This window comes from Sorex fumeus, unplaced genomic scaffold (genome assembly GCF_029834395.1).
Source record: "Sorex fumeus unplaced genomic scaffold, SorFum_2.1 ptg000015l, whole genome shotgun sequence".
NCBI lineage: Eukaryota > Metazoa > Chordata > Mammalia > Eulipotyphla > Soricidae > Sorex > Sorex fumeus.
This window is the reverse complement of record NW_026606072.1, coordinates 18,082,838-18,227,016: the sequence shown is the minus strand read 5'-3', so window position 1 is coordinate 18,227,016 and position 144,179 is coordinate 18,082,838. Positions and strand designations below refer to the sequence as shown.

The window sequence follows — 144,179 nt, the reverse complement described above, 5'->3', positions numbered from 1 at the left end:
TTCATGTCAGCCTTTTAATCAGTGTTTTAATTAGCCACACATACACTCAGTTTTGTAAGCTCCTATTGTCAAAGGAGACCCTCTTTTTAGTGCTCATTAACATGCAGATTTTGTATGAAGGTGGGGAAAGGAAGAATTAACCAGTAGTTTTCTAAAACAGTGAACCCAGTATTTGATCTGGAAAATATGTTAAGTAACCTTCAAAAGCGTTTCCGTTCCCAGGCATCTCGAGGCCCTCTGTGACTATGATCTCTGTGACTTTTCCACACACGTGATCTTCATGCTCACAGCGCTGATTTCAACAGAGAAGATTTGGGTCATGGGCAAATCTGAGTCTTGAGAGGTGTTGAGGCAGGACTTTGAAGCTGCTGTACTTTTATGAATCTAATCTGAAAAATAATCTCTGTGGTTTAAGCATGTCAGAATGGCCCTTTATCTTCATAGATGTGTGACTAAAGTTTATTCCTATGAAAACTGGAGGTTGAGTAGGAGGTAACAGACCAGAGAGCTCTTAGTGAAATGGCTTTAAAGGAATGAATCATCTACTTTGTATTTTGATGGAACCTCATAGTCAGATATCTTTTTCCTTGTTAAAATATACAACATATAGGGGCTGGAGAGATAGTACAGCAGGTAGAGCACTCGCCTTGCTTGGGCACAGTCAGCCAGGATTTGATGTTTGATCCCTGCCACCCAATATGGTCCTTGCGCTCCACCAGCAATGAGTTTTGAGTTGTAGAGTCAGGAGTAAGCCCTGAGCACCACAAGGTGTGACCCCCAAACCAAATCAAACCAAAGCAAACCAATCCAAACAACATGTAGCAGAAGAGAGCTTCCTGGGCTGAAGTGCATGCTTCACATGCAGGATTCCCAACAATCCATGACTCCTTAAGCACAGCCTGGAGCGACCCCTGAGCACCAAGCTGGCAGTCACCCTGTGCTAGTGTTTATGGCTCCCAAACAAACAAAAATAGAGCGTTTTGTCAGAGATGGCTCAAAGGGTTGGAACGTATGCTTTGCGTGTTGAAGGCCTGGGTTCCATCCAGCACTTCACAGAGCCCTAGCACTACTGGGAGTTGCCTTGGAGTACTACTAAGTACAGCCTCAGAAACAAAAAACAAAACTCCCCACAATAAAGCAGCATATAGCAACAATTACCAATGCCAAATATGAAAACAAACTATCATTCATTGCCGATAGAAATGCAAAGGGAAAAAGGAAAAAAAAAAAAAAAGAAATGCAAAGGGTACAAGCACTTCAGAAAACAATTTGCCTTTCTTTCTTTCTTTCTTTCTTTCTTTCTTTCTTTCTTTCTTTCTTTCTTTCTCTCTCTCTCTCTTTCTTTCTTCCTCCCTCCCTCCCTCCCTCCCTCCCTCCCTCCCTTCCTTCCTTCCTTCCTTCCTTCCTTCCTTCCTTCCTTCCTTCCTTCTTTTCCTTTGTGTCTAGGCCACACCCAGCAGTGCTCAGAGGTTACTCTTGGCTCTGTGCTTAGAAATCACTCCTGGTGATCTTGGGGGACTATATGGGATGCTGGGGATAGAACCTGGGTGGGATGCATGCAAAGGAAATGCCCTACTCAATGTACTGTCTCTCTGCCCTGCCCCCCCCCCCCCCCTTCAAATTTGGCAGTTTCTGACAAACGCATTCCTTTTTCCTTTTTTTTCTTTCTTTTTGGGTCACACCTGGCAATGCACAGGAGTTACTTCTGGCTCATGCACTCAGGAATTACTCCTGGTAGTGCTCGGGAGACCCTATGAGATGCTGGGAATCAAACCCAGCTTGGCTGCGTGCAAGGCAAACACCCTACCCACTGTACCATTCCTCCAGCCCCAACAAACTCATTCTTAACATACAGACTGAAAATCTCATTACTAGGCATTTACTCAAGAGAAATGAGAACATACGCCTCTGGCATGGAGTGTTGTACATGTGGTAGAAACAGTTTTTGGGGAGAGGAGACAGTGCTCTGTAGGTTGGTAGGTAGGGCACTGAGCACAGAGTGTGGGGGCGGGCAACAGATGAGATTGGAAAGAGCCAGTGTCTGAGGGCCATGGTGAGCATTTCATTCTTGATTTTGAGATTGATGAGAATATAATATAATATAATATAATATATATAATAGAATATAATATAAATGTTTTAAGCAGAAGAGTATGTAATCAGATATCCTCTTACAAAAGATACATTTGAAAAACAAACAAACAAACAAAACCCTGAAACTGTCCCACTGAAGCAAAGAATGACCTGGAAGAAGGCAAGTTGGATGGTGGGAGGCTGTTGAATTGTCAGAGAAACTGAAGCAAGCTTTGGGCCTTGGAGAAGTTCTCTCTCTCTCTCTCTCTCTCTCTCTCTCTCTCTCTCTCTCTCCCTCTCTCTTTATTTATTTATTAAGAATCTGCCGTCAGTACTCATCAATACACTAGCTTGGCTCTTCACACGCTACCTGTCTGAATGCAAGTTTCCATCCCGATGGAAAACCAGCAGGACCATTCTACTGTACAAGAAGGGAGACATCCACAACATTGGCAACTATCGCCCAATCTGCATGTTGTCCATCATCTACAAACTGTTCACTCGAGTCATCCTGAATAGGATTGGCAGAACACTAGATGAAGGACAACCATGAGAGCAAGCCAGTTTCCGAAAAGGATTCAGCATGATTGACCGTATCCACATGATAACCAAGCTCATTGAGGTTTCTCAGTTCAAGATGCCACTCTGTCTAATGTTCATTGATTTAAAGAAGGCCTTTGATTCTGTTGAGACTGAAGTGGTCATCGAAGCCCTAGTCAAACAGGGCATTCAAACTCAATACATCAGGATCCTCCATGAGCTGTATTACGGATTCACTACCAGGATCTCACAATTCCACAAGGAAGTGATCATCAACATCAGGAGAGGGGTTTGACAGGATGATACCATTTCACTGAGACTCTTCATTGCCACCCTCAAGAATGTCATGTGACAACTGGAATGGGAGTGAAGATAGACAGTCGGCAACTACACCACCTCTGCTTCACTGATGACATTGTTCTAATAACACCAAACATTAGCCAAGCAGCACAAATGCTGGCTGACTTCGACCGTGAGTGTGGAAAGGTTGGACGGCAGCTGATTCTCAAGAAAACAATATTCATGAGAAACGAACCCTTCCTGATGTTCCATTCACTTTCAACGGAACAAACATGTCCAAATGCAGCAGTTATGTGTACCTACGTCGAGAACTCAACATGACGAATGACCTGGCAGCTGAATTGCACAGGAGGAAGAGAGCAGCATGGAATGCCTTCAAGAGAGTCAAAGAAATAGCTAAGAAGACGAAAAACCTCTGGCTCTGGGCACATCTCTTTGACTCCACAGCTCTTCCTGCAGGGCTCAGAGTCCTGGGCCCTGCGAAAGCAGGATGAGAACACTTCGATGAGAACACAAAGAGGAATTGAAAGAGCTATGCTTGGAGTATCACGCTTCACTCAAGTGAGAGAAGGAATCTGGAGTTCTGATCTCTGTCGACGATCAAGAATCAGGGATGCTGTCTTATTTGCCAAGGAGTCAAAAATCAGATAGGCCAGACATGTAATGCGATTTGGAGATGACCGCTGAACTAGAGCTGTTACGGACTGGATTCCATGGGATGTCAAAAGATCGTGTGACCACCCACCTATGAGATGGTCAGACTTCTTCGGCAAGACCATGAACGAACGGTTTGAGGCTCTTCGTGTTCCTGGAGTGAGCAGACGCCATTGGGCTACATTAGCACGCTACAGGGACTAATGCCGTTACTGGAGCCTGCTCGAGCAAATCGATGAGTAACGGGATGTCAAGTGATCAAATCATCAAGTGATTTATTTTTTTGCTTTTTGGGTCACACCTGGCAATGCACAGGGGTTACTCCTGGCTCTATACTCAGGAATTACTCCTGGCGGTGCTCAGGGGACCATATGGGATGCTGCAAATCGAACCCGGGTCAGCCACGTGCAAGACAAACGCCTTACCCACTGTGCTATCACTCCAGTCCCAAGAAGTTCTCTTTTATTCCTACCAGGACCCCTGAAATTGTTTGTATGGGTGCCTTTATATGATAATACTCCTAACTGAAACAAAATTGGTGAACTATTTTTTTAAATGTTTTATAAAATGTAACATTTGGTTAAATTATAGAACATCACAAAAAGTGTGAAGTCATCTTCTTATTTCAAAACTAGAGCATTACCATTATAAACACCTTCTTTAAACAAGACTGTGCTTGAGTTTTAAAAGGAACTGAAAACTCTTGGAATGCAGCAATACAGGACTTTCTGACAATTAGATCTTTCAGAATGTGGGAGGCCAAACTCCAGTCCATGCAACTGTGGAGGAAGGATTACTGAGAGGGGAGAAAAGTTAGGTTGAAGACTATATAAGTGTTGATATTAATATATTTTGTGCCTCAATGCAACAAAGAGAATCAATATATCTTAACACCAATACCTTCAAGGAACATAAAAACTTGGAGTGTTCGTTGTCTTAAAGTTAAATGTGTAATTAATTCTAGCTACTTTCTAGGTTAGTTTCTTAATTTTTCAGAACAAGATGCACACACATGCACACATATTCATTAATATATAACAATTTATGTGACTAAATGCGTTTTAACTTTTTGAGTCCCAGAAGTAGAGAGTTAGGTTTAAGAAGAGAGATTGGATAGTTTTTGCACAACTTCATTTTCTGTTCTATAGCAGGGAGTGTTTAACCTCTGTTTTCACACCAAATCCTACTCTCCCCATTCCATGGTCTACAACTATAAATGATTTTTACATTTTGTCTGACTAAAATTTGAGAAAATTGTAGATTCACGTGCAGCAATAAGAATACCCCAAAAAGCAAGATTTATGAAAAAATAAAAATTTTGTATATGAGAAGAGTAGTAAGTGAATTAGAAAGCAACCTACAGAATTGGGGGAAATGTTGCAAATCATATGCCTTGCAAGATTAATGTATTTATTAAAATATAAATTTGTTGTTGTTTGGGACACACCTGGCAGTGCTCTGGGCTTACTCCTGGCTCTGTGCTCAGATATCATTCCTGGTGGGCTCAGAGACCATATGAGGTGCCGGAGATCAAACCTGGGCTGGTTGGGTACAAAAAAAGCTCCTAACCCATTGTACCATCTGTCTGACCGTTTTTATTTTGGAAAAAATTTCTTATGACACAATAACACCACAAAAATACAATCCTATTTTTTAAATGAGCAAAAGACTTGAATAAAATTTTCTTCAAAGAAGTTATTAAATATTTTGGCTAATAAGTACCCACGAGGATGTTCAACATCAATAATCTTTAAGAACATGAAAATCAAAACCAGTGAGGGTCATTCTACACCTATTAGGATTTCTATTAGCAATTGGGGGGGGTATCAGAAATCACAAGTGTTGACAGTAAAGTAGAGAAATCAGAATTTTTGTTTATTACTGGTAAAAATGTAATATTGAGAAAGTGCAGTGAAAAACATTATGATGATTTTACAAAACATTAAAAATAGAATTTAGTGGATATTTCAACAATTCTATTTCTAGGTATATTTCCAAAAGAGTTGAAAACAAGAACTTGAACATAAATTTGCACACTTATCTAGGAAGTGAGGAGAGAGGGTCCAGAAGACCTCCAACTGGTCCCTGATTTACAAATGCTATGTCATTAGTTGGTTAGTTGGTCCCACACATCCTCATTTACATAGGCTATAACCAATCAGAAAACAGAAAAAACTAAGGGTAAGTATTACAATTAAACATGCAAGTTCAGGTTGCTGTTGGAGATACTGTTTCCAACAGATTGTTGTTGGATCTAATTGTACACATTTGTTGCTGCTGCTGATTCAGTCAGAGTCTGAGAAAAATATTTCTGATTGAAATAGATTAGAATAGAGATCAGTGGTATTAATGAAAAGGGTTTGAGGAGTGATTTAGTGGTACAAGAGCTGCTATAGGGGACAATTTGGAGGTGAATACTTGCATAATAGAGACACATGGGGCAAAATTCAGCACTGGAAATTCTGGAGTAATGGGAGTACCTTCTTCTTAGGCTGTTTTCACTCCTACCTGAATTTGAATTCCTCAGAAATCTTTATTAAGAATTAGAAATGGTGAAGCTGAAGAGGTCATGCAGCAGTCTGTATGGTACCTGCCTTGCATGCAGTCAACACAGGTTTGATCCCCAGCTCTACATATGAGCAGTGCTGGTTGTGGCCCCCAAACAAACCAAAAATTAGAAATGGTGACTGGAGGAAGATGGATTTTGAGTTTTTATTGTCCTTGCTGTTGGGGGGCCACACCTCACGCTCAGCCATGCTCAGAGGACCATGTAGTGTTCCTCACCACCACCAGCACAACCAACCCTCCGCCCCACCCCCCATGATACTTTTCTGTAGATTCTAATTCCAAATTTCCAAGATAAAGTTATACTATAATAATGGCTTTTAAAATTCTCAAAAGGAGTCACCAATTAAGTAAAGTAGGAGCTGAGGCTAGGAGATAAATCATAAATAAAAATTATTCATTCTACATAGTGTTCGAACCAGACATTGTGGGTATTGAAGCTTACCTAATGTGGAGCACTCTCTTAAAGTAGAATACTATAAAATAAGGAATATAAAAATTGGTATAAAACATATGGAAAGGGAAAATAAATCACAATTACTGTAGCTATAGAAATTCAAGTTCTTTTCATCTGAAATTAGCAATTTACCAGAAACGCTTACACAGAAATGTTTCCTAATTACAACCTGCTCTCTTTCCTACCAGCAACTAAGCCCTAGAACACACTAGAGCCTGCATAAGTGAGAGACCCTGCAGCAGCATAACTGTCATTAATTCAGAGTTTTCCAGAAAATCTCAATTCTCATCTCTAAGTTGATATATTTTTCCCTTCCTTTGATAATGTAAACCTTGGACTGCTATTGACAAGATCCCAAAGGGAAAAAAAATACCTTTGTTTCTTTGAAAATAGATTCATACATATCTGCGAGATAGAGGGGGGGATAAGAAAGGGGGGAGGGAGGGAAAGAGGGAGGGAAGGAAAGAAAGATCCAAATCTGGAAATAATCAGTGTTGGGTTGGAAAGGATGTGGTGAAAAAGTAATTCATTGTGTTGGTTCAGACTCTACAGAAAACAATATGGAGGTTTCTTCAAAAAGTAAGAATAGAGTTTCCATATGACCCAGTAATCTCACTTCTTGGCATCTACTTCCCAAACACAAAAACACTAAATCGAAAAGATGTGTGCATTTCAATGAACATAGAAGAGTCAGGATATGAAAACAACTCAAATGTCCCAGGATAGATGAATAAGCAAAGAAACCGTGGCATATACACACAATAGAATAATATGAAACTGTAAGGAAAGATGAAATCTTGCAGCTTGCTGCAACTTGCATGGAACTGGAGGGCGTCATGTGAAGAGAAACAAGTCAGATGGAAAACGACAAATATTGGATGATCATATGTATCTGTACTGTATAGAGAAGCGAAACAAGGGAATAGGAATGACAATAGGAATGATTGCTTGCACCTGAATCACAAAACTCAGCTCACCTAGCAGTGGGGGATAGCGTGGGAGGTAATGTAGAGATGTACTAGAATTGTCATAAAGTGAAAGGCTTGCACACTTTGGTGGGGGGGGGTGCAGTATTCAAGAAAACCATAAAGGATAACTCACTCTATTGTAACCAGTTACCTAAACAATAGTAATTTTAAAAAATTGCATATCGCTTAGAGAAAAGTTAGAACAATTTGAAAACGAAACCTCAGGTATGCAAGAAGCTTTCTTGAGACTGTTTCCTTTTTGCTTCTTGTAATTTTACTCTGAGATTTAAGCGGTGTTAGCCGAGTTGTCACACAATGGATTTCCTGTAGTATAAAGGAGTCATAGGTTGCTTGATCCAAAGAAGGCAAGGCTCTCTGATGATTAATACAACTTATAAAGTGGTCACATTTTTTTTTTTAAACTATGGAAGTGTCTAACATCGAAGTTTCTCCTACATGCCAGAGTGCCTTGGAATAATGGTGCTCTGGGCAGCTGTTCCCCTGTAGAGATTCTTGCCAGCCCCCTGGAAGAGAGGTTAAGGAGGGGTAGGTGAATGTGAGTGCCCGGGGGAGGCGGGGATCTGAGCCAAGACTAGAAAGCGAAGCCTGGTGGCTCAGGGCTAATTATTTACCCTGCCGACCCTGGAGTCTCTGGAGAAAATGGGAAAATGTTTTAGAATTGACATCATTGCTTTAGAAGGTTACAGGGCCGCCAGAGAGAACATATCAAGTTGATCCGCAAATGTGTTTTATAGGAAACTGCATGTAGAAACTGCATGTTGGAAAGGAAATCATGGTTAAGAAGGAAGAAAAATAAGGAAAGCAAAGTAAAGCAAATAGTCTAAATTTAAGCCCAAAGTACAAGAATCACAGAGAGACTGCTAGAGTCTCCACACAACAACCACGAACACAGCCACACAGAATACTACCAAAGATATCTGACCAGACAAAAGCTTAAACTATACATTAATTTAAAAGGTAAAGGGATGGGTACTTGATCATTGTATAACTGAAACCCAAGCACAAAATTTGTAAGTCTATAACTGTACCTCATGGTGTTTCACTAATAAAAAAAAAAAGGTAAATGTATATTTATTCTTTAAAGGCATAGTTCTTAACAAATAGGAAACAAGTAGAAATCCTCTTGGGATTGCTTAAATGCCTACAGGAACAAAACTATAATCGGGTCAATTAATTGTTCTTATCCAAATGGATGCTGCAAAAAAGACTTTTAAGTACTCGAAAACAGTTTGTTTTCTTTAAGAGGCCAAACATGATTTTGGCCTTTGTTTTAAAAATCTTATTTTTTTCTCTCTTTTTTGAATCACCATGAGATACACAGTTACCAAGTTCTTCATGATTGAGTTTCTGTCTGGCAGTGTTCAAACATTGTCTCTGCACCCCTGTACACTTCCTGCCACCGATGTCCTGTATGCCTCCCACCCCACCACCTGCCTCCAAGGCAGACACTTTTCTTCATTTTTTTTTTCTTTTTAGGTGCTGTGGTTTGCAGTACTGTTACTGAAAGGGTATCATGAAGATCACTTTATGTCCTTTCAGCATCCAGTTCTTGTTCAGATTGATCATTTCCTACGATCATTGTCATAGCGGTCTTTTTTTTTGTCCTATCCACACTCCCCCTACACCCACCTTTGTGGCAAGCTTCCTGCTAAGGACCAGTTCTTCTGGCCCTCATTTCCATTGTCCTTAGGTATTATTCTCATACTATGCTTTTATTCATATCCCAGAAATGAATGTCATCTTTTTATATCTGTCCCTCTCCCTCTGACTCACCACGGGTACTCTCCATGTCCATCCATGTACATGCAAATATCATCACATGTATCACTTGTATCACCTGTCATCCCACTGATCATCGATTTGCTTGAGCGGGTGCCAGTAATGTCTCCATTTGTCCCTGTCGCGTGCTAGTGTAGCCCAATGGCATCTGCTCGCTCCAGGAACATGAAGAGCCTCAAACCATTCACTCAGGGTTTTGACGAAGAAGTTTTACCATCTCGTAGGTGGGCAGCCACGCATTCTTTTGACATCCTGTGGAATCCAGTCGATAACAGCTCTAGTCCAGCGGTCGTCTTTAAATCTCATTACGTGACCAGCCCATCTGATTTTTGACAGCTTGGCAAATGAGGCAGCGTCCTTGATCCTTGATCGTCGATGGAGGTCAGAACTCCGGATTCCTTCTCTCACTTGAGTGAAGCGTGATACTCCAAGCATAGCTCTTTTGATTCCTCTTTGGGTGATCCGAATAGCTTTTTCATCCTGTTTTCGTAAGGCCCAGGTCTCTGAGGCATATGTTAATGCAGGAAGAATGGTGGAGTCAAAGGGATGTGCCCGGAGCCAGAGGTTCTTCATCCTCTTAATAACTTCTTTGACTATATGCAAATATCATGATTTCATTTCCCCCCCTAATGGCTGTGTAGTATTCCACTAAAAATCTTATTCTTAAAAATATTGTTTTGCCAGATTTTGGTACTCTCTTAAAATTTTCCAATAGTCCAGTAGCTGGGTGAGAAAAAATTTGGTCTTAATCTATTATAACACTAATATCTGGATGGCTTCCATCCATTTTCTATTATATGTACTAGACTCTATACCAATCTCTTCCTCTCCCATCTGCACTTAGAGGTCACACCCTGGTGCTCAGAAGCCACACACCAGTTGCTGGGGGTTGTTCCTGGTAGAGCTTGGGAACCATGTAGTGCAGGGGTTGAATCTGGGTTCTCAGCAAGCAAGCATGCATTCCACCTGTTGAGTTCTCTCTTGAGCCCCATACCAATTTCTTTTTGTATGTTTTTAAGGATTAAATATAGATGTACATATATTTTAAATTGGCAACCTCCACCCATCCACCAAATTTAAAGGAAATTGAAGGGTATAGAGTGATATGTACAAAGTCTTCTTTCCATTCTTTTCAATCTTTTTACTTTCAGCACCCCCACTTCCCTGAATCCCTTGCACCCCCGCCTACAGTTCACCAGTTTATATCCTAATTCTAAGATACTGTGCTGGAGGTTGAAAGCATATTATCTCATTTAATGCTCGCTGCAATCCTTTGTGTTGACAACTACTATCATCTATATTTATAGGTAAGGAAACAGTATCAGAGGCAAGACTCAGACAGGACCAGACACTTTGTTTCCCAGTTCAAACACGTGTCCCCCACCCCCGCCCAAACACACACACACACACACACACACACACACACACACACACACACACATCAGAAACTTCTAGCACCTCAGTAGCCAACATTTTCTTTGCTCAGGACAGCCTTCTCATCACAAACCAGAACAGAATCTTCTTACATATTGTCTTTTATTCATCTTCGCTGATAAATAGATTAGCTATAATCTATTAATAATAATGGATTCTTCTTTTTCAGCATTGCTATCCTGAAGATCAGAGGCTCTATTCCTTGGAGGGGCCAGGGGGAGATTGGGGCTATACCCATCAGTGCTAAGGGTCTACTTCTGGCTCTGTGTTCAGGAATCACTCTTTCCAGTGCTTGTAAGGCTGTCTGTGCCATGCTGACATCAAAACTGGTGTCAACCACGTGCAAGGCTAATGCCTTACCCCCTGTACTATTTCTCTGGCTCAGCAAAGACTCTTCTTAACACTGGCTCATAGAATTTAATGAGTGCCAGGAGAACATAGAATTTAGTGAGTGCCAGGAAAATAAGTATGCAAAAACAATTAAAATTTAAATTACATTTAATAAAAAAAAATAATTTAGCTCCTTGCAAAAATCCTAACGAGATCTTACAAACTAGAGCTAGAAGGGCTGGAGAGATAGCACAGGGGTTAAGCACTTGCATGATGTGACCACGGTTTGATCCCTAGCACAGCATGTGGTTCCCTAAGCTTGTCCGGAGTGACCCCTGAGCACAGAGTCAGAAGTAAGCCCTGTGTTCGGTCCACCATGAGAACTTCCCCTAACCCCCCCAAAATAGAGCAAGAAAATTGACCAGTATAAACCAAACTCTTGAAACTTCTATTATGAATATGATACAGCAGGAGCAGAAGTGTGGAGAACAGGTCACTTTAAATCTCTGCCCACAGAACAGGTAGCACAACAGCATAGATAAAGGGAAATATCTAGCAGCAGATAAAAGAAAGCTCCATCCCTCTCTGTCTCTCTGTCTCTGTCTGTCATCTCTGTCTGTCATCTCTGTCTCTGTCATCTCTGTGTCTGTGTCTGTGTCTGTGTCTGTGTCTGTCTGTCTCTCTCTCTCTCTCTCTCTCTCTCTCTCTCTCTCTCTCTCTCTTTCTCTCTTTCTCTTTCTCTCTCTCAGCAGCACTTTTTGGACTCTCTCCTCTCTCAGGTAGAGCTGTGCAACCCAGAAAAATGGCCCAGTACGGGCAGGCTGCATAGGCCGAGAAAGGGGAGAATCCAGGCAGGGCTAAGAGGCCTAAAAAGCTCAGGTTCAAACAGGGCTTGGATGCTCAGGTGTTGACAAGGTGCTGAGCACAGGTGTCTCATCCACACGCGTGTGGCCTTGGCCATAGACTAGGAAACCTGAGACAGAAACTGCTGGGGTACGGTTGGGAGATCCAGTGACAGGACAGGTACAGGACACAGGGATCTTACTCACGCAGAGACTGGGGAAAGCATCCACGGGATAGGGAGAGCGGCGCAGGAACAGGACCTGGCCACCGCTCACAGGAAGTAAGTGGACTGTAGGGGCAGACAGGGAAGACATTCATGGGAGCCAGCAGCATCAGGGACAGGATGGGTGGCATTGTTCATAGGTAAAGGAGAGGCCCAGACATAGAGAGAGGTGCCTGGGCACATCTACCTGATCTGAACAATAAACTAACTTTCAATCTTCTGAGTTTCGTATGCAAATCTTTCATGCAATTCTTAAGAACCCGCCGGCAGAGGAAAATCCACTTTTGTGCTAACAAATAAGTGTTTAGGATATTTAACTTCTGAACAACCAAGTGTACGCGTGCTGGACACAGTGGGAGGAAAACAGCTAGGGCAGCAACTCTGCCACTGTGTCCAGAGGGTCCATTCTGACACCTGCCTGGGTGAGTCTGTGCTCCGTGAAGTTCATCCTCCCGCCCCAGGCCCCGAAGAGCGATGCTTCTTCTCTTGAATGTGGCTCCCCCACTTCCATGTGCTGATGTGTTCAAACACAAGCCAGATGCTCTATGTGGTGTTCAGCTGAGGCTGTTGATTGGGGTGTGAACGCTAGAAGGGGTTCCAACTCTGTTATGTGACTCCCATGGAAGTGGAAGGGATTTTCACTGGAGAATACGTTATATTTTTGTATCTGTTGGTATCACTGCATCACTGGCGGTCCGTTCGGGCGCCAGTAATGTCTCCGTTTGTCCCAGCCCTGAGATTTGAGCAGCCTCTCCTTACTCGTCCTTCCCAACAGTGCCATATTGGAGGCTCTTTCAGGGTCAGGGGAATGAGACCTGTTATTGTTGCTGGTTTTGGCATATCGAATATGCCACGGGTAAACTTGAAATTGACGGTCCGTACAGGGAGAAAAAATGGGTCTCTTGGGAGTTGGAGATAGTGTTACAGCACTCTGAGGCTCTTCAGGCAGTCAGAATTCAAAGCAGGAGACAATAAATAATGGCCCAATTAAGTGGAGATTTTCTTTAGAGATAGAAGGAAGGGGGAAGGTCAGGAGGGCTTCCACAATATGGAAAAGATCTCCTAAGCAGGATTCCAGGGAAAGGTGGAGATTCTTTTTTTTTTTTTTAAATAGCTTCTTAACTAAGGGGATGGGTGAGAACTGATTATTGAGTCTGAAATGTGCAAGCAATGGGGCTGGGTGCTGGCCTTGTACTTGATGGTCCCCCCAACCACCTCCAGGAGTGATACCTGAGCAGCACTGTGGTGAACTCAAAAACCAAACCAACCATACAAACAAATTAAGAATGCAGAGGGCAGGGTGTTGAGATGATTATCTTCTTGTTGGTCCAGTTTATCAGCCAATTCTTTGACCTTCCATCTTCACTCCCAGGTCTAATCTGGCTCTGCTTCATTTTCTCCTTCTCCTTATAGTTTGGGGGTTAAGGCACATGCCTTGCATGTGGCCAAGATGCTTTGATTCCCAGCACGACCTGATCCCAGGTCACTGATGGGTGTGGCCTTGAGACCTCTGAACAGGGCCAGGTGGCCTTGGTAATTCCAACACTGCAGGGCTCAAACAACACCTTATCCTCAGGACCTTGCATAGATCTGCTCATCTGATTGGACCCTGACCTCCTCCTCCCCCACAACCCCCAGAGAAATAAGGGGAGAAAGATCAGTCAAGAGGAGAATGTAGTTGTTTTCATTCAGCTTGCATTTGATTTTTCTTGGGTGTGACTTTGAATTTGCAAACTAACTCTGCTCACAGGTGTGGCCTCAGGAAAAAGACATGCGGAGGCCAATTGAGCATAAATTTCCAAGTGAAAGAGCTTCCTGGGGAAGAAAGATTTGATTAGGTTTTCAATTAACTTCCAAACCTCCTCCACCTTTTAGAGGGCCCAGAGCAATAGTCTAATGGGTAGGGCCCTTGCCTTACTTGGTCCTCTGCACCTCATATGGTCCCAAGCAGCGCCAGGAGTGATCCCAGAGTTCAGACTCAGCAGTGCAGATTTAGAAATACTCCCCACATTAAAACAAACAAAATTGCCCCCCCAACCCCCCCCGCACTGAATATTGCTGATATTGCTGGGTGTGGCCCCCAACAACAACAATAACAATAAGGGGGAAAGGTGCTTGCCTTGGACACGGTAGCCCCAGCCTTCTCCATCCCTCCACCCCTGCAACAAAAAAGAGCAGAAGATTACTCCAGCAGCGTCTGTTATTGAAAAAAGGTCCTGAATAATTTAGGGTCTTTACTTTTCTTTAACCAAGCACTTTAGTGGCTGGCGCTCAACACAGTGGCTGTCCTTTCGGTAAGGATCTGGTGGTGCCCGCGCCCGGGGTCTCACACCGGCCAGGCACACATCTGCCCTCCCAGCCACAGCCCAATCCCTTCCTTCCTTTTGGAAGTACCTGGGTGCTGGATTATTGGTGCCATTGTAAAATGGGAGTTTACAGCTCCCCGGTGGCCCCACTCACTTCCGTCTTCTTGTCAGGTCACTGAACCCCCAGGAGCGTGAAATCATTTTTAAGGAGGATTGAGTCATATGAAAATATTTGAACTTGGAATCCCACACAGCACCAAAGGTTGACTTTGGAACCTTCTCTGAGAGAACAGACACCCGGGTTTGGGCACAGCCCTACGCACAGATTTCGGAAGCCAAAACACCCCGCCCTTCTCGGGGGAGAGATTTACTTAGGGCTTAAATTGCATTTCCTCTGACTCTTGTCTTCTCCTTGGTCTCTCTTTCCACCCACTCTTCCCTTATGCACCCTTCGCTCCACCTCCCTCTTTGCCATCCCCACTCCCTCTAGCCCCCATCAAAGCAGAGAATCCTTCCTACCTGGTGGAAGGCCACTGACCCCTCCTTGTGTTTGACTAAGTCCCCTCCCCACCGCCCAGCACAAACTCCAGTGGCTTCTGATCCATGACTGTGGGACATGGGTCGTCTATACCAAACCTACCTCCGGAGCAGGGGATTGGGTCTTATTTCTGTTCACCCGTAGCCCCCAGACATTGATGCAGGAAGAACTAACCTGGGTAGGAGTTTTTTGTTCTCACTTTTCTCATTTGTCCTGAATCAGCACCAATGTTTTGAAATGGATGAATTACACTTTCAGGCTGGGGTGATGGCTCAAGGGGCTGGAGCCTGAGCTTCCCATGTGAGAGCCCAGGGTTCAGTTCCTGGCACAGTAGGGGCCTCTGAGCGCCGACAGGTGTGACCCAAAGATATATAAAACCGTTCTTTTCTATAAAGTGAAAAATGGAGCAGCACATAATAAGCGCTCATTTACTTACCCAGACTCGTTCACCTGTGTTTAGGACTTATTCCTGGCTCTGTACTCAGTGACCACTCCTGGCAGTGCTCAGGGGACCATGTACGTTACTGGAGACTGAACTGGGGTTTTAGGCATTCGAAACAAGTGTTTTCACCTCTCAATTATCCTCCAAGCTCATGATATTTTTCCTCTTACATATTTCTAAGTAAGGTTCAGGGTTGTGGAACTGGAGCAATAGCACAGCGAGTAGGGCATTTGCCTTGCACATGGCTGACCCGGGTTCGAGTCCCAGCATCCCATATGGTCCCCTGAGTACCGCCAGGGGTAATTCCTGAGTGCAAAGCCAGGAGTAACCCCTGAGCACCCAAAAAGCAAAAAAAAAAAAAAAAGTTTCAGGGATGTGATGACATTTCATTCCATAGTACTCATATATGCACCAAAAGTGGCAGACATATCCTGACAGGATCATAATACTGTATGTTATGCCATATACTAAAATAAACAGTAGCTCCCAAATAGCATCATCGCCCCTGAAGCGGTTTTAGAGCTGCTTTATTTGAATGAGGACCCATGCAGAAATTGTCCACTGCTTTCAGTTTTTATGTTTCTGAATTTCTCTTAACCGAGGAGGCCCTTTTACCTTTTCCAACTGTTACTGCTTTGCTACAGAAACCCTGTCAATTCCATGGAGTCCCACTTAGGGATGCTGATTATGAAAGTTGCTACCACCAGGGGTGTTTTTCCTATTTTTGGAATTCCCCTAATACCCTTATCATCTAAATCTTGAGTGCACTAAGGTTCCAGACTAATGATTGTTCTTCCTTGTAAATGTACCCAGCAACTTCATTATTAACTAATTTATTTCTGTTTATTTTTTGGGGGGGTGGGGGCACATTCAGTGGTGCTCAGAGATTGCTCCCAGCAGAACTCAGGGGATCTTGTGATGCCAGGGATTGAATCCAAGGCCTTCCTCATGCAAAGCAAGAGCTCAGTCCATTGAACTCTCAAGCCCCCACTTACATTACTTTCTTTAAAAACAAAGTTAAGAACTTTTGCCTGCTTTCCACAAACTCAATAGTCCCTACCTTCCTTCCTTCCCTCCTTCCCTCCTCCCCCTCTCCCCCTCCTCCCCCTCTCTCCCTCCTCCCCCTCTCTCCTCCCTCCCTCCCTCCCTCCCTCCCTTCCTTCTTCCTGCTTTGAGGCCACACCCAGCAGTGCTCAAGGGCTACACCCAGCATGCTAGGCATGGATATGTCTTAGCCCCTGTACTATCTCTTTAGCTTGCCTCCTCCCTATTCTTTCAAAACCCAAATTTTTTCTCTAGGTGTGTGAGGTCCAACAGTATCACTCACATCTTTGCTCCAGACAGAGGGTCTGTTTCCAGGCAAAATATATTCACAGTGGCCTGCTGGCAAAAAAGTAAGCCATGTCTGTTGAGTTGGCTGAGAAATGCAATGGATTTGCACCCTCATCTCATCTTGTCCAGAGCATCCGCAGAGAACTGTCTTGGCTGAGAGATTCCAGCAAATGAGCCAGCCAGGGCAGGATGGACTTTTCAGAGGGAGGTGGGAGTGGGGGCTGGGCAGAAAGGGAAGGAATTGGCAAGGAGCGTTCACGACAGCTGTGTCCTGAGATCAGTGGCCCTGGGCCAAGGGCAGAAAGAGAAAAGTTTGGGCTGTTAAGGATGAAAATTCCAGGCAGGAAGAGGAATGGAGTGGGGCGATTGGGTTCCCCTAAAATATGGGGCTTGCTCATTAGGCAGGGAGAGGAATGGAGTGGGGCGATTGGGTTCAAGAGGCCAGAAAGATAGTACAGGGAGCTTGTCTTGCACACAGCTGACCTGGGTTCAAGCCTGTGCATCCCATACGGTCCCCTGCACACTGCCAGGATTACTTCCTGAGTGCAGAGCCAAGAGTAGCGCCCTGAGCATTGCCAGCTGTGTCTCAAAAATAAAACAAAAACGCAAAAGAAAAGAAAAAAAAAGTGGCTTCAAAACCCTAAAAAAGGAACCGTTTATTCCAGTTTATTGAAGAGCTCTCTCTTTTCTGTGTCATTTTCAGTGTTTGTCTCTTCTCTCTTATTCCTTTGTCAAAAACAGACGGACAACAATAAACCCCCAAACAAAAAACCTGCTCTAACAGCTCGACTTCTAACGTGCGGTAGATTTTCCATGGCACCGTGAGACGCTTGATGGTAAGGCAGGAGGGAAGAGAGAAGAGGACTTGAACTTATATTTAAACTCAAAAGTCTTCATGGAGGGGCCCGTCCACCGTTTTCCTTTTCGGCCTCCTCCTCTTAATAAATCTGTTTCCTGTTTTCCTTTTAGCCACATGCTCTCCCTCCCTACTCTCCCTCTCCTCTCTCTCACTCTCTTGCTTATTTGCAGCTGGCAAAATCAGAATGTTATTTGGTTTTGAAATAATCACTGAGGAAGTTTATGAAATCTTTTTTCTCCAGAGGTTTTCCTAAGGCAGGTCCGAGCTGCTTTCCACCCCAAAACAACTTAGGAAGAGTGTGTGTCTTAGGAAAAGGGTGCTGTCACCTATCAGTGACCCTCAAGGACACCCCTCTTATGGGACATAAAGCCCGGCCCACAGAGGGCAGAGGGCAGGGTGTGGGAGAAGCTTCTGTTTCCTCCTCAGAAGCAAGTGGGAGGCCTGGCCCGTCAGCAATAATGCGCAGTTGATTTGGCAGTCAGATTGCTGAAAGTTGTAAGAGCTGCCAGAACCTTAAAAGCAGTTCTTAGGCACCACCCACTGGTGACAGCTGTGTGGGTGGGCATCTCCCATTCCGAGTAAAACCCCATTGGAAATCAGGGCCTGGGAGTCTGTGTAAGGGCCCCATGTTCTGAAGGATGTTGAGGCAGGCTTTTGAGTTATTGATGCTCTTGTGAAGATCTCTAAAAATCTTTGTTTCTAAATTTTGATACTGTTCTGTCATTTTCTGATTTTTAACCCTAAGTAGCCTCTGATAGGAGGAGGGATCGTAGTCTTTTTCAAACTGCTTCCCTTTGTCGGTTCCCTTTTCATCTATATGTTGTAGAAGTTGTTAAAAAAAAAAAAAAAAGAACAGACCTGAGAGTCCCTGTAAAGGGCAGGAGCGCAAGATTTGCAAGATGAAAACCTCAGATCCCAGGACTTCATGGTCTTTGAGCATCCCTGGGAGAGAACCCCCAAGCACAGAGACAGGTGTAGCCTCTGAGGGAAAAAGAAGTATACTTGTCATCTCATTGTGACTGTTCTGCTAGCAGTTTCAAATGGCATGTCCTTGTGAAGGATGCACGAGACCTTGGTTCCGTCCCTGGCACTGCAAAATAAAGGGAGGGAGAGTCTTGGAACTGAGCATGCCTTCCCCTAAGAGCACTGTACCACCTATTCCTTTCTTCAGTGAATTGCACCATCTTCCCTCTAGCTGACAGACTCAGAGACTTAGATCTCAGACTCTCCCTTAGGTCTCAGGCCTCCCTCTGCCTCACCACCACATCCAATCACCAAGACCCGTCTGTTTTGCTTTTGGAATACCTCCAAATTTATTTCTTTCTATTTCCACTGCCCCAACGTCACTTTGAGTTATGGAATTTCTTATCATGTAGGAAATTTCTTACCTTGCAACATCTTTCTAGTCTCCCCTGCTCCATTTTTTAATTCCCTTCCTTCTATTCTTTATGGCATCAGAAACACACCATCCCTCTCCTTTACAACTTTTCGTAAATCCTTATTTTTGGGCTTTGAGGCTGCATTCAGTGGTTCTCAGAGGCCATTTCTGGCTCCAGCTCAGAGGTCTTCAGGGGGCCCATGTGGGTTACCGGGATCATACCCAGGTCGGCCATACACAAGGCAAGTACCTTATCACCTGTACTATTTCTCCTGCCCCTGTACATGCTGTTCCTAGCATGTCTTTTCTTTTTCCTCTTTTCTTGGCTAAATCAGCTAATTTCTTAGATCCAAGGTTGGAGATAGGAACCCCTCCTCAAAACCTTTCTGACTTTCAGATGCTCCCAGGATTCACAGAGAGCCTAGACCAAGAAGGCACACTATCAAAAGAGCCTTTCTCCTTGCTTGTTTCCTTGTAAACTCCTTGGGGAGCTTACCATTTCCAACACATCGCACAAAGCTAGCACAAATAGTAGCTGAATTAATGACTATGATTCTAGCCAACATTTGTGTGCAGAAATGATATGGCTTATCTTGAGAACATTAGAATGATTGTCCTCAGGCCTCCTTCATCATGAAGAATAATCTTCATTCAGCACTTTGTATGTGTCATGCTATTTTCTTGAAGTAGGGAAAGAAGCCAAACCACTTCCTTATTTCTTCCCTTAAAATGCTATTTAAATAAAGTCACTTTCATTTTTCTCCTTCTTTTAAAAAATACTTGTGCAGTGATTAAAACTGAGATCATTCTTGTCGGGATTGGTACACAAAAGCCCCAAAGACTGCATCAGTGATTTAGCAACACTGACCACAGGACCAGATTCCCTAATGTCCGTGATATGTTTTGACCACATGCATGTAGCCATTCATTAGATGGCTGGAAACGTTAATGCCAAATCATCACTTAAAAATGTACTTAAGACTTGTTTTTAAACTTATTGAGCTCTGCCACATGGTTTCCCATCTAGAATATTTAAATAAATAGTAAACTAATAAGGCATCTTTATGTTTACTTGTAGGAATACAATTATTCATATATACTGGGGGGGGGAAGGTCATTATGAGGCATGATGAAGTCATTAAAAACTAGCAGTATTTTTTTATGGCTTCTTAGAACAAATAGATGTCCAAAATTTTGCCCATATCTTGTGAATGTTATAAGTAATAATATATTTTACATATGTGATTTCTACAGTTGCTGGATCAGGGATCTTTAAGCACTGATATCTGTAGAACAGTTTGTAGAGATCCAGCAAGATGTGTCATAAATTCCTTGATTAAAGTACTCCATTTCATCTTCATTGGGAAGAAATAATAACAATGACTGTCTCCTTCCACCACCATTTAGACTGTTGGAGGAAGGTGTTTTCTTTGTTATTTTGCATTGCTATAACAAAGTTCCACTGACTGAGTGATTTATAACAACAAAGCTGGGAAGTTTAACACAAGGAGTCTACCACAATTCAGATCTGCCCTCACATGGAACAGGGTTAAGACAGATTGCTAGTCTCCTTCATAAGGACAGCAATCCCATTGTGAGATTCTATTCCCATGACCTAATCAAAATGAATGGAATTAGCAGGTAGAGCTTCAGGAGCTGGTTAAGTCAGGAGTGTATAATCCCCAAAAATGGGACCCAAGGCTGGGTTCAGCAGGTTGAGTGCATGCTTTGTAAGTGCTTGGGTCCAATCTCCAGCACTACAGGGTCCCCAAAACACCTCTGGGAGTGAGCCCTGAGCACAGAACTGGGAGTAGATCCCAGAGTACTGCTTAGGTGTGATCCAAAAACAAACAAAAAGCAACAGCAACAAAAAGGAAGGAGATCCATATATTCATGAAAGAGATCCCACAAAGCTACCATCAGCTGAAGCCAAGGCAGGGGCTGGCAGTCTGCACTGGAAGAGGACCCTCCACTCAGCCATGTGGCACCGTGTTCTAAGACTTCTGGCCTCCGTCAGTGTGAGGGGTAAATCCCTCTTGTTTACAAACAACCTAGTCTGCAGAGTTTGTGGCTCTAATGGACTAAGACACATGGGTCTCTCTTTCTTTCTTTCAGGAAAAAATGCTGCAGGTTTAATCCCAGCACTGAAGGGTTCAAAGAGGGCTTCACGCATGAAAGGCAATATTCTACCACTGAGACACATCACTGTCCAGGGTCCAAAACATTTTCCAGTGAGTTTCAGAGGTGTCTAAAAGAGGCAAAAAGCAGCCAAGGACATAGTTTTCTATTGCAGGCTTTCAAGCCAGAGCTAACTTGGTAAGTTTATAGAAAGAATTAAGTCAAAGTTTTGATTTTAAAATCTTTTAAATTTCAAATATAACAGACTGTTCCTGAATAGATTTTAAGATTTTATTTTGAGTCTCTTGAAATAATGCTCTCACTTTTCTATGGTGCTGGCTAAGATGAAAGTTGATGTCCTATTCACATTCTGCTAAGAAAAACTTTTAAAGATGGGCCTGGAAAGTCAATACCATGTCATAGTACAGAGAGTACACTTGCTTTGCACATGACTGACGTGGGTTTCATCCCTGGCACCATATCTGGTTCCCAAAGCTCTGCCAGTAGTGATCCCTGAGCATAGAGCTAGGAGTAAGCTCTGAGCACCACAGGGTTTGGGTGGCCCAAAACTAAAAGAAAAAAATAAAGAAAAAAAAAGAGAAAAAGGATAACAACAGTGACTTCAATAGTATTATAAAACTATTATACTTCAATTTAAAACATCAATGAATTTAAACAATGGATCACATGAGTAACAAAGATGGTTCAAAAGGCTAATGTGCATGCTTCACATGTGGGTTCCCCGGGCTCAATACCCAATACCACATGGTCCCCAATCAATGATGGGAATGGACTCTTAATATTACCAGGACTATGCCCACCTCCCCCGGAATGATTTATAGATATGGTTTGAAATATTTGCCAAAAAATTTGTCTCGCTACTTTATGGCCTCTTACTATTTGTGTGGATGTATATGTACACATCATATCAATCATAGATTTTTATAGTTGAGAGGAGATTTTTAAGATATTTATTTATATTCTTGGTGGTGCCAAGGACTGAATTCAGGGCCTGACATATGCAAGCTTGAGCCACATCCCTGGCCCGGAAGAACATTTTTGGAGATGTTTAGTCCACCAAACCTATTTTATAAATGAGCAAAATTAAGTTTCCATTAGGCTCTCTTACAGTTTCAACATTCTGTGAGTATATAGTATTGACAACCACTCAGAAGATAGTAAAACAAATCCTTTCCTCTTAAGAATATGCATTAGACTCTCTTAAAACAGAGTTACATAACCTCTGGTGTCAGGGATTCAGTGAGAATACTCATTTACTCTGCAGGGCACATAGCACTGATTTTTTTAAATTAAATTGGTGATACAGGCTAATAGCTGTTTTGACAAAAAAAAAAAAATCAGGTTTGAGAGGCTAGAGACAAAGCATCCAAAGATCTCCCTTGTTTTAAAGATCATTTCCACTCACCTTCAGAAAATGTGTGATCTAATCCAGAGATTCAGTCTTACAGGATTCCCAGATATCAGTCTTTTCTCTGAGTTGTGTGTCTATACCCTGGGCTTTCCTCCCAGTACTAATAACAGGGACAAGTTCAGGCAAATGTTTCTTTTTTCTTCATTTCAGCTTTGAGGGTCAAACCTGTTAGTACTCAAGGGCTGCTCTTGGTGGTTTTCTTTCTTTTTTCTTTTTTTGGGTCACACCCAGCAGTGCTCAGGGGTTACTCCTGGCTTTGCACTCAGAAATTACTCCTGGTGGTGCTCAGGGGACCATATGGGATGCTGGGAAATCGAGCCCGGGTTGGCCGTGTGCAAGGCAAACGGCCGACCCACTGTACTATTGCTCCAGTCCTCCTGGTGGTTTTCAGAGGACCTCGTGGTGCTGAGGGTTAAACCCACAACCTTCTATATGCAAAGCTCCAGCCCTTGAGCCATCTCCCTGGCCCCAGAAAGCAGAGATAGCGTTGGCTATACTCCACTCACCTCAATTCCCTTCTGAGTACTCTGTTTACTATCACCAAGTTACCTTCCCTTACCACTACAAGCCATTTAGCAAGAAAATTATGGGTACTGACAAAGAAAGAGAAAGATAAATTTATCTTCTACTGCAATTTTTCAGACATACCAAATACCCCAATCCCACTCCCCCTCTATTCTTAAATTAGGAACATGGGCCAAGAGACTAAATATCAGAGTAAAGAGGCAATTATCCAGAGCTGTGAGGGTGCCAAGCTGACAAACATGGAACCCTGAGAAACTTTTCTGGGGAAGTCCTTTGGGTGATATGCATAGAGTGAACACACAGATCTTTTCTTTAGTTTTGGGGATCCCTCCACAACTCTAGGTTGATTATTAGAAGAGACTCAGTACTGGACTGTCAAGCTTCCTTCCCTCCCATGAGCAGAATGTTTCCATTTGTTCATTGTGGTTGATCATGAATTCTGGAAGCGTCTTAGCTTTACAGTAAAGCCAATCACAGCACTGTTTAGTGGAGATTATTCTTTATACTTATAGATGGCAAGGTGCTCTTTTAGAAAGAGGCCTGTTCAGCAAAAAAGCTTCCTGCCTAGAGAGTGTGATACAATAAAATGACTGAATTAATTGAATAATTGTCCATCAGTTTATTCTTATTGTTGCTTTAATTACCTCCTGGTTTTACTCATTACTATTTGCTTTACGGGACTCCCATAAAAATCATCTTTTAATGGGAGCTCTATAGACCTCAGTCATTGTATTAATCAGGGTAATAACTGCAATGAGCAACCCCTAAATCTCAGTGGCTTTATGCTAAAAAGATTATTTCTTGAAATCATTCCCAACCCAACCGAGTCTCAGGAAACTGGACTCGGCCCACTTGCTTCTTGTGGCTCCTCCATCTTCCAGGCCTCAGAGTCTCTCCATCAGGACCTCTGCATTTCCAACTGAGCAAGGATAGGGACCAGCCTGTGACAGACACCACACAGCACTTGGTCCTAATGGCCCCTGTTGACCTCGCCACCAGGGTTTCAGTATGTATGAAGAGAAGGGCCTGCAATCCTGGGGAGCACTAGCACCCCACGGCAGCCAATTGCTCTGGGAGGAGAGCAGGGGGACCTGTGTAAACAGACTGGCACCCCTGGGCTGGAGTCCTAGCCAGCTGGGTAGTGGTGCCCTCCTTTTTGGTGAAACTGATGTAGTAATAGCTCTTGGTAGGGTTGAGGGTCCCGCAGGATGACTGGTGTAACCCCTGAACTCTGAGCAGGGGGCTGCACTCACGTAAGTCCCGAAGAGCAGGAGTTCTTCCCCACCTGAGCCAAGTGCTTAAACCAGGGTGCCAAGAGGAGGCAAGAGGGGGCAGCTGTGGTTTCTCCTTCCCCTTCCTTGTGATTTCCACTACAAATGTAGTGTGTGCATGTTTGAAGTCCTCCTCTGACCTTCCTCTGCTTCTCTTTTTCCTTGGCAGCCAAAGAGGCCCGTTTCCTGGTTTTAATTCCCTCCACCATGCACATCTGACTGGAAAAAGGCGCCTTTATTTGTGCCCCACCCTATGGTCTCTAGTTCCCTCCGCACCACCAAATACCTCTGGGCAACTCCCTTTTAGTGAAATCTTGTCCTTATGGCCCACTTCTAGAGTCGCCATAATTTAAGTTGGTGTAGTGCTTTCTGGTTTTCTCTCCTCCCCCCACGCCCCCCATTCCCTGTTACTAAATTGCATACATTCTTGAAGGAAATAAGACCCAAGGCTCTGAGCAGTAGCATTGCCAGTGACTGGGACTCAGCATTTCTGAAATACAGATAGGACCAAGCCTGACAATAGAACTTGATATAATCACATTTTTGTCATTGCTTTGTCTTGTCAGTGGAAGTTGGAGAATTTTAGTTGGTGTAGACGATGGAAAATGGGAGGAAAAATTCTGCTTCAGTGCAGGTAATGCTGCTTGCTAAAGAATTGCTCTGTGTGGAGAAGGAAACTTGTGTAAGAGCAATGAAACATTTACTAAAAAAAACTTGATTCACTTCTTGTGATATTGCTATTATTTTTGAGAAGCAAAATAGTTTTGTTTAGGAATTATGAGGAAGAGATATCTCCCCAAAGTAAACAAAGTAAACCTTACACCTCAGTTTGGATGTAGGCAGCAACTTCCCCCGCACCCACCCCTCTGAAATCAAGTGTGCCCTTAAAGGGAGATTTGTACTCAGTGTTGAGGAGTATTCGATATGCCAAACACAGTAACAAGTCTCATGATGGAGACGTTACTGGGCCGGCTCGAGCAAATTGATGAACAACGGGAGGACTGTTGAGGGGTATGGGTGACTGAAAGATGAAGTACTCTGATTCAACCTTTTTGTTTTGTTTTGTTTTGTTTTGTTGTTTTGTTTTGGCAATGCTCAGACATTACTTCTGTGCTTCTGCACTTAAGAATTACTCCTGGCGGAGCTGAGAGACCATATGGGATGCTGAGGATGGAACCAGGGTCAACTGCACGCAAAGCAAGAGCCTAATCCTATCTCTCCAGTTCCCTGACGACATTTTTAGTGGAATTTTTAATGAAAACATCAAACTCATTAACAAACATTTTTCTTTGCATTAGAAAGGGCACTAGCAGTATTTAAAGGGCTAGCATGCTTTATGTAAATGCATGTTTTCAGTATCTCAGCAGCCATTCTTCATTGTGTTAGTCACTTCCTCTTAAACACCCTCATGAGGACATATTTTCTAGACTGAGTTTACTGAAAAAAGGCAATTACATGAATGCTGATGTTGATGAAAATTTAATGTAACAAAAAAGAATCAGAACAAAGCAGTACATTCTGGTTTCAGTTAATCCTAATTTTACAATGACCTGTAACGTTAACTTGAAACGCAGAAGAAAAGTTCACTGGAGTATTTTCTTTAACCACTATGATTTCTTCCCTTAAAAGGATCAGCATGAGAATGCAGGAAGCGCCTGATTATTTTTACCTCATGTGTGTTGACAGGGCTGGAGCAATAGCACAGTGGTAGGGCGTTTGCCTTGCACGCAGCCAATATGGCCAACCCGAGTTCGATTTCTCCGCCCCCCTCAGAGAGCCCGGCAAGCTACCGAGAGAATCTCTCCAGCACCAGCACGGCAGAGCCTGGCAAGCTACCTGTGACGTATTCAATATGCCAAACACAGTAACAACTAGTCTCATGATGGAGACGTTACTGGGCCTGCTCAAGCAAAGCAAATCGATGAACAACGGGAGGACCGACCATGACCGTGTGTTGACAGGAGCACACATTAAGTTCAGTGCTCCTCAAGTCAATTTCCCCGGGGCATTGCTCTGGAAGTTGAAAGGTCTCTTTCTTCCTTCTCTGTCTTCAAGAACTCATGAGCACATCCAAAGGATGGAAAGTGGTGAAGAGAACTGGAACATAGAAATCAGTTGGTTTTACCTCTTGTGAGTAGTTGTATTAAAGGGTTTTTGGATAAAAGGGGTAAGTAATGGACTCTTCATTAAAATGCTGTACCTCTAATTGAAATGCTCTATTTTCTGCTGGGGTAATTACCATAAAAAGAAATTGCTGAACAGAGATCCTTTTGCCCCTTCACCTGAAAAACTCCAATCTTCAGTTGGGGCTTGACTGGGTGTGGGGCTGACTGTTCAAAAGATTAGCTGAAAACTCTCTTTACATTACCTCTTCCCACAGGCTCAAATGTTGGTGTCCCTTTCTCAGTAGACCTCCTGATGAAGATTTTAGGTTCAGTTAGCATGAAGTATCATGCTGAGAAAGAGCTGGTGATGGCAGCTCTCAAGACTGTGTTAAGACTATTATATTTTTCTCAAATGTGTTAAAATTTCTCTCTCTCGCTCTCTCTTTCTCTCTCTCTCTCTCTTTCTCTCTCTCTCTCTCTCTCTCTCTCTCTCTCTCTCTCTCTCTCTCTCTCTTGTCACACCCGGCGATGCACAGGGTTACTCCTTGCTCTGCACTCAGGAATTACTCCTGGCGGTGCTCAGGGGACCATATGGGATGCTGGGAATTGAAACCAGATCAGCCCTGTGCAAGGCAAACGCCTACCCGCTGTGCTATTGCTCTAGCCCCAAGTGTGTTAAGATCTCTTTTATTGTTTTTTCCCTAGCCAATAGAAATATCACTTTACATACCCATCCAGATTGCTTCATATGCTGATATTGTATGAGCCATAGAAAGACTCTAGCTCTGAATTTCAGGACCTTGAAGAGAAATGCTAATGGTTTTGATTGTTTCACTTTTATTCAGTTTTACTCCTTTCTAGAGTCTTTTTTCAGGGACCTAGACTCAGGGTAGAAGAATAAAAAGTAGAGAAATCGGAGATCGAGTTTTAGTTTTTTATTATATATCTTAACTTTGGTTTGGGGACCATACCTGTAGTGCTCAGGAATCACTCCTGTTGGTATTTAGGAGACCATAGATGGTACCAGAGATCAAACCAGGTTCAGTCATGTGTAAGTCCTTAATTCCTGTACTATTTCTCTGGCTTTAGTATTCGGTTTTATTAAAAGACTTTTTTAGATTGCATTCATCTGGGGGACATAAAGTAACAAAATTGGAGATTAATACCCAAGAATAGCCGAGATCAGTACCAGGAAGATTACTCCATGACTTAGAGGCCAGCCAGGCATTCTAGGGGAAAGGGCAGCTCAGTTAGAGAAGGGAGCACCAAATAAAGGGTGTTTGGAGGATCCTCCAAGGAGGGGAGATGCATGTTGAAAGTAGACTATGAACTGAACATGATTGCCACTCAGTGCCTCTTTTGCAGACCACAACACCCAAAAGGAGAGAGAGAACAAAAAAGAATGCCTTGCCACAGAGGCAGGGTGGGATGGGGGGATGGTTGTGGGAGGGATACTGGGATCCATGGTGGTAGAAATTGGGCACTGGTGGAGGGATGGGTATTTGATCATTGTATAATCGAAACCCAAGCACAAAAATTTGTAAATCTACAACTGTACCTCATGGTGTTTCACTAATAAAAATTAAAAAAAAAGAATAACTTAAAAAAATTAGACTTTTTTGACTTTAAACCATTAAAAAGAACTCAAAGAGTAGATGACCTAAATAATGACCCTTTTCCCCTAATAAATAAAGGAAAATTCTTATTAATTAAAGTAAACTTGTTAGATTATTCATACTCTAATTTTTCCTTTATATTTGCCCTCTCCACATACACTTGAAAGCAGTTAATTCATGTTTGTTGAAAGAAGAATGCATAAATGATAAATGTATCATAATCTTGTGCTGCCAAATCTTGGCCAGAAGAAGCCAAAGAAAAGACGGAGAACAAGAAGCCAAAAAAGGAGAGAATTTCCAAATTTTGGCCTTAGAACTGCATTCCTAAGTGGCCCTTCTCTCTCTATGAGTGATGTTTGATTTCCTGGGCCGTGTGATTTAAAGTAAACTTTCTCTTTAGCAGCAAATTCTAAGTATAACATATTCCTTTTTTTTTTTGCAGGGGGAGGTGAGAGAGAAGTTGTTTTGTTTGTTTTATGTTTGGGTCACACCCAGATTGCTCAAGGGTAACTTCTGGATCTGCACTCTGGAATCACTCCTGGTGTTGCTGGGAGAACATATAGGATGCCAGATATCAAACCCTGGTTGGCTGCATGCGAGGCAAATGCCCCACCCACCATACTATCTTTCCAGTTTCTTTTTTTAACTTTATTTTTATTAGACATATCTACCAAGTTTTGTTCATAGCCTTTCAGGCATATACTATTCCTAACTTCACTCCAGTGGCTAGGGTGGCCATGTCCCTCCACCAATGACCTCACACTACCTCCCACCCCCTAACCTCTCTCCTTGACACCTGGTGTTGTTTATTTCTTAGCTACAAGGTCAGTTAAGGAAAAATACATGCATTTCCTGAGTTTTACAGAATATGGGATGATAACACGATCAAAGGTGAAGTCACAGAGAGTGATACTTATTTTGAGGTTTGGCTACCCATCTGAAATAGAAATGCTAAATTCTAATTGAGCTGTGTGCTCTTAATAGGGCATGTAACAGGGAGAAATAGTATTTATCCATGGATATTCATTAAGGTGTAATTTGACTTCTAGTGAGAACTGAGGGAAAGACCATTTTATGAGCAGTGTTGAGTTGCCATGTATATCTTATATGGGCTTCATTGACCCTTGGATGAAGTGATATCCCGTGTAATATTCAGTTAAATACACTCAAAACCAGGAATGTTATGATTATTTCTGAGACAGGGATGAGTCTTGTTTTCCAGCATTAGTGTTAGTAAAGGGGTATCCTTAACAAATATAACGTAACTGTAATCATTCTTTATTCTGCAAGATTTCCCCAGAAATGTTATGTCTAATGGTATGCTGATAAACCAGATCTCAAATAAAAGCCAGACCTGATTTTCAGTGTTTCCCACTGTCCATGGTGTAAATGTACTTTCAAAGTCAAATTGAGGTTAACAGTGGTTGAACCACCCATTCGTGAAATTTCTAAAAACTCAATTTAAGAATCAACTCCTGAAATTTGATATTAGCAGACTTCAGCACATCCCTGAGAAGATAATCTTGTTATATGAAGTCTTTGGGATTTGAATTGTAGTCCTGTGTTGATAAGGCCCTCCCGTTGATCGTCGATTTGCTCGAGCGGGCCCAGTAACGTCTCCATTGGAGACTTTGTTGTTACTGTGTCTGGCATATCGAATACTCTCGGTAGCTTGCCGGGCTCTCCGAGAGGGGCGGAGGAATCGAACTCGGGTCGGCCATGTTGGCCGCTTGTAAGGCAAACGCCCTACCCGCTGTGCTAGGGGATGTTATGAAAAGGTCATCACCAGACTTTCTATTTTGGAGATATCAGAAATTCATCTGAGAGAAATTCTTTATCTTCTTGGTTCATGTTTCTTTTGTATTTCTATTTTCCCTCCACCTCACTTGTTGAGAGAACCCAGAGACAGATATCTTAGATACTCAGGAACATTACTTTGGTCTTGATGAGGTGAAAAAAATGTACTGTTGGGATCTTTGAGTTCATCAGTGAGCAATGTGATGTGTGCTTGTCAGAGACAATTGATCTTATCTTTCTGAAAATGGTCTTTGGGTTCAAAATTGTGGCTCTACTTCCTCATAACCTTATCAGTATCCAATTCATCAGTAAGAATAATTATATATCTCTTTATGTTTTTATTTTTTAATTTTTTTGGTAGTGGTCATAAATTAAATCCACAGTTGACACATGTAAGGCACGTATGTACTTTACCATTGAATCACATCCCAGTCCTGGGTGCTTTTAAATGCTCTTATTGTGGAGTATTTTTGTATGTCACCTGAATACAAACAATGGAGAGAATTTTTTCTTCATTTATTTATGCCATGAACTGTTGCCCCTGAAAAAGTCTCACTTTTAATATAGCAAAGATAATGTTTATGGTTACCTATTTATATCCAAGCTCAGTTTTATCTATAAAATAGATAATGACCTTTTCTTCCATCTTCTGCTTTGCCTTCTCATCTCCTGTCTGCTGTTATAGAGTCACATATTTTCCTCACACCCAGCTATACTCAGGGCTTACTCTTAGCTCTGAGTTTGGAGATCACTCCTGGTAGTGTCATATATGGTGCTGGGGGTTGACCTAGATGCAAGACAAATCCTTGCCCATTGTACTCTCTCTCCAGCCCAACATATCTATATCTTGCTAGCCTTAAGCTATCTTTTTCAGTTTTGGGCTATATCTGTTCAGTGCTCAAGGGATCTTGTGGTGCTGGAGATCAAGCCTGGATCTCCCAGGCCCCAGATTCTTGTGATTAAAGTCAATAAGTTTGGGTGGAGAGACAGTTCAAAGGGCTCAGCACAGCTTTGCATGTAGGATGCCCTGGTTTGATCCCTGACACTGCAAGTTTCCCCGAGGACAACTGGGAATAGACCCCAAACACTGCTGGGTGTGGCTCAAAAATAATAAAAATATAATAGAAATAAAGCCAACAAGTTAGAGTCAACATTGTTCTTGTAAAAGAAACTGTGGTGTTTTTGTCTCAGTTTTTCTGTCTGTGGTTCATTAGCAACTGCAAGGTACTTTTCTATTAACCACTACTAAAAACTTTTAGTAGGTGTTTAGTAAGAGGTTATTTCCTGTTTTTCACATAGTAGTGTGAAACTGCCTTTGTCCTATTGACAACTGTACTAGTAAAACACGCTGACCGGAAACTTCAGATTTTGATACAATGCATTCCTTGACTTCCCAGATCTATCCTCTGGAGATGTCTTGGAACTCTATCAGACACTCCAAAGAGGTCAGAATGAGAGGGCATCATCGTGGAAAAACAATAGTCTTCATAGAAACACAGCTGTGTTGAAAATATTCTCTCCTCTATCAGTATTAAGAGTTCTTTGCCAATGTTCAGGAAATAAGTGGGTTTATTTATTTATTTATTTTATTTTTATTTTTTTGCTTTTCTGGTCACACCCAGCAATGCACAGGGGTTACTCCTGGCTCTTCACTTAGGAATTACTCCTGGCGGTGCTCGGGGAACCATATGGGATGCTGGGAATTGAACCCGGGTTGGCCGCGTGCAAGGCAAACGCCCTACCCACTGTGCGATCGCTCAAGCCCCAATAAGTGGTTTTAAAATACTGTTTTTCCCCCAAAGGCAGTAAGAGACTCTTGGTACTATATGTGAGATCTAATATCACACTTTCTATTAATTTAGTTTTTACCCCAAGTATTAAATTTAAGGTCAAATGTGTTCCATCTTAATGACCTCATTTAAGCCTACAGTAGATTTTCAAGGGCAGTTTATAAAAGGCCATCTTTAAAACACCAAAATGGGGCCAAGGAGATGGCTCAAAGAACTGGGGCTCGTGCTTCACATCAGAAGCTCCCAGCTCCACCAGAAAACCAGGAAGTTGTCTTCGAGCATATCTGAGTGTGGCCCCCAAACAAAACAAAAAGGGGAACCTGAGAGAGAGTACGAGGGATAAGGTGCAGCCGTCCCGAGTTTAATCTTCAGTCCCTCAAACTCTTCCAGAAGTGATCCTGAGTGCAGAGCCAGGGGTAAGGCCTGAGTCCAGCTAGGTATGACCCCCAAATCAATCGGACCAACTAAAAATGGCCTCTCCCCACAACCCCTCAAACAAAAACAAAACCAAAGTAATATAAAATGCCAGAATGGCAGGGACTGTGCCTTGGCAGTGAAGTACTTGTCTTGCATGAGTGATGCCCTGTTCAGTTCCCAGATACAGATGCATAGATGTACACACACACACACACACACACACACACACACATACCTGACTGACTGTATACCTGGAGGTGAGAAAGATGGGTTGAAATGCTTTCTTTGCAGATATGAAGGTGGGAAGCTCAGGTTTCATTCCTGCCATCAAATGTTCTCTCAGCCTCCAAGCTAGGAGTAGTCTGACAAAACTGTCAGGTGTGCCCTCAAAATCAAAATAAATAGAACATATGTAATCAAATTTATGTATAGGGAACTGGAGAGATAATACAGCAAGTAGGGTATTTGCCTTGCATATGTCCTACCTGGGTCAATCCCCAGCACTCCATAAGTTCCCACAAGCCCATCAGGAGTGATGATCCTTGAGCATAGAGCAAGGATTAAGTCCAGAGTACTAATGGGTATGATCCTCCAGAAAACCATATAATACAATAATATATACAGTTTATAAAATTAAAATTTGGCACATTTTTTCTTGGCCAGAGTCATTCATGAGTACATACTCTTCAAGGAGTAGGGAAAGGACCAAAGAGAAGTATAGATGTTAAAGCTCTTACCTTACATATGACTTACCCTGTTAAAATTCCAGCTCCCCATATGGTCTACCAAGCACTGCTAGGAATGATACCTGAGCACAGAGCCAGGAGTAAATCCTGAGCACAGGAATGTGATCCCAGGCCCTTACTCTCCCAAAATAGAGTAGAGGAAAAGAAAATGGCTCGGATGTATCTCAATAGAGCACTTGCCTTTACATATGCGAAGCCCTGGGTTTGATTCCTGACTGGAAAAAAAATTAAAGGTGTGTTTGTCATATTTGAAGGATTATATTTTTAATCAACCACTTGGTGGGGTTTTATTTTTATAATTGTATTATTTATCAAGCTATGCTCTATATAATAAGAGTCATTATAGACTTATAGTCTCTTTGTATTGGCTTGATTTTAGTAACACAAGAATTAATTGCTGGGCCAGAATGATAGAACAGTGGATAGGGTGTTTTCCCTAAACACGGCCGACCAGGGTTCAATCCCTGACATCCCATGTGGTCCCCGAGCAGTGTCGGGAGTAATTCCTGAGGGCTGAGCCAGGAGTAGCCCCTGAGCATTGCTGAGTGTGACCCAAAGAGATGAAAAAAAAAATGAATTTCATGCAGAAGTCCAGGGTTCCATCATGGCCAGCCAAGCACCATTGGGAACAACCTCCAATCACTGAGCCAGGAGTAGCCATTGAGTACAACCAGGTGTGGTTCAATAAAACAAAATAAAACATTTCCTCCCCTCTAAGTATTTACTGAAAGAAACACTGCCCATGTTAGATCAAATGTCCACCAAATGAACTAAGAAAAATGACGTAAGAGCCCAAACTTACACCAATTCTAACCAGTGTAGCACAAGTTTTTGTACTCGTGTACTTTCTACCGACATCACCACTAGTAGTTCTACGTTAGGCACAAATTTAGAAAGAAGATTTTTGCCAAAGGTACATAATAGCTATGAAATTTCTGGAATCAGAAAATGATTTGGGGATTATGTAAATAGACTATTGTGCTAGAGACACCTCACTTCTCAAACTAGAGAGACTCGCTACTAGAGATTTGTACTATCATATTAGAGAATTTCACTTCTAAGCACTGCATTGTCATTTAGTAAATGTGTAACTCTGTGCAAATTACTTAACTTCACTCTTCTTAGGAATTTGGCCTCAACATTGAATGATACAAATTGATATAAGAATCCAAACAAATATTATATAAATAGCCCAGAGAGACAAAACAAAGGATTAGAGGGCATGCTTTGCATAAGGGAGAACTATGTTTAGTCCCAGACACCTTAAAGTACCCTGAGTTCGCTGGGAGTGAGATCTAAGAGCTGAACCCCTTGAATACCATTGATATAGACCCAAAAAGGGGGGAAAAGTATGCAGAGACATGATTTATATAGCACTGTCTACTGTAGCACTATCCTCCAGTTGTTCATCGATTTGCTCGAGTGGGCACCAGGAACGTCTCCATTGTGAGACTTGTTTTTACTGTTTTTGGCATATTTAATATGCCACGGGGAGCTTGCCAGGCGCTGCCATGTGGGCAGGATACTCTCTGTAGCTTGCCGGGCTCTCCGAGAGGGACTGAGGAATCGAACCCAGGTTAGTCATGTGCAAGGCAAACACCCTACCTGCTGTGCTGTCACTCTGCTCACGTGATTTATATATGTGGAAAAAACCTCTTTCATAATGAAAGGCCATACAAATGGCAAAATAAGAAAAAAATCATTTAAGGTAAAAAGCTGCTTGACATTTTTGGGAGTTGTTGGGCACAAATTGATAGCTGTCTAATATCTGACTTGCCCATTGAAAAATTGGCTGAGGAGCCCATTGAAATATTGGCTGAGGTTGAGTTGAGCCTAATCAAGCAACTATATACCAGGTGGTAAAAGAACAGCACTTTATTTGAAGAAGTGATAATGAGCAGATTACTCATTACAGATTACTTCTGTAGAGCAGAAAAAGATTATAGTCATCAAAACCTCACGGGAAGGGGGGCGTTCCGGTCCGTCCTTCACGCCCTACCGAGGTCACCAGTTGCCCCCCGCGAGCGGCTCTCCAGCACGGCCACAGCCCCAGAAGCACAGGGACTTAATGCAGAACCCGGCAGCTTGGAGCAGAAAAGTGAAAGGACTATGCGTTAATCCAGGCCATCATGTCTGTCCGGAGGGGAAAGGGTGTTGCCCCAGTCGCCTTCTCCTCTCTGGAAAGAAAGATGGCGGCCGCATGGGAGCCTTGTGGACAGCAGGTATGAGCCGGGGGAGTGGGGGGGCGACTAAAACCTCATGGGAAGGGGGCGTTTCGGTCCGCCCTTCACGCCCTACCGAGGCCACCAGTTGCCCCCCACTAGCGGCTCTCCAGCACGGCCATGACTCCAGAGCACAGAAACCAATTTCTTAACTATCTGACTTTCAGTATAAATACTTCCAGGGTCAATAAGTAAAATAGCAGAAATCCAAAACCAACATTTAATTCTTGAACCCAGCTGTAGAAAGCAAATCACGTCACAATGCTTTTTCAGCATGTCTGATTTGGGGGGGGGGGGTAAACTCTAAATTATATTGGTGAATCTTTTATTGAAACAATGAATCTAATCAAAGCAGATAGAGTGTTAACTAGAATTCATCTGCCCCACAGGGACTGGGAGGGGTGGGGGGTGGGGTTTTATTGGGGTTCTTCATGGTAAAAAAAAAAGTATTGGTAAAGGGAAATGTGTTTGATATTTGCATGACTGAGACCTAAACCTGAAAGCTTTGTAACCTTTCCCAAGGTGATTCAATAAATAAAAAAAAATTAAAAAAAAAAAAAGATTATAGTCATCAGTTTGAATAGAAAGACCCAACTTTCTGTAGGGTGTGTGTGTGTGTGTGTGTGTGTGTGTGTGTGTGTGTGTGTGTGTGTGTGTGTGTAAGTGCCGGCTGTGGATGATGGTTTATTCTATAGCCAGACTTCTTTTTTTTTCAGTTGTGCTCTTTCAGCTATCTACTCAGCGGGGAGTGAAAGCCAGAATTCTTTGCTTTTTGTGAGGAAAGCTTTCCAAGAGGTGCTCAGAGGCTCTATGCCAGCAATTCTCAGTTGACAGGGCCAGATAATTCAATGCAAGTTCCCAAGAATGCAGCACTGCTTGGATCCTGTGCTGCCAGGGACCATTAGGGCACCCCAACCATGTCTGGGGATGACTAGGGCCATACCTAAGTGGTAAAAAAACAACAGTTCTAAGGTTTCTAGGACTATACTCAGTGGTTGCCATTAGAACAAGTGACAACAGGGATCAAACCGGGATTGGGCATATGCCTTACACCCTGTCCTCTCTTTTCAATCCCACACCAATATTTTTTAATTTTTATTTTATTTTATTTTATTTTGCTTTTTGGGTCACACCTGGCAATGCACAGGGGTTACTCCTAGCTCTTTACTCAAGAATTACTCCTGGTAGTGCTCAGGGGACCATATGGGATGCTGGGAATTGGACCTGGGTTGGTCACGTGCAAGGCAAATGCCCTACCCGCTATGCTATCGCTCCAGCCCCCCACACCAATATTCTTTTTTTAAAAAATTTTATTAGTGAGGCACATATGCTGCCTGAGCTCATGTGCTGCTTGTGCCCACGTGGCCGAGCACATGTGGTCTGATTACATGTGTCACTCGCATCTCCCCTCTTGAGATGTGTACTTTCATGGTTTCGTGTCTAACGCTAGGATGTGTGTAGGGAATCTCTCCACCCTTGGGAAGCCCGTGTTCTCTCTTGAGTACGTTATTCTCTCACTCTCTCTCCTTCCACACCTAAAAATCCTCCAAATAAAATCAATTTATTTCAACTAAATAAAAAAATAAATAAATAAATAAATTTTATTAGTGAAACACCATGAGGTACAGTTGTAGACTTACAAATTTTTGTGCTTGGGCTTCAATTATACAATGATCGATACCCATCCCTCTACCAGTGCCGATTTTCCATCACCACTGATCCCAGTATCCCTTCCCCCCCATCCCCCCTCCCTCCCCCCGCCTTTGTTCTCTCTCTCCTTTTGGGTGTTTTCACACCAATATTCTTTTTTTTTTTCACACCAATATTCTTAAATAAACATTTAGGGCCTAAGCTATAATCACAGTGAAGACCTTTCAGATAATTTCAAAATAGTCCTATTTCTCTTTCAGAAAATGGAAAGGAAGGTTCCATTTTTCCACTGCCTTTGAAGATGTTCCTGTCCTTGTGACTTGATTTGGCATATAGAAAGTTCAGAGTAAGTGCTAAAAACATTGGATTCCCTCTGTTGTGTTCCCTAAGGAAGTATATACTGAAGTAGAATCTGTATCAGCAAGTTTTACTAACATAGGGCTGTAACTAAGAAGAAAGTTGTATTAGTCAATGAGATGTGGGAGTTGTTTATTATTGAAGCAGAGACTGAACAATTCTGACTAAATTAAGTTGCGTACCAGGCAACTCAAGTGAACAATTTGATACAAGGGATACTTTTCCTTTTCTTCTGCTTCATTTTTTTTTTTTTTTGCTTTTGGTTTTTGGGCCACACCTGGAAGTGTTCAGGCCTTATTCCTAACTTTGTGCCTAAAGGTCATTCCTGCCAGTGCTCAGGGTACCCTACATAGTGTCAAGAATTGAACCTGGCTTAGCTGTGAGCAAGGTAAGTGCCCTGCCCACTGTACTATCTTTCCTGTCCCAGACACAGAAAAGTCTAAACACTGAAACAGAAAAGAAAACCCTTCAGAATGAAGTCTTGAGAAATTTATTTAAACCAGAATTTTCCTTTACTGTTTAACTTGGGAGGTTGAGCCAAAGACTTTCTCTTTTATAATTACTGATTTAGTTATTGTTCTCATGGGAATGTGGACTAATACGTTCTTTCATGACCCCATTCTGTGCCTCTCACTTTGCAAACTCCCTCTCTACTTCTATCTTTCCTTGTTTCTTGAAAGTGATAAAATGATTGCATGCTTACTTTGTCAGGTCCTATATATATTTCTAGAAGTACAAATATTTAGCCCCTTCGGGCTGGAGCGAATGCACAGCAGGTAGGGCGTTTGCCTTGCACGTGGCTAACCTGGGTTCGATTCCCAGCATCCTGTATGGTCTCCCGAGCACCACCAGGAGTAATTCCTGAGTTCAGAGCCAGAAGTAACCCCTGAATATCACCAGGTGTGACCCAAAAAGCAAAGCAAAACAAAACAAAACAAAACACCCAAGCAAGCAAACAAAAAACCCCCCCAAAGATTTAGTCTCTGTGGAACATCTATCTTATTAAGGGCAGAGTTTCATGATCTAAACAAAACATACTTATAGGAAATGATGCATGTTAAACTTGAGATATTTACAAAATAACATGCAGACGCAAAATAACAAGGAATGTCTATGATCTCTTATGGCTCAGACTCTGAGTCAATCCATCAAAAAATATTAGTAAGGAGATCTCTAATTAGTAGACTTTTTTTTCAAACTCTGCTTAGTCATAAACTTGGAATGTCTTGAATAGACAGAGAGCATTATTTGAAGCAGAAAAAGTTATTAAAAATGTAGAGAATTTGAGGAATGTGTGATAAATGCCTATTTCATTCTGTTAGGTCAGGATGTAGATCTTTCCAACTCCAATGATCTTCTCATTCCTGGAAAAAGAAATCATTTCTGAAAAAGATATGAGGTAGAAATAATCAAATAACTAAGAATATTTATATGTTGTAGAATAATTTGGATTATTTCCAGAAGTTGATGACATTAAGAACTATTTTTAGAAGATTGGACAGTCAAAACTGTAGCTACTACTGATGAAAGGAATTTTTTACTTGATCTAAAATAAATGTTTTAAGTCTAAGGTAAAATTGTAATAAACATGAAGAACAAGCTTGAAATGTGTTCTTTTTTGCTTTTTATTCAGCAAAAGCGTACATTTTAAACATCAAGTTACAAAAGAACTAACAAACATAAAAGCAAACAGCAAGCATGCAGCAAAAGAAGGTAACTATGTAACATAGTATCCCTGATGACTTCATACTTAGATTTGATTTGGTATGCGGGGAGGTCACAGAAACTCATTGACATATTGAATGCACAGTCAAAGATTCTACACACTTATTTGGGAAACACCTTTATTTTGAGTAGAGAATTTTCAGATATAAAACTGTGAATGGCTTATAGAATGCTATTTGCTAAATTAGTCTCTGTTCTTACAAACTGGATTCATCCTATCCAGACAATTAAAATATATATGTATACCTATATATGTATATATATCATATACATACATATATATGATCTCCATTTTTGCAGTCCGCAACCCACAGTTAATTTTCATCATTAGCAGGGTTGGCAAAGTTTTCACCTTCTTCAGCTTCTGTGCTGTGTCCCCGTTGGCTTGGAATAGCAGGAAGTACTCGGTTTGTACGTAGGGGTTCTCCTGACAGAACTGGGAAGAAAGAATTCCATGAGAGGTTTTCAAGATTTACAACTCCTAGAGTCTTCTGTGGAACGGTGACAGGAGAAATGTGTCATTTATTAAGCATTGGAACCGCAGGAGAGCCAGACTCTCTAGAGCACTGCTCATCAACATTTTTAAAGCTGTGGACTGCGCCTACGGAACTGGCAGTTAGAACCAAGGAGGTAGACCAGTGGTTTTCAACCTTTATATACCAACAGACCAGCACTGGCCCGGTTCACCGACCAACAATTGAAGAAAACTGTTCTTGACTCAGAGAGAAAATGAATGCTGAACCAATGTTCATCTTTTTAGGCTTGCCACCTGAAGTCAGGGATAAACAAATCTGGGCCAAGTCCGATCGAAACATAATTGAGCTGTGCATGCCTAGCAAAGCTCACTCACTGTCTCTGTCTGTTTGTCTCTCTGTCTCTCTTTCTCTCTCTGTCTCTCTCGGAACATACTGGGAAATGCTCAGGGCTTATTAATGGTTCTGTGCTCAGAGCTCACTACCACTCCTGTCAGAGCTCAGGGATCATATGGGTTGCTGGGAATCTAAGCTGGGTTGGCTGCATGCAAGGCAAGGGTCCTGCCTGATGTACTATCATTCTGGCCCCCAAAGCTCTCTCTTCCTTGGGTGCAGCAGCATTGATGGCCAAATTAGCAAGATTATAAACCAGCCAGGAGATATTGTACTTGGCTTTTATGCATACCTCAAAATTTTCTCAGGTTTATTTTAGGAAAAGCACTGTACTTTCCACTGCTAGTTAATAGAGTTAAAGTTGGTCAAAGATAATTATCTTTTTTAAAAATTTAATTAAAAAGGGAATCCCCTGATGCTACCAAAGAAAATTCCCTCTTTGAATTATCCAAGCTCCACCTACAAGGATTCAAGAGGATTCAATGCTAAATAACTCCTTGCTTAACTGGTTATCTTTATGACAACATTTGTACATAAAGAGGGTCAGGCAAAGGCTGTCGAAATAGTTCAAAGGCTAAGCATGTGGAATTAGCACCCCTGGGAGCTAGCTACCCCAAGCACAGAGCCAGTTGTGGCTCCAAACCAAAACAGCAACAATATCCCCAAACAACAACAAATTAGGATCAGGCTTGAATTCATTTATTTAGTGATTGAATTCACTAGCCCCAAACTCTCCCTTTATACAAAAAAAATGAAGGGCAAGGGAACTGTTTCATCAAGAATAAAAGGCCCCCTCCCGTTGATCGTCGATTTGCTCGAGCGGGCCCAGTAACGTCTCCATTGGAGACTTTGTTGTTACTGTGTCTGGCATATCGAATACTCTCGGTAGCTTGCCGGGCTCTCCGAGAGCCCTCTCTTTATTCTTCATCAAGAATAAAGAGCTTTATTTTCCTTCTGAACTCATTGTGTGACTTATCTCTCCACCTCTGTGCTTCCTTATCTGCAAAATTAGAAGTTGTAGTAAAAGTCCCAGGGTTCGCTGCTCTCACTTAAAGAGTTCTTTAACTCCTTTTGGGTGTTGTGGTTTGCAAAAGAGGCATTGAGTGACAAACACCCAAAAGGAGAGAGAGAACAAAAGGGTATGCCCTGCCATAGAGGCAGGGTGGGATTGGGCGGACAGGGGACAGGAGGGATACTGGGATCCGTGGTGGTGGGAAATGGGCACTGGTGGAGGGATGGGTATTTGATTGATCATTGTATAATTGAACCCCAAGCACAAAAATTTGTAAGTCTACAACTGTACCTCATGGTGTCTCACTAATAAAAATAAAAAATAAAAATAATAATAAAAAAAAGAGTTCTTTAACTTTTGACTGGTCACCTCCAAGCTAGAACTTAGGGGCATGAGGTAAAAGAAGAACTCTCATTTATTGCTAATGAGAATTTTGTCTGGTTCAACCCCCTATGGTAAACAGCATAGAAATTTCTAAGTAAAGTAAGAATTGAGCTGCTACACAACCCAGCAATTCCACCTCTGGATATCTATCCTCAGAACACAAAAACATTAATATCACACAATTATTCATTGTAGCACTGCTTACAATATCTAAGATATGGAATCTTATGGTATCCAGTGATAGGTGAGTAGATTTTGAAGACGAGGTATATATGTATAATGGAATACTAAGCAACTGACCGAATGACAAAATCATGCAGTTTGTTGCAACTTGAATGGAACTGGAAGATACATTGAGTGAAGTAATACAGAAGGACAAACACAGGATGATTTCACTCTCTGTAGCACGGAGAATAACTGGATGAGGGAATGCAAGATATTGAGGGGGGGAATAACTTGATCACCCTTGACCTTAGAATATAGAAAAGAGAAATACAGGGAGGGAAAGAAATCAAGAGACATAGCAAGAAGAAGAGAATAGGAAGGGGGACAGAAGTCAAAGGTATATTGATGGTATAGACAGTGGTATAGCCATATATTCACACTTCAGAGTCAACAACACTGAAAGCAAGAGACCCAAACCTCAACAACCAAACTTAACAATGTGCCTGTGGAGGAGGCGGGCTGGTGGGGTGTTGGGATGTTGGAGGGAAGAAGACACTGGTGATGGGGTTGGTGCTAGAACAACGCATGCCTAAAATTCACTATGAACACCTTGTGAATAACTGTGATTTATATAATGTAGTAAAAATTTAATCTAAAAAATAGAGCTTAGTTGAGAAAGGACATTAATCCTCCCTGGATTCTTGTCAGACTGATAGGCACAGTTAAGAAGCTAAAGTACTGGGGCTGGAGCAATAGCACAGTAGGTAGAGTGTTTGCCTTGCATGCGGCCGACCCAGGTACGATCTCCAGCATCTCATATGGTCCCCCGAGCACCACCAGGAGTGATTCCTGAGTGCATGAACCAGGAGTGACTCCTGTGCATCACCAGGTGTGACCCAAAAAAGCAAAAAAACAAACAAACAAACAAACAAAAAGAAACTAAAGTACAAGTTAAGGAACTCGTCATCCAACAAGCCGGTTCCTAAATCAGTTAATCTGCAACTAAGAGGATGTGGAGAGTGTGTGGGCGTGTGTGTGTGCACCTTATAAGTAGGGAGATTGATAGGAAGAAAGATGGAAGGAAACTAGAAACCAGCACGTAATATTTGTTCCATGAGGCAGCTATCCTAATTTTCTGAGTTTTTGCTCCCACCAGCTCCCACCACTTATTACCCAAGTAATACTGGGAAACACATGCTATCTCACTGAACTGTTTTATCATCTATAAAATGGGAGTATAAAGGCTGCCTCGAAGAATTGCTACGAGGATATGTACACATACCAGAAAGTGTGGTTCAGGAATCTACCTCATAACAAGTACCTCAGCTAACTTAGGTATACTCAAGCTTGAGTACAACTAGTTGAAGATAATAATAAAAAAAAGGCATTCACTTCAGCACTTTGAGTATCTCCCTAGCTCCAGCAATTGTTTTCTTTCCAGACAGATATTACCAGGTTGGGTGAAGCTTTAAAGACTGGCTTTACATATTCATCCAATACCCATCTGATAAGGGGTTGATATCAAGGATATACAAGGCACTGATTGAACTTTACAAGAAGAAAAGATACATCTGCACTTGTTTGTTCATTGCAGCACTCTTTACAATAGCCAGAATCTGGAAAAAACCTGAGTGCCTGAGAACAGATGACTGGTTAAAGAAACTTTGGTACATCTACACAATGGAATACTATGCAGCTGTTAGAAAAGATGAAGTCATGAAATTTTCATACAAGTGATACTCCATGGAAAGTATCATGTTAAGCGAAATGAGTCAGAAAGAGAGGAACAGACATAGAAAGATTGCACTCATCTATGGAATATAAAGTAACAGAATGGGAGGCTAACACCCAAGAATAGTAGAAATAAATACCAGGAGTTTGCTTCACGGCTTGGAAGCCAATCTCACATGCTGGGGGACAAGGTAGCTCAGATAGAGAAGGGAACACCAAGTAAAGTGTGTTTGGAGAACCCTCTCAGGGTGGGAGATGAGTGCTTAAAGTAGACAATACGAATACAATGGCCACTCAATACTTTTATTGCAAACCACAACACCCAAAAGGAGAGATAGAACATAAGGGAATGCCCTACCACAGAGGTGGGGTGGGATGGGTGGGGGGGGATGAGGTCGGGGTGGTGGGAGGGATACTGGGATCAGTGGTGGTGGAGAATGGGCACTGGTGGAGGAATGGGTACTCGATCATAGTGTGACTGGAACACAAGCACGAAAGTTTATAACTCTGTAACTGTACCCCATGGTGACTGACTAATAAAAAATTGAAAAGGAAAAAAAGACTGGCTTTATTCTGTTCTCCTCTATTGTTCAAGTTTTAGCACATGATGTTCCCTTGAAAAATGAAAGTATAGCAGGTCCTTGAATAATGTTATTTTGCTTCATATTGTCTTTTTATGACACTGAGGAGAAAAAAATAATCCTAGCCAAAGCTGGTGGAAACTATTTTCTTTGAGGACCTTTTGTCTCTGTTTCACTTCCAAGAACCCACTGAGGATGTTATAAGAAGATTCATTGAAAACCAAAATAACATGTTGAGGCACATTAACACTTGTAAAAGAGGCTGAGGAAGGTGTGTAATACTTACATTTTTGGTCTGGTAGGGGAGTTAAGTTGTTCCGCGTGGAAGGAAGTTCCCTGATTTTGGGTCTGCTCGGAGAGAAATGCTGAAAATGCTGTCCTGGGGACAAATATATTGAAATCATTTGAGATTCAACCAAGTGCTTGTGATAAAAATCCATGAATAAGATAGTCATACAAGTTTTTTAGAGATCATTAAATTGATGATGCTAATAAAACAATTAACAATTATACTTGAATAAATTTCTATTATGTCAGTCACCTAAATAAAATGAATATATATTAGCAATGATTTATTGAATAAATTAGTTTAAATAAAATTTTATAAACAAGCAGAGTTGTCAAACTTTTGATAAATGAGTGGGTGTGGAGTAGGATGTATCCTCCCAGAATAGCAGTTTCTCAATCCTTGATGCACACTGGAGTTGTTGGGGTGGGGGGGGGGGGGGAACTTTCCTGGTCAAACCCCAGGTCAGTGAGAATCTTGACTGGGATAAGACACCAACCAGTTTTATCAGCTCCTAGGTGATTCTATTGAGAACCAGTGGGAGTTGGGAAAAGTACTGGAAGATTTCTATGATCAAATTTAGGTGATGAATCTGACTTAATAGTAACACTTAATAGATGATTATATTTTCAGGCATTTTGAAAGCTGGGTGACATCACAACAAAGGCATGACTTTGGGCAGAGTGGGGATTGTTTACTCCATTAAAACTAGAAAACACTGGGGCTGGAGCAATAGCACAGCAGGTAGTGCGTTTGCCTTGCATGTAGCCACCCCGGGTTCAATTCCCAGTATCCCATATGGTACCCTGAGCACTGCCAGGGGTGATTTCTGAGTGCAGAGCCAGGAGTAACCTCTGTGACCCAAAAAGCAAAAAAAAAAAAAAAGAAACAACAACAACAACAAAACAACAAAACTAGAAAGCACTGATTTTTTCTTCTTCCAGAGAGCTAGTTGGTAAATGTTTACATACTACTTATTGTAAGAGATGGGTGTTTCAAATAGCTGCAAGTAGAAAGGGCTACATAAAAGTTGCTTGATTTCGTTTAAAAAGTTCACTGAATTGAGAGATGAGTAGGAGCTTGGTCTAAAAAATCAGATAGAATTAAGGGGAGCAAGTGAAACTTTCTACACCTCAACCTTGTCATATATAAAATGATGAAGATAATCGTATCCTTATCCCCCCAGTAGCTCCCAAAAATTACATAGGAGAACAAATGAAAAACATGTAAAGAAGAGGGTAATTGGGAAATATTAATGATAATTCCAGTTATGCAAGGATTACAGTCTTATTCTGTGGAGTGTTGAACTTGATTTCCAAGACACTAGGGCAAGTATTCATTTTATCTTTTGCCTGTTAGTCTAGTAGGAACCAGAATCACCATAACAACATGCAAGAATTTGTGTTGTCTCTTTAGTCTTAGAATAAGAAAAAAAAATCGGTAGCTAGGGCACGGAATGGAACTTAGTAGTAAAGCACGTGCCTGGCATGCACGAAGCCTGGGTTAGCTTCCTGATACTGAAAAAATACAGAAAGAATTATCCAACATCCATCTTCCATCTGTTCAGATGAGTCTAATAGCAGATTTCTAAGGGTAACTACACAGGCAGTTGTAACTTGAAAATGAACAAGACAAAAAAAAAATAAACAAGACTTCCAGTCTCTGGTGGGGATGTAGTTCAGAGGCAGAGAACTTGCTTGGAATGTGTGAAACCCTGGGTTATATCCCTGCCTTGCAAAACAAATAAAGCAAAACAAACACTCAGCTCTGCCCACCCCCCCCCCCCAAAAAAAAAACCCAACAAACCCTCTAGTTGCCTTGGTAGACATTTTGTCAATGCATTTAAAACATTTTAATCTATTTCATTATTTTTTGGTTGGGTGCCACATACACATGGCTATGCGCACATCTTACTCCTGGTTCTTTGTTCAGGAGTCATGGTGGTGCTTGGGTGACCATGTGTGGTATTGGGGATTGGGCTCCCAATAAGCTAAGCAAGTTCCTATATTGTCTTTTCAGCTCCACAGTATTATTTTATTTTTAACTTTTTAGAGCAAATTACTTCTTGAGACTTTCTTCAGAAAGAAGTGTAAAACTATAATCAAACCCATATTCTCTCATGCCTTATTTTTCTATCTGCTCTTGAGTAGAAATTTGAAAATCCAAGAAGCGACATCAAGATAACTGTAGATAATGGTTATTGAGCACTTACTATGCCCAGAGTCTGGGTTCAATGATGTTGGCATAACCTCATTTGATCTGAATCATCCCCTTCCCTTATGAAAGCAATGCCATCACCATTCCCCCATTTTACAAGATATTATCCATCTTGGTGGGTGATCAAGATGGCACACACACACAAAAAAAACCACCCTCAAGGTTACATGATGGAAAGGACAGAGCCTGGCACCATCTCAGGTTTATCTGACCCTACAATTCATACTTGCTTCCCTAGGAGTGTAAGCAACATGGACTGATGGAGAAGGAGGCAGACAGGGGATATGGCCGTGATTTGGAAGTAAGAATGAGAGTGACAAGGCAGTTATTCGCTCAACCCTGGAGGATAGGACAAATTTATGCATAGATCTATGTGCATTGTGGAGTGTTTAACTTGATTTCTAGTACATTGTGGTAAGTATTCGTTTGATCTTTGTGCTCAGGAATCACTTCTGGTGAGGCCCAGGATGAAACCTGGGCCAGCTTCATGCAAGACAATTACAATCTCTCTCTGACCCTAGACCTGAGCTGTCCTATCTGTGTCTCATGCTTCTTCAGGGTGTGGTCCCCTGTGGGACAGAGTCAAGGACCACTGTTCTAGAACAGTTAGGTAGAAAAGTTTTCCCCAGGTCAATGAAGGCATTGGCAGTGAGTGAATAATAACAGTAATAACAACACACAAGTGCATTGAACTTACTTTAACTCACCTACTCAAACCCCTCTGGATTCTAAGGTTTAGAGTTCTAAGAGAAGGCAAGGTACTTCAGAACACTTACAGTTTATGGAGAGAGGGAGAGAAAGAGAGGCTGGGGTGAGGGAGAGAGAAGCAGAGACAGAGACAGAGAGAGACAGAGACAGAGAGACAGAGAGGCAAACCAATAATCTGTCAGTGCACAAGGTGTTCATCATAGGAGCCGTTCAATGGTAGGAAAGAAGGGTCTAGAGAGGCTGAGCGCTCTTCCCTCCCGTGTGCCTCCCTTGAATGTCTTCTCTGTTACTTCTCAGCTACTAGCTCTGGGGCAGGCAACTAACCGCTCTGTGCCTCAGTTTCTTCATTTCTTGAAAATCAGCAATGTGGAGATCTTTGTCTGACTCAGTAAAGGCTCATCCTGGTACAGTTGCTCTTTTTAAAAACAGTTACGAAAGAGTCACAGTTCTGCAGCTGTTACGGTACTTGCTATCTGCTCTTTCCACAGCTCAGCAGATGTTAGGGGGCATCCCCATGGGAGGTTGCAGGAATGCAGAAATCCGTTAACTATACAGTGGAGAGAAGCTAGAGCCAGGCACATGACACAGAAGGCCAGAGTACACGCTTTGCACGCAGAAGACCAAAGTTTAATCCAGGTCCTGCATGCCTGGTTCAATCCAAGCACTGCCAGGAGTAGCCACCAAACACCTCTGGGTGTCGTTCACACATATGCAAACAGCGGAGAGAAGGTAAAAACTCCATGGACAAGGTGGTCACAGAGTGAGAGGGTTTGGGAATGAAGTCAACGGAATGAAGTGTGAGGTTGGAGCAATAGTACAGCAGGTAGGGTGTTTGCCTTACATGTTGTTGACCCAGATTTGATCCCTGGAACCCCATATGGTCCCCTGAGTCCCACCAGGAGTGATCCCTGAGCGCAGAGCCAGGAGTTAGTCCTGAGTACCGCTGGGGGTGGGTGATCCAAAACCAAAATCAACTAAGCAAAAATAGTGAAGTATGAGCCATTTCAACACCACTGCCAGGGAGTGATGGGCAAAAGCTGAGACTGGAATTATGGCCAGGCTCTGTGGCGAAAACTTTGTCCAGAGAAATGGCCTTTGTCCTGGCATGGTTCAAAGTCTCTGAGGGGTTTAAACAGGGGGTCACTGGGAGCAACGTCCACGGTGGGAGAGCTTAATTCTGGTTCTCTCTTGAGGGAGACCCGGAAGCAGCTCTTTCTTCCTTTCCTCCTAATGACTTGTAAATAACCAGGCAGGCAGCAAACACCACAGAGCTTTCTGTCCCATCTTCTCTGAAAGCTGCTCCTAATGAATTAAGCTGATGGGCTCCAAATTCCATCATTAGGATAAGTGCCTCCTCCCCCATCTCTTTCCATCTAGCCCTCTGACAGGTCTCAATAAATGTGAAGTAATAATCATTAGAGCTAAATGTTCGGGGTTGCTGATGTCAGCAAGTCAGCACTGGGGAGGGGTTGCCAGGAATCCAAACAGCAGGATCGAGCCAGTATGATTTTTACGAAAAAGCAAGGGCAGCATGAAGGAAAATGCAGAAAGCTCCCCCCGCATCCCCCCCGCCCCCACCAATAAATCCCAGAGGCAAGTATAGGGCAGGTTCTGGGAAGGCGCTTCCAAGCCTCCTGCACCCAGTGATGGGCCAAGGTCTAGCGGCACAATGATCTGAGACAGGCTTGTCACCAACCCTCAGAAGAGTGACCAACTGTGATGCTCAAGCCCCCGGTTCCCTGAAGAATGGACCAAAGTGGCAGATTAAGAAAAGCAAAGCGACCTTGCTCCTTGCCTCCGTGAAGAGAAGCGGAGTCTGGAGCCAGACAGGCTAGCAACAACGGTGCAGTGGCATTCCTGAGATACTTGCTGCCACCTCCTGTCACGTACGCATCAAGCACGACACCTCTAGGCCTCAACCAGACTTTGGAACCCTTCTCTGGGAGCAGCCTGAATGCTGTTCCTGGGTCGCATCGTCTGGGCTCAAATAGATTCTATAAGAAGCACTATCTGTAGCACTGTCCTCCCATTGTTCATTGATTTGCTCGAGTGGGCACCAGCAACGTCTCCATTGTGAGACTTGTTGTTACTGTTTTTGGCATATCGAATATGGCACGGGGAGCTTCCCGGGCTCACCTAAAATCCCAGTTGGTCTGTTTCTGGGAACAGTGTGACAGTTTAGAGGGAAAAGTTAAAGGGAAGAGCCAGTCTGGACAATGGCATGCTCAGGGGGTCTGCTTCATCCCAGCAGCCTTGACTGGAAACCATGTGAGCGCACCTACCTCAGAGCTTCTAAAAATAACAGATGGAGTACATTTAAAATGTCTCCACAAATAAAATCCGTAAGGCAGAGAAATTGTCTTTGTGTGTGTGTGTGTGTGTGTGTGTGTGTGTGTGTAATTGTTTGGGAGCTACACTTGCTGTGCTCAGGGGTCACTCCTGGTGGGCCTCAGCAAAACATGTGGGGTGCCTGGGATTGAATCCTGGTCAGCCAAGTACAAGGCAAGCACCCTACCCATTCTACTATCTCTTTAAAAGTCCTAAGAAATCTTTTTCTTTTGGGAAGGATAATGCAATTTCTAAGAAAATCACACTTTTGGCTAAGCATACTAACAAACTGGATTTTGAGATTTGAAGAGAAAAATGAGAGCTAGTGAGAGACAGAGACAGAGACAGACAGACAGACAAACAGATAGATGTTGCCATAGCAATACCTTTCTATTTTCAGAAACCTCAGACTCAAGTTCTAAATATGTTATTGATTAGTTTTACTTTTTTTTTCCTTTTTATGATGGGTGTTGGAGAGTCACACTTGGCAGTGCTCAGGGATACTTCTAGCAGTGCTCAGGGAGCCATGTGGTGCCAGTGATTGAACCCAGGGCTCTCACAAGTGATGGAAAAGCCTGAGAAGCCAAAGGAACCAGGCAGAGAGAAATTTCTACTAGGAGGAAGAAGCAATCTCTACTAGTTTGGAGAGATTCAGGGAAGAAAGAGATGGCATTATACAGGCCTGAGTTGGCATTACACAGGCCCAAGATGTCATTACAAAATCCTGAGATGGCATCATTAAGGCCCAGAACCACAGGGAGGAGCTGGTAGAGTTCCTGGGAAGACACAGCCATGGAGGGAGACTCATAGAGGCAGAATGCCTAGGATGACACTGTTGTCTGTCTTGCTCCTGCTCTTAATCTGCTGGTACTTGGAAGCCGCCATAAGGGAGCTGTGCAAGTGTATTTCCATGAGATAAGGAAGTCGAGCAGGAGGGAGAAGACTAGATCTGATGATACATGGGCAAGTGACTATAGCATTCTTCATCCTTTGGGGACCTGCTGATCGGCACCTGTCTTGCATATTGGTTCATGGATCGACAGTTATAAGCATGGAGTAGGCCAGCATTCAAAATTAACAGTTGATCAGAGAGAGGGTACAGGAGAGGTGGCTTTTGCTCTGTATGTGGCTGACCCTGAGCATTGCTGAGTGCAGCCCTAAAACAAAACAAAACAAAACCCCCAAAATACTGGTTTGCACTGTACGTACAAGGCTCCACCTGTGGTATTTGACCCTGCAAGTTCCCCTGGTGTGTCCCTACTGGCCCTCAACACCACTGGGTCCAAGCAACATTGTATAGCCAGATTGGAGCATTGAACTATTTACCCCAGTTGATCAAGTATCACTGGAAGTGGCCACGGGACCCTCTTGAGTACTCCTTGTGGCTGGGGGCTGGGGGGCGGTTTGCATGTAGAAACACAAAATGTTCCTGTTGCCTGGAAATCTTAAAGACAGTGGGACTCCAGGAAAAAGGGTAACCCTAAATTTGTTTTTAACTTAGTCATGTTTGTTGTGGGGCCACACACAGGACTCACTCCTGGCAGGAGGTGGGGGACCATATGGGATGCCAGGTCTGGAACCTGGGTCAGTAGTGTGCCCTGTTCACTGTACAATCTACCTGACTCAAAGTTAGCCACTTCTTGCATAGAGTTTGCCAGGAGTGAGGCAGAAGGAAATCGGACATTACCTGATACAGAATTGTGCAGATGAGGAAGAGGCGGCAGCCCTGAGACCTGCTGGTGGCCCAATTTGCTAGTAAGCAATCTGTCTAGGAGCTTATCAGAGGAAGACACCGTCCACGCTTTGTAGAACATTTGGTGGGCATCACCCCTCCAGGGGTTTTCCAGCAGTGCCTGGCAGCCAGTTCTGTTATTCAATAAATCCTGCTCACTGCGACTTTTCTGAGATCTTTGGGCCCTGTGATGAGTAAAACTCAGGCCGGCTTGGGCCATGGCCCCTGGGGAGGCCGTCAGGAAGTTATTGCCCAGGGTAATGGGAGGAAGACTCTGTGTTCTGATTGGTGGAAGCCCCTTGCGGACCAGAGGCTTCTTTTCTGGCAAGAGGTATTTTGAATTCTCTGTATTCCTCTTCTTAAAGTCGACCATAGCCACCTGCTCACCAGGCTGTTTCTGGCAGTTGGTGTCCACGATGCTGTCAAAGGAAGTGATGATGTCATCGACTTCCGAGGGGTCCTCCCCGCTAGGTGGGTCCCCGCTGGGATCCTTCTGGGATGCCCTCTGCTTGTTCTTGCTGAAGATCTGGTTGAGCATGCTGAAGCGTCCTTCTTTCTTTGGGGGTTTAGTGTTCTGAGAAGAAGTGGGTGCAGCAGGCTCTGTTCTAGGGGGTGCAGAATGCAAGGATTCAGGTGAGCAGAGGAGGCAAAGCAATCCTGACCACCTCAGCACCTTTCTTGGGACCATGTGCTGGCGCAGATGTCTCAGGGCACTGAAATATTTCTACTCCCTGTCATGACTGAGATGATGTGCAAGAGCTTGCATCTCCCATGGCAACCCCCTTCCTGCTTGGGCCCATTTTAAACATTTGTTTTTTCATTTTTGAGTCACACCAAGCAATGCACAGGGGTTACTCCTGGCGGTGCTCGGGGGACCATATGGGATGTTGGGAATCGAACCCAGGTGGGCTATGTGCAAGACAAATGCCCTACCTTCTGTGCTATCGCTCCAGCCCCCCCATTTCAAACATTTCCTGGATTCCCCTGCTCCCCGGAGAGGAGAGCTCTCCAACTTTCCAGGCTTCCCAGTGGCTAACTTTTCACTGAGAGACAAATTGCAGAAAACTGCTTTACTCGTTATTCTTCTCAATTCTCAGAAAAAGTCAGCAGGGGTGAGGAAGGAAGGAGAAGAGGAAAGGAAAGAGTAGGGTGGAGGCTGCAGGTAGCGGGGAGCGATGTTTCAGGACTTCTCTGAAGGGAATCTTGGGAGAGCCAGGCAGAATCACAGGGCATATGCTCTTTAGGATGCCTGTTCGTTTTATGCCAGGGTGGGTTTGTTGTTTTCCTTCTAGTTAAAAAATTTTTTAAAAAAACTTAAACCTAAATTTCCCACTGGGGAGAAAAAAAAACCAGTGAAGATAAGCAAGGAAAGAACTCTGACTGTGCTTCTGCTGTGAAAACGGAAGTGTACAGGCCAGAGGCTGGGTGTGGTAGCACAAAGAGAGCAATACCCACTGGGCAGGCAAAATCTAAAGAAGAAAGGTCAGATGTTGCCTGGCTGGTTCTTTGAAGGTGGAGGCTTTCTCTAAGCACTATTGTGCTTTGGTTTGTTCGAAAATTCTGTTGATTCTCTTTTGAGGCCATGAGTGACTTAATGCTCTCTCTGCTGTGAGTTCAGGATGAAACCTGATCCACGCTCACGCTTGCAAAGCCAGATTACCATACCTCCACCTCGAGATGCTGTCATCTGCAATTTATTTTATCATGGGGCTGTGATCAGGGGGGCTGGAGCGATAGCACGGCGAGTAGGGCATTTGACTTGCAAGCGACCAACATGGCCGACCCGAGTTCAATTCCTCCGCCTCTCTCAGAGAGCCTGGCAAGCTACCGAGAGTATCTCTCCTGCACGGCAAAGCCTGGCAAGCTACCCGTGACGGATTCGATGTGCCAAACACATAACAATTGTCACAATGGAGACGTTACTGGGCCCGCTTGAGCAAATCGATGAACAACGGGAGGACAGTGACAGTGACAGTGACCAGGGATTACTCCTGGTGGTGTTCTAGGAACCATATGCAGTGCAGGGGGACTGAATCAGGCTTGGCTGTATACTGGGGAAGTGCCTTACCCCTGTGGAATCTTTCTGGCTCTCATGATGTATTTTTTATCTCCTTTCTTTTATGTTCAATAAGTCTCTTGGGCCAGGGAGATGGCTCAAAGGCTTGGAGTGCTTTCACTGTATGCTGGGACCCTTGGGTTTGATCCCAGATACCATATGGTATTCTGAGCACTGCCCATCCGAGTACAGTAATTCCTGAATACCACTGAATGGGGCCCCCAGACCAATCAACCAATTCTTAAAAGCAAACCAAAAACCTAAATGCCTTGAAATACTGAACACAAGGCCAGAGAGATAATAAGGCTCTTGCTTTGCATGCAGCAAAGTGTGTATCTAAACCACTACTGTCAGCATGGGACCCAAACAACAATTGAACTTTAAAATGTGCCTGTTAGGGAAGTGGGTAGAGTGGTGATGAAGGATAAACTGGGGGCATTGATGGAGAGATGTGAACACTGGTGGTGGGATTAGAGCTGTATACCTGAAAATATATTATTATTATTGTTATTATTATTATTATTATTTTGGGTTTGAGGCGACACCTGGAAGCTCAGGTGTTTCTCCTGGCTCTGTGCTCAGGGATCACACCTGGTGGGGCTCAGAGGACAACATGGGGCTCTGGGAATTGAATCCAGGCCAGTCACATGCAAGGCAAAAACCCTACCTGTTATGCTATCTCTTCAGGCCCTGAACCTATTATTGACAGCTTTGTAAACCATGGTGCTACATATATGTGTGTGTATATAAATATAACTATATACACATAGTTTATATATATGATTTATGAGGGGAGCAACTGCATTTTAAGCCATGGTGCCATATATAATTATATATATTGTTTATATACATAATTTATGAGGGAAAAGCTGCATTAAATTTTACAAATGACTGACTTCACCTCCAGTTCTGTTTTTAGGGCTTTTTCCTTCTTTTTCCGGGTGTAAGGGATAAAACACAGGTCTCAGACATACAAGGCATGTACTCTACTACTGAGCCACCTCCCAAGCACTCAACTTCTGTAAATCTCTGAGCAGAAGGGAGAGTAGAAGTGGCTGGCAATGTGCTCACCTGTTCTCCTGGGTGAGGAGTCTGACGCAGGCCGTGTGGCCACAGTACAGGGCATAGGCCAGCGGGGTGCTCTCATTGATGTCCCGTAGGTTGCTGTCCATGCCCAACTCCAGCAGCAACTGCACACAGTCGGCCTTCCCCGCAGCTGCAGCCCAGTGCAGAGGGGTCCTGGGGGGACATGGGAAAACATGGGCATCTGAGCACAAGCTGGAGAAACTGCCTGGCCAGCCGCAGCCCCTGATTCAAGGTAGGTTGCAGCAGGGAGCACTCACTGGGATTCCTAGCCTGGAAGTAGCAGGTGAGAGTAGGCGGGAGGGTGACTACCCGTGAATGTGGGCCTCTCTTCCAGGGTTAAAATTGTCAATAAGATTTTTCATTAGGGAAATGTAAATTTAAACCACAAAGAAATGCCACCACAAACCTATTAAAATAGCTAAAATTAATGCAAAATAAACAGAAGCTCCTGACATTGTTGATGGCTGGTAAATATTCGGAGTAACAGGAACTTTCCTACATTCTGTGGGAATGCAAAATAGCAGTCATGCTGCACACTGGTATTAGTTCCTTTTAAAGTCAGATACATCTTACCAAATGGTTAGACAATCTCACTTACAAACCTTTAGCTGGAGAAATATAAACTATAGTCATAAAAAAACCTACGTATGATTACATAGAGCAGCAATTTAAGAATTTCCCCAAACTGCAAACACCCCAGTGTTCTTCACAGGTGACTGGAAGAATAAACTATGGGTCATCCCACATTGGCTACTTCTCAGCAATAAAGAACTGCCCACTGACATAGGAAATGAGTGTGAATCGCAAATGTAATCTTCTCGGTAAAATGTCCATGTCAGATCTCATTGTGTATGCTTCCAGTTAGATGACATTTTGGAAAAGGTAAAAAATGTAGATACAGAGAACAGCTCAGCGGTTGCCAGAACTTTGAGGCAAGAGAAGAATGATTACAAAGGACAATTTGATATTGGAGTAGATAAATTCATTCTGAATCGAGATAGTGGTGGTTATCTGAATATGCTTGTGTTAGAAATAGCAAAAATATACAGCACCTCCTGATGATATTGGATTTAAGTCAATTAAAAGGAAACAAACAGAAGAATCTATTTATCAATGCATACAACAAACCTGCATGTGTTTCTGTACATGCATTTTGGTTTGTGCAGTTGGAGTGTGCTGTTCTCTGACCATCTTTCAAATAACAGCCAACTTTTCTCAACACCATTTCTCAGTGTGGTAGGATTGTAGTTTGAGCTCTTTATCTTTATACATATTTTTCAACCCTTCCCTTTGCCTCTGTTTAGGACATGACTGACTGTGCTTGACCTCAAGGGAAGAAATATCGCAGAATAAATATGAGAAATAGAATCTTTCTATTTCCAAAAATAGAAGTGAGAGCATATTTGGAATGAATTAGTTCTTCAGCAGTAGAAAGAGTATCTCCTCCACTGTCAAGGCAGATATGACAAGAGAGCAGTAAGCAACCAAGGACTGCTGGACCCCAGTAGGGGACCAGAAACTTGCTTACCTGGCAGAAGTGCTGGGAAGTAAGGATGGTGCGTGTGTGGTGGTGATGGTGGGGGTATCTGTGTGGTACGTGAAGGGGACCACAGAGAGACTCAGGGCAGCATTACACACTGACACTCCTAACAGTGTTTTTTGTCATGCATGGATGGTAATCTACTTGTCAGTCACTTTGAAAAGCAGCAATGCCAAGTCAAGAAAGGAGGACACATGAGGTGTCTTCTTGGTCTTGTGTTTGGGGCCTGAACCCTGGGCAGAAGGACACTTCACGAGAGTCTGGTGGTTCCTCAGACATGGAGGTAACCTGGGAGCTGCAGTCAGTAAAGGGGCATGGGTTTTAGTATTCGGAGAGCAGAACATAGCCAGCATCTCCATATAGACAAGGAGAACTCTGTCAATGACATCCCCTCCTCCTACTTTAACCTGCGGGCAGCAATTTGAGAACACTTAGCAGAACCATATATAATTTTTTGCTGTCATGATCAATCACATGGCTCATCCAAATATGTAGCATATATGATTTATTCCATTCTACATTAGAGGCTTCTCCAGGCAATATTTATTATGAAGCAAGATGAAGCACCAGCCAGTTTATGCCCTCCTGTTTAAAGGATATATTGCCAATAAATTCAGTAGGTGGAGGGTTGCACATTAATCTAGTCAGGTTTACCAACATGTTGGCATTCACTTTGGAGTATTGTGAAATATTCCCTTATGAAAATTTTTTTGATCAGCTATTTAATTATTCTGATCATCTGCATGAAAGATGAGATGCAGAAGGAAAAGGTGAAGGGACAGGTGTTAGAACATTATGTGACTCAAACCCAATCATGAACAACTTTGTAGCTTTGTATCTCCCTGAGATCCAATTAAAAAAAAAGAATGCTATACTGAATATAATGTCTCTATACTCTGAAAGAAATAAACAAGAGATCTTAAGGGAAAAAAAAAAGAAAAGGAAAAGGTGAAATAAATTGTGTTTCAGAAAGATAGGGGAGCACATAGATAATTTTTAGTTGATATTCTGTGGGTTTTTCTGGGCAATCTGTAGCTGCAAATGTCAGTGATCTGAGCTGTTATGCCTTTCTGATTGTCAAACTTTAGAGGTAGAAGCAAGTATTACACCTCAGCTTGGGTCTCAGCTATCACAGCGAGGAAGGTGAGGGCTGATGTTTCAAGAATGTTCAGTGATTAACTGCTCAAAGATGAAAGGTGAGCAGTTGGTTGGTGAGAAGGCCTGGAGATGATGGGTATACAAAGACACTGCATCAGTTGAATTGATGTCAAAAGATGATTTGTGGGATGTGTAAATTTTCCTAGAATATTCCTAGAAATAGGTAAGGAGGAGAATTTGATAAAAGGCTGTCCTTCCTGAAAATAAATGCGTAACAGGAAAGTGTGTCTTTAGAAGGCCTACAGTTGGGACACGTAAGGTACCCAAAGTACTTCTGGGTCCTGTATCTGGGCCAACCATCTTTGATTAGTATCACCATACTTTAAATAAGAGAAATCTGGAGTCAAGGAATTAGTTCAGTGGTTTAAGACCCAATTTCAAATGTTAGCACCTCATGACCCCTAATCCCTCATGACAGGTATTTCCCTGGAGGCCTCCGGCACAAGTCAGGGCAATACCATATCCTTGGTCCTAGCACCTGGCCACCTGGCCTGGTTGGCTGAGACTGGGCAGAAGTGGCTGTAGGATCTCTGAGCACCACCTGGGCTGCCTCCTCCCAAAGAATCACAGATTAGTGATGTAGTTTACTACCAAGGACAAGTTTCCCCATATGTCCTATTTCCCCTATTTTTATTTTCTCTTCTTTTTACAAAAAAATAACTGTTCTATTTTCTTTCCTTCCCTCTCTTTGAAAACTTTCTGCCAGGAAAAAGAAAAGGGAAGTCACAATTAATACTAATGCTTAAAGGTCTCAAACCTGTGAAAGTTTTTAAAACTTCTATGATTAACATGGCTGACAGTTTCAACATAAAACCACGACTGCAACCAAACAAAACAACAGCACAAAGACGTCAGGCTGAGTACTGAAGGGATTGAGCTGAGCTCTGGAGTAGAAGCTTGACTCCTTCACTTGCAAACCCCACTAAGTTCTAGACCTGGTGCTTTTTTTTTCCTGCCCTAGCAAACTTTCTTTTGTGAGTATTTTTTTTTTTTTGAGGTGGGGAGAGGTGACTGGATTTTTTTTTTTTTTTGGCTACAAGTGTGGGATAAAGCAAATGAGACATATTTTATTCTGAGCTGGCTCTAGGTGTACTTGAGGTAGGAACATTTTTCTCTAACTCTCTTCGGAAATTTGTTTTTTTCTGCTTATATAACCAAAGTTCTACTTCTTAGCTGCTCAAGATCAACCCTTAAAAGAAGTGCATTTTTTTTTGAGCCACACCTACTTGTGCTCAGAGCTACTCCCAATGGTGCTCAGGAGATTAAAGTGGTATCAGATTTAGAACCCAAGCTTCTCACATGCAAAGTATGCACTCACTATATTGAACTATTCTTAAATTTTAATTAAAGTCATCATCTTAACCACCTCTAGCTTCTGAGACTTATATAAACTTAAACATTTTCCTCTCTATGGGGTAACATCTAAACTAAGAGGGCAACTAATTTTGCAATGTAGTAGAAGAAAGTAGCTCTGTAGCACTGTCCTCCCATTTTTCATCGACTTGCTTGAATGGGCACCAGTAACATCTCACAACAAATTGTGAGCTTTGTTGTTACTGTTTTTGGCATATCAAATACGTCACAGGTAGCTTGCCAGGCTTTGCCATGCGGGTGAGATACTCTTGGTAGCTTGCCGGGATCTCCGAGAGGGGCAGAGGAATCGAACCCGGGTCGGCCACGTGCAAGGCAAATGCGCTATCCTCTGTGCTATCACTCCAGCCCTTTGCACACCTAACGGTTATTTTCAATAGTCTTATTTGTTATTTTTTTCTTTTTAGGTCACACCCAGCGATGCACAGGGGTTACTCCTGGCTCTGCACTCAGGAACTACTCCTGGCGGTGCTCGAGGGGCCATATGGGATGCTGGGGATCGAACTCGGGTCAGCCGCATGCAAGGCAAATGTTCTACCCACTGTACTATCGCTCCAGCCCCTTATTTGTTATTTTAATTTTTTTCTTACAGTTCTTTTATTTTGTTGTTATTATTGCTCTTATATTTCCATTGAATCAATGACTAAAAAAAAACAAAGGTTAGATGAGCATTATGACTAAAAAGCTGGGCATGGACAGAGCATTGTAATTTAAAAAAAATCAAACAACTGTGCTTGAAGACTCGGGTACAAGTCTTCCTTTATTTGCTAACCACCTCTTAGGCAAGTCATTACCTCCTGTTTTGATGGCGGGGGTGGGGGACACCCCAACTCAGTGCTGAGTGTGTGTGGGATAGAGGGGAGCTGCTCTTGGCTCGGTGCTGGGGTCCAGAGGTGCCAGGGATCTGCCAATATGTCTTTAATGATGAAAAATGGAAAACCCGATAAGGTCATTGAGTTCTAAACACAAGCTTCTATTTTGTTTCTTAGATAACAAGAATGTGTTGGCTTTATGACATAATCTAGGAAGGAGGGAGGGTGGGAGGCTGTTAAGAACAGGAGTTGAGGCACAGCGAGCCTTCTGGGAACACTGAGACTATTTAGCAAAATGTGGAAAATCTGACCATACTGTACAGTCACAGCATTTCTCTCCATCACAATGGTTTTTCCTTCCTTGACTAAAATAGAGCAGCTTTTTTTTTGTCATAAGTACATATGCGAGTATTACTGGCAATAAGCTGAGAGTCCTTGTGGTGTAACTTCTCCAAACACACTCTTTATTTTGAGCTTAACACGTGGAGAAGCTGACTAGGGGTTCCCTCCATTCTCTGGGGAGTTACCTATACCTGTCGTCTACATCCAGAGCCTGCAGGTTACACTCAGGGACCTTTGCCAATTCATTAATGATGTCGCTGAAACCGGCAGCAGCGGCGATGTGCACGCAAGTCTTGCCACTCTCGTCATCATAGTTGATGATGGACGGGCCCTGGTGGTGGTTCAGTATGATGGAGCACAGAATTCGATTTCCGCTCTGAAAAACCAGTGAAAGAGGGCTCATCACGTACAACCCAGTACTCTGCCCTCCCCCCACCTGCATGTTCAGATAATAAATACAAACTAAATAAAAAATGCATTTAAAAAAAGAAGAAGAAAAGGAGAAAAGAAACAAAGTACATTTGATCAAACCCACAACTTTTCACTGTCTCAAGTCATTGTAGAGATTGGCATGTGTGTACTACAATCCCAGTTGTCTTCCACAGCAGAGAATTGAGGACATATGTCAATACAACCATAAAGGGCTGAAATCAGCCTTAACACAATGCATAGGCTACCCAGACAGCAACTTTTTCATGAAGGCTGTTTGGTCTGTTTTCTGTCTGGTAGAGGCTCACCATTGAAAAACTGGCAGAGCTCATTGCAACGTGAGCAAAATGACATCTAATCATCAAAATCCCTTTGTGATGCAAGCATAATTAAATAACCAGTAAAGAAAGAAATAAAATCATTAAGTATGAGAGGGAAAGAACTTTAAGCTACCAACTAAGTTAGGTAACTTTTTGAGTTACTCTGCAAGTTTTTTTTTTTTTTTTTTGTGGGGAGGGGGTGCATCTACTGTGCTAACTCCTGGTTCTGTGATCAGGAATTATTCCTGGAGGTGTGTGTGGGCCCATATGTGGTGCCAGGGATCGAACTTGTATTGGACACAGGTAAGATAAATGCCTTACCCACTTGTACTATCTTTCTGACCCTCCTGAGTTTTTTTTTTTAATATTTAAAGGCTTGTTCTTTAAGTTCCCAGTGCCAGTCTACAAAGCTCCCAGGTTTTCCTCAGAGCATCATACATCTTTTCAACTTGAATGACAAAGTGAATACACGCTGTGCACAGCGTCACTACTGAGTATCTTTTGTGGAACTGAGGGGAAAACATGAATAAGCATTTGCAATTTCAGATGACAGGAAATCATCAAGAGCCAGTTAAAGAAATTCTAGTTTTATAACTGCAAAACAGAAAGTCTCCTCTTTTACATTTCCAGAGATCTGTGGAAAGATTATAAAATAATTCACTAACATTTGTTCATGAAATAGAGACCCACAAGAGAGACACTGGAGAGGTCTGTGATGCTACACAAGCTGTCTTCTGGGAGAAAGGAAGCTCCAGAAGCTCCCTGAGCAGGTGAGGAAAATGGCAGATGAGAGATGGGTCACAAGTTATGCATAGGGAGCGTGGCAAGGAGACCTGCATTTCTGTTTTCATTTGTTCATTTTAATTACTTTTTGGGGGAGGAGGGCACACCTAGGGGGGTTCAGAGTTTACTCCTGGCTTTGTGCTCCGGTGATCGCATGAGGTGCTGAAGATCCAACTGCAATTGGCTGCATGCAAGGCAAGCGCCTTAATCCCTGTACTATCTCTCTAGCTCCAAAGAGTTAAATTTTTAGTATAAACTCTAAGTGCTATTCAGTAGTCATTTTCTAATAAATTCTCCCACGTAAAATTTTGGGCTAGCTTTCCTCCCATAGTTTTGTTTATTAAGCCCCAAGGTTGTATTTTCAGAATCCCTGGCTCAGTTTTCACAATCCCATGGAACATCAGTGTTTTTATATTTCCGGTCCTTCCCCTACCCCTTCTCTGTTGGCACCTACAGGTCCCAGGAGATCCTGACTCTCTGCTGCAACAGGCCTCCTAGTGATCCACTGCATGCTGAACCCTCCCGTGGATGGGGCTACAGCTGATATCCATCCTGTAGCCCCTTGAAGGACTGGGCTCAGGTATTAAAGGCAATAGCCAGGGCTCAACTCAGCAACTCAGCCCAGGTATTAAAGGCAATAGCCAGGGCTCTAGCTAATTTTTTGGGGGGCGGGGGATGTCTTTGTCTTCTGTTCAAATGGCCAGGGGAGAGAAAGTTCATCCTCAATCTCTATTTGATCCCCTGAGGCAGAAATTGGGGGTGATAAGAACAGACCCTGGACAGTGTGGTCACTTATTCTACTGAAAGACACCCCCATCAAACCTTACTTTTCATTCCTTCAGGCCCTCTGGGCAGCACCAATTTCTTCTCTCCTTTTGCTTCTGGGTCTTTTTCACCCTCCGTTATCTTCCAGGCCCCAGGAGGAACTACCCATACTATGAGACCATGGAGCCACGCCACCCTCACAGCTGACTCCTCTCTGGGATGCTGGAAGGGGTTGTTTCATGGCAGCTACTCTCACAAATGCCTAATGCCCCTCAGGTCTGACTCTGAAGAAGTTCCCAGTGAGCAGTGCCCACATCACTAAACTTGAGGGTTTAAACAGCGATTTCTGCTTTAGTCCCCAAGTTTGAACTACTGAGATGAGATAAGGAGGGCAGTTCTTTTAGAGGAGGTAGAGGGGGAACAGAGGAGGTGTCAAGCTCTGCAGTCAGAAGGCCTGTCCTGGCACTGCCGCTTATTGTCTGGGGTCTTGGGCTGGTGTCTTCATCCCTCAGTGCCTCTGTTCTCTCCTCTACAGCAGGGGGAGGACAAGAGCACCTGCCCTGTGGAGTTGTTAAGATTAATTGATGGTCTTGAGAGATAACACAGAAGTTAAGCACTAGATCTATGCGCTGCCAACCTCCACTCAACCCCCAGCACCACATACGGTCCCCTGAGCACTGCTGGGTGTGGCCCCCAAACTAAAATCAGAACCCAAACCAAACCAAACCAAAGACCAAATAACAGGAAAATTCAGTACAAAAGTCCTTTCAGAGGAGAGTGACTAATCCAGAGAATCTCTGGCTCCCAGGGGAACTGCTAACCTTAACAGGGAGGTCAGGACTCCACAAGAGGCCAACTCAGGGCTCCCTGAAGCTGCACCTATTTCAGTGTGTCACTTTCAAAATGATGAGGAGAAAGGGAACAAGACTGGGAACATGCTCACTTTTTCCATGCAGAGGTAGAAGGATGGCAGGTGGCAGGGCTTTTTGACCTTTAAACCATTTTGGCAACTTGTATTTGTTCCCTCATGGAGGATTTATCAGCAAAGTCACTGAGCTGACATTTATTGAGAAGCTTCTTCTATTCTTCTCAAATAGAAGTACAGATTGAGAGAGAGATAGAGAGAGAGACAGAGAGACAGAGAGAGCAAGTTGTATGTTGTTTGAAGAGCATAGTTAGACCAGTAGAAAATTTGTTTAAGCAACATGAGGTGAAAGAGTCTTTGCTGAGTTGATTAAACGGTTATGAACTGCTGTAGAAGGGTTCAGTGAACTCTGATGCCAGGCATGATGCACAACTTACCTGTTGACCCAAATTATTTAAAAGTCACTGTAAGGATGGATGGAAGGATTCAAAGGATCACTATGAATATCACGACACAGGAAGGATGGAAGGAGAAGGACATACGAGGAGAGGTGAGCTGAGAAGAATTACCCCTTTGTGAAATGCAGCTGGAATAGCCATTCAGGAGGAAACCCTGTGTTCGGGGAAAATCTGTGGACAAAAGTTCCTGGAAATTTCATCAGAAAGCTCTAATGGGACAATAACGGAACCACTTCACCCACTCGCACAAACTCTGGCCTGGAAGGGTCTGGGCAGGGCTCAGGGAAGGCCAGGCTGAGTGCACTGTGCAGGATGCAGGAGTGGGCATCTGCCAGGGCTTATGCTCACAGTGAGAATCCTCAGCCTGAGTGACTGAGACACTAAGCAAACAAAAACTGCTGTGACAGGTTGGGAAAGATGCTCTTATAGGACCAGGCACTGGGCAGCTGATATGTTGGCCACTTCAACACAGATTTCAAGACTCCAGTTTTCCAAATAGGTCAGTCTTTGCTCTCTGGCTAATGGATTTCGTAAACTTGGCTTTGTCTTTGTTGACTCTGGGCTAATGTGGCTTTGTAGTTTTCCTCTTATCAAGCACTAGGAGTCATGTGGCACGGATGCACGCACAGGCTCTGTATGTACTCAGCAAATGACAATCCCCCACTGTGGTTGGTTCTCCCAGAACCCGAGTACTGAAGGGTTGGATGAAATGATTTACGTGATCCTTAACATCTTTAAGGTTCTTCCTATGAACTAGATCCACTGGTTGGTGATATTCATAGTGATCCTTTGAATCAGAATATATTTAGGGTTAGAGGATAGTTAAGGGATTTTGACACAGTTCACAGTTGATCACAGATCTTGGCCATCATAAGGTGGAAGATTCTATGCTGCAACAAACCAATCTCAGGCTTAAATTTATATTCAAGAGCTTCATGCAAGTGTGTGTGGGTGTGTGTGTGAGCATTTTTAAATTAAGTAGTCATATGCTAAATAAATGAACAAAGTTTAAATATTTGTTTTCCTATTAATGTAATTATTTTCCTTCTACACTCCTTCGAAAGATGTAGTGAACGCAAAGTATTTCTGAGGAAGTTGGGGAAGGAACTAGCAATCATATTTCAACATGCCCTTTCATTGGCTAGCCATCACATCTATCTTAGATTTCCTATCACTGGTTAAGAAAAAACCCTGGAAAGCTTAAGCTCAAAGCAGGATTTTACGAAAAGGATCCAACAAGTCATTGATCCTGTTGGCTTAAGATGGATATGTTTATTGATCTGAATTCAATGAACAACTCTTTGATGAGCTAATATTTACCAAGATCTGTGCTGAATCTTAAGAGACAGTCAGATGGATCAGGAAAATTGCCCTGAGGGACACAATCTCGAAGGGTACTCCATTATGTAGCACTATGTAGCTTCCGTCCTTGAAGTAAGAAAGGGCTAGATGGACCAAAAAAAAAAAAAGAGGAGAAAAACTGAGATGTTGGAAGGAAGTTTACCAAGTAGTTGGGAGATATTCAGCTATGCCTTCAAAAATAAGAAGGAAAAAGAAACTTTGTAGGGAGCTCAAGAAGACATATGTCTATAAGAAAAGAACATAACCAAGGGAGTGAAGGGACAGAATAAATCTGTGTGACATACTGGGTAGGGTGATTACTGATATTTAGATGTGACTAGAGTAAGGAAAACATGCTGAAGAAGAAAAGTCAGGGTGTGGGGTGATTATTCATAGCAGTAAGTGTTTGCCAAGAGAGTTTGCTCTTTATCACTGAAGTTAGGTTTTTGAGTCAAGGGCCATTCTGTTTAGCACATTCTGTGGTAATTTGAAGAAAGAGTAGTTTGTGACAAGGTGCAAATAGACTGGGAAAGAAAAGTGCCCAAAGCAGGAATTAGAGACTCTAGATGATCAGATGAGAAATGGTGGAAACTTGATCTAAGGAGTTGGTTAGAGTGCTAAATTCTCTCCATTTTCTCTTAAGAACTACTTGCTATCTTCCTCCCTTCCGCTTTCTACTTTCTACCGTCTGGAATGTGCAATTTGTTTGAAGAGGCTCAATTGCCCATTGGTGTCTGGTTTGGGTTGGCCAGAATGGCACCGAGAGGTGACTGATGGTCGAGAAGAAAGAGATGGGGTATTTCCTTGTCACTCTTCCCCTACTGGGCTGTCATCTGATTATCCCAGGAAAAGGTTTTTGTCCTGGGTTTTCTTTTAAAACCGCAGTCTTTGCTAGATCTTAGTTATTTTATCCAGTGGCCTGTTAGGCTCAGGTGTCCTCAGGGTGAAAAGGTGCTGTGTGAAAACAGCTTCTTTATGAATCACTCTTCAATCCCTCCCTTCTGAGCAAATTTCCTGTTGAGGCTAAGACTGTTGCAATGGGGAAAGAAAGGCAATCACAGAGTTGTGAGATGTGAGGAGAGTTGAGAAGTCTGGATAATCAGCAGACACGAAAACTGATAAGGAGGGAGAGTTCATGAACCATGCAGAGGCCTTTGGCTTGGGCTCCTGAGAGGATAGAACTGTGCACGGAAGGAGTGACCGCAGATTCAGTTTAAAGATGCTGAATCTGAATCATCTATGAGAAATTATGGGAAGATGCTCAGGAGAGTTGGAAACATGAAATCTGAAGCTCAAGAAAGAAGTCATAATTGTAACTGTAACTCTTAAGAATCTTCTGAATTGAAGCCATAGGAACCGATGAGCTTTCTGAGGAGGCACAAGCAAGAAAGGGATTGATGAGGAAACATACACAGTGCTGAGGACTGAAAGGGAGAAGAGGCTGTGCAGATATGTGGTGTCATCACAGATGGACAAGAACATGTCCCCACAGGATGGAGAGGCCAGGAGGAAGAATGTGATGAATAGAGTGTTTGACCAGAGAGAGCCAAGTGGGGTCTCCTGGCAGAGGGGGAAGGACAACAAGCCACAGGAGGGTACTACCAGCCATCAAAACATTTCTCAACTATCTGAAAAATGGGGGTAGACATCAAATGGAGCTTACTTTGTAGATACTTAGTTTCAAATCTTTACTCATGAAGTGGGAGTGGGGAGAGGTTTAGGACACATCTGTTGGTGTTCAAGGGCACAAAAGTACTCTAGGGACCATGTGGGGCCTGGGGCTCTTACATGCAAAGCAGAAACTAATGCTTTGAGTCATCACTGGCCTCTATGATTCAAATATATACTGCTTTGATTATCTGGATTATTACAAAGCTTTTATTATTTTATAGGAAAGTGTTTTTTTAAAAAAAATATGTATTATTTACTTGTTTGGGGGCCACACCTGGATAAGTTCAGGGATCACTTAATCCTGGCTTTATGTTCAGGGATCACTCCTGCAGGTTCTAGAGAGACCATATGTGGTGCCATGGATTGAACCCTGGTCATCACCATGCAAAGAAATGCCCTACATGCTTTCTCTCCTGCCCAGCTTTTATTATTTTCAAAGTACTTTAGCTTTAAATCTGGCCTCATGTGATCCAAGAAAAAAGCAAGAAGTGCAGTGAAAGGAATAATTCCAGTAATCACCAGACACCTACTTGTGGAATAAGTTGAAAAGAAGCAAAATGGGCACTGGTGGAGGGATGGGTATCTGATCATTGTATAATTGAAACCAAAGCACAAAAAATTGTAAATCTACAACTTTTAAAAAAAATAAAATAAAGGAAAAAAAAAAGAAAAGAAGCAAATACATGTTGGTCCTATGTTATACAAGCCCAAGCAGACTAAAAGAGGCATGTGCAATGAGGATTTCAACAGACATTTGGAATTACCCTTAGTTTTTGCAGTGTAAAAGGCAGAACATGCCACTTCTGGATTTTACTGCTAACCTCAGGAAGGGAAAGGTTTCATAGTTCCCCAAACTGTGCTTCTTAACCTTTTTGTTCATACTCACTGATCCTCACTGAGAATAGAAGAAAATGATGAACTTCTTCCTTAGAAAAGTAGAGGACAATACTACCTCTCCATTACAATATTACATATAATTGTAGAGATTCTAGAACGGGCCAGTTATGTGAATCTTTTTATTTCCAATGTCAAGTCCACAGTAGATGCCCAAGAACTATTTAAGCAATTAAGAAAATAAAAGCTGTGTTCTATGGTTATATCCAATTCATGTTCAGATGCAAGGATCTTTTGGTAAGAATTCATTTATCATTAGTGGGTTTTGATTTTAAGGGCACACTACAATCTCCTGGAGATGAGGAGAAGATATAAAAATATTGATGGCTTGGGTCCACCCTGTTGAAGATGGAAGAATCTGGAGCTTGGGGATCAATAATGTTCATAAGCTCTTCAGATGATTTTAGTGTGCAGACTGGTCTGAAACCAAAGGAGCAGGTGGAATGCTTTATCATTTAGTCAAGAAAAAAAATATGGAGATACAGTTCTGATAACTAAGTTTTCTAAGAGGAAGCATAATAAAAACTATAATACTTTTCAATCATACACCACCTTCTGTATTACTGCTGCAGGATGGCCTCACTCGTACTCCAAAGATCCAGTTGGCAGTTAAGTCAAGCCTCAGATTCCAGTGGCATGGCAGCACACACTAAAATTTTCAAAGTTCAATCAGTGGTCTTTGCAGTTTGCCACACCACCTCTAGAAGTATAGGCACAGGAGTTCCCACCCCATAAAAGCCCAACTCAGGAGATCTGGAGGGACGTGTGGGAATTGGTCATTTTGTTTTTGCTTATTGATGGGGGATGGGGGTTTGGGCCACACCCAGCAGTGCCCAAGACTTATTCCTGGCTCTGTGCTTAGAAGACCATGTGCAGTGCCCCAGAATTAAGCCTGGGTCGTTCGTGTGAAAGACGAGCACCTTAACCCCTGTACTATCTCTCTGGCAGGGGAGTCACTTGTTCTCCGAATCCCACTAATGAATCACTGCAAGGACAAATCAGGAGCAATGGCGCTAAGTTGGGGGTGGGAAAGGAGGAATGGGGAGTAGAAGGCACTGAAGTCAGAGTTAGCTTGGGGAGACAGGCATAAACCTGAGCCCTAACCCAGATATTTGGTCTTGAAGGTGGACGTGGTGATCGGGGGGACCCACAGAAAACACATGATTCTGAAACCACTCTCACTTTGGTGAGAACCAATACATGTGGGCCACTTTTGTAGCCCAGTCAGTGACTGTTGGAGGGATGACTCTGACCCATCAAAGCCCAGAGACCCGGGCACAGCCTGGCATGAGGGAGCAGGGCAGGTAACTCAGTACTTAAAGTCCACAGGAGGGTGTTGAGGGCAGGTGTGATGACAAAAACAAACTGCGCCCAGCAGCTTGTCCACGGCCAGTCAGCAAAGGGTAACTCAAGCTGAGAAAACCCGCTGTTTCTGAATCACTTGGTTTCCCCCACCTCAGGCACAAATGTCAACCCCGAAAGTGCCAGGTGCCTGACTCTCTTGTGTGTGGTACATGAAAACAGTCTAGAGAAACAGTCAGCAGCGTGGAGAAGACACTTCTCTTCCGGGCTCCACACAGCAGCTCAGAAGGCTCCCTCAGTGGGCAGATGTGAAGGAATGAGTGTCTGTCTGGGCTCACATGTTGGAGGTCGGAGTGTGTGAGGATGATTAAAGGCTGCACTGTAGCACTCTCCTCTGAGGGATGGAAGATCACACACAGATGTCTCCCCCTTGAAGACAGAAAGCACTGAAGTACATGTTGGCCAGGACCATCCTTTCAACAGATGCTCACTTTTGCTCTCTCGGGATGACAGGTTTCTGGGGCCTGTTCTCACTTTGGTGACTGTGCCTGGGGAAATGAGTCCCTTTCCTCACAGCTAGGTAGGGCCATGGGCCGTGAGTTTCACAGGTCAGCACAGAATTCAAGGCCACTGGGGATCATTCTGTCATGGAGTGTTTGAAAGAAATCAAAGTCCACAGACTTTGAAGCTATTTTACTAATAAGTCTTTGAAGGTTTCTCTGGGGACATAGTGAGCAAGCAGGAAGCCCTGAGATGGAGAGAGACTGGGAAGGGTGTGTGTGTGTGTGTGTGTGTGTGTGTGTGTGTGTGTGTGTGTGTGTGGTGTGTGTCTTTGTGTGTGTGCGTGTCTGTGTGTCTATGTGTGTGTCTGTTAGAGAGAGAGAGAGTCAAAGTGAGTTCTGCTACAACGCCTCCCCCCCAACCCTTGTATCTTCTCCAACAATGGGTGCAGGGACACCGTGAGAGCTCAATGGGCTGAGCACAAGCTTTGCATGCAGGAGGCCTGGGTGCTTCTATCCCCAGCACCACACAGTCTCCTGAGAACCGCAGGAGCAACCCACAAGCACAGAGCCAGGAGCAGCCCTTGAGCATGACAGGCTGTGCCCACCCCCTTACCAGTCAACTCTACCTCCCCTCAAATCAAAATAAACAGCCCAGTGGGTGGTGCCATATCTTCCTGAGTGGCAGGAACAGCAACAGAGCAGAGGAGGGCAGAGTGCATCATTCTGCCTCTGTCATCTGGGCAGACTTCCGGGCAACTCTGTGACAGTATTTGCAATACCCCGTCATGCAGGTCCGACCCCACTGAGCGCCACTCACTGGGCCTTACACCCTCAAAGAAGAGACAAGTCAAGACAAGTCCTCACCTGGACTGCCCAGTGGAGAGCCGTTTTAAAGTCTTTATCCACAAGGGTGGGGTCTGCTCCCTTCTTCAGCAGCATTTGTGTGTGTTGAGGCTGGTTGTGGAAAGCAGCCCAGTGGAGTGGCGTCATTCCCTACAAAACCACAATCAGAGGGGGCAGAGATGAGCACTGGCCAGCAGGAAGACTGACTGCAGGCAGAAAAATGGCGCTCACACTGCTCTCCATCCTGGACGGCCTGCTGGATCACCACAGACGCCTGCTGCTCCTCCTTAAGTCACGCATACAACAGGTAAATACGGAGCTTGGACTTGGTGACCAGAGAATACTATAGTGAAAAAGATAAAGAGGGTTTCTGCTCTTGGGGAAAATGCATTGGGATAGAAAAAATGGACAATCAATGCACACAAACAACCCTCCAGATTGCTGAATGCTCCCTGGAAGGTGCATGGAGTGGGGTTGGATAAAGTAACCCAGGGGTATGTCAGGTCTCTGTGATTTTGGGTTGTTCGCTGTAGCAGTCAGTCTACTCTGATGTGTGTCTTTGTCCTCCTTGTTTTATAGATGAGGAAGCCAAATCAAGAGAAGTGTACATATCTTTGATTAAGCACGGAACTGAGTTTATAGTTTGAAGTGTGTGAGAGCACTGGGATCACAATGCTAACCCCCCTCTCCACCATTTCCAGATTTTAACTCATGAAATTCGGGTCTGCGTTCAAGCTTCAATGTCCTCTTGTAGTGAACTTCCAGAGACACTCTTGAGGTTATTTCAAGAAATTGGTTTTATGTGAAAAAGAATGCTAGTCTACAGAGTTATGCCACATGTGAATATTTATGAGATTCAGAAGTGCTCAATGCTTTTCAGTAGGTCTTAAATTTTGATTTGGCCCACTGGAATTAGCGAACTGAACTCAAGAGAATAATTCTATCCTATGGATTTTTTTTGGAGAGGAGGTTGTTTGTTTTTGGACCTCACCTAACAGTGCTCAGGGCTTACTCCTGGCTTCGCACACAGGGATCACTCCCAGTGGAGTGATCAAATATGGTGCCATATGTGGTGCCAGGGGACCATATATGGTGCCAGGGATTGGACCCAGGTTGGCCACATGTAAGGCAAGAGGCCTAAATTCTCACTATTGCTTTGTCCTGAGAATATATATATATGTAAAAATTTTTATTAGTGAAACACCATGAAGTACAGTTGTAGACTTACAAATTTTTGTGCTTGTTTTCAATTATACAATGATCGAGTACCCATCCCTCCATCAGTGCCCATTTTCCACCACCACCACGGATCTCAGTATCCCTCCCACCCCCCATCCCCCCATCCCCCCTTGCCTCTGTGGCAGGGCATTCCCTTTTGTTCTCTCTCTCCTTTTGGGTGCTGTGGTTTGCAAAAGAGGCATTGAGTGGCAATCATGTTAGGTCTCTAGTCTACTTTCAGCATGCATCTCCCATCCTGGGAGGATCCTCCCAATACTCTTTATTTGGTGCTCCCTTCTCTATCTGAGCTGCCTTTTCCCCTAGCATGTGCAGCTGGCCTCCAAGCCATGGAGTGAACTTCCTGGTATTTATCTCGGCTAGAGAATATATATATATATTTTAACACATGGGTTTCTCTTCTCCAAGTGCCAAGTCTCATTTGCTTTAAAGTCGCTGACTTCATCATGAAGTCCCACTAGTATTCATTAGTTCAGGGCCAGGAAAGAGAGTACAGAGGAAAAAAACTAGAAAGATAGTACAGAGGAAAGGCACTTGCCTTGCATGGGTCTGACCCTGGTTTGATTTCCAGTATCACATATGGTCCCCATGCACAAACAGGAGTGATCCCTGAGCTCAGAGCCAGGAGAAGCCCAGGGCACTCTTGGGTGTGTCCCCAACAGAGTTCAAGGCTAGTTCTGGAGTTACTGGAGGCAAAGTCCTTGTTTGATTCTCTAAATTCTCAGACACTAAAATAGTGCATGACATATTACAGGGACTGCACTCTAGCACCGAAGCACTGTCCTCCCGTTGTTCATCGATTTGCTCCAGCGGGCACCAGTAACATCTCCATTGTGAGACTTATTGTTACTGTTTTTGGCATGTCGAATACGCCATGGGGAGTTTGCCAGGCTCTGCCGAATGGGCGGGACACTCTTGGTAGCTTGCTAGGCTCTCTGAGAGGGACGGAGGAATCGAACCCGGGTTGGCTGTGTGCAAGGCAAAAGCCCTACCCGCTGTGCTATTCCTCCAGCCCATTACAGGGACTAACACTTATTAATGAATGAATGACTTTTCATTGTCCTTAATGGATTTTTGTTTTGCTTTTATAAAATCGGGTTTTGCATTTAAAAATCATGCACATAGAAATAAAGGCAGACAATGATGCTGCCTTGTAGAAAATGAGCTTTTCTGATATCGTTGTTGCCAACTTGTTGGGCTGGAGTGATAGCACAGCAGGTAGGGCGTTTGCCTTGTACACAGCCGACCTGTGATCAATTCCTCCGCCCCTCTCGGAGAGCCTGGCAAGCTACCAAGAGTATCTTGCCCGCATGGCAAAGCCTGGCAAGCTACCTGTGGAGTATTTAATATTCCAAAAACAGTAACAACAAGTCCCACAGTTTGTTGTGAGACATTACTGGTGGCTGCTCAAGCAAATCGATGAACAACGGAGGATAGTGCTACAGAGTTACCAACTTGTTATTTGAATTCTGTTCTAATTATTTTGTTTTGATGTAATACCAGACAATGCTTGGGAGGCTACTCCTGGCTCAGTGCTCAGAGGGTTGCTTCCAGCAGTGTCTTCCAGTAACACTTGGGGTCCATTGAAGTGTTAGGATTGAACTAGGGCTCCTACATGCAAAGCATGTACCCTAGACTGTTCAAGCTAAATTCTTGCACTGAAATCTGCTAGATTTTCCGATGAGTGTTCCAATTGAGGCAAACATGCAACCACTGTATGTGGACAGATGATTTACTGCTGTGAGAATGCAGTGTGAGATTATGAACTAAATAGTGATTAATCAATGTAAATCTTATATTATAAACATAGGTGCAAAGATTCAAGAGTTATTTCTTTAAAACCATATACCCCTCCCCATACAAACAACAAAAATAAACCCTCCAAATCATCCAAACCCAATTACAGCATGTTTTTGTTAAAGGAGTGGTTAGGAGAGAAACACTATAGGGTTTTTTTGTTTGTTTGTTTGTTTTTGCATTTTGGGTCACACCTGGTGATGCACGGGGGTTACTCCTGGCTCTGCACTCAGGAACCACCCCTGGTGGTGCTCAGGAGACCATATGGGATGCTGGAAATTGAACCCGGGTCGGCTGTGTGCAAGACAAATGCCCTACCCACTGTGCTATTGCTCCAGCCCCAAAACACTATAGGTTTTTATACACATTCTTGGTGCCAAAAGCTTTATATATGTCGCCTAGTTGAATTTTTACAATAATCCCTAGGGGCAGATAATTTTAGGCCCATCGTACAAATTTGAAAACTGAAACTCAGCAGGTGAAGTTATTTGTCTAAGGCCATTGGCAGATGAATGACAGCGCCTGCATTCAACCTTAGATATCAACTCTGCAGTTAAGAATTCTTCTCACAGGTCATATTGGTATACTTTCATTTTGGAAATGAGTTCAGTACAGAAAAATTCTATTCTTTGTGATTTTGACTGGATTTGGGTCTTCTTATTTTCTAGCATGGTGATACTCTTCATAGTGGTTGGGAAGGTTGTCATAACTTTGTTTGTTTCAATTGTCATTGTCTCATGAGTCTTCCCAAAGCACAAGTAGTGCTTATTATACACCACCCTTGAAATCTGGAAACACTTTTAGAAACAACTCGTCATTCCTGCAATGACCCCAAATTGAGACTTGAATTGCTCTATTAATTTTCTAATGTATATGCGCATATGTCACATACCGTAACTACTATTTAAACACATGTACTCTCCTTCTATACAACCCACGCTCTGCTTGTTTATATGACACTGCAAGAGATTGTGAACATTCAGTTCAGGCACAGGAAGCTTCCTGTTGTCATATTTTTCCATTGAACTAATGAGAAATAAAAATAATCCTCTTAGAGTGAGCAATATGAAAACTAAAACTTTCAAAATCAGCTACAGCACAGCTTTTGACATTGCACAATACTTCTGTTTAGGAACTTTTTGTCTACAACTGCTTCCTTCATTTTCTTTCAGCATCTAAAGAGCCGGCAGGCATGGGAGTTGGGAAATGTTAAGACTGGGGTGGCAGTGTAAAGGACAGATGTCAGGCTTAGGGACTGTTTTAGATGTCAGGCTTAGGGACTGTTTTTTGCATGGAGTGGTGATGTTAATCACAACAAAGTTGAAGCTTACTTAGAGGCAGAGACTGGGTGCTTAGTTGCTGGCATGGCTGTGACTCTGAACACACAGTAGTATTCAAGAGCTGCTTATTCAGATATTAACTACAGAACAGTAGGTTATTCAACTTTCCTTGGATGTACCAGGAGTTTAAATGCTCCACCTTGGCAAGCCTCATCAAATCAAAGTCAGTTCCTTGCATCTAAACAATGAACACCAGCTACTTAAAAGTTGTGTCCTCAAAGACTGTAGGAACTGCAGTCTAGAAGGTACTTGCAGATGGTTGAAACTGATACTCAGATAATCTTGGTGACAGTAGAGTTCTTCTTCTTCTTCTTCTTCTTCTTCTTCTTCTTCTTCTTCTTCTTCTTCTTCTTCTTCTTCTTCTTCTTCTTTTAATAAATAAATAAATAAAAGCATTGGCTCAAAGGGTAAAGAATAAGTCACATTTATTTAAGATCAGTAATTCTCAGAATGTTTCAAAGAGAAATGTTAGATTTTCAATCATTTAGGATCCATTTTAAGGTTGTTTGTAAAATAAATGAGATGATATAATGGCAAGGTGTGGAATAGGGTTGCTTTGGAATAATGCTTGTGCAGATGAGTAATTCCATGCTTCCAAAAAGTCAACTGGGTTCTTACAAGTCCTATCAGCATCTCAGCGCTCTCTTATTTTTTTCCCCTAAAACCACTGTAACTTCTGTGTTTTCTGAACCAGAAATCTGATTAAGTGTGAAGCAAGTTTCGTGTTTCAGAACTGTGTTTTAGATTGTTTCCAGTAGGAACTGAAAAACAGAGAGGGTAATGTATAACGTGGCTGGGTGTTTGCAGCAATCATTGGTACAATAGGGACAGAACTATGGCAAATGAATGGGAGGTCAGAAAAACAATACTCCTCTGTGGGATCTAGAGTTTCACAGAAATTGAGCTTGACTCTGGTTGATATTGAAAACTCACATACTATGAAACCTAGCACTACTCACAATCAAGGCATATACTTTACCTCTGAAATATTTTCCTGGCACCCAAACCAAAACAATAAAAAAATTCACATATTATTAATCTCCCAACCACATATGACCACGTATAACAAAAGTTACCCAGGGTCTCCTATAGGTATACAAATACATTATCTTAGGGGATAGTTCTGATGCACAAGTTACTGAGATAGGTTTTTGGAATACAAAAATGAAAAATACATGGTTTGTCTCTTGAAACAGTGTGGGAAAAGGTGAGAGAAAAAGAAAAAGGTGAGAGAAAGTGAGACGCATATTAAAACAGGTTTGTTTTGTTATTTTACCTTTTGTTATTTATAAAATGACCAGATTTCTAGAGCCAGTTGCTACTTCTTTGACTTTGCCTTTAGAATATATAATTTATGCTTGTGCTTATATCTTTAAAATGCCATAAGAGGATTTAGTGTGAATAATTAGACCCAAAAGTTCACATCTGTTTTGTAACTTGAATTTAGTTTTATCAGGGTTCTTTTAGGTCTGGATTGTCATGCTACTCACAAAATGTGTCATGATGCATGCTTAACCTATGATCAGTAATATATCCAAAATACCATACCTTTCACTGCTTTTCTGGATAAATGCATTCAGCTTTCTAAAACAGATGCCAATAGCTACCAGCCCCCTCTTGGTGGGGCCATCCCCTGTGTAGCAAAAGTGAAGCTGGAAAGGTTAGATTCCAGGAGTTCAGCCTTTGTTAACTCCCTTCAACTGTGTCAGACAAGCATTGCTCTTTCAAAGGTTCCCCTGAGTTCCAAGAGAACAAAGTCACAAAGGACGATCTGATCTATTTTATCTTTTCCACAGTGTCAAATTCTGTAGAGTGGGTAACTTTTAAATAAGTCACTTTATAATTAAGCAGTGTGGTTAAAACCACTGTAACTTCTGTGTTTTCTGAACCAGAAATGGGAAAGACAAAGAGAGCTGGTGAGATAGTTCAGTGGACTGAGTGCATGTTTTGCATGTGGGAGGTCTGGGTTCAATCCGCAGAACTGAATAGTCCCTCCACAAAGCATTGCCTCAGTGACTTTTAAGCACAAAACTGGAAATAAACCCTGAACACCAATAAGGGGTGTGCGCGCGCATGTGTGTGTGTGTGTGTGTGTGTGTGTGTGTGTGTGTGTGTGTTGGCGATGGTGATGGTGATGTTGGGGGGAGGACAAACAGATAACTGACAACACAAATAGTTTAGAACTGGAACCACTTACTGATTTTTTAAATGTTGTAAGAAACTAAAGGAAAATTTTGCATAATATAGCTATTTTTCTAGGAGTAGGGAAGGCCATCTTTTTAAAAAAAATTTCAGAGCTGGAGAGATAGCTTAGAGGTTAAGTTTCTTTCCTTGCATTGAGCTGATCCCAGTTCAAATCCCCTGTACTACATCTGGTCCCCTGAGCACCACCAGGTATGGTCTATTTCCCCTGCTCCCCTCCCCCCCCGCCGCCAAAGATACTCAAATAAGCAATGGATACACTTGACCTTTTGGATGATATCATATTTAAAGTGTCCCAAGGAAGGACATCACGAGTCAATCTAAATTAAACCATAGACAATGGACAAAAATCTGTTTTCTGACAGTGAAAGATTAATGTTCAGAATACAGAATAAGGGGCCAGGTGAGTGGCTCAGTCATAAAGCACTTCCCTTACACTTGTGAGACACTGAATTTGATTCCCAGTATCACAGTAAAAAATATAATACCAAACAAAGCCTTGATCACTTGATCACTTGATATCCTGTTACTCATTGATTTGCTCGAGTGGGTGCCAGAAACATCTCCATTTGTCCCTGTCGTGTGCTAGTGTAGTTCAATGGAGTCTGCTCGCTACAGGAATATGAAGAGCCTCAAACCATTTGTTCAGGGTCTTGACGAAGAAGTATGACCATTTCGTAGGTGGGCAGCCATGCGTTCTTTTGATGTCAGTGGAATCCAGTCTGTAACAGCGCTAGTCCAGTGGGCATCTTCAAATCGCATTATGTGTCCGCCCATCTGATTTTCGATGCCTTGGTAAATGAGACAGCATCCCTGATTCTCGATCGTTGACAGAAGTCGGAACTTGGATTCCTTCTCTCACTTGAGTGAAGCATGATACTCCAAGTATAGCTATTTCAATTCCTCTTTGGGTGACCTCAATACAGTTCTCATCCTATTTTCATAGGGCCCAGATCTCTGAGGCATATGTTAGTGTAGGGAGAACAGTGGAATCAAAGAGATGTACCCGGATCTAAAGGTTCTTTGTTCTTTTAGCTATTTCTTTGACTTTCTTGAAGGCACTCCAAGCCTCTCTCTTCCTCCTGCACAGCTCAGGTGCCATGTCATTCATCATGTTGAGTTCTTGACCTAGGTACACATAACTGCTTCATTCGAAGATGTTCATTCCATTGATAGCAAATGGAACATCAGGAAACTAGTCCATTCTTCATAAACATTGTCTTCGTGAGATTCAGCTGCAGTCTGATCTTTCCAAACTCATGGTCAAAGTTGGCCAGCATTTGTGCTGCTTGGCTACTGTTTGGTGTTATTAGAATGATGTCATCAGCGAAGCAGAGGTGGTATAGTTGCCGACCGTCTAACTTCACTTCCATTCCTTCCCATTCCAGTCATCGCAAGATGTTCTCGAGGGTGGCAGTGAAGAGTTTCAGTGAAATGATATTGCCCTGACGAACCACTCTCTTGAAGTTGATGATCACTTCCTTGTAGAATGGTGAGATCCTGGTGGTGAATCTGTAATACAGCTCATGGAGGATCCTAATGTACTGAGTTTGAAGGCCCTGTTTGGCTAGGGCTTTGATGGCTGCTTCAGTCTCAACAGAATCAAAAGCCGTCTTTAAATTGATGACTGTTAAACACAGTGGCATCTTGAATTCCCTAGAAACCTCAATGAGCTTGGTTACCATGTGGATGTGGTCAATTGTGCTGAATCCTTTTTGGAACCCAGCTTGCTTGCATGGTTGTCCTTTATCTAGAGTTCTGCCAATCCTATTCAGGATGACTTGAGTGAACAGTTTGAAGACGACGGACAACAGGCAGATCAGGCAATAGTTGCCAATGTCGTGGATGTCTCCCTTCTTGTACAGTAGAACTGTCCTGCTGGTTTTCCATTGGGACGGAACCTTGCATTCAGACAGTTAGCATGTGAAGAGCCGAGCCAGTGTATTGATGAGTACTGAGGCAGATTCTTCAGGTGTTCGGGTCTGACCTTGTCTGGGCCGGGTGCTGTTCCCTTCTTTACCAATGCAATGGCATGTCAGATTTTGGAAGGTAGAATGTTGGGAATGACATATCCATCCTGCGGAATTTGGTATGTGGGCAATTGGACGTGGCTATCGAAGAGATCGAGTAAAAGTCATGGATAATCTTCTCCATTGCCCTTCTGCAAGATGTGATAGAACCATCAGGATGGCAGAGGGCAGTCATCTTGGTCTTGTAGTTAGCGAGGGACAGGCAGGCTTTGCGAATATTTTTCCTGGCTTCTGCTGCATCTGCCAGCACTGCTGCTCTTCTTTCTTTGAGGTCTTCCTTTATTGCTTTTTTGCACTGCTTTTAGAGCTCGGACATTAGCTTACAGTTACCTGAGGCTCGTGGCAAGCCATGTTGGTGAATGAGCTTGAGAGTCTCCAATGACAGGCATCTTTTTGTGTCTTTCTCTCTCTTGGTGTTCCTTCCACAATCATGGAGGTGCTGAACCAGTTGATTATATTCCTCGTTGATCTAATCAATGATGGCATATTTCCATGTTGCCACAATAGTACTAAAGAGCTCCCAGTTGGTGGTCGTTCTGGGAGTTCTCTTCTTAAACTTTGCAGCCTTTTCTCCCCACTCCGAGAAGTAGAATTTTGCACAAAGGAGACAGTGGTTCGATTCTGTTTGGAATTTTGGGGCAGCAGTGACATCGCTCAGGCAAAATCGTTGATTGAATATGATGCCGTCAATTTTATTGTGGAACTGTCCACTGGGAAACTCCCATGTCCAACATTTAGATTTGGCCTTCTGGAACTGTGAGTTACCATAGATGGTCTTGGTTGACATGATGAACTCAGACAGTTTGTCATCCTGTTCGTTCCATTCTAGGCCATGGGTCCTGATGTGGAGTTCTTTGGCCAATCTTCTTGGTCTTATCTTGGCATTAAAGTCACCGACAATGATCTTGTAAAAGTTGTGGTCTTCTTTTTAGAACTTCTCCAGCTTCATGTAGTATTTCTCAATTTCTTCTTCATCGTAATTGGATGTTTGTTTGTAGACCATGAAGATAGAAACTGCTGACAGTGAGTCACATCTATTCAAGCATAAGCGTCCGATTCAGGATTTTTAGGGATTTGAATGAATCAATGCTCATGGCCAAGTTCATGTTGATGAGGACACCAACACCACCGCCTCTTTTGTCACATGTTCCAAGGAGCAGTTCTTCTCCAGTTTCAAAAGTGGCATGATGTGGTTGATGCCTTCTTATCTCAGTCAGACCAATGATGTCATACTTGATCTTCTGTGCTTGCACCATCGGGTCCTCAATGGATGCTTCTGATGCCAGAATACATGCGTTGAAAGTACAGATAAATACCTCATCAGCCGACCTCCACTACCTCTACTACCTCCACTACCCAGCCGCTACCATGCTCCAGGCTGCTTTCTGCACATCATAAGACACTTAATACCCATCTTCCAAGATTACCAAGCCATGTTTGATGGGGTTCAAAAATGGTGTGAACCATGGGAACACCTACAAGGGTGATTAGAGGCCACCCTAAAAGCCTCCTTCCCTCTCGAAGAGCCTGACAAGCTACCGAGAATATCCCACTCACACAGCAGAGCATGGCAAGCTACCCTTGGCATATTCAATATGCCAAAAACAGTAAAAACAATGGGTTTCACTCCCCTGACCCTGAAAAAACCCCCAATACGGCAGAGTTAAGAAGGATGAACAAGGTGAGGCTGTCAAAACGAGTATCCTTTTGTCTGTTGCTTTCGGATTATACCTGATAGGCTACTCACACATTGGTTCTCATAAGTAGCTCTCAGAGGTGCTGGGAACTGAACCTGGGACTCCTGTATGCAGTGTGTGTGCTCCAGCCTTGAGACATCTCCCTGACCAGATTTGTCCTTTCTTTTCTTTTTGGCCACACCCAGTTGGTGCTAAGAGGTTACTCCTGACTTTGAACTTAGGGCTTAACTCCTGGTGGTACTTGGAGACCACATGAGATACTGGAGTTCCCACCCAGGTCAGCCACGTTCAAAGCAAATACCCTACCAACCGTACAATTGCTCTAGTCCTTTTAAAGGTCTTTGCTCTTAGCATTTAAAAACCAAGGATTCAGAATGCTAATTGTAACAGCAGGAGAAATTTCCTCCAACAGAGGTCATTTTCCATGAAAAGAAGCAAGAGATTTTTTAATATTTATTTTAAAATTTTATAATAACCACACTTAAGAAGATGTGTTTTGGAGTTGGAGAAATAGCTCAAAGAGCTGGAGCACATGCTTTGCCAGTAGGAAGTCCATGTTTGATCTCTGGCACCACACAGTCCCCTGAGTACCACCAGAAACTACCCCCCAAGAACCATCATGTGTGGTCCAAAGACTGAAAAAATAGAAAAAGTCTCTGTGTTTACTTCATTGTCTCCAGCAGCCAAAGAGAGAATAAATGTTGTGGGGGAATGCTCACAGACCTGAGGGGCAGACAGCCTGAGCCCTTTTCAAGTAGACGTTTGCTTTAGTGTGTGAATAACTGAATTTGGCCCTTACCGAAAACCCTCAACTGTGGAAGATGGTCTGGAGGTGATGGTGGAGGGGTTGTGGAGGGGCATAGTAAAGGTAGCAGGGGAGAGGTGGTGGTGAAAGCAGTTAGCAACTTGCCCCAAGTCTAGAAATTTGCCATCAGCTGGCACAGAGGACAGTCTCTTGTGCTCCAGGAGCAGAGTGATGGGAGCCTTTTCACCTCTGCTTCTCAGTTTTAAAGCAGAACTCTGAAGCAGTACAATTGTCTTTCTTCTGGGGGGGGGGGGTGGTGCTTCAAACCACTAAAGAATAGGGGAGTGAAAGTAGCTAGAGGCCTGCTTATGAAGCAGGGACTTTTGGGTGTGGTCACTAGTGTGGAGCTAGCCGGAAGGAGCCTTTTCACCAGAAAGCGTTGAGAAAGACAGGGGTCTGAACCAGCTGGAAGCTGTCACGGGGCGGCCTCCCAACTGTTGTTTCTGGTTCCTTTGAAAGAAAAAAGTTCAGCATTTGGAAACACACTTATTTTAAATGTTATCAAACTTTCTTAAAGTTATTAGATATTCTTGGTGAAGTGCAGCCAAACCAAGTAGATTGATTAAAAATGCCAGTGTAAAGCAGGTACTGAGATACGTAGTAGGGTCTGGAGCAATAGTACAGTGGGTAGGGCGTTTACCTTGCATGTGATTGACTTGGGTTCAATCCGCAGTATCCCATGTGGCCCCCTAAGCACCTTCAGGACTTAATTTCTGAATGCAGAGCCAGGAGTAAATCCCTGAGCACTTCTGGGTGTGCCCCCCACCCCACAAAAAAAAAGGAAGACGCATGTTAAAAAATAAGCTAAGTTCATGAAAGTCAATTCTGCTTTTTGACACTTTGACTCTGGAGCCGAAGCACCGGTGGCTCACACTTGGCTGTGGCTAAATCAGCACAAATTGTAGTGTCAGCACCAATGGCAAAGACGTTAAGTAGATACAAAGCCCGAAGCTTCAGCTCTGTTCAGGTCTGACCCATCCCCTCTTAGAACTGGCTGGATTGCCCGCATTGCCTTTCTGGAAGCTTTGTGTAGGCTTGTCTTTGCAGTCAATCAGTGATAACCAGTACGTGACCTCTGGGGCAAGGGGCTGGAAATGATCATCTGCCTATCACCTTTCACTCGGAGAAAGAGCATCTGCAACCATAGCTTGCTATCAGTTTCTGTGACTTGAGAAGACAGGAAAGAGAATGCTTATTTCTCAATGTCCAGAGGGAAATTACAAATTTTCAGTGGTACAATAAATGCTTAAGAACTTACTGCAATAAGTCCTTTCTTAAACAGGTACTCATACCCACAAGTGGGGATGAATTTCTGCTCAAGGATCAGAGCAAAAGCACAGATTTCCGTCTCTGAGAAGAAACACACAAAGGAACTCTACTCCCTCTTTACATCTTCATGACAGGAAGCACAGAAGTTCAGAAAACGCTTCTGTGCACCCGGCCACACAATAGCCGATTGTGCAGGGGTGGGCAGACTCACCTCATTGTCCTGGTGATTAATCTCGCTGAGATTCGACTGCTGCAGCAGGACTGTTAGGAGCCTGTAAGGAAACACAGGAGAAGGGACTCTAACGAACAGAGTCTGCAAGTGAACGCATTAGAAATGTGGTCATATCAATGGAGATGAACTCTTTCCACTTCACTGAGGGAAGATCCATGGAAAAGAAGTTAGTGTGAGAAGGACAAGGCACTGGGGTCAATATTCCCTCTTTCCACCACCCTCCTCCTCTCTCGGTGCTGCTGGAGGGAAACACTGCAAGGAACAGAGAAAGTGGATCTTTGGTTTTAGCTTATTCACCAGACCCGTGTCCCTGTCTGCACAAACAGAACAATGTGTTCTTATGTATTTTATCCTGGTGTTGCCCAGGGGCTATTCCTGCCCCAGTGCTCAGGGCTCACTCCTTGAAGTGCTCAGGTGTCCTATGGATGCCAGGGAGTGAACCGGGATAGGCCCACCTGTACCATCTCTTGGGCTCATTGGGTGTATTTGAGAGTGAAGCTCCTAGAGTGCTTTCAACCTGCTTCACCATTAGGTTTTGCAAAAAAAAAAAAAATGTGCCCGTGATACCAGGAGGCAGGAGGTACCTACACCTTTGTTTATTCTGTCAATGTGCAACAGCTCTTAGCGATTCTCTGGTGCAAGTTCTTATCCTACTTGGGTTCCATATGCGGTGGATTGAGTCAACACTATCTGTTCCTGATAGGGACAAAGCCGAGACTCTTGGGGCACAGAGCCTAGGGTCACATCCATCCCAGCTCCTTACTCTACTGGGGTCTAATCTGGGGGCATCAGAAAAAAGTTTCTACCGTATAGCTCAGGGTGAGAATGAAGTAATTAATACGTTTTAAACATTTGAAGTTTACCTGAAACAGTAAATACAGTGTCCGTCCCACCCGACAGCCTGCCCCTTACTTACCCAGGAACCCAGATGTCAGTCCCTGGGATTTAGGCTCCAGGCTCCACCAGACCTGAGGGCTTTCAAGCCACTGAGCCCAGTTTCAAGCTCTTTCTTGCTGGGGACCCCAAACAGCAGAGTTGTCAGGATCCCCACATAGTGTGGGAGGGGTTTGAGCTCACAACCTCATGTTGTTTGGGCAGGTGCTTAGAGCGTTTTCAGAAGTATTTTTTCTAGAATATTGAACATGACATGTTCTTGCCCTGGCTCTATCCCAGAATCTCCTGGAAAGTTTATTTATTTATTTATTGGTTTGGGGTCTACACCTGGCAGTGCTTGGAGCTTACTCCTGGCTCTGCACTTGCACTCAGGAATTATTCCTGGCAATGCTTGGCAGGGAGACATGGAAGATGCAGGGAATCCAACTCAGGTGGGTCGCATTCAAGGCAAGTGACCGTCCTCCTGCTATACTATCTCTTTGGTCCCAACGGAGGTATATTTTTAAAGTACAACAAATACCTGGGATTTGTATTTGAGATTTCTGACTTGGTAGGTGTGGTACAACTTTGTCCGTCTGTCTGTCTGTCCTCCCGTTGTTCATTGATTTGCTCAAGCGGGCCCAGTAACGTCTCCATTGTGAGACTTCTTGTTACTGTGTTTGGCATATTGAATACTCTCGGTAGCTTGCCAGGCTCTCCGAGAGGGGCGGAGGAATCGAACCCGGCTCGGCTGGGCTGCTGTGTGCAAGGCAAACGCCCTACCACTGTGCTATCACTTTCACAGCTGTTTAGGAAATTCTTGCAAACAGGTTGGAAACCACCAAGAAAGGTGCAGACGGATTCGTGGCCCCAATGCTCTTCACCCTTTAATATAAGGGTGTTCTAATCCCACTGACCCTGGCACCTTGGAAAGTGCATTTATTTGTCAACAGAGCCTTTACAATGTTAATACGGTAGGACAGGAGCCTTTCAGAGGAGGGTGTCTGACACAATGTGGCTAGTGTTTTCCAAAAAACTATACTCAGAGAGTAGAGCCCAGGGATACAGGCTCACAGGGCTAAGACTGCAGAAAGGGTGCCAGACAAGAAGAGGGCAATGAGCTGCCTCCAGGTAAAGGAAAGAGCCCTCCTCTCAGGCATCCTGGTTGGTCACATGCAGTCTCAGAGGGGAAGGGTTAATTTCTGGGTCTAAGCCACAAAGAGAGTGGTCTTTTTGTGAGGACAAAGGCACACATTCCTCAAGATGATCAAGGATAGCTGATGGGGAGATAATGAAGTCAGGCAGAAATTATCACTATTTTTGTGTATTTTCAAGGTCCACCATGGGGTTTCAGTGTTCGGGAGAACATGCAATGCTAAGGATCAAACCCAAGACCACACCCAGCACGGCAAGTGCTCTATCATGGAACTGTATTCCCAGCCCTCAGAAATTATTTTTATAACTTTTTTTGAAAGATGAAATGTATTAATTTTCTCCCAAAACTCAGATTTAAAGTATTTCCTCTTCCAGTGGAAATCAGATTGTCATTGTTTTTTAGCTCAGCTGACATCTATTTATCTATTGATGTTATTATTCAATTTTGGACTTTGTAGACACACTCAGCCATAAGTGACCCAAGAGCCATTCCTGGCCCCTTGCTCAGTAGTGACTCCTGGAAGTACTTGGGGGAACCATATGTGGAGCCTGATTGCAACTAGGGCCAGCCGCATTGCAAGGCAAGTACCTTGCCCCTGTACTATCTCTCTGGCCCTTGGCTGATATCTAAAATCCTAAGTACTAAGTGGAATGAAAGAAGAAAAGAGAAAACGACTGATTGTAATGCCTTAGTAACTAATGTACAGGAGAGATTTAAAAGGAATGAGCTCTGGTTATTTGCTAAAGAGGTGAAATAATCAGGAAGCCTAAGGTTTCAATCTAGTCTTAGGACATCCTTTGGAAGTTAGATTATGGCATAATTCTGGCCTCTCCATTGCATGTCCTATGTGAGCCTCGGTCTCCCTGCTTCTCTAATGGGGGAAGTCACAGTCCTGGCTGAGGACTGAATAGCACAACAGCCAGAAAACAGCTCTGAAGGAGCCACTGTCCTGACTGCGAGCAGCTCATCTCTTTCATCCTTGCTGAATTTCTAGAATTCCTCCCTCTGATGGGAAGATGCTATGAAAATAATTCCATTTGAGTAACACTGTTTTTATCTTTGTAATTACGTTGCACAATATTTTCCTTTATGCTACTTTATGGGGTGGGGGGGGGGGAAGGAGGCAGTGATAGCGAGTCCCTGAGGCACCACATTCCTTGCCACGGCCCTCACACCTTGCCCTGCTTGTCCAGCCTAGACGAGAAACCCGGTGCATCTGCGTTCCCTCCGCGCCTCTCCTCTCTTCCGTGGCTGACTGATAGGTAATGCTCTAGCTACTTCCCCACATCTGTCTGAATGACCAGAAAACCTGCACATGTCTTTGTTTTGCTTTCTCAGAGTTCTCATTTTTTGTAAAGGCAGCCCTGAGTATTTTTCCACCCGCCCTAGCTCTGTACAGGTCCTGACTTCAGAGTTTAACAGCAGCAAAGGCCCACTTCCCCCAGGGACCAAGACTCCAGCCAGGCACAGACACCCAAAGGGGCATGCCCCATACCCCCATGTGCTGAGCTTGATGGCAAGCCTCTGGGAAAAATTCTTGGTTCATTTCCACCAGGTCGCAACCCTGAGTCAGCTATAAAATCCTCATTGTCTTTGTTTTCTTATTTGTAAAACAAAAATGATAGATAGGAACCAGAGACACGGTACAGGAGAGTGGTTCAAATCCCCAGCATCACATTGAGCATCGCCAAGGGTTACTCCTGAGCACAGAGCCAGGAATAGCCCCAAGCACTGTTGGGTGTGGTCCCAAAGATAGAACAAACAAAAATGGAAGTGATAGAAATAAAGGCACGTCTTTGTTAAACTTTTTGGTGATTTTAAATGCATCACTCCATGTACAGCACTGAGAACAGAATGAAAATGCCACAGTGTAAGGTATAGTCTATGCAATGGGTTTCTTTACAAGCTCCGACTTCCCTTTATTTCAGGGGCTCCCTGATCTCCACTAGGTGATTCGCTGGGAGAGGTCAGGTGTACTCTGGGAGGTTTGTTCCCTAGAGCGGCTGTTTTTCTGCCCCCCACACCCCTACCCCGCCTGCTTACAGCCCTGGTTTGATCAGACTGCTGGTGGGCAGCAAAGAACCCCTGATCCAGTCATCTGCTTGGCTCACCACGCTGTGAAAACACAAGGGTTTGCTGCAGTGAAGCGTCCACCTCTGGGTGAGAGCCCATCACTCACATCACTTGGTAACTAGTGAACAGGACCCAGAGAAAGGATTTCTTTCCTCTCTCAGTAGTCAAGAGCTGTGAAAAGAGACAGAGCTGCTAGTGCTTTTGGCAAGGAAAAAAAAAGTGTTGGTAACCGCAGAGTTGGGGGGGGGGGGGAGGTGGAGACCTCAGAGAGCCTGGGGCTGCTTTCAGAAGAAATGGAAGCCTTACCAGGCTGGCCTCCAGCACTTTGTACAAACATAACTTCATTCTTTTTGGAATTCTGTCTTCATGATCATGCTGCCTCTTTCACACTAGTCCCCTCTGAATGTTCCAGTCAAGACAGCAAGAAAAGCCATGGGGAGCTAAAAGAGAGAAATGAGGACCTGCTGGGAAGCAGAGGGGAGGGGACCCTGTGCCCCTTTGCTTTTGTCTAACCAACTTGCCTTCTCCTTCATCATTATAAATCGCTCCTCTACAACAGTATAGGGTCCCCTGACTTGTAATCTAGCTGGGGCTGTGCATTGGATGGACTGCTTTGCTACTACACTGTTTTCACCAGAGAACCGCAATCCCTCTGGAGGCAAAGAGACTTTTGAAGACTCCCCTTGGGTTGTGCCTAGCAGCCTCAGTGCTACTTATCACCACCATCACTGCTGAAATTACTAGTGCAGACCTACATTCTTTGGTGGTCAGTCAAGCTGATCTGAAAGTTGTGTCCATTTAGAAAAATTAAGCAATCAAAGAGGTTGCAAGATTTTGGAAGACATCCATTAGTCAGACCTAGATCTTTTTTCTTTTCCTCAGAAAGAAGTTCTGAGCATATACTGACACATAACACATGCGGAATAGAAGTTCAGTTTCTCTGCTACATAGCATAGCTTGGTTAGTTTTGGTTTAAAACATTTATTGCAGCTATTATTAAACTGCCAGAGCCGGAAAGCTTCTCATAAAACAGGGATAGTATATAATTTGAGGCATAGGAAATCCGTAAAGGTAAGTTGGTTTCATTTCTTATGTAGCAAGATAACTTGATTATGTAGGTTATTAAGGTTGAACTCAATTCATTTTTGAAGAACAATGACCAGAAGCTATTATTTTGCTTTTGGAATCATTTAAGTCTTTGGGATTTGTTAGTTACAGCAGTTAGCATTTCCATAAGTACAGAGAGCAGGATTTTCTCTTTCTGAGTCAGCTAAGTGTCCCAGTAGGACAATAACACTGTAACATCAGCTTATGAAAGAATGTTTGTTTTTCAAGCTTGAGCTCTTCCCAAATTGGTGGTTGGGATGTTAGGTACAATTTTAAGAGAAGCTCAAACCTCAGCTCTGTGTTATCTCACTGATACTGAAGTCATGAAGATCCCAGAGTATCTAAGGGCATGCCTGGGTCTAATGCAAAAGAGACCAATGAATCCACAGAAGAGAAGATTCCTGGACTGCTTTTTGGAATTGATTTCATAGGATCACCCTAGCTGATCCAACTGGTCTTGTGATTTTTTTCTTTTTTTGGCTTTTTGGGGTCACAGCAGTGATGCACAGGGGTTACTCCTGGCTTTGCACTCAGGAATTACTCCTGGCAGTGCTCAGGGGACCCTATGAGATGCTGGGAATTGAATCCGGGTTGTCTGCATGCAAGGCAAATGCCCTACCTGCTGTACTATCGCTCCAGCTACAAATCTTGTGGGTTTTTTTTATAGACAAGGCTCGATTTATCCTCCAGCTACAACGAGGTGATAGCAGGGAGAGCTTTTAAACTGAAATCCACCTTCTACTTGCTAGGAGAAGAATGCCAGACCAGAGAGTGCCTTACTCAGAGCTTCCTATTCATAGGTATGGCCAAATGATTAGTTCTTGCCAATGGAATGTGAGCAGAAATAAACTTTGTTTATCTCAGCTGTGATTGGAAAGAAGCAGGTGGGCTTCTCCACCTACCTTGTCCCCATTCTGCAGACTGAACAATGGATACTATGATTCAAGGAGAAGATGAGACCATAAGATGGAGGAAGGCAGGGCCCCCCTGTGTCACTGTATGGAGAAGAGTCACTCCTTTCAGAGATTTCCACACTGAATGGTTCCACATATAATAGAGAAACTTGATTTTTTTGGAGTCACACCTGGCAGTGCTTGACCAACCATGTGCAGTGCCTCCCATCGTTCATTGATTTGCTCAACTGGGATGGAACCCAGGGCTCCAGCATGTAAAGCACATGCTCCAGTCCTCTGAACTATCTTCCAGGCCTAAACTTATTTTTCCAATGTGCTCAAACACTTGGGCTAGAGCGATAGCACAGTGGTAGGGTGTTTGCCTTGCAAGTGGCCAAGATGGCCGACCTGAGTTCGATTCCTCCGCCCCTCTCGGAGAGCCCGGCAAGCTACTGAGAGTATCTCGCCTGCACAGCAAAGCCTGGCAAGCTACCCGTGACGTATTCGATATGCCGAACACAGTAACAATAAGTCTCACAATGGAGATGTTACTGGGCCCACTTGAGCAAATCGATGAACAACGGGAGGACAGTGACAGTGACAGTTCAAACACTGAAGCATTCTTAACCTTTACTGTTAAAATTAGAACACTTTAACTTTTTGTTAAACACTACTGTTTATTTGTTTTGGGGCCACAGATAGCTGTACTTAGGGCTTACTCCTAGCTTTGAACTCAGGAATCACTGCTGGTAGGCTTGGGGTACCATATAAAGTGATGGAAATAGAACCTGGGGCGGCCATATGCAAGGGCAATGCCCTACCTGCTGTATTATTACTCCAGCTCACAGTGTTAAAAGTCAACTATGGTAGAACAATGGTGCAGGTAGAAGCATAAGTGGACTGTACAGATAAATGAGGGAATACTATTTTCTTGGGGGCATACTCTTCAAACAGTGCTTGAAGGGGCCATTCCTGGAGATTCTTAGCCAACCAGATGGTATGGTTTAGTGCTACAGTGAGGATATGGCAATACTTAAGTCTTGTTGTGTTGGGGATATCCTAGTGGTAGTTGGGGTCACCTGTGCCACCCTCAGCTATGCAGCAGTGTTGGGGGGCCTCCGGGGCTATACCTGATAGTGCCATATGATGCTGGACTTTGAATTGGGATCCCACACATGTAAAACATGTATCTGTGTCTCCTGAGGTATCTCCCTGGTCCCATAGGCAGACTATTAATAAGTGACTTTTAATCTTATTTTCTAAATCAAAGTCTCCTAGAAATCAAGCGGGTAGGTTCAGATGGTTTTACTAGTGCATCATACCAAATCTTCAATGATGCCCCAGTTCTAATCTTTCTCAAGGTCTTCCAAGAAAGTTGCATAAACAAAATTCTTATGGTTTCTCTGAGGTCAATATTACCCTGATACCAAAAACAGACACATTCAAAAAAAGGGAAATTACAGATCAATATCTCTGATGAACACAGGGATGACCATCAACAAAATCTTAGCAAATCTTCAGTGGCAGAGCACTTGCCTTACATTTGTGAGTCCCTGGGTTTGATCCTCAGTACTATCATCACACAAATCCAAATTCAAATAATACATTGAAATTATTATTCATCATGGCCAAGTGGTATTTATTCCAGATATGCAAGGATGATTCAACATATGTGGCTCAACACACACCACATAAACAAAGGAAAGATAAAAATCATATAATCTTATCAATGAACATAGAGAAAATTATCGAAAAAGTCAAACATTCATTTAAGATAATTCTCTCAACAAAATGGGGGCAGAAGGAACTTACCTCAATAGTAAAACTCATATAAAACAAACCCATAGTACCTCATACTTTATAGTAAAAACTTCCAGTGTTTTCTCTAAGATCAGACACATGATGAGGATTCTTATCACTATTACATGTGATTGAATTAGAAGTCTTAGTCATAGCTATTAGGCAAGAAAAAGAAATAAAAGGGATTCACTTAGAAAAGAAGTCAAATTATTACTTTTTTTTTGGACCATATCAGGTGATAGTTGGGGCTCCTGGTTCTATTCTCAAGAATCACTCCTGATAGTGCTTGGGTGGCATAATAGTGCCAGTGATTAAAATGGGGTCAGCTGTGTGTAAAAGCTATCTTAATCCCTATTTGCTATCTCTCCAACCCTTAGACTTCTATTTTTGCAGATGAAAACCCTAAATATTTCAAAAAAAACCCTAAATATTTCAACAAAACACTATTCAATACTGTAAATCAACATCATAAAGTGACAGGCTGCAAAATTGACATGCAAAAATCTATTGCATTTCTACATACAAATAATGAGCTAGAAGAGAAATTAAAAAAGAAAATAATTCTAGTTATAATTGCATCAAAAAGAATCAAGAACATAGAAATAAACTTAGGAGGTGAAACACTTAAACATAATAACTGTAGTCCATTATTTAAAAAGACAAATCACATAGTAATTAAAAATACTCCATGTTCATAGATTAAAAGAATTAAAATTGTTAAATGACCTTCTTACCAAAACATAATATAGATTTAATAACAACTTTATAAAAATTTAATGGGCATTTTTCAAGGGTGTAGAAAATATATTCCTAAAATTTGTATAGAACAAAAATTCCCCAAAATAATTTTGAGAAAATAGAAAATGGTAGGCATAGTGTTTCCTGGCTATCAGCTATGCAATAAAGCTGTAGTATTCAAAACAGTGTAATATAGGAATGAAAGCAGACCCTTAGATAAATGAAGTAGAACTGAGAGTTCAGAAATAAACATTTATATATATAGACAGTTAATTTAAAATAAAGCTGTCAAAAGCATAAGATGGAGAGAGGGGAGTCCTTCAATAAATGGTGCCGGGAAAACAGCATGACTACATGTAATGAAACTAAAAATGAAACTGGATCACTATTTCACACTGTCCACAAAAGTTAACTCAAAATGGATAAAGTTTAGATGTTGGATATAAATCCATAAAATAAAGCATATCAAAGAAAGCAAGTAAAATACTCCATGATATTGACTTTATGTATCATTGTTGATTTGACTCCAATGACCAAAAACAAACAAACAACAAACATAAGCAAATGGAATTACATCAAATTGTAAACTTCTGCATAACAAAATAACTCAGTAAAACAAAAAGACTCTTTCTCCCTCTGGACAGCAAGATGGCGACCGCCTCGGAGCTTTTGGAAAGCCAGATATGAGCCGGTCGTGACAGGGCAACTGAAACCTCAGGGGAAGGGGGGCGTTCCTGGCTTGTCCTTCACGCCCTACCGAGGTCATGAGTTGCCCCCCACGAGTGGCTCTCCAGCTCAGCCATGAATCCAGAAGCAAAAGGACTTAATGCAGAGCCCAGCAGCTTGAGGCAGAAAAGTGAATGGACTATGCGTTAATCCACGCCACCTGCCTACCCAGAAGGGAAAGGGTGTTGCTCCCTTCCGCCTTTCTTCCTCTGGACAGCAAGATGGTGGACGCCTTGGAGCTTTTAGGAAAGCCAGGTATGAGTCGGTCGTGATGGGGCAACAGAAAACTCATGGGAAGGGGGGCGTTCCCGGCTCATCCTTCACGCCCTACCGAGGTCAGGAGTTGCCCCCCACGAGCGGCTCTCCGGCACTGCCATGGCTCCAGAGCCACAGAAACCAATCTTATAATTATCTGACTCTTGGCAGAAATACTTTCAGGCTTAATAAGTAAAATATCAGAAATCCAAAATCGCCCAGGTGCTATCGCAGCTGTGCAGCATCATTTGGTTCTTGTAACCAGCTGTAGAAAACAAATTATTTCACAATGCCTTTTCAGCAGGTCTGGTCTTGGTGTATAAACTCTAAATAATAATGGTGCATCTTTTGTCTAAACAATGAATCTAATCAAAGTACAGAGAGTGTTAACTAGAATTCATCTGCCTCACAGGCATTGGGAGGGTTGGGAGGGGCTGTTTATTGGGGTTCTTGGTGGTGAAAAATAAGTACTGGTGAAGGAAAATGTGTTTGATGATTGCATGACTGAGACTTAAACCTGAAAGCTTTGTAACTTTTCCCACAGTGATTCAATAAATAAATAAAAATAAAAAATAAAATAAAACAAAAAGACTATTGAATAAATGGGAGAAAGTATGTGCATGGTGCAATCCTTTACATCTTGTTGACAAAGGGCTAATATCCAAAACACATATAGAATTCATAAAATTCAGTAACAAAATAATAAGTAATCCCATCAAAAAATGGGAAAAAAGAGGAATAGATCCTTCTCCAAAGAAGACATACAGATGGCCCACAGGCACATAAACAAAAAAAAGCTCATTTTCACTGATTGTCAAGGATATGCAAATCAAAATAATAAGATATTATACCCCACAACAGTGAGAATTCAAGCTACATCAAACAGGTGAAAAATAAGTGCTGGCTAAAATTTGAAGAAAAATAAACCTCATTTACTGTTGGTGGTGATATAAACTGGGTGAGCCTCTATGGAAAACAGTATGGCATTTTCCAAGAATTTAAAATAGGGCTAGAGAGATAATACAGTGGGTAAGTTGCGTGCCTTGCATGCAACTGACTCTGGTTCGAGCCTCAGCATCCATATGGTCTCCCACGCTCAGGAGTGAACCCTGGGCACTGCTGGCATGTGGTCCAAAAATAAAATAAAACAAAATGACTACATGATTCAGCAATTACACTCCTAGGAATGCAGCCAAAGAACACAAAAATACTAATTCAAAAAGATATATTTATAACTATATAGTATAATATAATGGTCTGGAGAGATAGCACAGTGGGTAGGGCATTTGCCTTGCACGCGTGGCAGACCCAGGTTCAATTCCTCCACCCCTCTTGGAGAGCCCAGCAAGCTACTGAGAGTATCTTGCCTGCACGGCAAAACCTGGCAAGCTCCCCGTGACGTATTTGATATGCCAAAAACAGTGACAACAAGTCTCACAATTTGTTGTGAGAAATTACTGGTGCCTGCTCGAGCAAATCGATGAGCAATGGGAGGAAGTGCTACAGTGCTAATATAATATAATATAATATAATATAATATAATATATTGTAATCTTATTAACAGCCAAGACCTAGAGACTATAAAACCAAGCTCCAGGAAGAGAACAACACAGAGTCTCCAGCCCCCCTGCCTGGCTGTCCTCACTGGGGCCCCTTGGATGGGGGGAGGCGGTTGAGTTTCCCTCCCCGCTCTGAGCAGAGCCCCGGCAGCTGAAGACCTCCAGAACCAGCCACGGTCCTTCCCACATGGCAGAGTCTGGCAAGCTCCCCGTGGCGTAATCTACATGCCAAAACCCAGTAACAATGATGGGTCTCATTCCCCTGACCCTGAAAGGGCCTCCAATGTGGCACTTGCTGAAATCTCAGGGCTAGGACAATGGAGACATTACTGGTGTCTCCTTGAGGAAATCAATGAACAACGGGATGACAGTGATACAGTAGTACTATAAGAAAAAGTGAAATCTTACTCTTTTGCTACAAAATAGGTGGAGCCAAACCACATAGGTCAGAAGGAGAAAGAAATACCAGATGATCTCACTCATATGTGACACATTAAGAAAGAAAGCAAGAGTCTCACTAATAAAAATTAAAGAAAGAAAGAAAGAAAGAAAGAAAGAAAGAAAGAAAGAAAGAAAGAGAACAATTTTCAGTGAAAACAAATCCTTAGATTGATCACAGAACTTAGGTGTGGTGATTGGTGGAAGATGGAGGGAAGTGGCCCGGAAGGATCCTAGGATTGTAGCCTAGGGATACTGTCACTTTGGTGATGGGTAGGGTATGGTAATTGTGCCCCTATAAACATGTTAGCTTAAAAAACATATAAATATTTACACACTTGGAAAGCAATGCTACATCAACAAAAACATAATAAAAAGGGACACATTTGAGAAAAACAGAATGATTTTATCAAGTACTTTAGGCTTGCTATTGTTCTCCCAGTGGTTTTGCTTTTGAGGGACTTTTGGGTCAGACAAACAATAGTGGGGGCTACTCCTGGCTCTGTGCTCAAGGGATTGAACCTGGTTCTCTCACAAAGTATATGCTCCAGCTATTTGAGCTATTTCTTCTCCACCCCCTAAACTTCCTTGTTTTTTTTTCAGGCTTTGGGTAAATCTAGTTTTCTATTACTCTTGGATAAAATCCAGTGATAAGTGGCAAACCTTGATCTGGAGTAGTTCTGGAATTTCCCAAGCCCTTTTATGTTAGTGTAAACCAGAATGAAGTGGATTTTTTTCCCTCGTTATCCAGGAAGAGATCTTGTCTCCTCACTCCCCTTGAAGCTTTAGTTTAGTTCTGAACACAGAGATGGAAGATGAGACCCCCCAGAAAGCACCTGGTGTGCTGTGTGTTCTGTAGGCTTACGTGACATTACTCAGAGGAGGGCAAGGTTCCTAGCAGAGGCAAGTTCTGTGCAGCAGAGATTAACGAAGCACCCAGAATGTTGCTGATTTCACAGTGGGAAATGCTTTTATCAGCTGCTCTGAGGGGTCAGTCACGGAGACCTAGGTTATTTATAAAGCATGGAGACCTAGGCCATCTATACACAGATTCAGGAAGTTACACTTGGTCTGGGGAAAATGTTTTGCATTTGTCTTATAAAAATGTGACCGTCTCTATCCTCCAATTCATTTGGTAGATTTCTTCACAAGGTTTCCAGAAGTACATACTCTGGGGGGTTTCCTCTAAGTCACTGGTCTCAGATTCTCAGTCTCCTTTCCCGGATCCTTTGCCTCCTTCCAACCAAAAATTTGGCAGGTCTCTGAGGTCAGGAATGAACCTTCTGTCTAGTCATTGCTCTTTTCTTTGTAGCATTTGTCATGACTTGAAAGTGTCCTCTTTACATTTTTACTCTTGTGTCCTTGAATTCCCAGGCTAAAATATAAGCTCTGTGAAGTGAGACATTCTGTGGAGATATGAGGAGAACCTAGAACAATGCCTAATTCATAATAAACACTCAAAAGTACTGAAGTAATAGCCGACTGGCTCAATAAATAAACACAAGAATTCTGATAATGGCAAATGGCATTTCTTCTAAAATCAGACACTACAAAACAAGGATTGTATCAAGGGAGGAAGGGAGCAAAATTTGAGTTTAAAATTCAAGTTTAACACACATTGTGGTTCTGTCTTCTAAGATTTATAAAGAAAGTATATTTTGTTTTTATTAGCCCCCAAGAGTTGAATGAGATTATGTACTAACACACAGTGAGCACTGTGGGAATTTACCTCACATCGGGCTCAGCAGTAGCAGCGTGGAGAGGCAGGCGGCCATTTTTGTCTGGGATATTGTGTTTGGCTCCATTTCTGAGCAGACTCACACAGCCTTCCAACCAACCCTGAAATACAAGAGCAACCATGTCATTATGTAACACAGTCTCATATAACCACAGAGTTCAACACTTTCTCCAGCCTACTTAACCTTGCTTCTTGGTTTGGCTAAAACATATGTCACATTTGACTTGTTAAAGACCACGATTGCTCCTTAGGCACTTCTCAGAAGGCTAGATGTCTTGAGGTCTGGATTCCTGATCTTCTGGAGGACTCTTACTTTGGCAGAGGCAAACTGACTCCTAGATTTTCTCTCCCACCATTCCCTTCCCCATTTATCTTTTTTTTTTTTTTTGGTAGTAGGGGGGTGCCGCACAAGATGGTTCTCAGGGTTTCCTCCTGGCTCTGTGCTCAGGGACTATTCCTGGTGGGGGCTGGGGTTGGCTACCTTCAGGGCAAGCATGTGACCCTCTGTGTCATCTCTCCAGCTCCAAGAAATAGTGTCAATCTTTTTGTTGTTTGGTTTGGGGCTACGCCCAGTTAATGTTGAGAGCTTATTCCTGGCCCTATGCTCAGGGATCACTTCTGGCAATGATCAGGAGAGCATATGTGGTGGTGGGGATCAAACCTGTGTTGGTCTCACTTTACTTACTAAACTTTCTCTCCAGTTCTCCCTCCCAATTCTTAGGCTGTTCACTTTTACGTTCAGTTCATAGGGTCAAATGTGGTGTGGGATAGGGAATGATTAACCAGCTATGATTTACCAGTCCACTCATTGTGTGGACTGAACTACAGATCTTACCAACTGTCTGACCTGAAGGTCATGGCCCAGTTTCAAACATTTGGTAGACCTGGTCTGGCCTCTTGATTCCACTATACTTCATTGTTCTACACTTTTGATTCTCTTCCCCATATCCCCTTTCGTAAGGAGTGTAATATGTTAGTTCTCTGTTCTTTTCCTGTCATTCTCCATTCCTGAGGTATAAAGCCTCAGATTTCACACTAACATGAGTTAGTGACTTAAGATTTTTCCCCAATGTTAGAAGCAATAAAAATCAAAAAGAAGATTATTTTCTTAAGAAAAGAGCCTTTTGGGAACTGGAGAGATAATGCAGTGATTAAGGTGCTTGCCTTAATGTGGCCAACTCAGGTTTAATTCCTGGCCCCACTTACATCTTCTGAGCCCTGTCAGGAGTGATTCCTGAGCACAGAACCAGGAGTAAGCCCTAAGCATGGAAGAAAGGAAGGAAGGCAGGAAGGCAGGAAGGAAGGGAGGGAGGGAGAGAAGGAAGGAAGGAAGGAGGGAGGGAGGAAAGAAGGAAGGAAGGAAGGAGGGAGGGAGGAAAGAAGGAAGGAAGGAAGGAGGGTGGGAGGGAGGGAGGGAGGGAGGGAAGGAAGGAAGGGAGGGAGGGAGGGAGGGAAGGAAGGAAGGAAGGAAGGAAGGAAGGGAGGAAGGAGGGGAGGGAGGGAAGGAAGGAAGGAGGGAGGCAAGGAGGGTAAATTGAATGAAGGAAGAAAGAAAGGAAAGAAAAGATGTCTTGGTTCTGAAAACCTAGGAAGGAAAACTTTAAAGAAAAGTATAAGAAGATTCAGAGATACAATTATAATTGCAATGATTTTCTGGAGCAGAACAACATCTGAGTCATAATAAAGCAAATATTTTTATTCCTGAATCACAGTTTACTAAGGTATTTAATCAGGTTTTTTCATCTAATGTTTAAGTAGTTTAGTTCTTTGGTTTAAAGGGAAAAAATATGAGCAGGAGGTCTCCTCCAAAAGTCATGAAGGACACATTTTAGAGTTGCCAAAGACTTACATTTTCTGAAAAACAAATCTTCTGATGGGTGAGGGTTTTAAACATTTTTTGATCATTTTGCAACGTTTCCTGGAACTTTGTGTGCTGTGTGGTTTTCTTTTTTTCTTCATAAAAAGAAAAGTAGACAACCATTGCAAACATGGCAAATCCATGACCATGACTGAGAATCTACAAACCTGTCCTGTCCCTACTATGAGCTCATCAATTGTTCATGTGCTCCTCAACCAATGGCAATAGTTCAGGGATTATTTTTATGCATGCTACCAATAGCAAATGAGGTCGGAAATGGAAAGGCTGAGTCCCAGTTTACAACAAAGGCTTATTTGGGAGGTCTGCTGTACTCAAGGAAACTGCACCCAGGAAGCAGCAGGTGAGAATTGAGTTGCCTGAGAAAGCAATGAGGGGCTGGTGAGCGCACAACTCAGGTCTGCTGTGCTCATGGGCTTCACAGACAGTGTCTCTTGCTGTCTCCAGAGGGAGCATGGAGTCCTGTTCCAGGGCTTGAGGTTAATTCTGGTGCGCAGACACAATCAGTCTGGGTTTGCCACTGAGATGTGCCTGGACCTGACCCTCAGCTGCCTCTGGACTCAGGTTTTCACTGGGATTTTGTATAGTTCCACTGAAAAAAGATTTTTTTTTATCAAGTCATGAGGAAATGGAGTGTTGGGTTTGAGGTCACACATCCATGCTGATTTACTGCCTGGAAGCTGTGACTCAGAGGTCATTTCTAAGTGCCCTTTTGTCAAGTTTTTCTTAAATTCTTGACTTTAAACATTGCCAGAACTATGTGGTGGGTTTCATGGGACACTCCCTCCCCTGCCTTCCCAGGGGCATGCATGGAGGCCACACTGAGGCAGGGGGCAGAGCTAAGAGGGAAACACTGACACTTGCCTAGGACACCCTTTGTATCATCCTCAAAAAGATCTGCAGAGGGGTCTTTCCAGACCTCTACACATTGCAGTGACTTCTTCACAGTCCTGTGAGGAGTCACTGGGTCCTCCAAATTTGTAATTTTAAAATTTATTTATTTTTATTTTGGGGTTCTGTGTCACACCAGTGGTTCTCAAGGCAAACTCCTGATGGGGCTCTGGTGACCAGATAATAGGAAATGAAATGGGGTCAGCCACTTGCAAGGCAAGCACCTTACCTTCTGTACTAACTCCCCTATCCCTGAAATTTAGAGTTTTGAAGGAAACTTAGTTTTATTCTATTCTGTATGCTAATAGTAGGTAACTTTACAAACCACCTCTACCTTCTTGTGGAGATACTAGATTTTAGCCAGTACATGCAGACCTGTGTATGTTTAAGGAAATATAAAGTTCCTGGGAGGCTTTTTAAACACACACACACACACACACACACACACACACACACACACCTCCCTACCCCCATCTATTAGCTCATCCTCCAGCCCTACTTCTCTGTCTGAATCAGTAGGACTAGGGCACACTCCAGGATGCTGTAATTGAAACAAGCACTCCAAGACTGAAGAATTTCTCTCAAGTTCATGGGTGAGGCTCCAAAAAATAGAACACACAAATAGAAAAATGAAAAAGTCGCTTCTAAAGAAAATTTCTTAGTTCAAAGGGTTGGAGTACATGCTTTGCATATGAGAGCTGGGAGTGTGGGGGCAGAAGGTCTCCAGGAGCTTTGGACAAGACTGTGTCGAAGAGTGTGCCAGCTTGTGGCAGGAATGGAAGAGTGCGACTCCAGCACGGCAGCTTCAGGATACCTTGGAGCTGACTCGGGGCTAATCCACTGGTCTTATTGGGTGGCAACAGCAAAAGCAAGAGTTGCAGTAACAGTGGCTATGGTATAGCCCAGTTTTCCAGGAGCCCTATGGGAGAAGAATGGCGATTCTCAAGTTGAAGACAAGATTAATTTCACACAGACTTCAGGTACCCATGGGATCTCCCAGAAGGAATGCATGAGGATTTGACAAGAGAGGGCTGTAAGACTTTCAGTAGGGTTTAACCAAGCTTGTTACCAATTCTGGTAAATGCTGAAATCTCTTATGATGAGAACAGGTTAAAAAAAAAACGCAACTTTTCAACTGAGTGCTGATTGTGGGTTGAGTCCTATGATTGGTGTTGCCCCTTAAGAAACAGATTTCTCCCTGACTCCCTACACTCTACTCATCGTGGTTCTCAGCATTCCAACATTCTCATTTTCCAGTTTCTTCTACACACTTACTCCTACTCTACATATACATCTTAAATTATTTAATATGCATATTTAATTATTTAATAGAGGTCTATGCCCAGTTCTCCTCAGAAGGTACTTCTAGTTCAGGAGCACTCCTGATGCTGCTCAGAGAATCATATGGTGTCAAAGATTGAACTGGGATCAGCCACATGCAATGGAAGCACCTTATCCCCTGCAATATCTCTCTGCCCCCTATTCCATTTTGGTCAGCTGTAGCTATAAGAGTAGCTACCCAGTCAGGAATACTGAGTGGTGCTCTCAGTAGCACTGTCCTCCTGTTGTTCATCAATTTGCTCAAGCGGCACCAGTAACATCTCCATTGTGAGACTTGTTGTTACTGTTTTTGACATATTGAATACTCCACGGGGAGCTTGCCAGGATCTGCCATGCTTGCTGGGTTCTCTGAGGGGGATGGAGGAATCGAACCCGGGTTGGCCGCATGCAAAGAAAAACAACCTACCCGCTGTGTTATTGTTTCAGCTCAGTAAAAGCAATAAATGTGTTCAGACATGCGCCCCCCTCCCAGGAAAATTTTAATGCAGCAGGGATGAAAAAGGGTATTTCATAATGATGGTATCATGTGTGTCTTAAAGGATGCTAAAGTAGATCCAAAAGGACCCCTATTCATAGAAGTCAGCTAGGCCATACATGATGATTGAACCAAAACTTCACATACTAGATCCATTGGTAGGAAGCATAAACTCAAGAAAACTCTTCTGTAAGTGGGACTCCTATCATGGCCCATTAAGCTCACCCTACTCTTTAGCACCTGTGAGAGACACAGACCATACCAGATAGGTCGCCAGGCATAGACTAGTGCGCCCATAAGCGTCCTGCATGTTAATGTTGGCCCCCATCTTCAACAGCAACTTGACTGTGTCCACTTGACGTCCCGAAACTGCATGCATCAGCGGCGTGCATCCTGTGAGGAGACATATCAACAACTTGTATAAATGTTCAGTGGAATCTGGGAACATACCTCAAAGGGCTGGGTCACATGTTTTACATGTGAGTTCAACCCCTGCCATTGCATTCCATCTCTAAGCACTTCTGGGAGTGACCCCTGACACCTCACCGGGAGCAGTCCCCAAGCACTGCTGGGTGGGTGTACTCCCCCACAAAACCCATAATAATAATAGTAATAACAACAGTAGCATTTGATGAAAAATATATAAACAGACTTTATATGTTTATTAATTATGTTCTTTTCAGGTAATACACTATCCTGAACACAACCTAAGCCATTGAAAAATAAGATACTGGGTACATGTATATAGAGTAAATTTTTCTGGTTTATTCAATCTTCTGCAATTTTACAGTAATTGCTTGACTAAAACATTTGGTACAGGGATTGTAGCTGTAGTTCAGCCATAGAGTACTTGCTTTGCATGTGTGAGGCCATGAGTTTGAGTTTGATTGCTATATTGTAATATAGCAATATCAAAGATCATTTTTTGCATATGATAAAACTTGGGAATCTGTGTAGTTTGCGCCATAACATGCAAGTTTACCCTGACTTAATCTGCACAGTGTGGAACCCGCAAGCACCTTTGGAAAGCAGTGCCAGCCAGTAGAGAGGCCCAGTAGTGTAATTGTATAGGGTGTGTGGAAGATAAGAGTGAAAGGATAGGAGTCTAACCTAGACTTGCTCAAAATGCTGCTCTTGGGGCCGGAGCGATAGCACAGCAGGTAGGACGTTTGCCTTGCACGTGGCCGACCTGGGTTCAATCCTTGGCATCCCATATGGTCCCCCAAGCACTGCCGGGAGTAATTCCTGAGTGCAGGGCCAGGAATAACCCGTGAGCATCGCTGGATGTGACCCCAAAAGTTAAAAAAATGCTGCTTTTGGGCCAGGATGTGACTCAGCAGTAGAGCACCTGCTCCCCTGTGTGTGCCCCAGGCGCTGCAAAACAGCACAGTGGGCAGTGGGTAGTATGCTTGCCTTGCATGCTTGGGTTCAATCCCCAGCACTCTGTATAGTCCCTGAACCCACCGGGAGTGATCTCTGAACACAGAACCAGGAGTAAACCCTGAGCACAGCCAGGTGTGATCCCCTAATCAAATACAACAACAAACAAACAATAAGGGTGATTGCCTCTACTGGAATCACTTTAGTAATGTTTTTTTTTTGGTGGGCAGAGGCATACTTTGAGCCACACTCAGTGATGCTTTGGGGGACCATGAGGTGCTGGAGACGGATGGACTACATGCAAGGCAAGCACCTTTACACATGTACTATCTCTCCGAACCCTCTCCTTTGAGGGGGAAAATGATAAAGGCCAAGGCATTTGGTTAGCTGCATGCTTTCCTCTTGAATAAAGATAGAGTTGCAATTATCCACCAAGATTTGCTTCACAGAGCTGATGCAGCCTGGAAAGGCAGAAGTCAGATGTTTTCCACCACTTTGGGCTAAGAACCCAAACCTCAGACACAACCCTTTGGCTAGCTAGTCTTGTTTCGATGGTTTGGGATTCACAAGAAGGCGGTTTCTTCTCCAGTTGAACTGCCAGCGAGGGCCTCAGAGCTCCCAGAGAATGAATTGATTCCAGGTTGCTGTTCTCACTCAAAGACTGCAGCTCACAAGACAGTTTCTCATCCCATTTCTCCCACTGAGATCTCTTTCAGACACTTGTACCAGGTAAAAGCAGCAATGGAGTATGACATCTGAAATAGAGGCCAATGTTTTTCTTCCTCTTTTTTTCTGGGAGTTTCTCTTTTTCATGGGAGAATTTTTTTCCTTTTTTGAATCTCTCTAGCATCCCCAGTGGAAGAGGCAAAGCTCTTCCACTGTATTCCACTGGCACCTTTGGAATCTGATCCTCTGAGCATATTTTGTGTGGATCCATTTCAGAGCTCTCTGGGTTTTTTCCTTATTACTCTGCATTTTTTTAATTGTCAGTTTTGCAGGACTGTTGGACCAAACCAGCCTGGTTAGACAGGATCTAGGTATTTCTGCTACTCAAGGAAAAGGAAAAAATCTCTATATGCTATCCTTTGCTCAGCAGAGATCTGTTTAGATGTCTATTAGAGATTGATGTGATTCTTCTCTATTATAAAAATCCTCCTCTCCCTCACACTCTCTGTTTTTCTGACTCTGTCTCTCTCCCTTGCCCTCCTTCCCCTTATGATGCTGAATTGTCCCAGCAGCATTTATTTGTGCATGCTTCAAATTATTTTTTAAAAAAATTTTAATTGAAGAACATAAATGTCCATGCTTTAGGGGCACAGTGTTACTGTATTACACCCACCATGAAGTGCCAATGTTCCCCCCAAGACAGTCCTTAGGACCCTTTCTGGCTATTCTCCTCCCATCTTGATATATCAGTTCTGTGATCAGAGATTGGGGTTTGTTTTCATCAAAAAGTTTCTGTTGTACTGTTTTGTTTCTTTATATACCACATAGGAATGCTCCATAAATTATCTAGTATTTGGCTTTCTCCTTCTGACTTATATACACTTAGCATGACCCTCTTCACCAGCGCCATCCATGTTGTTGCAGCAAAAATTGAGATTTTATTTCTTCTATTAACCTAGTAGCACTTCACTGTGTACATATAGACCCCATCTTCTTTATCCAGCATCTGTTGTTGGGTTATTCTATGTAATGAACCTAGAACTTCATATTTACTTTCAAATTAGTGTTTTGTGTTATTTGGACAGACTCCTTGGTGTGGAATTGTTGGGTCATCAGGTGGTTCTATTTTTCGTTTTTTACACTGTTTTCCATAGAGGCTAACCCAGTTTTTCTCATCACCAGCAGTGAGCCAGAACTCCTGCTCCACAGTCCCGCCAGAACATAACATTGCTGGCCTTTTGGATCCAGGCCATTCTCACTGGTGAGAGGTAATATCTCTCTGGTATTTTGCTTTGCATTTATCTGATAATCAGAGATATGGAGCAATTTCTCATGTGCCTGTTTTCCATCAGTAATATCTCATTTTGATTTGCATTTTTTCTCATAATCTGTGATAAAGAGCAATTTTTCATGTGTCTTTTGGCACATCTGTGTGTTTTCTTTGGAAAAATGTTTGTTCGGCAGTTTAATGGAGTTTGAGTTTTCTGTTGTTGAGCTTTGCGACTTTATTTTTTTCCTTCTCTTTCTTTCTTCCTTGTCCTCCTCCTTATTCTCCTGGTCCTCCTACTAATCTTCCTCCTCCTCCTCCTCCTCGTCCTTCTCCTCGTCCTCCTCGTCCTCCTCCTCCTCGTCCTTCTCCTCGTCCTCCTCGTCCTCCTCGTCCTCGTCCTCCTCGTCCTCCTCCTCCTCCTCCTTCTCCTCCTCCTCCGCTTTCTCTTCCTCCTCTTCCTTCTCCCCTCTCATTCCTCCTTCTCTTCTTGTTTTTGCCACAACCTGTAAATACTTAGGAGCTATCCCTAGCTCTGTGCTCTGGCATTACTTCTGGTGGTGCTCAGTAGACCATGTGATACTAGGGATCCAACTGGGGAGTGACGCATGCAAAGCCTATGTTCCCTGGCCCTTTTTCTTTATCTTTGATATTAAATTTCTGGCAATATGTGGTATGCAAATATTTTTTCCTATTCAGTAGACTGTCTTTTTGATTTAGTGATATTTTGTTTGATATTTGTGCACTCTAGCACCATTTATTTATTTGGTTTTTGGATAACTCAGTACCCAGTGATTATTTCAAAATCTGTGCCCAAGGATCACTTCACCAGGTGTTCAGGTGACCTTATATGGTACTGGGGATTGAACTGGGGTTGGCTGCATGCAACACAAGCCTCAATGATATCTGTCCAGCCCACATACCATTTATTGAGGAAACTTTCTTCTACAAAATCACATTTGCACCTTTGTCAAAAGATTGGCTGGGCATATTTATGTGATTTAATTTCTCAGTTCTGAATTTTCTCCATTGAGCTACATGCCTCTTTCTGTAGTTGCACAATAAGTCTTGCGAAATTTGGTACGTTGATTCCTCTACTTTATCCTTCTTTTACCAAAATGTTTTAATTATCCCAGTTCCTTTGCTTTCTACGTAAATTCAGATAATCTTATCCATATTACAAAAGAATACTTGCTGGGATTTGATAAAAATTTTATTAAGCTTGCATATGCAATAGGGAGCTTTGCATGTTTACTAAACTGAGTCTTCTAATCCATGAACATGATAATGTCTATGTTTGCTTCTATCTTCTCTGTCTTTCATCAGCATTTTGTAGTTTTCACCATATGTCCTGCACAAATTTATCATTTTATACCCAAGTATTTTTAACTAAGTGATTTTTTATGACATTTTGGTTTTAATTTGGGTGTCTGTGTTCATTTCTTGTGTATAGAAATATAGAATTTTGTGTATTTATCTTGTAGCCTATAGTCTTGCTGAACTTAGAGAAAGATTCCTTAGGATTTTCTAATTAAACCATGAAAAAAGGGATGCATTTTTCCTTTTATATTGCTATTATTATTATTATTATTATTATTATTTTTGGCACTGCTCTGTGATTGAAAAAAGCTGTTAATAACAGAGCTCCAATAATTCAATATTCCAACTCCAAACCTACCACCAGCTTCAACCCCTCACCAATGATCTAAGGTTTCCTCCTGCTCTCAGCCCATCTTCATTTTTCTTTCTTTTGAGTTTTGGGCCACACCTAGTAGTGCTCAAGGGGCTACTCCCACCTCTGTGTGGTGGTGGTGGTTGGGAAGGGAGGTCGTCTCCCTGTGGTGCTCAGGAAATCACACTGTACTGGGGACTGAACCTGGGAACCCACATGCAAAGCTTGTGCTCCAGCCTTCCAGATGGAACTCCAGTCCCTATTCTTTTTGTCTGTATTTACTTCCTTGTTCTATTTTTAATTGATTAGAACTTCCGCTAAATAGGAATGAGAGCAGACTGCTGTGACTTGATCTTAGAAGCGTACATTCAATCTTTAACCAATAACTAATATGTTAGTTGTGGAATTCTGAAGGTACTCTTCAGCAAATTGAGAGAATTCTCCTCTCTTCCTGATTTGCTGAGAGTTTTCACTCATGAGTATGCATTAAAAAATCATTCAAACGGGTTGTGGGGGGTCAGAGAGATAGTACAGTGGATAGGGCATTTGCCTTGCAGGCATTAGACCCTGGTTCTATTCCCAGCATCCCATTTGGTCCCTTAAGCCCTGCCAGGAGTAATTCCTGAGTGCAAAGCCAAGAGTAACCTCTATCCACCATCATGCACCACCAAGTGTGGCCCAAACAGCAACAAGAGAAACCTCTGAGCACAGCTGAGTGTGGTCCAAAATTCAAACAAACAAACAAATCTGTCAAATGTTCTCTCCTCATTTACTTAGAGGGTGGGTGATTTGCCTTCTCTGATTAAACGAGGAATTACATTGTTTCTTTTCTTTTCCTTTCTGGTTATTGGGTTATCAAGGCTTACTCAGGGTGCTGTTCAGGGAACCATATGCGATGCCAGCAATCAAACCAGGGTTGGCAATATGCAAGGCAAACGCCTTACCCACTGTACTATTTCTCCAACTGTATGTTAATTTTCAGACATTGAATTAGACTATCATTGCAAGAACATATCCACGTGGGGGTTGGGTGGTGGGAGGATACTGGGGACATTGGTGGTGGAAAATGTACACTGGTGGAGGGATGGGTGGTCAACCATTGTATGACTGAAACTCAGTCATGAAAGCTTTGTAACTGTATCTCACAGTGATTCAATATAAGAAGAAAAAAAATAGGACATATCCACTTGGTCATGATATATAATTCTTTTTTTCAATTAATGTGCTCTATTTGTTAAACTTGCTAATGATTTATATATCTATTTAAATGAGGAAGATTGGATAGTAACTTAATTTTTTATACCATATTTTCCTGATTTTGTTATCAGCATAAGAAACATAATTGAGTAGAGCTGTCCCCTCACCCCAATTTTTCCTAACTGAACAAATAGAATTGATAATATTTAAAAGTTTGTAGAAGTCTCCTGTGAAAACATCTAGTCCTAGGACTTTTTCTTCTGAAATTTTTAATTTATAAATTAACTTTTCTTAAGAGTTATAGGAATATTCAAATAATCTAGTTTTATTAAGTGAATTCTAGAATTATGAGGAATGAAGCTATTATTTTAACAAGTCATATGCATGCAAAACTGTATATTGATTTTCGTTATTGCAAAGTTTGCTGTGATAACTTGACTTCATTCTTAATTGCTGCATCTTTCATTTTCTCTTTGTGGATAAACTAGAGACTTGTCAATTTTATTGATCTTTTCACCGAATCTGGGCTGGAGCGATAGCACAGTGGGTTGGGTGTTTGCCTTGCATGCGGCCAACTCAGGTTCGATTCCTCCGTCCCTCTTGGAGAGCCCAGCAAGCTACCGAGAGTATCCCACCCGCACAGCAGAGCCTGGCAAGCTCCTCGTGGTGTATTTGATATGCCAAAAATAGTAACAACAAGTCTCACAATGGAGACATTACTAGTGCCCGCTCAAGCAAATCGATGAACAACAGGAGAGTGCTACAGTGCTTTCACCCAATGAATTCCTGTTTTACTTATTCTCTCTTTAATTTTCAATGTTATTGTTTACTGTTTCTAATTTCTTTCTATTTCCTTTCAGTTTATTTTGCCCTCTTACTCTAGGTTCTTTAAAAAGAGAATTTAGATTATTGACGAAATACTTCCCACTTTTTCTGTTTTGTTTTGTTTTTAAGTCACACTTGGTGGTGCTTGGGGGTTATTCCAGGCTGGCAGCTTGTGAATTGTTCCTGGAGAAGATAGGTCTTTGGAGATTAAACCCCCAAGTATGCACGCCAGCCCTTTGAGCTATCTTCCCAGCCCAATATCTTTCTTTCTTAATCAATGCATTAGTGCTATAAATTTCAATGTATTAGTGCTATAAATTTCCATCTTAGTGCTGCTTTATTCGTATCTTTATAGTCAGTGTATACAGGGTAGAACTGAACACTGTGTGGCTCTTGCATTTATCAGACAGCTGGTATTTAACCTTTGACTCTCACTTTTCACTTCCAGCCTAAAGGCAGATGTGAAAGTGACTCTGTTTTGCAAACAAACAAAGTCACCAAGATTAAATTAGGGAGCAACCACTCATTTTTTTACAAACATTTTACTCTCATGATCAGAAAATCCAAACTCCTTTTGGGCCAAGTTAACTGATTAAAAATTATTAACTAGGGGTCAGGAGACAGGACAATAGTGAAGGCACTTACAATCCTAGTTTGATTCCTGGTCTACATGTTATGTTCCTGGAGTGAGGTGTGGTCTGGGAGAGGGGGGAGGGAATGAGGGAGAGAGGGAAAGGGGGAGAGATGGAGAAGGGAGGTGAAGGGAAAGAGGGAGGGAGGAGAGAGATTTGCCTGGATTAGAGTCCTTAGGTGCTCAGTGGTTATTTCTGGCTCTTTGTGCAGGAAGGACCCCCTTGTGTTATTTGGGGGGTGGGGGTCATGTGTGGTGCAGGGGATTCAAACCATGGTTGGCAGCATGCTAGGAAAGTGCCTTAGATCCTGTACTCTCTCCAGCCCTGAGTCATTGTTCAAGACATTGTTTTCCTAGATTGGTTCTCTCCTTGTCCTTTAGCTGGTGACAGCGGACTTTGGTTGGGGACTTTTTTGGTCCACGCCTGTTGGCATTTTGGAGTTCCTGGTTTCTTCAAATCTTAGGTCTGGGATATACACAAGCAAAACCATGGAATTAATTACTGTATCACTCTTGGGCCCCAAGTGTCTAGCCAGGCTACCATTTTCTCTGCACTTTCAAAGTCTAAATTTGTTTTATATCTATACTGGCTGATTGGGAAAGATGAGTAAGGAAAGGCTGCTAAAATCTCAGGGCTGGGGCTGAAGAGATAGCACAGTGGGTAGGGCATTTGCCTTGCATGTGGCCGACCCAGGTTTGATTCCCAGCATCCCATATGGTCCCCTGAGCACCACCAGGAGTAACTCCTGAGTGTAGAGCCAGGAGTAACCCCTGTGCATCGCCGGGTGTGACCCAAAAAAGCAAAAAATAAATAAATAAAATTTAAAAATAAATGAGCTTGTTTGGAGGTTCTAGCAGGGGAGCGCAGCTACTCGTATACCCTCGACCGAAGACCGGTCCATCTCTATCGGGGAGGCCGTCCTCTTCGACCGAGCGTGCAGCTTCGGGAGGGACGCACATGGAGCGGTGAGGGAGGAAGGGGACAACCGCCTAGCCAGCCAGATCAGCCGAATCAACCCTGGCGATCAATGGGGTGACAGATGTCGCAGCCAGATCACCTTCACATCTCTTCGATAGCCATGTCCACTTGCCGACATACCAAATTCCACAGGATGGATATGTCGTTCCCAACGTTCTCCCTTCTGAAATCCGACACGCCATTTCGTCGGTAAAGAAACAAACAGACAAGGTCAGACCTGAACACCTGAAGAACCTGCCGTCAGTACTCATCAATACACTGGCTCGGCTCTTCACTTGCTACCTGTCTGAATCCAAGGTTCCGTCCCAATGGAAAACCAGCAGGACTACTGTTCAAGAAGGGAGACATCCATGACATTGGCAACTATTGCCCGATCTGCCTGTTGTCTGTCATCTACAAGTTGTTCACTCGAGTCATCCTAAATAGGATTGGCAGAACACTAGATGAAGGACAACCAGGCAAGCAAGCCGGATTCCGCAAAGGATTCAGCACCATCGACCACATCCACATGATAACCAAGCTCATTGAGGTTTCTCGGGAGTTCAAGATGCCACTCTGTTTAACGTTCATTGACTTAAAGAAGGCCTTTGATTCTGTTGAGATGGAAGCGGTCATTGAAGCCCTAGCCAATCAGGGCATTCAAGCCCAATACATCAGGATCCTCCGTGAGCTGTATTGCAGATTCACTACCAGGATCTCACCATTCTACAAAGAAGTGATCGTTGATGTCAAGAGAGGGGTGCGGCAGGGTGATACCATTTCACCAAAACTCTTCAGTGCCACCCTCGAGAACATCATGCCATGACTGGAATGGGAAGGAATGGGAGTGAAGATAGATGGTCGGCAACGACACCACCTCCGCTTTGCTGATGACATTGTTTTAATAACACCAAACATCAGCCAAGCGGCACAAATGCTGGCGGACTTTGACCGTGAGTGTGGAAAGGTAGGATTACAGCTGAATCTTACGAAGACAATGTTTATGAGAAACAGCCTCGTTCCTGACGTCCCATTCGCTCTCAATGGAACGACCATCTCCGAATGCAACAGCTATGTGTACCTAGGTGGAGAGGTCAACATGACAAATGACCTGGCACCCGAGCTGCGCAGGAGGAAGAGAGCGGCTTGGAACGCCTTCAAGAACGTCGAAGAAATAGCTAAGAGGACGAAGAACCTCCGGTTCCGGGAACATCTCTTTGATTCCACTGTTCTTCCTGCATTAACATATGCCTCAGAGATCTGGGCCCTACGCAAACAAGATGAGAACGCTATTCAGGTCTCCCAAAGAAGAATAGAAAGAGCTATGCTTGGAATATCACGTTTCACTCAAATGAGAGAGAGAATCCGGAGTTCTGACATCCGTCGACGATCAAGAATCAGGGACGCTGTCTCATATGCCAAGGTGTCGAAAATCAGGTGGGCTGGTCACGTAATGAGATTTAAAGATGACCGCTGGACTAGAGCTGTTACGGACTGGATTCCACGGGATGTCAAAAGACCGCGTGGCCGCCCACCTTCCAGATGGTCAGACTTCTTCGTCAAGATCATGAACGATCGGTTTGAGGCCCTTCATGTTCCTGGAGCGAACAGATGCCATTGGGCTACACTAGCACGCGACAGGGACAAATGGAGACGTTACTGGCGCCCGCTCGAGCAAATCGACGACTAACGGGAAGTTAAGTGATTAAGTGATTAAAAATAAATAAATAAATAAATAAAATCTCAGGGCTGGGACGAATGGAGACCTTACTGGCGCCTGCTTGAGTAAATCAATGAACAATGGGATGACAGTGATACAGTGACACTGGCCAAGATTTTAGTTGCATAAGAATAGGTATAGAAAAAAAAAGCATATCTATTTTTCCAGAAGCAGGAGTCCTTGAACTCATACTGTCTTAACACCCACTGCTACCAAAAGTTGCTTTTCTAGCTGTGTGCCTGGTCTACTTTATTCTTTCGTAAAGAAGCTGGAAATATAGGTACACTGAGTGGCTTCACTATAAGAGGTGATGTAAAAAAATGTGAAGATTTGTGTTTAAAAGTTCCACATAAAGAAATATTAAGAGACCTGAATAGTACTAAGGGCAAGATACTTCTTATCCCTCAGATTTGAAATTATCTGTCAGATGTGTCATTAAAATTGCTCACCACTGAAGGTCAGCTATGAAAGACTGAACAGGACATTCTTCTGGATTCAAAATAAATAAATAGGAGCTAGAGAAGTAGTATAGGGGCTACAGTACTTGCTTGGCATCCCACAACACTGGTTCCAATGCCTGGCACCACACATGATTCCGTAAGTACTGCTATAGGTCACTCCCCAGCGTGAAACCAGCAATATGCCCTGAGCACCATTGAGTGTGGCCTCCGCCACCCCAACCTCGATAAATCAATTCCTACATCCTCAAATACCAGCTCACCTTCACTGTCACAGCATTCTAGGATGGAAGGATCTTCTCGGATCACGGAAGTCAGAGCATTGACATCTCCATTAGCGGCCGCCTGATACACCATGGTCAGGTCCACTTCCTCAGATGAATCACCTTCATGAATTAAAGACACAGTGTATACAGTGAGTTCTCCGAAAGAACAACATCACACAAGACAGCACCCACACAAGTGATTCACGACTCTCTCTGGTGAGTTAACCTCATCACATAACCCTCAGCGCTTCTGAAGCCAGATGGACCAGGGCAGACCATGTTGTCACACCACTACACACTTTTTTTTGTTCCAGTGAGATTTTACTATTCTCTCCGGGAATCCAGTCAGTGAACCCAGAGAGGGAGGCGGGGATGAGCGGGGCAGGGGGCTAGGGATAGACTCATCTTGCTTTTAGGGTTTTCTTTCACATCTGAAGTTGGTAGCTTTACTTTTCAGTGATAATTCAATTCTTTGCAAGAAGTGTTATGTTTCCTAATCTCTGCCCACTGGATGCACTCTCCCCAGTTTCTACCCTACTTGTACCCCCAGGTCTGGCCCTTGCTGACTGCATCACCCGCACCTCCTGGCAATCTGGTTTGCTTCTGGTAGGAGTGGCAAGAGACTGGTGGCGAGAAGAGAGACTGATGGGGTTGCTTCATGCTTTCTCCATCCAGCTTCCCGCTTCCCTCACAGGAAGTCCTTCAGCCCTGGACCAGCACTCAAGGACCTCTGGATCCTTGCAACAGCTCATCATTCAGTCCCTTCACGAAAGCCACCTCTGTGTCTGTGCTTTTGTCATCAGATCCAAAAAATCTTTGACAAGTGTTATATTCCATGAGTGCTAAGTCTTTGGGGCGGGGGGTGTCGCACCTGGAGCTGTCCAGGAGCTACTAGCTACTCCTGTTGAGGGATAAGTGCTTGGTAGTTGCTTATTGGCAGTGACCAGGGGACCATGTGGTGCCAGAAATTAAAGTCAGTCTTCCTGAATGCAAATTATATGTTCCAGTGCACTGACCTATCTCTCCAGCTCAGTGTGAGATCTGATATTCAGATCGTTGATCCATTTTGGGTTAGTTTTTTGAAGACATGATGTCCTGACTTCATTTATTTACCTGTGGTTGCCAGTTGTTCCAGCACTTTTTGTTGACTAGACATTCCTGTTCTTTAAGACTTCACAGAAGATCGACCAGTTGGATGACGCCCATGCCCGAGAGCTGGCCAAGAAGGTGGAAAAGCACGCGGTCAGCGGCTCCTTCCCGCCCGGCAGTGACGAGCACCCCAAGGAGGACCTGAACCTGCGCCTGTAGAAGCTGACGCACTTGGCCCCCTGCATGCTCTTCCCCCAGGAGCCACGCTGCGGCGAGCGCCGGGCAGGGCTGCATACTCGGGCCCAGGGAGGAGCTGGTTCCTGGTGGCTCTCCAGGGGGGTTCAGGGGCCTGGAGTCTGGAGATGAGGCAGTCGTGGCGCTGACGAGTCTGAGGCGCGTGTGCACCCAGGCTTGTGTCTGGGAGGCGGCCGCTCAGGGCCCGCGACTGGCCTGTCCCTTTTCTTTTCCTGGTTATTGGCCCACACCCGGCAGTGCCCAGGACTTACTCCGGCTCTGTCTCTGCACTCAGGGATCAGGGGACTCGGGACCATATGGGCCATACGTGGTGCCATGATCGAACCCAGGTCGGCTTCATGTCAGGCAAGCACCTGCCCACTGTCCTGTTCCGTTCTCTGAGCTTGGCTGGGACCTGCTGGGCCTCACCCAGTCAGGCAGTGACCGGACCAGGGACAGTCACGGCTCCGGGTCCCAGCAGCAGTTTCTCTGGTGCCTGTTTGGTTGATGGGCTGATGAAATGGGCGGTGGGAGGGAGATGGAGCCCTGTGGGCAGGTGGGAGTCAGTCCTGGACCTCGTTTTCTGGGTGGAGGGGAGACTTTCCAGTTCAGACCAGTCACAATCATGCTGAGGAATTTCCTGCCCCTGCCCCGTTTCCTGGATGTTCTCCTGCTGTCTCCAGTGGCATTTAGAAGATTGTGTATGTGAGCATGGGAAGGAGGCTTCAGGCATCTAACTCTAAAAAACTTGATATGACGAACTTAGAAATTAAAAAATGAAATTTGGAAATAGGATTTTATCGAACGTCATTTCATATAAGCACTTATTTTATCTTTCTCGTTTCCATAACCATGGGCCGGAGTGATAGCACAGCGGGTAGGGGGTTTGCCTTGCACGTGGCTGACCCAGGTTCCATTCATCCACCCCTCTCGGAGAGCCCAGCAAGCTGCCAAGGGTATCTCGCCTGCATAGCAGAGCCTGGCAAGCTCCCCGTTGCGTATTCAATATGCCAAACACAGTAACAACAAGTCTCACAATGGAGATGTTACTGGGCCCGCTAGAGCAAAGTGATGAACAATGAGAGGACAGTGACAGTAACAGTGACAGACATCCCTCCTCATTGAGTGGTCTTGGCATCTGGTTGAGAGACCTTTGACCACAGATGAGTAGGAATTTTTCCAAATTTTTAGTTTGATTTCAGGAATCTACATATATCTTTATGCCGGTATAACATTGACTGTTATAAAAATTATTGTAACAGGAGAGAGAACAAGGGGGAATGCCCTGCCACAGAGGCAGGTTGGGATGGGGGGGGACGGGGGGTGGGAGGGATACTGGGATCAGTGTTGGTGGAGAATGGGCACTGGTGGAGGGATGGGTATTTGATCATTGTATAACTGAAACCCAAGCACAAAAATTTGTAAATCTACAACTGTACCGCATGGTGTTTCACTAATAAAAATCTAAATTAAAAAAAATTATTGAACATTGTCATTACGATTTGAGACTTCCAACATTGTTGTTGTTTGTGAGACAGTTTTGGCTATTTGGGTTTTCTTGAGATACTCTATTAATTTTAGGATATATTTTTATATTTCTGCAAAATCATCATGGAATTTTGATAGAGATTCCATTGACTCTGTCTATCAGGGTATTATTAGTATTTTAGCAAAAAAGCTAGTGTTTTCTAATCCACGAAACATGTTGTCTTTACATTTATTGACACATTCTTTAATTTGAGGGGAGCTGGGAAAGAGGGTACTCTCAGCTGTGCTCAGAGCTTACTCCTGGCCCTCTGTTCAGGGATCACTTCTGGTAATACTCAGGGGATCATATATAGTGCCAGAATTGAACTGGGGTCAGCTATATGCAAGGTAAATGACTTACCCTCTATACTATCCTCCAATCCCTTGTTTAATTTCTTTTAGCAAAGGTTTGTAGTTTTTTTTTGTTATCTCCTGGTTAAGTTTGTCCCCAACTATTTTGTTATTTTTTGATGTTATTGTAAATATTACTTTTTAAAGAGGTTTTGAATGGACAATTTTATGGGTAAATTGTTCTGTGAAACTCCAACAGAAAAATAAAAGTAGTGAGAGTGAAAAAAATGCAAGTATTTAAATTGTTAGAGCACTGCAAAAAAATGTTCTGGTCACTCAGAGGTAGTGAATGTCTATCATTGCAGATGGCTAATGTTGGCTAAATCACTAACAAGGAAGTATGTTGCAGAAGGAATTTCAGATAGAGTTGAAGCACAAGGTGGAGATAAGGGAAGATGTGTGAGGGTGAACAGAGTTCCTCCTAGCCCTGGCACACCATGCGATGATTAGGAAATAGACTGATTAGGAAATTGAGGATGAATCTTTCAGCTAAGTTCCGTAGAAACAGTTTGAATTGTGGTCAGTGGTAACAAATCAGGCCTAAACTAGAAAGATTGTCCAAAAAACGTTTTTAGAATGAGGAAGAGAGACAAAATAGGTACAGAAGAAGAACGATTGATGGCCCTTATGGAATCAAAGTAAAGAAACCTTTTTTTCTACCGAAGATCATAAAGCATTTAAGATTGCATGATTGTTTCTTCTTTTCCTATCTATCATCTATGTTCATCGTCATCATCATCATCACCATCATCTATTTATCAGCTGTCTATGGAGCCATGAGTTCTTTTATTTTAATTTTTTATTGAATCACCATGAGGTATAGTTACAAGCTTTGCTGTTTGAGTTACAATCACACAATGATCAAACACCCATCCCTCCACCAGTGCACATTCCCCACCACCAATCTCCCCAGTATACCCCCTTCCCACCCTCTCCCTGCCTCCATGGCAGACAATATTCCCCATACTCTCTCTCTACATTGGAGCATTATGGTTTGCAATACAGATACTGAGAAGTTATCATGTTTGGTCCTTTATCTACTTTCAGCACACATCTCCCATCCCGACTGATCCCTCCAACCATCATTTTCTTAGTGATCCCTTCTCTATTCCAGCTTTCTTCTCCCCTCGGCCCATGAGGAAGGCTTCCAACTATGAAGGAATCTTCCTGGCCCTTGTGTTCACTGTCCTGAGGTGTCAGTCTCATGTAATTTTATACTCCACAAATGAGTCCAGTCCTTCTATATCTGTCCCTCTTTTTCTGACTCATTTCACTTAGCATAATACTCTCCATGTCTATCCACTTATAAGCAAATTTCATGACTTCATCTCTCCTAATGGCTGCGTAGTATTCCATTGTGTAGATGTACCAAAGTTACTTTAACCAGTCATGTGTTCTCAAGCACTCGGATTGTTTCCAGATTTTGGCTATTGTGGACAGTGCTGCAATGAACATGTATGTAGGTACAGACGTCATTTCTACTGTACTTTTTTGCACCCTCGGGATATATTCCCAGAAGTAGTATTGTGGGAGGTATATGGAAGGATCCATGAGCTTATGAGGAAAGTATGGTTTGAGTGGCTTTTGTCTTTCATGACTCTGTATGAAAATTAAACAGATAGATGTATGTAAGAAGCATAAGCAGATACTCCAGAATACATACACAGAAAGAGATTGAAAATGGAGAAAATGAAGAGGAAACAATAAAACAAGAAAGACACATGTAAGAGATTTAGATTGTATTCTATAAAAAATGCCATGTGTATACGTATGGAATATGTAAAAAAGTTAAGAATATGTAAAACAGGAAGAACATGCATAAAAGTTAATATTTTTCAAAGCTTTCTATGTTTCCCAAACTCACTATATTTATTTGTAGTTATAGTAATTACCAAAGTAAGCCAGTTTATCTTTTTTAAAGTGGTAAAAAGTATGTCTGACTAGCTTCTCATGAACATATTGTCTACCATATCAATAAATTGCTCTTGCCACTTTTTAGGAGGGTGCTAACGCTGCCCTAATGGCTCCCTGTGACAATACTGCCACCCACTGGAAACAGATCCCTGGACTCGACCTGGGTCCCAGCCAGGATGCTGCCGGTTCTGCTGAGTAGAATGAAAAGTCAATATGGAATATTCTGGCCAAGCAGGGACAAAGTTAAGGTTGCTGACAGAACTGGCACACAGTTGAAACAGAACCAGTCTCATGCAGCTTATATATACCACAGCATACATTCATAGGAGACAATACTGAAAAATGGTAAGAGCAAACATCTACCTTCAAAGTGTGTCTCTCTGCACCACCAGCTGCCTTGTAGCTGTGTGACCTTGAGCAAGTTGCTAAACCTCTCTCCTTCCATTCTATACTCTTCAATTGTACTGAGAAGAGACTCTTCCTGTAAGGCTGCACTGAGAGATAAATGAATGGATTCATTTGCAGTGCCTCTAAGCAACGGCTGGGCTCTTAGTAAGCATCCACAGTATGTCAATTACTATTACCAGTAGTCCTGTTCCCATACAGATAGGAACCTCTATTTTCTTTTCCCGGGAGACCTTTTGCCTGGTTCAGTAAGCTGTCAAGATTTTGTGAACTGAAACATTTTTGCTATTTTTCTAGTCCCTCGGGGTATATTGGATTAGGCTTTAAGAATGTGTTATAAAGTGCCAGTCATACCCGAGGAGGAAAATGAAGTTTCCTTCTAACGTTTTAGAGAGAAAAATAGTTCTTAGCTTCCTGTATGTCCGGAATTGAGAGACTAAATACTCAAAGCAAACTTTATGCAGCAGGGAAGGGACAAAAAAAAGGATTTCATTCTGTGAGGGGGAAGTCTTGCAACAACATTATCTCCAGGGTAAGTATCTGGCCACAATCAGACATTTCTTCATGACCAGATTTGTGATGCAACACAGTTTTCATTTCATAGATCTCAGCACCGCATTTCTCAGGTGGCTGCTGACGGGTGAATGCATTCCATGTTTAGTTAACATCTTTCCTGGATGAGAGCTGAGGGGAAGGCAGAGGAATGAAATTGATTGCTGTTCGAAGAAGGATACCTGTGCTAAATTTAAGCAACAATGTCTCTTTGGAATGTTCTTTGATTTTTTTAAATGATACTAACTCTTAATAACATCTCAAGCTTTAATGCCTAGGGCCGAAAATGGATGGATCTATATGGCATGAAGAGTTTATTGGGTATCTCACAATTTTTTTTTTTTTGCTTTTTGGGTCAACCTGGTGATGCACGGGGTTACTCCTGGCTCATGCACTCAGGAATTACTCCTGGAGACGCCTGGGGGACCATATGGGATGCTGGGAATCCGACCCGGGTCGGCCGCGTGCAAGGCAAACACCCTACCCGCTGTGCTAAAGCTCCATCTTACCTTTTGAAGTCTTGTGGAATCTCAAGATGTTAAATGTTAATTTAAAATACTTTGTCAAGAAGTGCTCTGGTAAGTGAAAATCTTAAATGTTTATGAAGGATTGTGATAGCCTATGAGGCACTTGGAAATTAATAAGTCAGTGACATCTTGTTATTTCTATCCCAATCCTTGTGACCTCGCATACTTTCTTCTGGATTAAATACATAACCCGTCCCACCCACCTCTCATGTCACAGAAAAGGTAGAGGTTCGGGTAATTTCTCTTTTAATTCAGGATTATTGAAGGAAGAAATAGGTGATGAAGACTTGATTTCTATAGATCGAGGGGTGCAGGACTGGTTCACTAAATTCATGATACAAATCACTAATCCTCACATCCTTCACATCATGAAGGCTCTATGGATTGGAATACAATGATAGAACCCGAAAAAAATGTTAACAAAATTCTAGTGTGAGTTTGGTTGACACAAAGTTCACTTATTAAGTAAATTACTGTCCCTCTCCCAACATCGAATTCTCCTTCTACAATAAGGAAACAGGTCAAGATGACAGAGGATTTAACAACAATCTAGTTGGGGCCATCAGAAGGGAGGTTGTCATGAAGCTTATCTAATAGCTGGGGCAGGGTGGATGACTCTTCCTCTTCCTCCTTTTTGTCCTCCTCCTCCTCCTCTTCTTCCTTCTCCCCTATCCTCCTCCTTCTCTTTCTTTTTTGGTTTTCGGCACACACTGGGCTGGACTCAGATCTTACTCCTGGTTCTGCATTCAGGGAATCACACCTGGCTAGCTTGGGGGACCATATGGGATGCAAGGGATCAAACTTGGGTCATATGTGTGCAAGGTCACTGTGCTATCTCTCCAGACCACTGAGGGTAACTTCTTAGCTGTAGGTGCTGCATGCTCCTGCTTTGTGGGCAATCCTTCTGACTGAAAGGCACAAGGACGCTTTAACACTGTGTCTGCCAGTGATGAACAGTCCAGAACACGGTGTTCTTATTACACATGCACATTTGGTCTGTTCAAAAATAAGATATTGTGGTCAGGGAGATGGCTTAGAGGGTTGAAGTGAATACCTGGCTTGCATGAGATCCTGAGAATGATCACAAGAACAGAATGGTCTCCCCAGTACTGCCAGTGTAACACTGCCAGGGAGGCTCAAAAATAAAAATGACTGTGCTGTACAGAATTTTGAAATTCTTAATTTTCTATTTTTTATTGATTTTTTTCTTTTTCTTTTTTTTCCCCTTTTTTTTCCCCCTTTTTGGGTCACACCCAGCAACGCTCAGAGGTTACTCCTGGCTTTGCACTCCGGAATTACTCCTGGTGGTGCTCAGGGGACCATATGGGATGCTGAGAATTGAATCCGGGTCGGCCACGTGCAAGGCAAACACCCTACCCGCTATGCTATCACTCCAGCCCAGCAAGCTCCCCGTGATGTATTTGATATGCCAAACACAGTAACAACAAGTCTCAAAATGGAGACGTTACTGGGCCCGTTCGAGCAAAATTGATGAACAACGGGAGGACAGACATGTTAATTTTCTATTTAATATTATATTTATCTATGTCTTAAGGTTTAAAATACTGGAGACAAAGAGGCAATAGTACAGATAGGGTGCTTATTTTACTCAGGCTAACCTCAGTTTGATCCCTGGCACAATATATGGTCCTCTGAGCACAGAGCCAGGAATGACCCCTGACCCCTGAGCATTGCTGAATACAGCCCCCAAACAGAACATTTCCTACATGGAGTCAGAAATAACCAAAGTCATACAGGGAGTAAGTGGTGCAACTCAGATTAAGTTCTCCAGTTCTTCTCTCTGACTCACATGTGAGCTATACCTGTCCATTCACACATGACTCAGAGCCCTTATATATGCCAATGAAACTGTGACATTTCTAGGTGCTAGATACACATTCCACATTCTCTCTTACAGCAAGCTGTACCTCATGTTTTTGTAGTGTGGGGCACTACTGGCAGTGCTCAGGGGTCCATGTGGTGCTGGGGAATAAACCTGGACCTCCTGCATGCAAAATGTATGCTCAGCCCATTAAGCTGTCTCGTTGCCCCTACACTTCACTTTTCACTCAGCTGTACAAGCTGTACGGTTAGCCTTCTGCTGACTAACAGACATCATTGTGCTAGAGCTTATACTCATTTGCAGCAAAAAGAAAATGTACACATTTATTGAAAATTGAAAATGTATCTGTGGAGAGTTAACTACCAAAGAGAATTACAGTTACTGCTAAAACTACAAAGATTCTAAAGTGAAATAGTGAGAATTTTCTTCAGATGTTAAGCTAAATGTCCAAAAGACAAAGAATAAATAACTCCCATTCTAAAGTGCAGAAAAAGGTTGAATTTTTTTCTTCTTCAGTCTCTAAAGTTATGTAAACTGGTGAGGTGCACAGCAACTGAAGACGCCCATGCACACAGACCAATAGACCAACTGAAGCCCACAGGTCAATTCAGCTTTCGAATACAGAATTCTGAGACCCAAGTTACATTCTGTAGGGTCAAATTCAACTGGATATTGAAAGAACAATATTTCAGGACCAAATAAAGCTTCTTATACAATACAAAGATATTTTGATGTTTTTGACATCTACTAATAAATATCACACAGAGAGGAAAAGGAAAACAAATATTTGTGTAAGTAAAATAGGGACTGGCAATTGATCTAATTCAATAATTCCTTTAAAAAGATTCAATATCTAAGAATCAGTCAACATCAAGAATCTTTGCATTCTTGGGGGGGGGCAGTCCTGGCTCAGGGTTCACCAAGGCCGCTCCTACTGGTGTAAGAATGGGCCCAGCAGTGATCAGACTTCGGTCTTGCACATTCAAGAATGTACTTTATCACTTGAGCTATCTCCCAGTCCATGATAGCATTCTTAATACAACTAAGTACAACTACATTTATTTCTAATCAGTTACCGATAAAATGATGGAGCGATAGCACAGCGGGCAGGGCGTTCGCCTTACAAGCGGCCAACATGGCCGACCCGAGTTCGGTTCCTCCGCCCCTCTCGGAGAGCCCGGCAAGCTACCGAGAGTATTCGATATGCCAGACACAGTAACAACAAAGTCTCCAATGGAGACGTTACTGGGCCCGCTCGAGCAAATCGACGATCAACGGGAGGGCCTTTACTTTACTTTACTTACCGATAAAATGCTCTACTAATCACTAATCATCAGAGGGAGGCAAATCAAAACAACAATGAAATGTCATCTCAAACCACAGAGACTGGCACATATCAAAAAGAAAAAGGACAGCCAGTGCTGATGAAGATGCAGGGAGAAAGGGACTCTCTTTCATTGTTGGTGGGAATACTGACAGGTCCAGACATTTTGATGAATGTCCATCTTGTTTCCAAAGAGAAAACAAGATGGACATTCATCAAAACACTAGAAACTGAGCTTCCATAAGACCCAGAGATATCAGTTCTGGGAATATACCCTGGGGTCCCCAAAATATACTGCAGAAAAGCCATCTGCACTTCTTTTTTTTTTTATAATTTATTTATTTATTGAATCACTGTGGGAAAAGTTACAGAGCTTTCAGGTTTAGGTCTCAGTCATGTAAATATCAAACACATTTCCCTTTACCAATATTTATTTTTTACCACGAACCCCAATAGAACCCCACCTCCCACCACTCCCAATTCCTGTGAGGCAGATGAGTTCTAGTTAACACTCTATCTACTTTGACTAGATTCATTGTTTCGATAAAAGATGCACCATTATTATTTACAGTTTACCACCCGCCCCCCCCCCCCCCCAAATCAGACATGCTGAAAAAGCGTTGTGAAATGATTTGCTTTCTACAGCTGGGTTCAAGAATTAAATGTTGTTGCGCGGTTTTGGATTTCTGCTATTTAACTTATTAACCCTGGAAGTATTTCTACTAAAAGTCAGATAATTAAGAGATTGGTTTCTGTGCTCTGGAGTCGTGGCCGTGCCGGAGAGCCGCTCGTGGGGGGCAACTGGTGACCTCGGTAGGGCGTGAAGGACGGGTTGGAACGCCCCCCTTCCCATGAGGTTTTTGTCGCCCCCGACCCCCGGTTCATACCTGCTGTCCACAAGGCTCCCATGCAGATGCCATCTTTCTTTCCAGAGAGGAGAGGGCGAATGGGGCAACACCCTTTCCCCTCCGGGCAGGCATGATGGCGCGGTCCATCTGCACTTCTATGTTCATTGCAGCACTATTTACAATAGCCAGAATCTGAAAACAATCTGAGTGCCTGAGAACAGATGACTGGATAAAGAAACTGGTATAAATGCATAGTGGAATACTATGTGATCACCAGGAAAAATGAAGTCTTGACATTTGCTTATAATGGATGGGCATGGAGAGTATCATGCTGAATGAATTGAGTCAGAAGGAAAGATCAGACATAGAATGACTGCATTCATTTGTGGAATATAAAAAGACATGATAGGAGGCTACTACTCAAGGACAGTAGAAACAAGGACCAGGAAGACTGCCCATGGTTGGAAGCTTGCTACAAGTGGTGGAGTGGGGAGGGCAGTTAGGGTAGAGAAGTCCACTATGGCAATGGTTGCTAGAAATGATCACTCTGGAAAAAAAACCAAGTGATGGAAGTAGGTAAAGGAATAGTAAGTAAAAAGAGAAAAAGAGAGTGAGAGTGAGAGAGAGAGCAAGAGTGAGTGTGCAAATGAGAGAGAGAGAAGAGGAAAAGTGCCTGCCACAGAGGCAGTCTGGGGTGGGGGGTCTGGCAGGAGAGTAACTAAGGACATTGGTGGTGGGAAATGTACACTGGCAAAGGGAAGAGTGTTGGAACACTGTATGACTGAAACCCTATTATTAAACCCAACCAGTACAAAAAAATGGGCTTAGACCTCAACCTAACACCATGCACAAAAGTCAGATCAAAATGGATTAAAGACCTCAACATCAGACCAGAATCCATTAGGTACACTGAAGACAAGGTAGGCAAAACCCTCCACGATATTGAAGCTAAAGGTATCTTCAAAGATGACACGCCGCTGACCAACCAAATGGAAACAGAAATAAACAAGGGGACTATATTAAACTAAGAAACTTCTGCACCTGAAAAGAGACAGTGACCAAAATACAAAGACAATCTACAGAATGAAAAAGGATATTCACCCAATACCCATCTGATAAGGGGTTGATATCAAGGATATATAAGGCACTGGTTGAATTCTATAAGAAGAAAACATCCAACCCCATCAGAAAAAGGGGCTTTCTCAAGGAAGAAATCCGGATGGTCAAAAGGCTCACGAAAAAATGCTCTTTATCACTAATCATCAACACAACTATGACTGAGACTGGCACACATCCAAAAGAACAAAAGCAACCGGTGTTGGCGAAGATATGGAGAGAAAGGGACCCTCCTTCACTGCTGGTGGAAATGCCGACTGGTTCAGCCCTTTTGGAAAACAGCATAGACTCTTCTCAAAAAATTAGAAATTGAGGGTTGGAGTGATAGCACAGCGGGAAGGGCGTTACATGGAAAGTATCATGTTAAGTGAAATGAATCAGAAAGAGAGGGACAGACATAGAAAGATTGCACTCATCTGTGGAATATAAAGTAACAGAATGGGAGATTAACACCCAAGAATAGTAGAGATAAGTACCAGGAGGTTAGCTCCATGGTTTGGAAACTGCTGGGGGAGAGCACAGTTTAGACAGAGAAGGGAATACCAAGTAAAGGGTGTTCTGTGGACCCATGCGGGATGGAAGATATGTGCTGAAAGTAGACTATAGACCAAACATGATGGCCACTCAATGCCTCTGTTGCAGACCACAACACCCAAATGGAGAAAGAGAACAAAAGGTATTGCCCTGCCACAGAGGTGGAGTGGAGCAGGGGGAGGGAGTATAGGGTGGGGATGGTGGGAGGGATACTGGGATTATTGGTGGTGGAGAATGGGCACTGGTGGAGGGATGGGTACTCAATTATTGTGTGACTGGAATGCAAGCACAAAAGTTTATAACTCTGTAATTGTACTTCACAGTGATCCACTATTAATAAAAATAAATAAATGAAAAAGAAAGAAAAAAATTAGAAATTGAGCTCCCATTTGACCCAGCAATACCGCTTCTGGGAATATATCCCAGAGATGAAAACAAGTATAGTAAAAATGACATCTGCATTTGTATGTTCTTTGCAGCACTGTTTACAATAGCCAGAATCTGGAAAAAACTCGTGTGCCCAAGAACAGATGACTGGTTAAAGAAACTTTAGTACATCTACACAATGGAATACTATGCAGCTGTTAGAAAAGATGAAGTCATGAAATTTGCATATAACTGTATCAACATGGAAAATATGCTAAGTGAAATGAGTCAGAAAGAGAGGGACAGACATAGAAAGATTGCACTCATCTGTGGAATATAAAGTAACAGAATGGGAGACTAACACTCAAGAATAGTTGACATAAGTATCAAGAGATTTGCTCCATGGCTTGGAAGTCGGCCACATGAGCACGAAAGTTTGTAAGTCTACAACTGTACCTCATGGTGATTCACTAATAAAAAAAAATAAAAAATAAATAAAGGTAAATGAAAACAAAATGAAACAAAACAAAAAAAGTGAAACAAAAGAAAAATAAAGAAGACAAACCTTAATAAGATATGAAGCAATAAGAAATGAGATACAGGGGTTGGAAGAGAGAGCTCAAAAACCAAGAACACATGCTTTGCATGCAGGAGGTCTGGGTTTGGTCCCCAGCATCCCCTGGTCCCACAAGCACAGAGCCAGGAATAGTCCCAGAGGAAGGCTGAGTGTGGTCCTTCTGTTCCTGCAGTAAAATAATATATGTAATAATTATGAAGGAAAAGTAAAATCATAATTTAATAAGAAATAACATTTACTGATCACTCTTATGTCACACAAACTTGTTTCATTTACCTGGACTACTTCAACAACTGTACAACGTAGGTAAGAATCATGAAGTGAATGGCACACCTAGTGATGTTCAAGGCTTACTCTTACCTCTGAGCTCAGGGATCACTTGTGGTAGGGCTTGGGAGACCACAGACCACAATTCTGGGGATTGAATCCAGGTCATCCACAGGCAAGGCAAGTACCTTATCATTCTGACCTCTGAGTGGGTAGCATTTTTTAATCCTCATTTGAAATGAAGAAATCAAAGCACAGAGGTTTAATAAGTAATCGTTGGCATAGCTATTAAATAGTAGAAAAGAATATACTAGCCATCTATCCAGGATGGTACAAGATAACAAATATTCAATAGTTAAGATGATTAAGTTATCCAGATTTTAAAGTAAATGTAAAATGTAATAGTTCTACTATATTAGATTAAATGAGGAAAATAACTCATTACATATAATAGAATATAAAATAACAAGGAATAAATTTCACCAAAATATTCAGAAGAAATGAAGAAAATGACAGAATTCTACTGACAAATATAACATTAGAGTTGAATCATGGAGATAGATGTCATATTCATAGATAGAAAGGCTAAATAATATAAGTAAGATTAATTGATACCAGACCCATTTATATGTTTAATGACATGTAAAATTTTCTGTTCTCTTAGGGGGAGCTTAGAAAAATTATATTTATTTTAAATTATTTATATATTTGGTTTAGGGGGCACATCTTGCAGTGCTTGCGGCTATCCCTGGCTTGGTGCTGGAAAGACCATGAAATGCTGGTGACTGAACCCACATGCCTCCCACATGCAAACATGTGCTCCAACCCAGTAAGCTATCTCCCTGGCCCAATATTAATTTTATGTGTAAAAATAAATGGATAACCTGATACTTTGAAGAAGAAAAACACAGAAGCTGTCTGAAAGAATGTTTAAGATGTTGCATTGAAGATATTAAGAGAAAGCTAATTTGATCACATTTGACCTCAGAACATTGATAGGAGGGCAGAGAGGTAAAAAAAAATTGAGGGGGGTAGCAAAAAGAAGCAGACAGGAAATAAAAGGGGGTAGGGGTCCAGGGTCTCAGGTATATCAGTGGTATTGAGAATGGTATAGCCATAGATCCAACTAGAGTTTACAATACTGAAAACAGGAGATCCAAACCACAACAATCAAACCTAAAAATGTGCCTGTCAAGAGTGAGTAAGGTGCTTGCCTTGCATGTGGTGGACTACAGTTCAAATTCTGGCACCCGATATGGTCCCCAGAACCCACCAGGAGTAATCCCTATTCACAGAGCCAGGAGTAAACCCTGAGTATCACTGGGTGTGGCCCCAAAACAATGAAAATTATGTGCATGTCCAGGAGGCAGATTGGGGGGTAGGAAGGTGGGAGGGAACCTGGGCACATTGCAGGGAGGGAAGTTGACACTTGTGGTAGGACTGGTGTTAGAATATAGCATATCTAAAACTCAATTATAAACAACTTTGTAAATCATGGTGTCTGAATAATTATTTTTTAAACGTGAACAAGAATGTTTAAAAAACTGGTTACATCACACTGTTTCCCGGGAGAAGAACTGACTGTAAAGGTTAGAAGGGGAGATTACATTGATTTATATCCTGCAAGTGTGTGATGCACAATCATTTCAAAAGCTAAAATAAACAAAAAGACAAAACAAAGTAAATAGTTAGAGCCAGTACAACTGAAAGTACAAAACTATATTAAAGGAAGCTTCATCCAGTAACTATAAACTATAGTTTCATCATGAAACTATAAAAAGTTTCTTTTAATTGAAACTGCCTTAAAACAAGACAGATTCTTACTATACTGGAGGGAGTCCAAAAACCTTTCTGGCACCAGCATGGCAGTGAAAGTTGAGAAGTCAGCTGACTTCTGCATAAAGGAAAGACCTGCATCTATACACCAAGGTTTAGACAAAGAGAACAGAACACCAGGAATCACGGGAGGGTGAGGAAAAGCAGTCTATGGTCTGGGAACTTAAGTAAGCTGAATAATCATTTCATTCTCATGTCGTCGGTTTTCCTGCTCAGGTGACTATCACTCTCTCAATTTCCAAATAAAAAAAGGAGTGCTCTGCCACTCATTTATTACAGATGGGTGGGTGGTTTGACCCGGAAAGACTGGTTATCCATGTGACTGTGGTTACCTATTATAGGATAACACTGTTTTGTCCTTCCTCATGTAGCTTACATTTATCGGGTCACACCCATCCCAGTGCACTGAACTTGTATTATAAGTTAATACTGCCTTTCTCCTCTCCTTATGTCTTTTGAATAGTTTACCTTAAAGCAATGTCCTTTCTGTATGGACACAGGAAGACAGTTAACATTATGCTTTGTAACTTGGGAGTTGATTGACTCCAAATAATGTTTACTCCTGGGCATCTGCTTTCTTGACTCAGTTGCCCTTAGTTCCTAGCACCCAAAAAGCAGGGTCCTGACAAGGAACTGAATGGATCCAGGGAAAGCTGTGAGCTACCCTGGCATCGAAATGGGCCAGACCAAAGCGCCACAATACTCAACTATAAGTTGAGGACATGGTCATGGACACCCATGATAAGAATCACTAGCACTTTGAGATTACTGTGGACAGGCACAACTCCAAGTGCTTTGTATGTACTGTTTCATTAAATCTTTCTAGCCACCCTGAGACTTGTTATGACAATCATATAAGTAACTTAGTAAGCAATTACCATTGCTCTGAGCCAGGTAACATCCCAGGTGCTTTTACGTATTCACAATTTTATCTTTTTGTTTTTGTTAGGAGGCCACACCTGACTCTGAGCTCAGGGATCACCCTTGGTGTTCAGGGGACCATATGTGGTACTGGGGGTTGAATTGGACACAAGGAAGCACCTTAACTATTGCACTTTCTTTCCAGTCCAAACACAGAACAACCTTCTACATATAAGAGGCAATTTCATGTGGTACAGAGATAAGATGTTTGACAGCTGGGTCCTGCACATCAAATGAATGGGTCTTGAACCATTAATTTGATTTTGCTTCAGTGGTTATTACATTTATTACACTGTAGCATGGTAGCACTGTCCTCTCGTTCATTGATTTGCTCGAGTGGGCCCAGTAACATCTCCATTGTGAGACTTTTTATTGTATTTGACATATCAATACGTCACAGGTATTTGTCAGGCTTTGCCGTGCAGGCGAGATACTCTTGGTATACTCTTGATATACCGAGATATTCTCGGTAGCTTGTTGGGCTCTCCGAGAGGGGTGGAGGAATCGAACTTGGACCTACCAGGTTGGCCGCGTGCAAGGCAAATGCCCTACCCGCTGTGCTGTCGTTCCAGCCCTAATTATTTAAAATTTTTATTACTATTATTTTATAAAATTGTTGACAATAATTTATTACATTCAATATTCCAACACCAATCACACCACCATTATACCTTCCCACCATCATTATATTACCACCATCAAGCCTGCCCTAAAGGTAGATCCTAACTTATTTTGATCTGCCTAATTTATTTACTTTGTATTTCTTGTTATGACTAATCCACTAAAAGTTATCCAAAAAATTTTCCTTCGTGGAAAATGTGTGAAGATTGTTGTATCTCACCCTGGAGACATTGAGCTCTTATATAAAAGATCACTAACATGTTGTTACAGGTTGAGCCTCAAGTGCTAATGTATATATAATTTTTTTTATTGAGATTGGTTGCCTTCTACTTTAATGTACATTTCCATCAAATGTATCTCCCTAATCCTTATTTCCATTTTCATATGTTATATAGTAAAGGAGTTGGACTATATATTCATTGAGATTTCTTTTGATTCACGAAGTACTAAAATTTAAGGCAAAGTACATGCATAATCCATCTACTATGGGGCTGGAGCAATAGCATAGTGGGTAGGGCATTTGCCTTGCACGCAGCCAACTTGGCCGACCCGATGACAAATGAAACCAGATACTTAAGAACTCATCTCCCCCTGCTTCCTGGTGCCATATGTGGGGTTACTCTGAGTTGGGGTGAGCTGTGGCCTAAACTCTGAAACCCCATTTTTAAATAATACTGAGTAAATAGAAGAAAAAATGTTGAGATAAATTTCAGGTATCCTTCTTACACAGTTCTGCAAAAGATTAATAAGCCACGACAGGGGTCAGGGAGATAATATAGAGGCTTGCTTCGCAAAGAGACAACCCCGGCTCTATATCTAGCACCACATATGGTTCCCTGAGCATCACCAGGAGTGATTCCTGAACACAAAACCAAGAGTCAGCCCTGAGTACCACCAGTATGGTCCAACCAGCTCCCCTACCTCAAACAAAACACAACAAAAATGGGGACTGGAGAGATAGCAGAGTGGGTAGGGCACTTGCCTTGCACAAGACAGACCTGGGTTTGATCCCTGTCATTTCATATGGTTCCCCAAGCCCAGTTGAGAGTGATCCCTGAGCACAGCTGGGTGTAGCTGCGCAAACCAAACAACAACAACAACAACAACAAAAAACAAAAGACATCACAACAGCAGTAACAGACTTTGTTCAGATTTTTCTTGGTGAGTTAGAGAGCAAGGTCATCATCTCAAGGTTACCCAGGATGGATACCTGGGCTATCAAGGTTGAAATCACTCTTTATCCTTTTTTTCAACTCTTCTCCATGTGTCTTATTTACTAGTTTTATGGTAGGCGGCTATGGAGAACAAATCCCTTATCCTGAAGAGGGCAAGCTGCGAAAAGAGCTGAGTCCACAGGGTAGGGCTCATTGTGAAAGGAAGCCACTGGGGGTTGTTAGCACTGTGAGCCCAGCTTGAGCAAATCCACCTACCATTTCCTTCATTTTCCTTCTTGTGCTGGGGGTTTTGGAGGACCATTGGGGTGGGCTTTCAGAATGCAGAAAGAATAACTTCATGGTTAAGGCGGCTGTGAGGAGGGCTTATGGGTCAGAAGCTAAATTTAAAATAGCAGCTTTTCTCCTTGTCCTGTGTGACCATGGAAAGTGTTTGATCCCAATAATACTAGAAACGAAAGATCTCTTGTTAACTGGGGAGCAGCAAGTGGGAAAATGCGAATAAGGCATTTAGCACAGTGCCAGTACATGTGAGTTGCCTAGTAACCAGATTTGTTTCTCCGCTTCTGATTAATATTCTTGGCCTGGGGCCAGGGAGATGGCTTAAAAGGCTGGAGGACATGCTTTGCATGCAGGAGACTTGAATTTGATCCCTAGCACTTCATGGTCTCTGAGCACTGTCACAAATGACCCCGATGTACTGAGCTGGTAATACTTCCAGAGTACTGCCAGTGAGGCCCAAGTCCCCAAGCACTCGCAAATACATACTTTTGGCATGATTACCTCTGTTTCCTTTTGAAGCTATTTCCCAACCCTCACATGGAAGGTGAGTTCCCAAGAGTTCATATTGACAGCTGAGAAGCTGGGAACAGATTGAGGCTAAGAGACTGAAAAAGAAAGTCTTTTGCTAGTTAGGAGAAAACAATATTTTCTATATGGAGTTCTTTTTTGTTTTGCTTACATATTTTGAAGTGGCTGTAATTTTATATTGGGGTGGTAACACAGTATTAAAAAAATAAATCTTTGGAAGAATCAGTTGATACCTAATATTGAATCACCTGAAATCTCAAATTACTATTTAGAAGGATTTAAACAATGCTGTGATAACCTGAGATGGATTTGTCAGCTATGTGGTATTCTGTTTGAGACTGTTCAATCTAAGTCTAATCATGAGGAAGAATCAGACAAACTTAGAAGGAGGAAGTCAGTATTAGAGAGAGAAAAGGTGTGTGAGACAGAGAGAGACAGAATAACTAAAATCAAATGTTAAAGTCCTAATAGACAAAATATGCTTAAATAGTTCAGATTAATGGATACTAAAGAGACATCATAAATCTAATCCTAGATTTGATCCTATGCTGAATGTGGAGGATGTCACGGTCACGGTCATGGTCCTCCCGTTGTTCATCGATTTGCTCGAGCGGGCCCAGTAACGTCTCCATTGTGAGACTTGTTATTACTGTGTTTGGCATATCGAATATGTCATGGGTAGCTTGCCAGGCTCTGCCGTGCGGGCGAAATACTGCCGTGCGGGCGAGATATCTGCCGTGTGGGCGAGATACTGTCGGTAGCTTGCCGTCCTCTCTGAGAGGGGCAGAGGAATCGATCTCGGGTTGGCCATATTGGCTGCGTGCAAGGCAAACGCCCTACCGCTGTGCTATCGCTCCAGCCCGTAATGGAAGATATTATTGTAAATGGACAAAATTGGATTGTAGATGGATTAAAGTCCACACACATGTCTCCATGAACATGCACATGTAGATGATGGGGGAAGGGAGAGAAACAAACACAGGCCAACACAGAAAAAGTGCAAATGATTAAACAAATGAAGTAAACATAAAGTGTAGACCCATAAACATAAAGTAAAAGTGGGTAAAAGATGAACAAATGTCTATTTGATTCTTACAACACTTAAGTTTGAAAGTGTATATTTGTTTTTGGGTCACACCCAGTGGTGCTCAGGGCTTACTCCTGGCTCTGTGCTCAGGGATCACTTCTGGTGGGACTCAGGAACCATGTGGGATGCTGGGATTTGAACCCGGGTCAGCTGAATGTAAGGCAAATACAAATGTCCTATCCACTGTAGTATCTCATCAGCCCCTAAGTTTGAAAACACGCATATATTATAAACAAAAAGTTAAAAAAAATAGAATGCTATTAAGTATTATAATTAAATATTATACATGTGTTCATATATGTAGTTGTTATTTGGGGGCCATACCCAGAAATGCTCAGAAACTATGCTTGACTCTGCTCAGGGACATTCCTGGTGATGCTCAGGGGACATATGTGGTGCTGGGAATCGAACCAGGGTCAGCTGAGTACAAGGCAAACGACTTAACCTCTGTACTGTCTCTCTGGTCCATGTATATTTTCAAATTCTTAGTACATTCAGAAATAGAAATATTTCCTTTGTAGACTAGAATAAATAATTTCTACTCCCTTTGCACCCCCCCAATAAGCTAATAAAGAATAGCCTCATCAATGTACCAGTACCATTTTCAAGCTGTCAAAGAGAAAACAAACTAAGGTTTCCCTATTAACCACACAAACCAATTTGAACAATACTGGGAAAAAAATCACTAGGCTTTCTTCTGTTTATTTTTTGGCCACATCACATGGTGCTGCAGCTACTCCTCATACAGTGCTCAGAGGTCATGGCTCAAAGGTACTCAGGGCCCATGTGGTGCAAGGGAAGGAACATGGGTCTCTCACATGCAAAGTATGTGCTCTAGTCCTTTGAGATATTTTCCTGACTACAGTACTTTTAATAGATGAACAGAAAATCTGAGACACAGATCATTCACGATTAAGTGAATCTCTGAATTCACAAACACTTTCTATGGCGTGACAGAGAATCGGATGTGTGTAGAACATCTGAAACCCTTCTAATAAAGTCACTGAAGAGTTTACGGAGTGCAGACCCATCTCTCATCACCTGAGGCCACAATGCGTATTCTACTCTTGGTACTATATTCGGAGATGGAGAAGATGTTTTTTTCATGCATGATTGGAAATAAAACCAAGAGTTGGTTGAGGATGCAGAGGAGGTTCTTGTGTGCTGGAGAAAGGAGGCACGAAGGGAGTAGAATAGACTTCTCACAATCCTATTTGCAGAGGCTAAGTCCAATTTCTAGCTTGCCTCTGCAACTCTTCCTTAATCAAAAGACACTTGGACATTTACCCAGAGGCAAGAGACAAACTTTCTAAACCCGTGGATGGATCCTTTAGCAGCTAATCTTTCTTCATCTGAACCATCAGTCTGAAACCAACCACAGACTTCTCCCCAGTGTTCATACCTTTCACTCCAGATATCGTCTTCAGATTTGTAAACTAACTCAGCAGCTGAATTAAAGATCCTTCCCTCTCTTTACTATCAGCTTGCCCAGTTTCTCTGTCTTCCTCCCAAATTCCTCTGAAAATCTGTTATGTTTCTCTGGAGTCATCTGTTGTCATACCAGAATTTTAGCTTTTGCTTTTTCAGCAAAGTGAAAATCTATGCACTCAGATTTTTGTTTAGCTTTCCCTTTTTGGATGAAAAGTTGTAAATTATAACCAGTAACATGTGTGGGAATATATATATATATATATATATATATGTGTGTGTGTGTGTATCACACATATATATAATGCACACACATATATATGTGTATATATATATGTATACCTCACAATGAGAAAGCGGCTTGATTATGAGAAAATGCTTCATGAACTTGATTTTTTGTGGAAGTCTTATATCTTCATTAAACTTTGTAACTCTGGTTGATCAACTCTACCGTGGTAAAACAAACACAGGGGGTTGAAGTGAAGGAGAATTTCAGCTCTACTTTTGTCTGTGGGAACTGTGGCAATCCACAAACTTTTAAATTTTCCTTATTGGCGAAGGGCAAGGGGTGGGGAGGGTAACCATGGGCCTGGTCTGAGGATCAATCAAGCTGATCTTTGAGCTGTCCTCGGTTCAGACTTTCTGCGAAGATCTCACTAAACAATGAGAATGCAATCTGTGTAACACAGCTGCTTGTGTCTGTGCGAAATAGGTGGTCGCCCACTCCCTGCTCCCCGTGCCACATTTCCTTCCAAGTGAAGTGAAATGGTTTCACCACCGTTTCTAGGTCACATGCTCCCCGAGAAGAGGCTTGATATTTTCATGCTATTGGTTGGCTAAGTGAGGGAGGGCCCTGAAGATCCACCCAAGTTCTAGTGCCCAGCTCCTCTGTGACCATTGGCCTAAAGGGTAGGTGAGTGCTCACCTTTCATGTAACAAAAGGGTGACTAAGAATCCTGAGAGTTGTAGTGTCTCTGGGTGGGCCCTAAACCCATCACAAAAAAGGGAGGCACGGAGAGAGTAGAATAGACTTCTCACAATCCTATTTGCAGAGGCTAAGTTCAATTTCTAGCTTGCCTTGGCAACTCTTCTCTCTCTTTGAGAGAGAGGTGAGAAAGATAGTCCACAGAGAGACAAATACTGAGAAGAAGGCAACAGGAAAACAGACAGAAATGAGAGTGGTGAGGCCAGACACCAGAACGTCAAGGCGGGACCCTTCTCTAGAGCCTTCTGGAGGGACAACCCTGATATCTTGATTCAAACTTAGCCTTCCGGGCTGCCAGATAGACAACACATCCCAGCTGCCCGCCAGCAGTCATGGGTGGCAACTGTACAGGGCCACCAAACTGTTGTCTTCATGGGACTTAGCAGTCCTGTTCATCCTCTCTCCCCTCCAGACAACACTCCCGCCAACAACTCATGGGGTGGGCAGGAGCCCTCACTAAGCTGAGGGTGGACCAAGGAGCTGGGGAAAGCCTGTGATCACCCTTCTCCCAGTTTCTCCAGAGCCCAGGAAGGGAGATGGGGGGTGAAGGAGGGGTAGAGCAAAGCCTTTTCTCTCCACAATTAGAAACGAAGCTTAAAATGCAAATATCTTCACTTACATAATATTTCAGTAGGAGCGTCTGTGCTCTGTAGTAAATAATCTTACTACAGGCCTTTTTCCTGAGTGTGGGTTTGAGAGGGAAGACAGCCAGGAAGAGCACGTGGGAGCAGAAGCCATGTTGCCATGGTGCGAGCAAACACACAAATTGTGGGGGGAGAGCCCTGAGCCTCCTGCTTCCTGCCTCCCAGCTGCACACCAAGGTCCATCAGCGGACACCATCTTTTAGGCTTCCCAGCAACCTTCGAGGGTCTGTAGAAACTATGCACATGTTACAGAGTAGATGATGCTGTTGATGCGTCTGTCTGCAAAGAGGGTTGAGACCAAACTGGAGCAAAGTTCCATCTCTCCCCAGGCCCCCAGGAGAAAGATGTCTTCTAGCTCAGGAGCAGTACAGAAAGGTACAGCTGGAAGGGTTGGGGCCAAAAGGTCATAGGCCTCGTGTTTCTTACGAGCGTCAACACTGTTTTCTGGGAACCCAGGAGCGGGAGCTGCATGAGCCCTGCCCCATCCCATTGTGGCTGTAGGTGCAGACGTTGCTCAGGAAAGGAATTTTCTTGTGGTGCTGCTCTCTGAATAGAAAAGATCAGGGTTCCCTCCCCTCTGTCGCGTGGGAGAACTGTTATCCTTCTTAGAAGGGACCTCCTTTCAAATCTTCTCCATTTCATTTTCTCATTTAAGATATTAGTGGGGCTGGGTGGGGTGTGCGGGTATCCATCTTCACTGGGTGTTAGAACTACCCAAGAGCTTCTGTTGAGTCAGACCCCAATTAAGTGGGGCTTTCTGGGACTGAGACCCAGGCACTCGGAGTTTGAAATACTGCTCTTTTGATTCATATGTGAGGCCAAGTTTGAGGAATCAATGAATCACATGACTTCTGAGATCCTTCCTGATGCAATGCCTATTGTCAACACCCTTAAGGAAAGTCAGTGGCCACTCCAGGTTTGCTCCCCTATATATAAATTATATCATACCACACTCAATGTTGTTTCAGAAGGTTATTTTACTATGGTTTCCCTAAAAACATAGACTTAAAAACTAATGGTTAAAATTATGATGATCTTCCATGCTTTTGAAAAAGTGGGGTGTTTAATGAGAACAGAGCTATTCAGGTATTATTATTCTAGATGTTGAGATATTATTATTATTATTATTATTATTATTATTCTAGATGTTGCTCTAAATGGTGCTTTGTATTCAGGGTTGGGGGAAATGTGGGGGGAACTAATGCAATTTCCTCAATCAGCATGAATTAAATATCATTTGTTTGGAAGACTGGAGTGATAGCACAGCGGTAGGGTGTTCGCCTTACAAGCGGCCAACTATGGCCGACCCGAGTTCGATTCCTCCGCCCCTCTAGGAGAGCCCGGCAAGCTACCGAGAGTATCTAGCCTGCAAGGCAGAGCCTGGCAAGCACCCTGTGACGTATTCGATATGCCAAACACAGTAACAACAAAGTCTCCAATGGAGAAGTTACTGGGCCCGCTCGAGCAAATCGACGAACAACGGGAGGGCCTTTACCTTTACCTTACCTGGAAGACTGCTTAACTCAACCCTGGAGATGAAAAGAGGAATACATTTTAGGGGACTCACTGTCTAGTGTGGCAATAATAAACAGGAATCAATGGATCACATGACTTCTACTATTACAGCAGTAATAGTAGGAAAAGCAGTCACATCTTGAGAGTGATTTCTACAGGTCATGGAGGATGCTAATTACTTTTTATGTATTTTTTAATATTCTCACAACAATTCTGCAAAGTCAACCACCATTTCTGTATTTACTGATAAAGGAACTAAAAATCCTGAGAGATTCGGTAGCTTGCCTATACAGCTAGGAAGACCCTGTTCTGCCCTTCCGACCTGTGTTGCTCATGTCATTTCTCCCCAGCACAGCACCTCAGAGGTAAAGATGACACGGAGAGGGTTAAAGTGCATGAGGGTGAATGTGTCCAAGGCTGGAGGAATTGCTCAACATGAAGGTGCTATAATAAACACTATAATGTAATTAATAGTTTAGTACTGGTGGGGGATCAGTTGTGTGAGGAGACATTGCAAGGGATAAATTCATCTGCAGGGCTGCTTCTGCAGTCAGCTCAGCTCCCTCAAATTAGTCTGGAAAAACCAAGCCATTGTGTTCCTCTTTGGATCAGAGATTCATCCTGTTCTTTTTTGGCCAATCTGAGGTTTTTGGCTTTAAGCAAATTTTCACTTTATAATTGTCATCATGAAAACAAAATGTACAAAGAGGAGAGGGGGTGCAAAGATGTTAGAGCTTAATAATTATTTTCCTATGGTTCTCATATTCAAAGGACCCAGAAGATCTGAAGTCTTTCCATCCCACTTCCCCTCTTATTATTTGAGTTAAGGCTGGAAAATCTTTACTTGTATCTCTATGTCTCTACCTCTATATTTAGCTCTCTTTTTATATAGAGACATATATATCACACATACAGTTATTCAGAAATCTAAATGTAAATCTGTTATTTGAGAATGGACTGAGCTAAAATAACTCATTCATGAAACCACATACAGTTCGAGGGGTGGTAAATATACTGGCCAAAAAAAGGGAAAGAGAAAGAAGCAATGAATTTCCTAACGAGGTTTTCACTAACCATCATTTTTATATTGTAATCAAAACAAGTAAATGACCAAAGAATCTAAAAATATTCAGAGATTAAAAAAGTGAATTAGAATCAGACATTGTAAATTAAAAATATTTATTATGTTTACATAATGAAAATTGCCTGTATATCCAGACAAGAATGTATAACTGCACATGCATATCATGAACCTATTATATAGATACAATTTATGTGCAAAAATAGTCACACATAGACTATATGACTGAATCCATGCATAGGTTTTTAAAAAAACAAGGATGGGCCAATTTCACAGAATTTGTTTTCATGTGGAAAATTACCTCCAGTCTAGAAATTATGAGTAAGAATATAGATTCTGTCATTGCAAATAATCACATGGTGATAAGTCATTACACAACCTCATATGAGATAATATATCAACCACAGCATTGATTTGGGCAACATTTATTTCAGAAGGAAAGCAAAAGGTATTTATAAAACTATAACAATGAAATAATGGGCTACCAGAATGAAAAGAGACATGATTTGTTCTTTTATACAACTTACTCTATTTTCAAAGGTTAAAAGATAACGTATAAGAATAAAGATGATACTATTTGAAATAACTGGTTCACTTGAAACCCAGTTCTTAAAATTGGTAGGCAGACAATAACACAAACAGACTAGAAGCTTATGTTTTTTTCTTCCAAATTCTCAACAAATTAGTAGCGAATATTGAGAACAGGTTTCTCTTTCAAAATTCTTTCTATATCTCTGCCTCTTTCTCTTTCTCTCTCACAACACACACACACACACACACACACACACACACACACACATCTCTGTTGTAACTGCAAATCTCTATTGTTGAACTAAAGATGCAAAGAATTGAAATGTTTAGATAGCATTTTTACCTTTTTGCTGATCAAACACAGATGGAGTGCTGAAATCCATGGTTGCCTGTCTCATCATTTACCATCAGAATGGCAAAAAAAAAAAGTCCAGGTCTGTAGAGAGGAGAAAACACATCTCACACATTACAGTCAACACGACAGTCAGATCCAGCAGTGCCTGCCAAGAGCATTCAATGTGCATTAGAGCTGCAGATTTTTGTTAAGGAAAATGAAGGAAAAAATAGGGAAATGTTATTCCCATAATACCTACTAGAAAAAAAGAGTTATTTTTATAGACTCTTTTATCAGCCCTATCTGTGTAATAACACCTCCCACACCCAAATAAACAAACCAGAAAACTCAAACCCTAAAAAAACAGTATTTCTGGGTCACCACCTGCCTTGGGTCTGGGCCAGGAAAACCCTGAGACCACGGCGTGTCGGCAGCTGGAACGTTGTTTTAAACCAAGGGAAATCTCAATGGGTGAGTGAGGATTCACAGGGCCGGACGGAGCATGTGCAAAGCTGCCAATGCAGTTTGGATTCGGCTGTGCTCTTGGTGGAGTGAGAGCTGCATTTGGGTCATGTGAGCAGAGTGCCATCTCAATGGGACAGGACGTAAATATTGTAGCAGGAGCTGCTGGCCATGTGTGCTCTGGAGTAATTACCGCTTTCATGGCTCATCTTGTCTTCCTTTAGCTCTATTCTGCAGACAGAATGGAGCTGACGTTTGAGGGATTATATTTCCAGGCTCAGATCTCTGTGCTGATAAAACGGAAACAATCTGCAGTGACAAAGTGTTTATTGCAGGATTATTTACATGTGGTGGCAAAATCCTGAAAAAACATTTGACAGGAGCAGCTGAATAAATGGTAGTAAATTCATAATTTAGATTTTAAAACCTGAGGTAAATCTACACGTATTTTGACCTGGTGGCATCAGTATGTTTATAAATGAAGGAAAAGTTTTTTCTTTCTTTTGCATTTTTGCAAAACCAGCAGCCACATACTGCATATGTAAATGTGCTTATATTTCATAGATGTGGTGAATATGTCGAACATATAGAAACCGTTAATATTAGTTACTTCAGGGTATTACAATAAAGTAGAAGACATCTAATTTGTCTCTCATCAACATGTCCTTTTAGGACTATTGTAATGTGTTTTTCTCATATTTTTAATTAAACTCTGAAATAATAAGACAAAATATGAAAATTTTTATATTTTAGACACAATCAGATTATTGAATGTCAGTCTGTGCTCTTAGGAACTTGGTTTATTATAGTATAAATTGTCTTCCTTGTTTGAGAAGAAGCTTTGGGGCCACACCTGGTGGTACTCAGGGGCTGATCCTGGCAGTGCTTTGAGGACCAAGTGTGGAGATGGGGATTATATGCAAGGCAAGCACCTTAACCCCTGTACTATCTCTCTATCCCATAATTTTTTTCTTTTTAAATTTAGTGCAAATGTTAAAATAAGCACAGAAACCATTTTTCTCCACATATGGTCATATTTATTTTTTATGTTGATAGATAAAACGTTTAACTTGTGATCTTTATAGAAGAAACTTCTCTATTTTCTTTTTATTTTCATTCCTCATATTTTCTCGATGCCCCATCATTTTTTTTACTAACAACTGATCATCTGGCTTCATTCAGTTGCCTGTGACAGTAAGGGGGAGATACAAAGAGAAGTAGCCTTGTCAGAGAGACCACTCACCTTTTCCACATCAGCTTCTGCCCACCCCCTTGTGCCCCCCATACTCTTTGTTTATTCTGGTTAAAATACAGTAAAATCTACTACTTATAAATCACCAGTCAAAATGTGTTCCATAGGCAGATCATTAAAATTTTCAATTCTCAGTTTGTTTTTGCATAAACTGTGAAATCAAAATAAAGAAGACTAAGAATAGATTGAGAAAGAGACTTGAACCAGCTAAGGAGAGCTGACTTAAGCTTACCCAACCAACTAAACTCAAAGGAATTGTGGCCACTCTTTTTTTTAAATTTAATTGAATTGAACTTTTATACAATAGTTCACAATATTTGATTACATTTAATATTCAAACACTAATTCCACCACCAATACACCTTCCCACCACTATATTTTGGACGTTTCCATCCTGAACCCCAACCTCTGCCCCAAAGCAGAACCAAAATAATTTATTTTGTATTTTTTTGCTTGATCAATTCTTTGTTTTCTTTTATATTTTTTTCTTGGATCACAATGAGATACAGTTACAAACTCTGATGATTACATTTCAGCCATACAATGATCGAGCATCCTTCCCTCCACCAGTGCACACTTTCCACCACCATTGTTCCCAGTCTCCCTCCAGCCACTCCCACTCCATCCCATCCCATGCCTCTGTGGCAGGTACATTCCTTCTTATGCTCTCTCTAATTATGGGTGTCTCTGCAGTCTCTGCCCCCGCGCCTGGGTGTTCCTTCCCGGAGTCCCTTGGAGGGGAGCGGGTTGAGCTTTCCTCCCCGCCCTGACCAGGGCTACGGCAGCCGAAGACCTCCAGGACCAGCCACCACCATGCTGAGACCACTCTCCGCACGCATGAAGGTACTGGCAGAGGGACAAAGCCACGCGGGTTCCGGGGCCGAGACCTCCAAGCCTACTCGAATTGGAGTCGAGCATCTTCCACCCAGATCCTCCAAATTCCAGTAGGCGGGGGTCACACCCACCACCTGGCCCCCTGGTGCCGTGTAATCCCATCAGCGGCCAAGACTCAGAGACTATAAAATCCAGATCCCGGAACCGCGCGGCCGCATTTGCGGCCGCGCGACATCTTAAGAGAACTTTTTTTTTTTATGACATCTTATTGGCTTATTCCTACTTTGGACAAACTTGCAGGCTATCGAATGTAGCCTGCCCACAGGGCAGAGTCTGGCAAACTCCCCGTGGCCTACCAAATATGCCAAATACCAGTAACAACGATGGGTCTCATTCTCCTAAATAGCCTTGAATATAATCTCAGGGCTAGGATGAAAGAGACGTTACTGGGGCCTGCTCGAGGCAATCGACGAATAACAGGATGATGAAATGAAAAAATGAAATGAATTATGGGTGTTATGATTTGCAATGCAGATACTAAGAGGACATCATGTTTGGTCCTTAGTCTACTTTCAGCATACATCCCCCATTCCAAATGATCCCTCCAACCATCATTTACTTTGTGATCTCTTCTTCATCTCAGTTGCCTTTTCTCCAGCATGTGAGGTGGCTCCCAACCCGTGGAGTGATCCTCCTGGCCCTTATCTCTACTGTCATCTAACATCTAAGGACAGTATTTTGTATTGTTTGTTATTAATAAACTGCTTAAAATGCTCCAAAATAGTTTCCTTAGAGAAAAGTGTGTGAAGATTGTTATATTTCACCAAGGGAGTCATTAAACTCTTCTATAAGAAATCACTAACATGTTGTTAAAGGTTGAGCCTTGTGTGCTTCTATCTATCTATCTATCTATCTATCTATCTATCTATCTGTAAAAATATATTTCCCTCTAAGGTTGGTTGCCTTCTACTTTAAACCTCATCAAAAGTGGTGTGCTACTCTTGGAATATAAATGGTTCGAGGTATGAGATGTTCGGGAGTAGGTTCACTTGTGGGTGAGGCTGAGCCTGAGCATGTGGGGAGCTGCCATGAGCATGGCGACAGTTGAGTTCTGTAGGGTTTCAGCTGCGAGGGCTGGGTCTCTTGGGGATGGAGGGGGCCCTCACCTGGTCCCCGCTGGGGTGCCCTGAATGAAACAGCCTGGCACGAGGTTTGGCATCATGGCTGTGGCGAGTTGTTTTATGCTGTCTTCTGAGAAAATTATAATGAGTCTCTAGATCATGAATTGTGGCCACTCTTTTTCTTTTTTTCTTCTTTTTGCTTTTTGGGTCACACCTGAAGATAGATGCACAGAGGTTACTCCTGGCTCTGGCAGTGCTCAGGCAACCATATGGGATACTGGGAATCGAACCCGGGTCAGCCGCGTGCAAGGCAAACGCCCTACCTGCTGTGCTATCTCTCCAGTCCCATGACCATTCTTTAGAGAAAAACAGAAGGCCTCAGATGAGCTGGCTTTTCATTCATTTGTTCATCATTTGCTGTGGGAGGACTTCCAGTGAGACTACTTATGTGGAATTGAGCAAGACACCAGAGATAGCCATATTCAATAAATTTAAAACTCTTTGGTAGAGCTTCTGCTTCTCATAATGCTGGAGAAGCAGACTGGATTTGCCCTCCTGTTTATACAACTAGAAAACTGAACAAAAATTTAGAGACAATATCAGAACAGCAGCAAGTGCAGCTGGTCAGCTGATCCCTGGGAGAAGACAAACAAATGAGCCAAGCTGCCGAGTTTCTCTGGCTGATTCCTTGGGGAGCATTTCCAGATAAAGATGTAGGGATGGTGGGGTGGGTTATTAATGACACCCCACAAAGATGTGCCCACATTCTAAAACTCAGGATATGGTGGCTGGACCTTATTTGGAAATGAGAAAATATGTAGTTAAGGGTTTAAAGTTGGAAAAACCTTGAATTATCAGGGTGGGTTTAAATACCCTGGTAAATACCCTTAGGAAGGAGACAGAGTGATACAGGAGCTGAGTGAGTAGGAGTGGAATGATGTGAACACAAGTTAAGTGCACTTAGAGGAAGGAAGCTGAAATAGGCCAGAAATAGTTGATCTCCCAGAACCTTTGGGTCTATGGAAACTTTGATTTTGAACTTTCTAAAAACTGGATGAGTGAATTTCTGTTTTCAACCACCAAGCCTGTGGTAACTTGATAGAGCACTTTCATGGAATAAAGACGGGCCAGAGAGAGAGAGAGAGAGAGAGAGTACAGTGGATGTGGTGTTTGACTTGCATTCAGCTGACCCAGGTTCAAAACCCAGTATCACCTACGATTACTTGAGCACCACCAAGAATGTCCCTGAGCACAGAGCTAGGAGTAATTCCCTTGCACCGCTGGGTGTCTCCCAAAAACCAAAACAAGGAAAGAGGCAAAATACAGAGGTATTATAATGCCAACGAATCTCAAACTAAATGTGATGCTTCTATCATTATGACACTTCTGTGCCCATTCACATCAACAGCGAAACCAGATAAAAATGATAAAAATTTAGAAACTTTCATCCTGGGAATCTCGTTTTGAAAAAAGGCAGCCAAACAACAAAGGATAGGAGCCTGAGCTTGTTTCTTTCTAGCTGTGTGGTTTCAGTCAGAATTCTATGACCTCCCTTTTGTCTTGAGTAACTTGCTAGAGTCTCACAGAACTCGGGGAACTTGTTTGTTCACTTGCTGGAAAACTTGTTTGCTCACTAGATTACTGTTTTTAAAATAAAAGGATATAACACAGGATGACCCAAATAGAAGAGGAACACATTAAGGAATGAGGAAGGGTATGGAAAGCCCATGTCTTTTCCACACATGTTACTTTCAGTGATTCTTATATTGTTCCTCTTGAACACACCTCATAGTTCTGGTGTGCTGTTCATTTCTTTTCAGACTATTTTCTCTTCCTTTTTCTCTGCTATTATTCTGTCATTCAGAACTTCTTTTGAGCTTTTATACCACCTACCATGCTCTTTATTTCTCTTTTCTTTTTTCTTTCTTTTTGGGTCACACCCGACCATCCACAGTGATTACTCCTGGCTCATGCACTCAGGAATTGCTCCTGGCAGTGCTCGGGGGACCATATAGGATGCTGGGAATCAAACCCTGGTCCGCCTCATGCAAGGCAAACGCCCTACCTGCTGTGCTATCGCTCCAGCCTCTATTTCTGTCGTTTCTGTAGTAGTTTTCATTTCAATGCTTGTGCTTTCTTGTGCTTTGCTGACTTCCTGTCCTATCATTTCTTTGAGCTCTTGAACATCCTCATCATGGTATCACTAAAGACACTGTCTGAGGATTTACTGAGCTGGTTGGTTTCTGGTGATGTTTATGTCACTGGTGATACTGTTTTCACTCACTGAAGTTGGTGGGCTTCTATGTGTTTTCCCCATTGGTTTTCTAAAGTTCTTGATGTGTTGGGGCGGGCGTGAGTCTTTGCAGTTAAACCTCTGGAAGATGCTGAGGAATTAGACTGGAGGTTGCTTCCTCTCTTCGCTGCCTGCCCTCACTGACTGACAGGAAGCATAACTGAGCAGCATGTAATTTGATGTGTAGGTCTGTTATGAGGCTGTGTGAGCAGCCAGACTCTTCAGCATCCTTAATCTGAGTCCTTCAGGATCCTTTGTGGTCTTTAATATGGCACAGGCTGGGTGTGAAGGCACATTGGGCCTAGTTGGAAGGGAGGGACTCTGTCTCCTTTTCCAGTGCTATCTGCCAGAGACCATCCTCACTTGCAGTGGTAGAGCAGCAAGCGGAAAGTCAGGGAGGAGCTGTGGAGTGAGCCCTTATTATGGTCTGTGGCCGAGATAGAGGCCACTGGGATGTAGCCGGAAAGAAGGAATGCTACTTTCCAAGCAGTGCCACATGTTGACTATCCTGGAAGTTTTCTAGACCTCCAGCCTCCGGGATTTTGTTTATTATTTATTATTAATTTTTAAAAATTGATCACATTGAGATACACAGTTATAAATTGCGTTTCAGTCATGATTGGGTTTCAGTCATACAATGTTCCAACACCTGTCCCTTCACCAGTGTACATTTCCCACCATCAATGGTCCCAGCTTCCCTCCCTTTCAACCCCTCCTGCCCTGCCCCTGCATCCTGGATTTTAAAGGAGGCTTCATTAACTAGGCATAATTGGTTAACTTACTGGCCTTTGGTGACTGATTTGACCTCCATCCCCAAGCCCCTTTGGCG

General features: G+C 42.8%; 1 protein-coding gene across 2 annotated transcripts; it reads right to left on the bottom strand.

Moving 5' to 3' along the window:
* Nucleotides 1-39,048: 39,048 nt before the first annotated feature.
* On the bottom strand, nt 39,049-137,650 carry ANKRD55 (ankyrin repeat domain 55). 2 transcript variants are annotated; one of them, XM_056112099.1, is made up of 11 exons: nt 137,398-137,650; nt 110,947-111,069; nt 100,172-100,302; nt 95,318-95,427; nt 81,950-82,010; nt 69,384-69,512; nt 59,380-59,564; nt 53,951-54,118; nt 50,779-51,428; nt 43,839-43,931; nt 39,049-39,249 (listed from the first exon to the last, which is right to left on the bottom strand). In XM_056112099.1, exons 1-11 carry the CDS (start codon nt 137,453-137,455, stop codon nt 39,128-39,130), a joined length of 1,830 nt encoding a protein of 609 aa, XP_055968074.1. In that variant the 5' UTR covers nt 137,456-137,650; the 3' UTR covers nt 39,049-39,127. The 2 variants fall into 2 exon arrangements, with proteins under 2 accessions (XP_055968074.1, XP_055968075.1); XM_056112100.1 differs by having other exon boundaries at nt 43,839-43,926.
* Between the last annotated feature and the right edge of the window lie 6,529 nt (nt 137,651-144,179).

Coding starts and splice junctions, on each gene's coding strand:
- ANKRD55 (XM_056112099.1), bottom strand. CDS start 137,455: ATGATGAGACAGGCAACCATGGATTTCAGCACTCCATCTGTGTTTGAT. Junction 111,070..137,397: donor TGTGTTTGATCAGCAAAAAG/GTAAAAATGCTA, acceptor TAATTCATGAAG/GTGATTCATCTGAGGAAGTG. Junction 59,565..69,383: donor CTCTCCACTGGGCAGTCCAG/GTGAGGACTTGT, acceptor CTGGTTTTTCAG/AGCGGAAATCGAATTCTGTG.